General features: G+C 43.9%; 3 protein-coding genes and 1 pseudogene across 7 annotated transcripts; all 4 read right to left on the reverse strand.

Moving 5' to 3' along the window:
• Nucleotides 1-6,065: 6,065 nt before the first annotated feature.
• Nucleotides 6,066-74,725, reverse strand: apaf1 (apoptotic peptidase activating factor 1). The gene is made up of 27 exons (XM_084161953.1): nt 74,573-74,725; nt 73,324-73,567; nt 72,464-72,653; nt 72,021-72,218; nt 71,503-71,704; nt 71,108-71,220; nt 70,812-70,943; nt 65,132-65,370; nt 64,437-64,604; nt 63,614-63,745; nt 63,026-63,139; nt 62,264-62,448; nt 61,667-61,793; nt 61,402-61,527; nt 60,932-61,072; nt 60,487-60,612; nt 60,086-60,238; nt 55,812-55,940; nt 53,447-53,572; nt 53,178-53,297; nt 52,902-53,027; nt 39,414-39,539; nt 36,754-36,888; nt 36,271-36,396; nt 34,016-34,141; nt 32,478-32,624; nt 6,066-8,208 (listed from the first exon to the last, which is right to left on the reverse strand). Exons 2-27 carry the CDS (start codon nt 73,468-73,470, stop codon nt 8,062-8,064), a joined length of 3,801 nt encoding a protein of 1,266 aa, XP_084018079.1. The 5' UTR covers nt 73,471-73,567; nt 74,573-74,725; the 3' UTR covers nt 6,066-8,061.
• Nucleotides 74,726-75,226: 501 nt separating this feature from the next.
• On the reverse strand, nt 75,227-89,466 carry LOC311129286 (coiled-coil domain-containing protein 87-like; the record flags this gene model as incomplete). The annotated part of the gene is made up of 19 exons (XM_084161572.1): nt 75,227-75,523; nt 76,329-76,471; nt 77,287-77,401; nt 78,044-78,178; nt 79,117-79,160; nt 79,454-79,569; nt 84,307-84,410; nt 85,000-85,129; nt 85,286-85,401; nt 85,580-85,691; nt 85,917-86,146; nt 86,730-86,856; nt 86,947-87,104; nt 87,280-87,362; nt 87,615-87,696; nt 87,933-88,138; nt 88,484-88,697; nt 88,824-88,978; nt 89,280-89,466. 19 exons carry the CDS (start codon nt 89,464-89,466, stop codon nt 75,227-75,229), a joined length of 2,754 nt encoding a protein of 917 aa, XP_084017698.1.
• A 1,662-nt stretch (nt 89,467-91,128) lies between these two features.
• LOC311129907 (T-complex protein 11-like protein 2) lies at nt 91,129-101,250 on the reverse strand. Of its 4 annotated transcripts, none has more exons than XM_084162447.1 (11): nt 101,152-101,250; nt 99,605-99,686; nt 97,103-97,292; nt 96,680-96,812; nt 96,446-96,566; nt 95,891-96,114; nt 95,517-95,653; nt 94,334-94,521; nt 93,537-93,718; nt 93,274-93,446; nt 91,129-93,069 (listed from the first exon to the last, which is right to left on the reverse strand). In XM_084162447.1, exons 3-11 carry the CDS (start codon nt 97,278-97,280, stop codon nt 92,798-92,800), a joined length of 1,608 nt encoding a protein of 535 aa, XP_084018573.1. In that variant the 5' UTR covers nt 97,281-97,292; nt 99,605-99,686; nt 101,152-101,250; the 3' UTR covers nt 91,129-92,797. The 4 variants fall into 4 exon arrangements, with proteins under 4 accessions (XP_084018573.1, XP_084018572.1, XP_084018575.1 ...); XM_084162446.1 differs by adding an exon at nt 98,831-98,877 and having other exon boundaries at nt 99,605-101,250; XM_084162449.1 differs by having other exon boundaries at nt 99,605-99,672; nt 101,152-101,240.
• Nucleotides 101,251-118,773: 17,523 nt separating this feature from the next.
• LOC311129714 (4-galactosyl-N-acetylglucosaminide 3-alpha-L-fucosyltransferase 9-like) lies at nt 118,774-119,928 on the reverse strand (annotated as a pseudogene). The gene has a single exon. The product of its transcript is annotated as a 4-galactosyl-N-acetylglucosaminide 3-alpha-L-fucosyltransferase 9-like (transcript).
• Between the last annotated feature and the right edge of the window lie 12,977 nt (nt 119,929-132,905).

Genomic DNA, 132,905 nt, shown 5'->3' on the forward strand with positions numbered 1-132,905 from the left:
ATATATAAAAACTGTTAAACTCTCTTAAAGAGATTTACAGAAGCAAACATTAACTCGCAGACCCAACCTTATAATCAGATCACCATAGCAACACAAGGTGCCATATCTAGGCCATAACACTCTTAAAAAAGCGGCCGACTGTCAATCTGCAAATACGGCTTTAAAGCTTGTGTTGAATTCTGTGGCTTCTACTTTACCAGTCACGATTAGACAAATCTTGTTCTTGGGTACAAAACAGATTAAGAGACAGGTTGTTCTAGGTTGAGTGAGTGTGTGTTTGTGTGTGTGTGTAGGTATTATCTGGAAGAAGCAGCCTCAACTTCCGTCAGTCGTCTCACAGCCAAAACTGTGCTGTAGCTGCGAGGATTAACATCCCACAATCCACCTGGACAGAGAGAGATTCATCCACCACTAGCCAGAGAAAAAAGCCTTATCCCTGTATTTTCTCACACATATCCTTACATTTCTTCTCTGTTTGGAAAGCCATTAAATAGATGAAGACAAGGGTTTTCATGGTGTCCTTTCACCCATTGAAAGCTGCAAGATAAGTGATCAATCAGCAATTAATTGAGACCTGGAGTGGCAGGTGTGTGGACTGGCCAATAAGTAGCATTGTGTCCACATGTTTAGGGGGTAGAGACTGGGATCTAGGGGTCACTTTCCAGATTGGTGGAGGGAACAGACATATCAGCTTGCCCCGCCCCCTCTCTAACCCTGATCTGTAGGTCCACTGTGTGTTATTGGCTCTGACATCGTGCTGGGTTAGCTATAGCCAGGTGAGGCACGGGTGACTGGAGCATCTGCTCTCTCTGGGCCCATTCCATTTTGGTCTAGACTCTCTACCAACCTTCCCTTATCTCCTACCCCCTTCGAAGTGTACAGATCTGAATGGACTGTGTAGGATGTGAAAACAAGATCTACTTAACTATAGTGAGCCTATAATATCTCTTTATTACATACACCTATCTGGTTACTTCAGATCGGCACAGAGTGAATGGTTAGGTGGCTAGGGGAAGGGGGTAGGGAGCGGAATGGAACTTGACCCATGAGATCGTGGTCTGGACCGGAGCCCGATCGCTCGCTCGACATGGGGGAGCAATAAAGGCGGAGTGCAGCAGCGTGGACAGCTGACAGGAACCAATGCTCGGCCAAGGTCAGGGGGAGGGAGAAAGGGGGTGTGCAGGGGCTCAGAGGTCTGACAGGAAGCAGTGGTCAGCAGGTAGGAGAGGGTTAAGGTGGCAACTGTGCTCCGATGTGGCAGGAACCACTTTTCTGGCAGGGTCAGTGTAGGGGTGAGTATAAGTCAGGTAACACAGCCCACTGCCAGACAGTGAGATCTACAAACCCCGGGGCCATATACACATCTCTGTCACAAACCCACACTGATGCCATCGTTGTTATTCACCACACACACAGTACATACAGTGGGGGAAAAAAGTATTTAGTCAGCCACCAATTGTGCAAGTTCTCCCACTTAAAAAGATGAGAGAGGCCTGTAATTTTCATCATAGGTACACGTCAACTATGACAGACAAAATGAGAATTCTTTTTCCAGAAAATCACATTGTAGGATTTTTTATGCATTTATTTGCAAATTATGGTGGAAAATAAGTATTTGGTCAATAACAAAAGTTTCTCAATACTTTGTTATATACCCTTTGTTGGCAATGACACAGGTCAAACGTTTTCTGTAAGTCTTCACAAGGTTTTCACACACTGTTGCTGGTATTTTGGCCCATTCCTCCATGCAGATCTCCTCTAGAGCAGTGATGTTTTGGGGCTGTCGCTGGGCAACACAGACTTTCAACTCCCTCCAAAGATTTTCTATGGGGTTGAGATCTGGAGACTGGCTAGACAACTCCAGGACCTTGAAATGCTTCTTATGAAGCCACTCCTTCGTTGCCCGGGCGGTGTGTTTGGGATCATTGTCATGCTGAAAGACCCAGCCACGTTTCATCTTCAATGCCCTTGCTGATGGAAGGAGGTTTTCACTCAAAATCTCACGATACATGGCCCCATTCATTCTTTCCTTTACACGGATCAGTTGTCCTGGTCCCTTTGCAGAAAAACTGCCCCAAAGCATGATGTTTCCACCCCCATGCTTCACAGTAGGTATGGTGTTATTTGGATGCAACTCAGCATTCTTTGTCCTCTAAACACGACGAGATGAGTTTTTACCAAAAAGTTATATTTTGGTTTCATCTGACCATATGACCTTCTCCCAATCCTCTTCTGGATCATCCAAATGCACTCTAGCAAACTTCAGACGGGCCTGGACATGTACTGGCTTAAGCAGGGGGACACGTCTGGCACTGCAGGATTTGAGTCCCTGGTGGCGTAGTGTGTTACTGATGGTAGGCTTTGTTACTTTGGTCCCAGCTCTCTGCAGGTCATTCACTAGGTCCCCCCGTGTGGTTCTGGGATTTTTGCTCACCGTTCTTGTGATCATTTTGACCCCACGGGGTGAGATCTTGCGTGGAGCCCCAGATCGAGGGAGATTATCAGTGGTCTTGTATGTCTTCCATTTCCTAATAATTGCTCCCACAGTTGATTTCTTCAAACCAAGCTGCTTACCTATTGCAGATTCAGTCTTCCCAGCCTGGTGCAGGTCTACAATTGTGTTTCTGGTGTCCTTTGACAGCTCTTTGGTCTTGGCCATAGTGGAGTTTGGAGTGTGACTGTTTGAGGTTGTGGACAGGTGTCTTTTATACTGATAACAAGTTCAAACAGGTGCCATTAATACAGGTAACGAGTGGAGGACAGAGGAGCCTCTTAAAGAAGAAGTTACAGGTCTGTGAGAGCCAGAAATCTTGCTTGTTTGTAGGTGACCAAATAGTTATTTTCCACCATAATTTGCAAATAAATTCATAAAAAATCCTACAATGTGATTTTCTGGATTTTTTTTCCTCAATTTGTCTGTCATAGTTGACGTGTACCTATGATGAAAATTACAGGCCTCTCTCATCTTTTTAAGTGGGAGAACTTGCACAATTGGTGGCTGACTAAATACTTTTTTTCCCCACTGTAGATACGCACTTACACTTCCTATGCATGATGAGTTGCCCTGCTCGGCCAGAGGTCTCAATGGTGGAGGAGCCAATCAATATTGCATAACCTAATTCACCGTCCCCCCAGCACCCTGTCTGTGTGTCTGTGAGAGAGTGAGAGAGTGAGAGAGTGAGAGAGTGAGAGAGTGAGAGAGAGAGAGAGAGAGAGAGAGAGAGAGAGAGAGAGAGAGAGAGAGACTGTCTGTGGCCACAAATATCCCCCCGGCTGAAAAATGTATGAGGGAAGAACAACAAAATAATGAAAACAGAAAACAAAATTAAAGTATTCAGCAGACAGAAGACAGCAGACTGCAGACCGCAGACTGAGAAGCCCAGGGGGTTCACGTCTTCACTGAAATATTCCAGCCCTCCCAAAGGCTTCTGTGAAAACAAGTCCCCAGTTGGGGCCTTCCACTCTTACACTGGAACTAGGGAGGTCTAAAAATGTGCCTGATGCATTAGCCAAGACCTAGATCCATCATTGTGAATGCTAACTAAGCTAACTAGGCCAGTAAACCAGCACATCGTAGCAAAACGTTTTGCGACGGAAAACAAAAATGAGTGTTTCTATTGAACAAGTTCAGGTAGTCCCTCCCTGTTTCAGTATATTTTCTTGCTTTTGGTGCCTAATGAATAAGACTCGTGCCAAGTATCAGTTTCCTTATGTGAGTGAATGCAAAGTCACTCAGCTGGTTTTAATTAACTCGACCAGAGACAATGATTAATTAAAAGGAGTGCAAATACTTTTTAATGAGGATACTGACAAAGACTGGAGAACTTCACACTGGTCCCAGGACGAAGGGATTTTAATACAGACGCACAAGTAGGCCTAACACACACACACACACACACACACACACACACACACCTCCACAAGGTGGTACAAACTCTCATGAGACCCTCTCTATTTTAACAATGTCTAAACAAACCAATTCAAAGTGGGCTTTGTTTGCTAAATCCAGACCAAATAAGTGTTCAGTGTTTATTAACTTCAACCATCAGCATCCATCAACCATCATAATCACTCTCAGATCCACAGCCTTTACCGGTTGGGCTTTGACACACAGAAGGATACAGAAAGACAGGAGACAGGCAGCATGGTGTGAGACAGGCAGCGTGGTGTGAGACAGGCAGCGTGGTATAATGAGACAGGCAGCGAGGTATGTTGGGCTTGTCGGCTCCCATCAGCGGTCTGTCAGAAGGATGTGTCAGGAGCAGACGGAGCGTGACCAACGTTGTGTCAGCAGCTAGCTAACCCAGCACTCCCTCCTCGGAGGAGCTCCCACTGACAGCCATGCAGCCTCTACAGTCAGCAGCATCTCCTCTCTGACACACACACACACGGACAGACAGATAGGCATACAAGCAGGCGTACACACACTATATGGCTAGTCTACACATCATCCTTGGAGTTGAACAGCTTTTGCATTTTTCTTTAAAACTGCTTTAGATTGAACTTGTCTTATACACTGAAAAAATATATAAAACGCAACCTGCAACAATTTCAAAGATTTCACTGAGTTACAGTTCATGTAATGAAATCAGTCAATTGAAATAAATAAATGAGACCCTAATCTATGGATTTCATATTACATTTACATTCATATGACTGGGAATACAGATATGCATCTGTTGGTCACAGATACCTTAAAAAAAAGGTAATGGCGTGGATCAGAAAACCAGTCAGTATCTGGTGTGACCACCATTTGACTCATGCAGCGTGACATCTCCTTCGCATAGAGTTGATCAGGCTGTTGATTGTGGCCTGTGGATTGTTGTCCCACTCCTCTTTTAATAGCTGTGTAAAGTTGCTGGATATTGGCAGGAACTGGAACACGCTGTAGTACACGTCGATCCATCCCAAACATGCTTAATGGATGACATGTCTGGTGAGTATGCACATTTTCAGCTTCCAGGAATTGTGTACAGATCCTTGCGATATGGGGCTGTTCATTATCATGCTGAAACATCAGGTGATGGCAACAGATGAATGGCACGATAATGGGCCTCAGGATCTCGTCACGGTCTCTTTGTGCATTCAAATTGCCATTGATAAAATGCAATCGTGTTCGTTGTCCGTAGCTTATGCCTGCCCATACCACAACCAACATGGGGCACTCTGTTCACAACGTTGACATCAGCAAACCGCTCGGCCACACAACGCCATACATGCTGCCATCTGCCCGGTACAGTTGAAACTGGGATTCATCCGTGAAGAGCACTTCTCCAGCGTGCCATTGGCCATTGAAGGTGAGCATTTGCCCACTGAAGTAGGTTACGACGCCGAACTGCAGTCAGGTCAAGACCCTGGTGAGGACGACAAACACACATATGGAGCTTCTCTGAGACGGTATCTGACAGTTTGTGCAGAAATTCTTCGGTTGTGCAAAACCACAGTTTAATCAGCTGTCCGGGTGGATGGGCTCAGACGATCCCGCAGGTGAAGAAGTCGGTTGTGGAGGTCCCGGGCTGGCATGGTTACACGTGGTCTGCGGTTGTGAGGCCGGTAGGACGTACTGCCAAATTCTCTAAAACAACGTTGGAGGAGGCTTATGGTAGAGAAATGTACATTAAATTATCTGGCAACAGCTTTGGTGGACATTCCTGTAGTCAGTACACCAATTGCACGCTCCCTCAAAACTTGAGACATCTGTGGCATTGTGTTGTATGACAAAACTGCACATTTTAGAATGGCATTTCATTCTTCCCAGCACAAGGTGTACCTGTGTAATGATCATGCTGCTTAATCAGCTTCTTGATATGCAACACCTGTCAGGTGGATGGATAATCTTGGCAAAGGAGAAATGCTCACTAAAAGGGATGCAAACAAATTTGAGAGAAACAAGCTTTTTGTGCGAATGGAAATGTTCAGGGATGTTATATTACAGCTCATGAAACATGGGACCAACACTTTATGTTTGTATATTTTTGTTCAGTGTAGATCAAATACTAGCCTATGATCTGGATGGTGAACATCAAATGATTTAATTATGAATTAAGAGGAGTAAATATGCCAACTGCTGTCATAGAATGTTTTATTCTCTAAGGTATTATAAATTACACACCACCCACATTATTAATGTCCTGAGACCACCTCAAGACTTCACAGATTTGACTGACAGGGAGAGACCTCCTCTGCAGATTGACTTGCACACTGAGTTTAAAGCACCACTAGGTAACAGCACATGTTCTGACATATAAAAAACAAGGCCCAGTTTGAATCCTTTGAAAACACATCCTTCCTTTCAATAATCACAGATTTTAAATGACTCTGGATTGTAAGCCATGAAGTGGAAGCAATCAGTCAGCTATTCAAGCAACGATGGAAGGAAGGAAGCAAGGAAGGAAGGATACATTGTCAAAGTATTGGAACAAGGCCATATCCTTGATACAGGCCACAGGAGAAAAATCATAGTGCCTTCCTACAAAGCTCACTTGAGGGTGGCGCCGTAGTGATAAGAAAACATGTACAAATTTACGAAAGCAAGATATATACAATAAAAAAGGTATTGTACACAAAAAAAACAGGCTCGATTGATATAATTAGTGTATAAAATGTCCTAAGAAGTATTGAACTTGATGGTAAACATAGTCAACAGCTGGTATTCTGACAATAAATGCCTTTGGTCAAGGTTTGAATTATTCATTGGCTCTAGAAAGTAGGCTGAACCAATACAATTTTTTAATGCATTTATGGGGGTAACCTGATTTGTTGAGGACATTGCAAACCAGCCAGGTCACCTGTGATACAAGTCAGTATTCAACGTCCATCCATTTCTGAGGACGTCGGGAGATGACGTGGAAACCGGCCAGTAGGGGCAACAGAGAGCGCTGTTACCGTCAATTAGGTTTTGGTTTTGCTACGGGGTTGTGGACAGGGATGGCAGATGGGTGTAAGCATCTGCCTCTGATTCCAAAGGTTGCAAGTTTGAATCCAGCAATAGAAAGTTGTTTTTGATATTTTAGTTTTAAGCCTATCCCAAACCTTAACCCTAACCTTAACCATTCGGAGTTCATGCCTAACTTTAAGAATTTGGAGTAATGCCTGAACTTAACCTTAAACACATTGAAATTTGATGTTTGGAACATCTTTGAAATTTGACGTTTGAGAAACATGGATGAATGTCTAATTCTGACGTGAGACTGTGAGAACTGGTTGCCGCAATTTGTTTTACCATGCTGTGTGACGCTCCTCAGCCCGGCAAAAAAACAAAACAACGGTGGTGGGGCGGCTTCCCCACACTGCAGACTCCATCTTTAAGGCTTTAGTTAGGTTTAGACCTTTACATTTGTACATTTTAGTCAACAGGCTCTTATCCAGAGTGACTTACAGGAGCAATTAGGGTTAAGTGCGTTGCTGAAGGGCATAGACAGATTTTTCACCTAGTCGGATCGGGGATTCGAACCAGCAACCTTTTGGTTACTGGTCCAACGCTCTTAATCGCTAGGTTCCCTGCGCCCGAACTTCACAGGGAAAAATACATGTACTTTGTTTAAGACGACAGATAACATGGGAAATTCTTTCACTTTCACATTTGCATTGTGCCACTACATCAACAAAGCAAAAGACTCATTAGACACTTAGAAATACAGAAATGATTCACTGTGTTTGACAACATCACTATAGAATCACAACAGATAATGCTGGTGCATTTCATTATAGTATAGATTTTCCTAGTTAAAAAGAGCATAGAAAAATCTCTCCATATTGCATGCAATTTACCCCAGTGCAGTAAGAATCAAATGTATTTTTTCTAGCGTCCCCTGATTCAATAACAAAAGCATAATAGTTTTTTCAGGATATCAATTTTGTTGGGATTGTTTTGACTGTTATGGCAGGCAGAAGAAGGCAGAGCAGTAGAAATGATGTATTTTTTCCTTTAGCAGATCTCCTGTTCTTCACCTGCTCTGATCTGATCTAAACACGCAGGCTAGGCAGATGCCTAATGGACATTCAGATCAATGCAAGGAGAGGAGACGAGAGCTATTTAGACTATTGAGCTATGCCTCCCTCTCATTCCACCTTCTTCAGGATGTAGAGGATTCCGATGTTGTCGATGGTGACGAAGGTGGAGAAGTCAGGTGACACGTGGATCCTCTTCAGATTGGCTCCTGTCGGGTAGAAGGTCTGAAGGGCCTCCCCTTTCTCTACATTCCACCACTATGAGGGAGAGAGAGGGGGGGGGGGGGGGGGGAGAGTGAGAGGGTGAGAGAGAGATTTATCAGTTTAAATGTGGCTCTAAGCTCCCACCCGCAATAACATCTGCTAAATATGTGTATGTGACCAATAAAATTTGATTTGATTTGATGTACAGTACCCTGTAAGAGCACTTCTGATGAATAGATCAGTGATGCAGTTCTTGTCAGCCACACATACATACACACACACACACACACACACACACACACAGAGAGACACACACAGAGACACATATACAGACACAGCTTTGCTAACCGATTCTGTTTAATCGTCCCTGCTAAGCTGTCATTTTTCATTGAAGTTCCACCTCTCAGGAATCCACTATCAAAGACACCAAGTAAATCATATAAAGTGTGTGTGTGAGTGTATGTACACGAGGGATCTCAAACGGAGACATGGCAATCGTCCACATTTCCCAGAATAATATTCACTTCAAGCTCTTTTATCAAGCCAATGAAAACAGACAGTATCATCATGCCACTTATCTCCCTGCAGAACTTATTTCCACTTCCTCAATTCCAGTCATTAGTGGAAGGGAGAAACCTAGCAGCTTTTAAGACCCAGCTGCTATTGTGGGTCTGAGGAAAAACCAGGCCAAGTCAGACTGACCCAGCTGCTATTGTGGGTCTGAGGAAAAACCAGGCCAAATCAGACTTAGACCCAGCTGCTATTGTGGGTCTGAGGAAAAACCAGGCCAAATCAGACTTAGACCCAGCTGCTATTGTGGGTCTGAGGAAAAACCAGGCCAAATCAGACTCAGAGAGAGTGTGTGCAGCGTCAACTGTTGCAGTATTAGTAGTAGTAGCGGCAGATGCATTGTACCATCGTACTCGAGTACACACATACACACACATTCTCTCTCACACACACACACACACACACACGTACGCACAAAAACAACACACACTAACATTCATTATCATAGAAACTCCTCAAATGCACAAATTTACATTCCCCTGCAAGTACAGCTTGCTTTGTGTGTGTGTGTGTGTGTGTATCTGACTGTCTCCCACTCTCTACCCCCCTCTCTCTAGTCTATGAGTGTGAGGCCCATGCTGTGTAATGGCTCTCTGTACACTACAAACCTCTGTAGGGGTTTAGGCCACGGTCTCTGGAATACCAACACCACTGTGTGTGCAGTGTACGGAGCGGGCTGCAGTGAAGTGGGGTGACTGAGCTCCATAGGGCCTCACGCTGACTATTCTAGATCTATGAAGACTGAGGAATGGAGGCACTCATTAAAACAAATAGGAGGAACAACAGGATGTTTGTTTTGTCTTAATGAGGTATGCTTCTGTGGAGAACAGAGGGAGGGATGGAGGGAAGGAGAGATGGAGGGAAGGAGAGATGGAGAAGGTCCGGTAGGTGATTCCGTTTCAGATCCCTGCGTGTCACACACACACACACACACACACACACACACATACAGCTGTTACATAACCCTGCAACGACAACAAGACGAAGGTCTTCAATATTTAAGACCACTAAGACCTCTCTCTCTCTTTGTCTCTAAATTCATCTCTTTCTCTCCTTCTCTCATTTTATCCTCTCCCCCCTCCTTTCTTTCTCACTCCCTCCATCTCCATATAAATATTTGGAGAGAGAGAGGGGAGAGATAGACAGAAAGTGAGGGGAGTTAATAATAAATGTAACCCTGTACTGTAGCTGTAAATTTGCTGATTCTAATCCCAGGCTGGGCAATACAGATATGGACCCATGGATATAGATAGTTACTGCTTTCAGATGTTCCATACTGCCGTTGTCCTTGAGCAATGTTCTTAACCCTGGATAACTCTAGGTAGTGCTGCACTTGGAGTGGTGTGTGTGTGTGTGTGTGGTCTGCCTGTTGACAACAGAGAAGAAGGTTTCTGTAGTAAAAGAAAGTACTATTCTTCCTATTTGACAGCTTCTCGTGATGCAGGAGGCGATACCCCATATTGAGAGAGAGGGCGGGATGGAGGGAGGGAAGTGTGATTAAGTCTCTGAGGAAAGAAAAACAGCTCCATGGTGAAAATGCTCATTTCTTTCTACCACTTAGATAACCCTCACACACTGTATACCACCCACCCACACACACACACACACACAGATACACGCATGTACACACAAAAACTCCTAGTCTCTCAAACACTCATCAATCTCTCTTGTAAATATCCTTAGATCGAAAGACAACCAACAAGGGATTAGAATAAAGACAACCATCAAGGGATTAGAATAAAGACAACCATCAAGGGATTAGAATAAAGACAACCATCAAGGGATTAGAATAAAGACAACCATCAAGGGATTAGAATAAAGACAACCATCAAGGGATTAGAATAAAGACAACCATCAAGGGATTAGAATAAAGACAACCATCAAGGGATTAGAATAAAGACTACCATCAAGGGATTAGAATAAAGACAACCATCAAGGGATTAGAATAAAGACAACCATCAAGGGATTAGAATAAAGACAACCATCAAGGGATTAGAATAAAGACAACCATCAAGGGATTAGAATAAAGACAACCATCAAGGGATTAGAATAAAGACAACCATCAAGGGATTAGAATAAAGACAACCATCAAGGGATTAGAATAAAGACAACCAACAAGGGATTAGAAGAGACCGAATAAAGAAAGAGAATGAGATACACAATAGTGTGTGAGTTAGTGAGAGAGAGAAAATGAGTAGGAGAGGACATCACGCCACATCCTCCAAACTCCAACCTCTGAGAGAGAGAGAGAAGGGAGAGAGAGAGAAGAGAAGGGAGAGAGAGAGAGAGAAGGGAGAGAGAGAATGGAGAGAGAGAGAGAAGAGAGAGAGAGAGAGAGAGAGAGAGAGAGAGAGAGAGAGAGAGAGAGAGAGAGAGAGAGAGAGAGAGAGAGAGAGAGAGAGAGAGAGAGAGAGAGAGAGAGAGAGAGAGAGAGAGAATATGCTTCCTGTTAAAGGCGTCAGCATGCTTCAGTTCAGCTGGCGCCTAGCCGAACTGGGCTAGCCAAACCGAGTGTTCGGACCCTTGTTTTCAATTTTCGCCTAAAATGACATACCCAAATCTAACTGCCTGTAGCTCAGGACCTGAAGCAAGGATATGCATATTCTTGATAACCATTTGAAAGGAAACACTTTGAAGTTTGTGGAAATGTGAAATTAATGTAGGAGAATATAACACATTAGATCTGGTAAACGATAATACAAACCAAAAAACATGCGTTTTCTATTTTTTAGTTTTTTCAACATCTTTGAAATGCAAGAGAAAGGTCACAATACAATAGTGCAGTTTAGGCGCAATATAGATTTTGGCCACTAGATGGAAGCAGTTTGTGTGCAAAGTTTCAGATTGATCCAGTGAAGCATTGCAATACTGAACTATTTTGTATCAAGTCTGCCCAAATGTGCCATTGGTTGATAGATTTTCAAGTACATAACTATAGAGAACATACAAAAAGGATATGGTAATACAAAATGTAAGTTTACACACTCCCAGGAATGTCATACATGATGGATCATTAGCTTATACACTAATTTTCACACATCTGGCCAGGTGTGGTGGGTGTGGAGCCAGAGACAGCAAGGGTTCAAACTGTAGAACCCAGTTCCTACATTTGAATATAAAAATGGATTTTATCAAACAAAACAATGCTATATTTTATCTCTGGGACCCTCAGGATGACAAATCAGAGCAAGATTACTGAATGTAAGTACATTATTTACCTTCAGAGGTGAATGTATCAAACCAGTTGCCGTGATAATTTTGTTGTTGTTTTGCACTCTTCTCAAACAATAGCATGGTATTTTTTCACTGTAATAGCTACTGTAAATTGGACAGTGCAGTTAGATTAACAAGAATTTAAGCATTCTGCCCAGATAAGACATGTCAATGTCAACAGTCATGCTAATCACATTAGTGCACGTTAGCTCAACCGTCCCATATACGGGACACCGATCCCGTAGTGGTTAAAAGACCTTTGCTTGAAAAACGAGAAAAAAGCAGCAATAGCACTGTTTGTCCATTTTGAGACACTTCCTCAAAATAGTCCGGTTTATTCTAAGATAACTCAAGAAATCTGTCATTAATTTTGACGTTTTTGCCGAATAGATCTTAGTTGTGCAATTTTACATCTAACTAAGATGTTTGGTGCAGTATATTTCAATGAAACAATGTGCATGAAAACGAGTCGTCTCTCATTGAATGACAACAAAGACTTCATTGAAGAATCCCTACTGTTGATCAATCACCAACGAAGGGGCGTAGACTTTGGCTTCGAATCTCAGCTTGCCTCCAGAAAAAAATGTGTGTGCCCGAACAGCCGAAAAAATCCTCACCGAAGTCCAAAACGAACAAAAACATCATCAAATGTCGTCATAATACACTACCAGTCAAATGTTTTAGAACACCTACTCATTCAAGGGTTTTTCTTAATTTTTACTATTTTCTACATTGTAGAAAAACACATATGGAATCATGTAGTAACCAAACAAGTGTTAAACAAATAAAAACATATTTTAGATTTTAGATTCTTCAAATAGCCACCCTTTGCTTTGATGATAGCTTTGCACACTCTTGGCATTCTCAACCAGCTTCATGAGGTAGTCAACTGGAATGGATTTCAATTAACAGGTGTGTTTTCTTAAAAGTTAATTTGTGGAATTTCTTTCCTTCTTAATGCGTTTGAGCCAATCAGTTGTGTTGTGACAAGGTAGGGGGGGTTTACAGAAGATAGTCCTATTTGGTAAAAGACCAAGTCCATATTATGGCAAGAACAGCTCAAATAAGCAAAGAGAAACGACAGTCCATCATTACTTTAAGACAGTCAATACAGAACATTTCAAGAACTTTGAAAGGTTCTTCAACTGCAGTCGCAAAAACCATCCAGCGCTATGATGAAACTGGCTCTCATGAGGACCGCCACAGGAATTGAAGACCCAGAGTTACCTCTGCTGCAGAGGATAAGTTCAATAGAGTTACCAGCCTCAGAAATTGCAGCCCAAATAAATGCTTCACAGAGTTCAAGTAACAGACACATCTCAACATCAACTGTTCAGAGGAGACTGCGTGAATCAGGCCTTCATGGTCAAATTGCTGCAAAGAAACCACTACTAAAGGACACCAATAAGAAGAAGAGACTTGCTTGGTTCCAGAAACACGAGCAATGGACATTAGACCGGTGGAAATGTGTCCTTTGGTCTGGATTCTTAAATGGAGATGTTTGGTTCCAACCACCGTGTCTTTGTGAGATGCGGTGTGGGTGAACGGATGATCTCCGCATGTGTAGTTCCCACTGTAAAGCATGGAGGAGGAGGTATTATGGTGTGGGGGTGCTTTGCTGGTGACACTGTCTGTGATTTATTTAGAATTCAAGGGACACTTAACCAGCATGGATACCACAGCATTCTGCAGTGATACGCCATCCCATCTGGTTTGGGCTTAGTGGGACTATCATTTGTTTTTCAACAGGACAATGACCCAACACACCTCCAGGCTGTGTAAGGGCTATTTTACCAAGAAGGAGAGTGATGGAGTGCTGCATCAGATGACCTGGCCTCCACAATCCCCCGACCTCAACCCAATTGAGATGGTTTGGGATGAGTCGGAGCGCAGAGTGAAGGAAAAGCAGCCAACAAGTGCTCAGCATATGTGGGAACTCCTTCAAGACATTTGGAAAAGCATTCTAGGTGAAGCTGGTTGAGAGAATGCCAAGAGTGTGCAAAGCTGTCATCAAGGCAAAGGGTGGCTATTTGAAGAATCTCAAATATAAAATATATTTTGATATGTTGAAACACTTTTTTGGTTACTACATGATTCCATGTGTTATTTAATAGTTGTGATGTCTTCACTATTATTCTACAATGTAGAAAATAGTAAAAATAAAGAATAACCCTTGAATGAGTAGGTGTTCTAAAACTTTTGACCAGTAGTGTATATGCACAAACTCTACCGAATGGCTGGGACGCATGCGGACGTCTTAACACCTTGCCACACAAAATATAGATGCTGGGGACAGTGTGTACATGTGGGGAGTACATGATGCGGGGGAGGACAGGGGCAAGGGAGGGAACGAACAGGACAGGGACACTGTACTTCAAGTACAAACAGAAACATACTGTACACAGCTCACACACTGATTACACACACACAAACTCTACAAGAGGAGCCTTATTTGACAAAGGTCTAATGACTCCCAAGAGAATACTGCAGCACAAGACATGGACTGTGTGTGTGTCCTTCATAAGAGCAGATGGTGCTGCTGATATGAACAGTATTACTGTGCTGCAATTTATTTATGATGGTGTTAGCGAAGCAGAAAGATGCAATGTCCTGGTGTGTGTGTGCACTATAAGCTGTGTTTGTGTTCGCGTGCGTGTGTTTGTAAATTGTGTGTGTGTGTGTGTTTGTGCCATCTTGAGTTCTCATAAGTTATAAAACTTTCCAATCCAACAGCACAGCTTGCTGTCCCCTCCTGCCAAGTCTTCTAAAATTAACACTGATGGTGATGATAATATCTGCATGGATATACTAATATAGAATAACAACCAGTCTAACGCACACACACACACACTCACACACACACACAGAGATTAAATGTGTTAGTATACACCTTCGCCAAATACATTTAAATACAGTTTTTCACAATTCCTGACATTTAATCCTAGTAAAAATTCACTGTCTTAGGTCAGTTAGGATCACCACTTTATTTTAAGAATGTGAAATGTCAGAATAATAGTAGAGAAAATGATTTATTTCAGCTTTTATTTCTTTCATCACATTCCCAGTGGGTCAGAAGTTTACATACACTCAATTAGTATTTGGTAGCATTGCCTTTAAATTGTTTAACTTAGGTCAAACGTTTCGGGTAGACTTCCACAAGCTTCCCACAATAAGTTGGGTGAATGTTGGCCCATTCCTCCTGACAGAGCTGGTCTAACTGAGTCAGGTTTGTAGGCCTCCTTGCTCGCACATGCTTTTTCACAGATTTTCTATAGGATTGAGGTCAGGGCTTTGTGATGGCCACTCCAATACCTTGACTTTGTTGTCCTTAAGCCATTTTGCCACAACTTTGGAAGTATGCTTGGGGTCATTGTCCATTTGGAAGACCCATTTGTGACCAAGCTTTAACTTCCTGTCTTGAGATGTTGCTTCAATATATCCACATCATTTTCCTCATGATGCCATTTATTTTGTGAAGTGCACCAGTCCCTCCTGCAGCAAAGCACCCCCACAGCATGATGCTGCCACCCCCGTGCTTCACGGTTGGGATTGTGTTCTTCGGCTTGCAAGATCCCCCTTTTTCCTCCAAACATAACGATGGTCATTATGGCCAAACAGTTCTATTTTAGTTTCATCAGACCAGAGGACATTTCTCCAAAAAGTACGATCTTTGTCCCCATGTGCAGTTGCAAACCGTAGTCTGGCTTTTTTATGGGGGTTTTGGAGCAGTGGCTTCTTCCTTGCTGAGCGGCTTTTCAGGTTATGTCGATATTGGACTCGTTTTACTGTGGATATAGATACTTTTGTACCTGTTTCCTCAAGCATATTCACAAGGTCCTTTGCTGTTGTTCTGGGATTGTTTTGCACTTTTCGCACCAAAGTACATTCATCTCTAGTAGACAGAATGCGTTTCCTTCCTGAGCGTTATGATGACTGCGTGGTCCCATGGTGTTTATACTTGCGTACTATTGTTTGTACAGATGAACGTGGTACCTTCAAGCATTTGGAAATTGCTCCCAAGGATGAACCAGACTTGTGGAGGTCTTGGCTGATTTCTTTTGATTATCCCATGATGTCAAGCAAAGAGGCACTGAGTTTGAAGGTAGGCCTTGAAATACATCCACAAGTACACCTCCAATTGACTCAAATTATGTCAATTAGCCTATCAGAAGCTTCTAAAGCCATGACATCATTTTCTGGAATTTTCCAAGCTGTTTAAAGGCACAGTCAACTTAGTGTATGTAAACTTCTGACCCACTGGAATTGTGATACAGTAAATTATAAGTGAAATAATCTGTCTGTAAACAATTGTTGGAAAAATTACTTGTGTCATGCACAAAGTAGATGTCCTAACCGACTTGCCAAAACTATAGTTTGTTAACAAGAAATGTGTGGAGTGGTTGAAAAACGAGTTTGAATGACTCCAACCTAAGTGTATGTAAACTTCCGACTTCAACTGTATGTATGTGTATATTTTGAATATTAGCTTATGCTAGAGTGCATACAGGATGCTAGAATGAGCCTGTGTGGTTCAGTATGTGAGTATGCAGGCTTGTATACTGCACGTATGCTTGTGTGTATATACGTATAGACAGAAGCGTAATCCAATGTGTGTGTGTGTGTGTGTGTGTAGAAACAACCGTAACCCAGTGCACTGGAATAAACTGGCTGTGACATGTGCTTGCAGCTTTTGCAGAGCTGAGCAGGTCTGTCTATTGAAGCTGTCCTGGGAAACACTCACTTACATGATATAGAAACACAACCTGCTTAGCCCAGTCACAACACAACTGGGTGTGTGAGTGTGAGTGTGAGAGTGTGTGTGTGTGTGTGTGTGTGTGTGTGTGTGTGTGTGTGTGTGTGTGTGTGTGTGTGTGTGTGTGTGTGTGTGTGTGTGTGTGTGTGTGTGAGTGAGTGAGTGAGTGAGTGAGTGAGTGAGTGAGTGAGTGAGTGAGTGAGTGAGTGAGTGAGAGAGAGAGAGAGAGAGAGAGAGACGGACGGACGGACGGACGGGAGAAGAGAGAAATAGAGAAAGAGTGAGAAAGAGAGAGGGGGGGGTGTTTGTATTGTGTGAGCAATTTATCTTAAGCGAGCACAAACAGCTCAGACAAAGTGTCCATAGATGATGGGTACAGTTCACTTGCTTTTTTCAACTCTTACAGGCTTTGGGACAAGGTAGATACAGAAAAGGAGATGGAGGGAGAGAGATCATCAAATAAAAGGTGAGAGAACTGTGTGTGTACTAGGTGAATACCAGTACACTGTAAGCCTATGTACACAGTATACAAAACATTAAGAACACCTTTCCTAATATTGAGTTGCACCACCCCCTTTTTGCACTCAGAACAGCCTCAATTCATCGGGACATGGACTCTACAAGGTGTTGAAAGCGTTCCACAGGGATGCTGGCCCATGTTGACTCCAATGCTTCCCACAGTTGTGTCAAGTTGGCAGGATGTCCTTTGGTTTTGGACCATTTTTGATACACACGGGAAAGTGTTGAGCGTGAAAACCCAGCAGCGTTGCAGTTCTTGACACAAACCTGTGCGCCTGGCACCTACTACCATACCCCGTTCAAAGGCACTTAAATCTTTTGTCTTGCCCATTCACCCTCTGAATGGCACACATACACAATCCATGTCTCAATTGTCTCAAGGCTTTAAAATCCTTCTTTAACCTGTCTCCTCCCCTTCATCTACACTGATTGAAGTGGATTTAACAAGTGACATCAATAAGGGATCATTCCCCTGGATTCACCTGGTCAGTCTATGTCATGGAACGCGCAGATGTTCTTAAATGCTTTGTACACTCAGTGTATGTATGTCAGTGCCAGTGTGTGTGTGTGTGTGTACCCAGGACCAATCGGAGAGAGAGGGAAACACTGTCTGACACAATGGCTGCATTATTCAACAAAGGCTCCGCCCATTGAAATATTGAGGCACAGTTAATCCTTTAACTCCTCCCCTCCTTCCATCTCTCTCTCTCTATTGTTCTCTCAGTCTTCCTCTTTCTTCCAGTCTCATTCTTTCTTGCCCTCTATCTGTCTGACTCATTTTTTCCCCCTCTCTCTCGCTCTCTCTCTCTAAGGATGGCATTGTCTGAATTTCTATATGCATATGTACTCTCTGTGTCCTGGCAAGACCGTGTGTGTCTGTGTATGTACATTGGGTACTGGCATGCGTGTTTCTCTGTGTGTGTGTGTCTGCGTGTGTGTGTCTGCATGTGTGTGTCTGCTTATTTCTCTCCTCTCTCTACCGTTCCCTCTCTTCCCTCCTCCTCTTCCACATCTTGCCTCTCTCTTTCTCTCCACCATCTCATCCCGGGGTGTAAGGTATAACATGCCCCCTCTCTCTCCCCCACAGCCAAAGACAATTAACCCAGGTTTAATGAGAGGAGCAGGGGAACAACAGGCTTTGGGGAGGATAAATATTTCACTACATGTTGTGTTTACGCCATGAGCCTGAGAAGGAGAGGAAGTACTGTAGCTAGGCCAAACTCAGGCCTGCGAACCAAATGGCACCCTATTCCCTTTATAGTGCACTGCTTGGATAGGGCTCTGGTCAAAAGTAGTGCACTATAAACGGGATAGGGTACCTTTTGGGACGTAGTAAAGGCTGAACAAGGCTAGATCACGGCTCTAGCTAAAGAATACTTTATTAGTTCATACGAGACAGAAATTAGTCTTCTGCTTTTACCCCACCGAACAACGGCTTCATCGCTGCTTGAAGAAAGATCTGTCTCTGTCTGTCTGTTAGAGACTGACTATCTGCACTCCTAAACTACCAGTAATTTTGTACTTAATATATTATGCTTTATACATTAGGACGTATGTGTGTGTGTCTGTGTGTGTGTTTGTGTGTGTGTACACGCAAACACACATTAATTTGGAGAAGCTGGAGCAGAGGGCAGCCGCAGCACAGCGACCAATGAGCAGTTTGGGGGGTTAAGGTCCTTACTCAAGGGAACATTGACAGTAGCTGGCTCTTTCAAAGACAGAGATGTAGCTTTGGATCTTGGAATGAGAAAAATGTGAACACACAAATTGTTATAATAACTGTACGGTGTCTGATTGTAATTCTATCTGAAATACACAATTAATTTATACAAAAACAAAACCTCATAAACAACTAAATCACATAAACACCCACCCCAAACCCACATACAGTGAGGGAAAAAAGTATTTGATCCCCTGCTGATTTTGTACGTTTGTCCACTGACAAAGAAATGATCAGTCTATAATTTTTATGGTAGGTTTATTTGAACAGTGAGAGACAGAATAACAACAAAAAAATCCAGAAAAACGCATGTCAAAAATGTTATAAATTGATTTGCATTTTAATGAGGGAAATAAGTATTTGACCCCCTCTCAATCAGAAAGATTTCTGGCTCCCAGGTGTCTTTTATACAGGTAACGAGCTGAGATTAGGAGCACACTCTTAAAGGGAGTACTCCTAATCTCAGCTTGTTACCTGTATAAAAGACACCTGTCCACAGAAGCAATCAATCAATCAGATTCCAAACTCTCCACCATGGCCAAGACAAAAGAGATCTCCAAGGATGTCAGGGACAAGATTGTAGACCTACACAAGGCTGGAATGGGCTACAAGACCATCGCCAAGCAGCTTGGTGAGAAGGTGACAACAGTTGGTGCGATTATTCGCAAATGGAAGAAACACAAAATAACTGTCAATCTCCCTCGGCCTGGGGCTCCATGCAAGATCTCACCTCGTGGAGTTGCAATGATCATGAGAACGGTGAGGAATCAGCCCAGAACTACACGGGAGGATCTTGTCAATGATCTCAAGGCAGCTGGGACCATAGTCACCAAGAAAACAATTGGTAACACACTACGCCGTGAAGGACTGAAATCATGCAGCGCCCGCAAGGTCCCCCTGCTCAAGAAAGCACATATACAGGGCCGTCTGAAGTTTGCCAATGAACATCTGAATGATTCAGAGGAGAACTGGGTGAAAGTGTTGTGGTCAGATGAGACCAAAATCGAGCTCTTTGGCATCAACTCAACTCGCTGTGTTTGGAGGAGGAGGAAAGCTGCCTATGACCCCAAGAACACCATCCCCACCGTCAAACATGGAGGTGGAAAATTATGCTTTGGGGGTGTTTTTCTGCTAAGGGGACAGGACAACTTCACCGCATCAAAGGGACGATGGACGGGGCCATGTACCATCAAATCTTGGGTGAGAACCTCCTTCCCTCAGCCAGGGCATTGAAAATGCGTCGTGGATGGGTATTCCAGCATGACAATGACCCAAAACACACGGCCAAGGCAACAAAGGAGTGGCTCAAGAAGAAGCACATTAAGGTCCTGGAGTGGCCTAGCCAGTCTCCAGACCTTAATCCCATAGAAGATCTGTGGAGGGAGCTGAAGGTTCGAGTTGCCAAAAGTCAGCCTCGAAACCTTAATGACTTGGAGAAGACCTGCAAAGAGGAGTGGAACAAAATCCCTCCTGAGATGTGTGCAAACCTGGTGGCCAACTACAAGAAACGTCTGACCTCTGTGATTGCCAACAAGGGTTTTGCCACCAAGTACTAAGTCATGTTTTGCAGAGGGGTCAAATACTTATTTCCCTCATTAAAATGCAAATCAATTTATAACATTTTTGACATGCGTTTTTCTGGATTTTGTTGTTGTTATTCTGTCTCTCACTGTTAAAATAAACCTACCATTAAAATGATAGACTGATCATGTCTTTGTCAGTGGGTAAACGTACAAAATCTGCAGGGGATCAAATACTTTTTTCCCTCACTGTATACACAAAGCCACCACATAGCACAGAACTCTGATTTAAAGTATGTGATGTGACAGGTAGCGTGTCTCTCCGTCTGTCTGTCTGTGTAGGTATTTTTAGAAGCATGTCTCTGCTCTCAGTGTGGAGTGTGGTATGGCTCTCCTGCAGCTTCTCTGTTGGGTAGTATCACTACTTGGTGTTATGGCTGGGGAGGCCTTGATCAAAGAAGCAACAGACATACACTGACAAGGTTCTCTCCAACTGACTCACTCCACCATGTCTTATCGAATGACTTAATCCAATCTATTTACCGACATAGATTATTGTGTAAGAGTGCTGTATCTACAAGCATTAGAAAATGCACCGTTGTCATAGGAAGGTAACTGAGAGGCTTTTTATTACTAAACTAGGTGTTTGTGACGTTATCAAGAGACTTGAACGGACCAATCAGCACAACATCGACATAATATACGTTTCTCGTCCAATATTGTTAGCCGACTGACTATTAAACATTATTAACAGGATTTCAGCAACTGAACGAGATATTTACAGATGGATTATTTAGCTTTATGGTGGACACAGATCACACAATTTACCTCCATCTCTCTCTCCCTTTCTAACTCTCACCCTTTCTTTTCTATGATTCTCTCCCTCACTCCCACATTAACGTACTCTCATTATTTTCTCCCCCTTTCCACCTCTCCAGGGGAAGGTCATATTAACCTTGACTCACTCTCTCTCTCTCTCCCTCCCTCCCTGGCCGCCTGGGTCTTGTTAGCACACACTTAACAACCATAACGCAGAGAAAGAAAGAAAGAAAGGAAAGAGAGAGAGAGAAAAGAGAGAGTGAGAGAAAAAAAAGAGAGAGAGAGAACCAGAAAGCTCTCATATTCGACCCAATTCTTACCCCTGTTCAACAGCTTATGATGGAAGGAGAGAGATTGAGATGGAGAGAGAGGGGTTCCAATGGGAAGATGAAAAGTGAAAGAAACTGAGAATGAACGCCAAAGAGAAAAGGGGAGGGAGAGACAGACAGAGAGAGAGAGAGACACAACGTGAGCGAGTAAAAGAAAGAGAGAGAGATGGAGAGAGAGAGATAGAGATACCATCAAGAGGAGAGCGTGAGAGACGTCCTATCGAGACGGAGCAACAACCACAAATGTGAAAAGGTAAGATAAGATTGGATGTCTTCTCTTGGTCTTCAATCACCCAGAGAAGAGAAGTGAGGTCTGACAACACTACTGACAGGCAACCGCCTTCATCTAAACTCCTCACATCCATCTACGTATGTGTGTGTTTGGAGACGCATGTGTGTGTGTCTGTGTGTGTGTACGTGTGTGTGTGTGTTTGGAGACATATGTGTGTGTGTCTCTGTGTGTGTGTATGTCTGTACACGTGTGTGTCGGTGCACGATTAATGTGAAAGAGAGAGTGAGAGAGTACCTAGGGGAATGAAGATTAAATAAGGATGGTATGAGATCTGAGGATATGTTTGATAAATGTGGGTATATTGAAAGAACAGAACATACAGTGCCTTCAGAAAGCAGTCATACCTCTTGACTTATTCAACATTTTGTTGTGTTACAGCCTGAATTCAAAACTGATTAATTATTTGTTTTTCTCTCACCCATCTACACACAATACCCCACAATGACAAAGTGAAAACATGTTTTTAGAAATGTTAGCAAATTTATTGAAAATGAAATAGACATTTCTAATTTACATAAATATTCACACCCCTGAGTCAGTACTTTGTAGAATCCCCTTTGGCAGCGATTACAGCTGTGAGTCTTTAAGAGCTTTCCACACCTGGATTGTGCAACATTTGCCCATTATTCTTAAAAAAATTATTTAAGCTCTGTCAAATAGGTTGTTGATTATTGATAGACAACCATTTTCAGGTCTTGCCATAGATTTAAGTCAAAACTGTAACTCGCCATTCAGGAACATTCACTGTCTTCTTGGTAAGCAACTCTAGTGTAGATTTGGCCTTGTGTTTTAGGTTATTGTCCTGCTGAAAGGTGAATTCATCTCCCAGAGTCTGGTGGAAAGCAGACTGAACCAGGTTTTCCTCTAGGATTTTGCCTGTGCTTAGCTCCATTTAGTTTCATTTTTATCCTGAAAAACTCCCTAGTCCTTAATGATTACAAGCATACCCATAACATGATGCAGCCACCACTATGCTTGAAGTGGTGGAGAGTGGTGCTCAGTGGCGCCCCGTCATTCAGGGCATGTTATTTTGGCATTAATTCATGTCACATATCAGTTTGCAAACAATGTACAAAAATTGATATATTGAGTTAATAAAGCCGCATACAAACATGGTCTCTTTCTTGAGTAAGGCAGCTCCAAAATGCAGGTGTTTCAGCCTAGCTCAGTGCTTTCTGTGGTGGAGGGATAGCCAGCAGAAAAGGCGTTGGTAATCTTCTTTAGTTGTGCCGTGATTGGCTCAGTGTTCTGTCACTCATGGGAACACTACGTCACCGCAGAATCTACAGGGGGTGCATCTCAATATTAGGAAGGTGCTCCTAATGTTTTGTACACTCAGTGTATTTGGGTATATTGAGTGAATAGAACATACAGTGTATACCCACATACAGTGAGGGAAAAAAGTATTTGATCCCCTGCTGATTTTGTACGTTTGCCCACTGACAAAGAAATGATCAGTCTATCATTTTAATGGTAGGTTTATTTGAACAGTGAGAGACAGAATAACAACAAAAAAATCCAGAAAAAATGTCTAAAAATGTTTAATGAGGGAAATAAGTATTTGACCCCCTCTCAATCAGAAAGATTTCTGGCTCCCAGGTGTCTTTTATACAGGTAACGAGCTGAGATTAGGAGCACATTCTTAAAGGGAGTGCTCCTATTCTCAGCTTGTTACCTGTATAAAAGACACCTGTCCACAGAAGCAATCAATCAATCAGATTCCAAACTCTCCACCATGGCCAAGACCAAAGAGCTCTCCAAGGATGTCAGGGACAAGATTGTAGACCTACACAAGGCTGGAATGGGCTACAAGACCATCGCCAAGCAGCTTGGTGAGAAGGTGACAACAGTTGGTGTGATTATTCGCAAATGGAAGAAACACAAAATAACTGTCATTCTCCCTCGGCCTGGGGCTCCATGCAAGATCTCACCTCGTGGAGTTGCAATGATCGTGAGAACTGTGAGGAATCAGCCCAGAACTACACGGGAGGATCTGATCAATGATGTCAAGGCAGCTGGGACCATAGTCACCAAGAAATCAATTGGTAACACACTACGCCGTGAAGGACTGAAATCCTGCAGCGCCCGCAAGGTCCCCCTGCTCAAGAAAGCACATATATAGGCCCGTCTGAAGTTTGCCAATGAACATCTGAATGATTCAGAGGAGAACTGGGTGAAAGTGTTGTGGTCAGATGAGACCAAAATCGAGCTCTTTGGCATCAACTCAACTCGCCATATTTGGAGGAGGAGGAATGCTGCCTATGACCACAAGAACACCATCCCCACCGTCAAACATGGAGGTGGAAACATTATGCTTTGGGGGTGTTTTCCTGCTAAGGGGACAGGACAACTTCACCGCATCAAAGGGACGATGGATGGGGCCATGTACCGTCAAATCTTGGGTGAGAACCTCCTTCCCTCAGCCAGGGCATTGAAAATGGGTTGTGGATGGGTATTCCAGCATGACAATGACCCATAACACACGGCCAAGGCAACAAAGGAGTGGCTCAAGAAGAAGCACATTAAGGTCCTGGAGTGGCCTAGCCAGTCTCCAGACCTTAATCCCATAGAAAATATGTGGAGGGAGCTGAAGGTTCGAGTTGCCAAACGTCAGGCTCGAAACCTTAATGACTTGGAGAAGATCTGCAAAGAGGAGTGGGACAAAATCCCTCCTGAGATGTGTGCAAACCTGGTGGCCAACTACAAGAAACGTCTGACCTCTGTGATTGCCAACAAGGGTTTTGCCACCAAGTACTAGGTCATGTTTTGCAGAGGGGTCAAATACTTATTTCCCTCATTAAAATGCAAATCAATTAAAATTAAAATTATAGACTGATTATGTCTTTGTCAGTGGGCAAACGTACAAAATCAGCAGGGGATCAAATACTTTTATGTTCTGCTGCCAAAGGTGTTTCTAACATGTATGGAATCAGGGAGCTGAATACTTATGCAACTAATATATTTCATTTCTTTTTTATTAATCTTTAAAAAAGTATTTTTTTAAATGATTCCACTTTGACATTAGAGTATTTTGTGTAGATTGCTGACAAAAAATGAAAATTAAATCCATTTTAATCCCACTTCGTAACACAATAAAATGTGAAGAGATCCAAGAGGTCTGAATACTTTTGCAAGGCACTGTATGTTGGTATATTGAGATAATTCAACATTCTATTCCCTTGCATTAGTCTTTTATAGAACCATAATGTACTAATATAGAGCACTATGTTGAGTCATATAGTACTGTATAATATTGTATTGTAAAGCATCATAAAGTAATATAATGATAAATTAAATACTGTGTGGTTATCAAGATAGGTGTTTGCACCTATATTGGTCTGTGGTTGCATCCCAAATGGCGCACTTTCCCCAATACAGTGCACTACTTTTGACCAGAGCGAGTTGGGCCCTGGTCAAAAGTAGTGCACTAAATAGGGAATAGGGTGCCATTTGGGACGGATGCTGTGTCAACTCAATCCTAAGGACTAGTGTTGATTTAGCAACAGTGGAGGTGTAGGGGAGAGGAGGAGGATATGAAGCTTCTGTAAGTATGAGCGCTAGGTGTGAATTACTCTGGGTCTTCTGCTGTGTGTGTGTGTGTGTGTGTGTGTGTGTGTGTGTGTGTGTGTGTGTGTGTGTGTGTGTGTGTGTGTGTGTGTGTGTGTGTGTAAAGATGAGCCTCTTCACACGTCCCACCTCCACTTGGATCATGGCACTATGACAGATTGTCTCACAGCAACTCTTGCTGAATCTGTGAGGTCCCGCTGATTCTCTGAGTGTACCTATGTGCATAGCTGTGTCTGCGTGTGTGTCTGCATGTTTGTGTATGTGTGTGTGTGTCTGTGTGCGTGTCTCCGTGTGTGGTGTGTGCCAGACTGTGTGATGTATAGCTGTGCGTCGGGGGCTGTCTCCCAGGTGTAAGACAGGCTGTGTGAGGTATAGCTGTGCGTCGGGGGCTGTCTCCCAGGTGTAAGAGAGGCTGTGTGAGGTATTACCTGGCAGAGAACAAAGGAGTGATGGGGGTCAGCAGGATATTACACCCTCACTCAGAGAGCTGCCCCAAAACACCTTATCACTCCCTGACACACACACACACACACACACACACACACACACACACACACACACACACACACACACACGTGATGTCCTATCCTGGTGTCTCAGAGGCTTAAGGAAGCATTGGAACAGCTCCCAGAGGGTCATACACCCTGCTGCTTTTAATTACACTACCTGATAATACCTGTCCAAATGGACCAGACAGAGAGGTAGCGAGAGAGAGAGGTAGCGAGAGAGAGAGAGAGAGAGAGAGAGAGAGAGAGAGAGAGAGAGAGAGAGAGAGAGAGAGAGCTAGAGGTAGATGGGGCATGGAAAAGGACTAGAGATGGAGACAGAGAAAAGGAGAGAGTGCATGAAGAGAGAGAGAGAAATAGGTAAATAAAGAGAGAGGAGGCAGAGGGGGGGGGGCATGGAATGGGACCAGTGATGGACAGAGAGAGGAGAATATAGAGAGAGAGATAATCTCCTTTAAATATAGAGATAGTGTGAGTGTTATGGTGGGAAGTTACTCCAGGAAGCCATAAGGAGGAGCCAAATAGGGGGTGACAGACATCAGGGAGACTAGCTTTAGTGAATCAACATTACAGAAACACTGATCCCATCAGCACCACTTCTACTGAACACACACGTCTGTAATGATAAGGTCTGCTCACTGTTGGCTGCTTCCACAAGTTAGTTTTCATACAGCGTGATACAAAAACAACATTTGGAAAGACATGGTCTTATTCAGGCAGACAAGGCTACAGTACAAACTAAGCCTTAATCAATCAAAACCCATAATAATATGGTTTCCAGGTAACATGGTTTCCAGGTAACATGACATCTTTACATTTACATTTATGTCATTGAGCAGACGCTCTTATCCAGAGCGACTTACAAATTGGTGCATTCACCTTATGATAGCCAGTGGGACAACAACTTTACAATATTATTTTTCCTATTTTACAAATTTTTATAGTATATTTATCATTTTTATTTGTTTTATATATATCTTTTTTGTATCGTTTTATTATTTTTCATTTAAAAAAATTACCTTTTACCTTTTTATTTTAAAATTTTACCATAATCGTTTTAATTTTTTAAACTATTTTTTTCTCATTTTTTCTTTTTTCTTTATATATACAGTGGGGAGAACAAGTATTTGATACACTGCCGATTTTGCAGGTTTTCCTACTTACAAAGCATGTAGAGGTCTGTAATTTTTATCATAGGTAGTACACTTAAACTGTGAGAGATGGAAACTAAAACAAAAATCCAGAAAATCACATTGTATGATTTTTAAGTAATTAATTTGCATTTTATTACATGACATACGTATTTGATACATCAGAAAAGCAGAACTTAATATTTGGTACAGAAACCTTTGTTTGCAATTACAGAGATCATACGTTTCCTGTAGGTCTTGACCAGGTTTGCACACACTAAAGCAGGGATTTTGGCCCACTCCTCCATACAGACCTTCTCCAGATCCTTCAGGTTTCGGGGCTGTCGCTGGGCAATACGGACTTTCAGCTCCCTCCAAAGAATTTCTATTGGGTTCAGGTCTGGAGACTGGCTAGGCCACTCCAGAACCTCGAGATGCTTCTTACACTCCTTAGTTGCCCTGGCTGTGTGTTTCGGGTCGTTGTCATGCTGGAAGACCCAGCCACGACCCATCTTCAATGCTCTTACTGAGGGAAGGAGGTTGTTGGCCAAGATCTCACGATACATGGCCCCATCCATCCTCCCCTCAATACGGTGCAGTCGTCCTGTCCCCTTTGCAGAAAAGCATCCCCAAATAATGATGTTTCCACCTCCATGCTTCACAGTTGGGATGGTGTTCTTGGGGTTGTACTCATCGTTCTTCTTCCTCCAAACACGGCGAGTGAAGTTTAGACCAAAAAGCTCTATTTTTGTCTCATCAGACCACATGACCCTCTCCCATTCCTCCTCTGGATCATTCAGATGGTCATTGGCAAACTTCAGACGGGCCTGGACATGCGCTGGCTTGAGCAGGGGGACCTTGCGTGCGCTGCAGGATTTTAATCCATGACGGCGTAGTGTGTTACTAATGGTTTTCTTTGAGACTGTGGTCCCAGCTCTCTTCAGGTCATTGACCAGGTCCTGCCGTGTAGTTCTGGGCTGATCCCTCACCTTCCTCATGATCATTGATGCCCCACGAGGTGAGATCTTGCATGGAGCCCCAGACCGAGGGTGATTGACCGTCGTCTTGAACTTCTTCCATTTTCTAATAATTGCGCCAACAGTTGTTGCCTTCTCACCAAGCTGCTTGCCTATTGTCCTGTAGCCCATCCCAGCCTTGTGCAGGTCTACAATTTTATCCCTGATGTCCTTACACAGCTCTCTGGTCTTGGCCATTGTGGAGAGGTTGGAGTCTGTTTGATTGAGTGTGTGGACAGGTGTCTTTTATACAGGTAACGAGTTCAAACAGGTGCAGTTAATACAGGTAATGAGTGGAGAACAGGAGGGCTTCTTAAAGAAAAACTAACAGGTCTGTGAGAGCCGGAATTCTTACTGGTTGGTAGGTGATCAAATACTTATGTCATGCAATAAAATGCAAATGAATTACTTAAAAATCATACAATGTGATTTTCTGGATAAAAATTACAGACCTCTACATGCTTTGTAAGTAGGAAAACCTACAAAATCGGCAGTGTATCAAATACTTGTTCTCCCCACTGTATATATATATATTTTTTTTTTTTTTGGGGGGGGGGGGTAGGGGGGGGGTAGAATGCTTACTTTATACTATCCCAGGTATTCCTTAAAGAGGTAGGGTTTCAAGTGTCTCCGGAAGGTGGTCAGTGACTGCTGTCCTGGCGTCGTGAGGGAGATTGTTCCACCATTGGGGTGCCAGAGCAGCGAACAGTTTTGACTGGGCTGAGCGGAATCTGTGCTTCCGCAGAGGTAGGGGGACCAGCAGGCCAGAGGTGGAAGTACGCAATGCCCTCGTTTGGGTGTATGGACTGATCAGAGCCTGAAGGTAAGGAGGTGCCGTTCCCCTCACAGCTCCGTAGGCAAGCACCATGGTCTTGTAGCAGATGCGAGCTTCAACTGGGGTGACGTGAGAGAACTTGGGAAGGTTGAACATCAGACGGGGTGCAGCATTCTGGATGAGTTGTAGGGGTTTAATGACACAGGCAGGGAGCCCAACCAACAGCGAGTTGCAGTAATCCAGACGGGAGATGACAAGTGCCTGGATTAGGACCTGTGCCGCTTCCTTTGTAAGGTAGGGTCGTACTCTGCGAATGTTGTAGAGTATGAACCTACAGGATCGGGTCACCGCTTTGAAGTTAGCGGAGAACGACAGGGTGTTGTCCAGGGTCACGCCAAGGTTCTTTGCACTCTGGGAGGAGGACACAACGGAGTTGTCAACCGTGATGGCGAGATCATGGATCGGGCAGTCCTTCCCCGGGAGGAAAAGCAGCTCTGTCTTGCCGAGGTTCAGCTTGAGGTGGTGATCCGACATCCACACTGATATGTCTGCCAGACATGCAGAGATGCGATTCGCCACCTGGTTATCAGAAGGGGGAAAGGAGAAGATTAATTGTGTGTCGTCTGCGTAGCAATGATAGGAGAGACCATGTGAGGATATGACAGAGCCAAGTGACTTGGTGTATAGAGAGAATAGGAGAGGGCCTAGAACTGAGCCCTGGGGGACACAAGTGGTGAGAGCACGTGGTGCGGAGACAGATTCTCGCCACGCCACCTGGTAGGAGCGACCTGTCAGTTAGGACGCAATCCAAGAGTGAGCCGCGCCGGAGATGCCCAACTCGGAGCGGGTGGAGAGGAGGATCTGATGGTTCACAGTATCAAAGGCAGCAGATAGGTTTAGAAGGATGAGAGCAGAGGAGAGAGAGTTAGCTTTAGCAGTGCGGAGAGCCTCCATGACACAGAGAAGAGCAGTCTCAGTTGAATGACCAGTCTTGAAACCTGACTGGTTTGGATCAAGAAGGTAATTCTGAGAGAGATAGCAGGAGAGTTGGCTATAGACGGCACGCTCAAGAGTTTTGGAGAGAAAAGAAAAAAGGGATACTGGTCGGAGGGATCGAGTGTAGGTTTTTTGAGGAGGGGTGCAACTCTCGCTTTCTTGAAGATGGAAGGGACATAGCCAGCGGACAAGGATGAGTTGATGAGCGAGGTGAGGTAAGGGAGAAGGTCTCCGGAAATGGTCTGGAGAAAAGAGGAGGGGATAGGCTCAATCTTTCTCGCTAATGTGATAAATGAGCAATGTGATACATGTTGATAATGTAATAAATTATGTAATAAATTCAACATTTTGTATCTTGTAAAACATCTACTGATTCATGGGTTTTTCTTTATTTTTTTACTATTTTCTACATTGTAGAATAATAGTGAAGACATCAAAACTATGAAATAACACATATGGAATCATGTGTTAACCAAAAAAGTGTTAAACAAATCAAAATATATTATATATTTGAGATTCTTCAAAGTAGCCACCCTTTGCCTTGATGACAGCTTTGCACACTCTTGGCATTCTCTCAACCAGCTTCATGAGGTAGTCACCTGGAATGCATTTCAATTAACAGGTGTGCCTTCTTAAAAGTTAATTTGTGGAATTTCTTTCCTTCTTAATGCGTTTGAGCCAATCAGTTGTGTTGTGACAAGGTAGGGGTGGTATATAGAATATAGCCCTATTTGGTAAAATACCGAGTCCATATTATGGCAAGAACCGTTCAAATAAGCAAAGAGAAACGACAGTCCATCCGGAAAATTTCAAGACCTTTGAAAGTTTCTTCAAGTGCAGTCACAAAAACCATCAAGCGCTATGATGAAACTGGCTCTCATATCTTTTTTTTAGTAATTTCCAGCTGAAATCTGGATACAGGTTTGGATTGAATAAGGCCCACTGTTAAAACATACAGATGCAATTAGTCCATTTTATTTATTCTGACCCACAGCTCCCCAGGCTAAATTTGCCAGCGTTGAACTATGAATACACAGCTGCCACGGCAATTATTATGACTGACAGCTCACCTCTCACCCACGATAAATCAATCAACGCTCATTACAAGGGATTGGCCTCTTCAGCGCAGACAGGCATAATAATCAATCACTGCTCATTACATCCACACATGCTCAGATCCATCAAGTCAACGCGTCTCAGGAAATGGAATGAGGGAAAGGGGGAAAGAGGAAGTGATAGAGTGATGAAGAGGTATATGTATTCTGTCGTTCTACCACTCTGGATAAGAGCGAGTGTCATCAGGAGGTAATGATATAATTAGTAGTTAAGTTCTCCATCAGTATTCATGGAGTTGACTCATTAAGTCTAGTAGTTAAGTTCTCCATCAGTATCCATGGAGTTGACTCATTAAGTCTAGTAGTTAAGTTCTCCATCAGTATCCATGGAGTTGACTCATTAAGTCTAGTAGTTAAGTTCTCCATCAGTATCCATGGAGTTGACTCATTAAGTCTAGTGGTTAAGTTCTCCATCAGTATCCATGGAGTTGACTCATTGACACTATGCACAACATAATGACTGATCGCAACGGGCTGAATGACTTGGGGCTCTCATCAGTAGAAAATAGTTCGCTCATTTCCCAAGGAAGATTTAAAAAAGGCTAGCTAACAACTGCGAGAGCAGGAAGTTTGAAATTAACATGCAGTCAATATATTTTGTGTTTCTTGGATACTTGGTAACCAGTTTGATTGAAAACAGACACTTCAATATCACATAAAAAGAGCCAAGCATGAGAGTTGATGTGTGGAGAGGCATCAGAATAAAAAAAATCCATTACATTGATCCAATGTACCTTAAAATCACTGGTTTAATATCATGCTTCATACATTTTGGAAGGCTTTTGGAATTCAGAGTGGAGGAGACAAGTGAGATAAGAAATGCTGCTGTTGAATTTCCCTGAAATCACTCGGGCATGAAACTCCCTATCTCTCCTCTCACACCCACCCACACACACCCACACACACCCACCCACGCCTACCCACACACACCCACCCACCCACCACACACACACGCCCACACCCACCGACACACACACCACATACAAACCCAACCACACACACACCCACCCACCCACTCATACACCACACCACAACACGCCCACGTATGCAAAATGTAATGCCCCCAAGTTTTCTTACACCATCGTAGGTTTATAGTCCTCCAAAAGCAGGAGTCACAGTGAGAGTGAGATTTCATATATCATCCTCTCTCGACCTAATTGGATTGTGGAGTCTGTGTCTGTGTGTGTGTCTGTGTTTGTGTATGTAAGTGTGTGTGTTACTCCTCTCTGATTACCTCCAGTTTTACAGAAGGACGGATCACCTGGGGGTCAGCCTCAGCCGGGCTCTGATTGGCTTTTTAACCAGGCAGTGATGATGTAATCCCCAGGGGACAGGGGCTCTGGTCGATAGTGTTTTAAACCTTGGTTTGTTCCCATTAGTGTGTGTGTGTGTGTGTGCACGCTCGTGTCTATCTGTCTCTACGTGTTTGTGTGTGTGTCTCCGTACAAGTGTGTGTGTCTCCGTGCAAGCGTGTGTCTCCTACCTTAATGTATCCTCCTGTAGACAGCAGCACAGTGTTGTCTGGGGAGAAGTGCAGGTCAGTCACCCAGCCTCCGTGCAGAGAGTCCATGGCGTCTTTGTTGTCACGGGAACAGATCTTTAGCAGAGTACCATCCTTCACGTTCCACAGCTGAGACAGGAGACACACATGAGACAAACTAATGAGAAATGAGAGAAATTAATGAGACCTAGCAGTTAAAAATGGTGGGGTGTATGACTGCCATGGGACTTATTATCAACCTTCTATCTCAGGAACCTTACAACCTTTTTGACTAGACGAGCATAAAATATCTAACCCCAACCTTAACCAGAACTACAAACTAAAATCAACAACAAATAGTTACTGTACTTTTCGGGCTACTTTAGTACTTTCTAACATGGCCATCTGGTGATTACCAACCTTATAGGCATACAGTCATCTACAGTTAGGTGTGCAAGAATCCAGTCCTTGAATGTTACAGTATCTTGTGCTTTTCAACTGTACCTTTCCAAGCAAATCAATGACTAATTTCACTGATCAATAAAGCACCATAGAGACACAAAACAACCCGCCATTTTAAGACTGGAGTTATGCTACTAACAACCATGAGCCATACTGTCCTATCCATATAGGACACAGAACATACTATATTTAACACCTTGCATGATTCACTGAGAATGACTCATGTGTTTCCATTGAAACAAGAGGGGCATATATTCGACTCTATGTACTGTATTTCAATCTTGTGGATTAGTCCGTTTCCTTCTGTTTGGTGCCTAATGAACACAACCCTGGAATGCTTGACGAGACATGATTTTATGAAATGATTTTAAAGTGACAGTTCACTCCAAAATAAAAGTTTGTCAGTTGTTTTCAAACCTGAGAAGTGGCATGAGATCTCGACATTAGATCACTTTTCAGGTTTGAAAACTTTGGAGTGTACTCACAAATTTTGGAGTGTAGTCCAAATGGACTAGTCAGGCAGCCAGCCAGGGATAGTTTGTGGAAAGCAGCTGGTAGAGCAACAATGTGATTGGAGAGGAACAGACAGGTCCCTCTGTCTCTCTCATTTCTTAATTCCCTAGTCTGTCCCTCTCTCTTTCTCTCACTCCTTGTTTTTCTCTTTAATTGTTCTTCATTTCCCTCATCCCTTCTCCCTCTCTCTTTAGTTCTCCATCTCTCCTTCTCTCTTTCTCTAGGATCTATGAAGATGCCGAGATTAAATTTGGCTGACTGTCTTCTACTTCCTCTTCTCTCCTGCTATCACACTCCTCCTCTGCCTTCTTTCCTTCCTCTTCATCTCCCCTGCCGACCTGCACACCTGTTCCTCTCCCCTCTCCTCTCCTCTCCTCTCCTCTCCGTCTCTTGAGAGGTGCAGCACTTCTCTCTTTTTTTTTTCTATTGCTCCTTCCTTCACTCATGTGCTCACTCCTTCCTTCACTCCCTCTGTTACTTACCCTTCCCTCCTAATGCCCACCCCCCTTTACTCACTCACTCCTCTCCCCACTCCCACACCCTTCCATCCCTCTATCCCTACCCACCCGTATCTCTCCGTTGTCGTCGCCGGTCGCTAGGCGCCGGCCGTCCCAAGAGAAGCGGCAGCTGCGGACACAGTCCTGGTGGCCGTTCAACGGGCACACACACTCCCACGATGCACTGCTCCACACCTGAGGGCCAATGAGAGGAGAAATGGGAGGTCAGAGGTTACAAAGGTTTCACTTACTGACGAAAGCCAATGTCTAAAATAAAATAAACCATTTTCAAATATGTTATTTTGAACACGCCATAGCAATTTTGGTTAGACCACTTCTATATGAAGAGTGCCTTGGTCAATTCAACTGAATAAACTTAATTTATCCCCGAAGGGCCTAATTGCCTATTGTTTTTCTATGACGCTAGGCTGGTAGACCGCTCAACTTAAAGAATGGAACAAGCGCTCACTGATAATGAAGTCTGACATCAATTAAAGCATCCCAGCTGCTTCTTTGATAGATGATACTGCCCATACCATAATGCTATTTTAATTTAATCCCATCAGTATGTAAAGTACATCTAATAAAGAATACTCTTAGTAAATTGTCTCTCTGTCTGTCTGTCCGTCTCTCGCTCCCTTTCTCTCTCGCTCTCTTTCATTCTGAATGGAGAGAACATCACATGGTAGATTATTGAAAAGTTTATTTGGCACAACGTCTCGTAGTCATCTGAAGGTCAATAGACAGAGAGAGGAAGGAACAGATAGGATAGAGAGAGAGAGAGAGATGACAAAGACGATCAGACTCAGGGTTCAGGTTTGACCTCAGTTATGATAGCGGACAGAAAGAAACAATGGGTGTATGTGTGCATATGTGTGTGTAAGAGAGCGCACCTGCGTGTGTTTGTGTGTGGGTGTTTGTTTGTTTGTTTGTGTGCGTTTGTGTGTGGCTGAACCATGGCCAGCCCTTCAGACTACTATTACACATCATTACCAGAGTGTCTAGGTCCAAAGCACTAATGAAAGCATGCTGGTCTGGTGAACAGAAATAAACAGTGTGGTTAATGGGAACACCAGCTATGAGCCATTACCACACCTCGGTAGCCACACCAGAAACATGCAATCATCCAATGACAATTTGGATGCTGACCTAATAGGCATTCCCACAGAGTGAGTGACCAACTCAATGATCCTGTGACTGACAGACAGAGGGGGGAATACAGAAAGAAAGAAAGAAAGAAAGAAAGAAAGAAAGAAAGAAAGAAAGAAAGAAAGAAAGAAAGAAAGAAAGAAAGAAAGAAAGAAAGAAAGAAAGAAAGAAAGAAAGAAAGAAAGAAAGAAAGAAAGAAAGAAAGAAAGAAAGAAAGAAAGAAAGAAAGAAAGAAAGAAAGAAAGAAAGAAAGAAAGAAAGAAAGAAAGAAAGAAAGAAAGAAAGAAAGAAAGAAAGAAAGAAAGAAAGATCAGGTCAAAAACACAGGAAGGTGACAGAGTGAAAACCTAGTCAGAGGAGAGATCCTGTCCCAACCCACAGTGTCAATCAAAGTCAACCGCACAGCAGCAGCCTGCTCTCTCACACACACACACACAATGCTAGGCAGGAGGAGAGGAGAGGGCAGCGGTACAGTCTGTAGGTTGCAGTCAGACTTAATGACCGCTGCAGAGACAGGGAGGCGAGTGGGCAGCTTGACCGCTGGAGAGACAGGGAGGCGAGTGGGCAGCTTGACCGCTGGACAGACAGGGAGGCGAGTGGGCAGCTTGACCGCTGGAGAGACAAGGAGGCGAGTGGGCAGCTTGACCGCTGGACAGACAGGGAGGCGAGTGGGCAGCTTGACCGCTGGAGAGACAGGGAGGCGAGTGGGCAGCTTGACCGCTGGAGAGACAGGGAGGCGAGTGGGCAGCTTGACCGCTGGAGAGACAGGGAGGCGAGTGGGCAGCTTGACCGCTGGAGAGACAGGGAGGCGAGTGGGCAGCTTGACCGCTGGAGAGACAGGGAGGCGAGTGGGCGGCTTGACCGCTGGAGAGACAGGGAGGCGAGTGGGCGGCTTGACCGCTGGACAGACAGGGATGCGAGTGGGCAGCTTGACCGCTGGACAGACAGGGAGGCGAGTGGGCGTCTTGACCGCTGGCTAAGTTAACAACCGCAGTAACCATCTGCTTCATGTCCACCTCAAGCTACCAATTACCTTTAGTTGTCCACATAATAATGCACACTATACAAACGTTTGTGAAAGGATCATGATAAAGACAACATGTCTGTCTCACACAGATCTAAGGATTTAGACTACGTTCTGTCCCATACTGATGACACGTGTGTGTGTGTTTTACCTTGGCGGTCTTGTCGGCGGAGGTGGTGGCGAAGAGCTGTCCGTCAGGCGACACGTCACAGGCTAGCACCGCTCCCTGGTGACACATTAGGTCCTGCAGCCGTTCACCACTAGACATGTTCCACACCTGGGGGGAGGGAGAGAGAGGCGAGAAACAGCTTTCTGTGTCACCTTACATTTACATTTTAGTCATTTAGCAGACGCTCTTATCCAGAGCGACTTACAGTTTGTGAGTGCATACATTTTTCATACTGGCCCCCCGTGGGAAACGAACCCACAACCCTGGCGATGCAAGCGCCATGTTCTACCAACTGAGCTACAGGGGACCTCCCTCACCTCCCTCTAGTAAACATTCTTTAGTTCATGTAAGTGCACGTTGATCGTAACATGTTGCTTTTAACATGTTTTGCATGCATCTGTCTCGGTCTTACTGTCTGTCTGTCTGTCTGTCTGTCTAATGTACTGCATACGTGGGTTGTATTACCTTGATGGTGCCGTCAAAGGACCAGCTGAGGAGATGTGTCTCTGAGGAGGGTGAGGTGGTGAGCAGAGAGAAGCATCTGACCTGCTCCTTGTGGCCCTCCAGCACCACACACTCACCTGTCCTCCACCTCCACACCTACAGGGGTAGAGAGACAGAGACAGAGACAGAGAGAGAGAGGGAGCGAGAGAGAGACAGAGAGAGAGAGAGAGACAGAGAGAGAGAGAGGGAGAGACAGAGACAGAGATCACCCTCTGGTACTGGAGTAGGTAAAAATTGCCCCTCAAACAGGGGTTTAGCACCCCCCCGTAATGGGTTAGGAGTTATGGAGGGTAAGCTGATCCTGGATCTGTGCCCAGAGTGGGAGTATTCAGCTGCTAGGAAGGAATGGACACTGGGCAGTCTATTGGCCCCTATGCAGAAATCTCAGACAATTATTGAAACATCAAACTCTTACCAATGGTGGGTTTGTGAATGTACCATTCATCCCCCTCACCGCTCCAGAAGTCAGCGGTCATCAGAGTAACAGCTATGTTTACTGTGTAGAGCGATTCACATTCCCTATAGGTCAGCATTTCCTAAGTGAATCTATCTACCAAATATTCCCTTTTCAGCAAAGCAACCCAAACAGTATTCATATGAATATACAGTGGGGGAAAAAAGTATTTAGTCAGCCACCAATTGTGCAAGTTCTCCGACTTAAAAAGATGAGAGAGGCCTGTAATTTTCATCATAGGTACACGTCAACTATGACAGACAAATTGAGAATGTTTTTTCCAGAAAATCACATTGTAGGATTTTTTATTTATTTATTTGCAAATTATGGTGGAAAATAAGTATTTGGTCACCTACAAACAAGCAAGATTTCTGGCTCTCACAGACCTGTAACTTCTTCTTTAAGAGGCTCCTCTGTCCTCCACTCGTTACCTGTATTAATGGCACCTGTTTGAACTTGTTATCAGTATAAAAGACACCTGTCCACAACCTCAAACAGTCACACTCCAAACTCCACTATGGCCAAGACCAAAGAGCTGTCAAAGGACACCAGAAACAAAATTGTAGACCTGCACCAGGCTGGGAAGACTGAATCTGCAATAGGTAAGCAGCTTGGTTTGAAGAAATCAACTGTGGGAGCAATTATTAGGAAATGGAAGACATACAAGACCACTGATAATCTCCCTCGATCTGGGGCTCCACGCAAGATCTCACCCCGTGGGGTCAAAATGATCACAAGAACGGTGAGCAAAAATCCCAGAACCACACGGGGGGACCTAGTGAATGACCTGCAGAGAGCTGGGACCAAAGTAACAAAGCCTACCATCAGTAACACGCTACGCCGCCAGGGACTCAAATCCTGCAGTGCCAGACGTGTCCCCCTGCTTAAGCCAGTACATGTCTAGGCCCGTCTGAAGTTTGCTAGAGTGCATTTGGATGATCCAGAAGAGGATTGGGAGAATGTCATATGGTCAGATGAAACCAAAATATAACTTTTTGGAGGTGGAGGACAAAGAATGCTGAGTTGCAACCAAAGAACACCATACCTACTGTGAAGCATGGGGGTGGAAACATCATGCTTTGGGGCTGTTTTTCTGCAAAGGGACCAGGATGACTGATCCGTGTAAAGGAAAGAATGAATGGGGCCATGTATCGTGAGATTTTGAGTGAAAACCTCCTTCCATCAGCAAGGGCATTGAAGATGAAATGTGGCTGGGTCTTTCAGCATGACAATGATCCCAAACACACCGCCCGGGCAACGAAGGAGTGGCTTCGTAAGAAGCATTTCAAGGTCCTGGAGTGGCCTAGCCAGTCTCCAGATCTCAACCCCATAGAAAATCTTTGGAGGGAGTTGAAAGTCCGTGTTGCCCAGCGACAGCCCCAAAACATCACTGCTCTAGAGGAGATCTGCATGGAGGAATGGGCCAAAATACCAGCAACAGTGTGTGAAAACCTTGTGAAGACTTACAGAAAACGTTTGACCTGTGTCATTGCCAACAAAGGGTATATAACAAAGTATTGAGAAACTTTTGTTATTGACCAAATACTTATTTTCCACTATAATTTGCAAATAAATTCATTAAAAATCCTACAATGTGATTTTCTGGATTTTATTTTCTCATTTTGTCTGTCATAGTTGACGTGTACCTATGATGAAAATTACAGGCCTCTCTCATCTTTTTAAGTGGGAGAACTTGCACAATTGGTGGCTGACTAAATACTTTTTTTCCCCACTGTAGATGGTCCATGGATAGTAAGGGAATACACAGGAGATGGTCCATTGATAGTAAGGGAATACAGAGTAAGATGAATACAGAGTGAGGCTGTGCTGTTCTGATAGGCAGCAAGGTGGTGCTTTGGATAGTGTATGTGTGTGTGTGTGTGTGTGTGTGTGTGTGTGTGTGTGTGTGTGTGTGTATACTTATAATAAGCAGATAGGTCTAGCAGTGGACAGGCTGTCCTAAAAACAGAGGAGAGGAGAGAAAAAGAGGAGAGGAGATGAGAGGATATGTTCAGTGAGGTGGAACAGTAGAGGAGAGCTGTTAGGGGTGACAGAGCGGAACAGTCCGAAAACATCACACGCACACACATGGAGGGAAAGAACAAACCATAGAAGAGAAGAAGAAGAGAAGATAGAAGGATGAGGAAGAGAGAGAGAAGAGCCCCACCCGTATGGTGGTGTCCTCAGAGGAGGTGATCAGTGTGTGTCCCTCTGGGGTGAACTGGCAGTGGAGCACTGTCCTGGTGTGACCCTGCAGAGTGGCTAGGGGGGTCCCTGACGGCACCTCCAACACCTGGGGGGAGAGAGGGAGGAAGGAGAAGGGAGATGTGGTGGGGGGGGGGGGGGGGGGGGGGTTGAGGGAAAGTGGGGGAGAGACAGATGATTCCATTTCAATCCTTTTTTACTGTGTCAAAAGAGAAAAAACTATCTATTTAAAAGCATGAGTTGACACACATCCCAAAAAGTTGGAGAGGTGTTGACTAACAGAATAGTAAACTTAGAAAAAATACAATACATTTAGCTCCCAAAAGAGTAAAAACAAGCAACTGCTCAAGTGAGAGGGAAGAGGAGGGAAGACAGAGATATTTAGAGAGGGGAAATCTGGGAGGATAAATTGATAACCTTCTCACTGTCTTCTATGGGTAAGCCTAGACCAAAACTCGTAAAAGATAAAGAGATGTGGAGCAACAACAACAAAAAACTGACAAATAAATACAAATATAGAATAAAGGAGGAGACCAAAGCAATGCGGTTGGGTTTACAGAGAGAAGCTAATTAAAAAGGAAAAATTTAAAAGATTACCGGGCTCTGCGTGCTATTGATCAGCCCTGTCGGACAGCGGACGGCAGATCTGCCCTGACTGCTTTGAGTGAGGGTCTGACAGACAATACTGTCAGAGCAAGAGAAAAAGCAGCTCTGATGCTCAAAGAACTGGCTTTAATCTTATAAGGGAGACAATGGCAACTCTGACAACCTAGAGCACATTAGAGTACTGTCTTAGAAACTTCCTGCTCTGTCTTTGCTAACATGTTGCGAAATAGAGTTCCATGTAGTTACGGCTCTATGCTGTCTTCGCTAACTTGACTGAGTAGTTTGTTGACATTGAACTATTGGATATTATTGCAAACTTAATTAAGTGATTAAACTTAAGTTATTAACTAAAATGTTACGATTGAGAAACAACAGGGGTCATAATTGAAGTCTATTACTATTATCACTAAATAATTAAACTCAATTAACCCTCCTGGTATGATATCTGTAGTTGTAATGATGTCATGTCATAGTATTGTGTGGACAAGGGAAGAGTTAGGGGATAATTGACTTGGTTCCACTGAGTCAACATTCCTTATGTCAAAGGAGATTACTGATGTTTAGGATAGCATGATGGGTGGACAGGATATACTGGATATACTGACTTGGGGTAAAGAGTAATAACATCAGAAAGGGAGTGCCTATGATGGTTGCCAGATGTATGTGAAAGGAAGGATAACCAAGAGTATAAAAACTGTGAGATTTGTGTGTGTGGGCAGTTCAACTGACAATGGGGGCAAGGCTATGTCCGTTTGTTAGATGAACCCACGAGCTCGTGATCCAATAAATACTTGGTATAAAATCTCCACAGAATGTCTAAGTAAATTCTTGCATCCTCACTTCTCAATACTAGAAACTCATCATAACAGATTGGCGTCTAAACAAACAGGATGCAGTTCACAGCCAAACTAACAGGTAAGCAGACTTTCATTTTTTGGATTATGTCAAATTCTGCTTATCTGTGGTAAGGCTTAGCTGTAACTGACTTTTAAAATTCTATATTTTAAAAGGGGGACGATGAGTGGTATTGAGTTATGTAAGGGACGTAAGGAGAATATCACATTGGACTATGACATGGTGTTATGATTCAAAAATAGAGTGTGTTTAAAGTACTGAGTAAAGGCAATAAGTGGACAAACGAATAGGCGCAGGGCATCTATGATGTTAAGTACATCATGAGGAGAGAGTGGATTAATTCATTAATGTAAAACAGTACATTATAAAAAGAGTGGGCTCAGGTAAACCCTTGATGTTAGATACATCATAAAGAGAATGGGCAAGGCACCTTTGATGTAAGCTAGGATACATCATAAAATGAAATAGAGTTGGTTTTTAGTCCCGTAGTGTGTAAGACATTATAAAATAATAGATTACAGACCTTTTAGATGTGGGAGAACATCATAAAATGAAATAGATGGTGAAATACTCAAAACGGCCAGGAGAGGGAGCCGATTAAATGTAACATATTGAATCATAGCACCAAAATGACATTTAAAGGAAAACTAGATTTTAATACATATCAGGATGGAGATTTTAGAAGTGTTTAATTACTAACAATTGCATGTACTAATAACAGTTATGAATGGCCAGCTTAGTACACCGGTATATATATATTTTTAAAAAGTCACCATTAAGAGTAAATCAGAGCTTCATTTAATTCGAAGTGAGAGACAGGAAATGACGAAATTATTACAAGCAAATCCGCAGTTAGAATAAGTATTTTGTAAAAGTAATGTAAAGTTAAGTAATTTAATGGGACATCATGGGCTATTTTATGAACAAAGAGCAGAAGGTAATTTGAATCTGAAGGGTGCAAAATAAGTTCTATAAATGGGTATAATAATTTGATATAAGTTTGGATAAGAAGTTACGATATATAACATAATAAGGTCATAGAATATCAAGGACTGGTAAATAGAGCTTGATGTTATTTTAGAGAGTAGTGGAAAGTCTGTTTTCTGACTCGTTGATTGCTAATTTATTCATTTTGAGCATGTGAGATATTTGCAAAGAAACACTTGAAAGATTTTTTTAAGGCTATTTTCTTGAAATTGTGTCGTTATTATGTACCAGAGGTTAAGACGACAAACCATTGTAGTTGGGCTACTTGTGGGACTTATTGTCGTTTCAAAAGGCATCGGTTCAATGGTACTGACTAAAATCTGTATTTATGAGTGTAATTCATATGATTGTATGTGTTGCTTGAATGGATACTACAAAGTATTTGGTTTGGTGATGTAGAAGGGAAGATTTGTAGCGTGGTACGTGGTTTAAATAAAAATACTCACTTATTTAACAGGAATTGCGAGACGATTGAGTGGTAGTTATTTATTTTAGGGCGTTGACTAAGGGTTTGCTAGATTAAACGATTGAGAATGGTGGCGTAATGTCTATAAATAAATTGGATATTGATAATATGGATATGAATTCAATATATGATGGAAAACTACAGCAAGTGTTTGGTCTTACTTGTAGCCTACGTAGAAAGGATAGTTACCTACATCTGCTATATTCTGATAATGGAGGAGTGTTGTTTTCAGATGAGCTGTGATTATAACCTTAGTTGATTGCAGGGGAAATAGGATATAGTTTACGACGCATGGAGAAGTGAATGTCTTATATTCATGAAAAGTGAAGCAAGGGAACTTAGAGAATAATAGGAATATTAAACAAACACTAGGGATAATGTAGCTTTGTTAGAAGTATTATGGACATACTATCGTAATAGATAAACTGAACCAACATGACGTTACTACAGCAATTTAGGATGGTTAATGTTGTTACGTTAGTTTTTAAACCCTACGATAGAGGTAAATGTAGAACGCGGTTTGAGCATGGATGTTATTTGGTATACTAGTAAGAAGGGGTTTCCATTTTTGTATGTGGGTGTTAGCAACTGGGTCTCGATGAACGTCAAAGAGCTTTAAGATGAATTGATAACATTACGTGAAAGGAATTGTCTTACCAGCACATAGCGAATAGTATAACATAGTAATTAAAGTTGCATATCGGTGAATACATGTTTTATTTGTTTTGACTATAACTTCACAATAATTTATATTTTGTTGAGGTAACGTTATATGGAAAGTTAGCGATAGAGAATAATAGATATTGTAGAGGGTTTACAAAGTAAGTAAGTTCATTGGGTGACGAGACATGTTGAATTAATGTTGAATTGAATTGTTTGAAGAAGGTTAAATAGGTTTATTGGGAGATGTGAAAGGTTGAATTGGATTGCTTAAGTAGACTGGTATTAAAATAATTATTTCTAGCAAGGTCTATGAAAATATGTTATTAGGTAGTAGTGGTTTGTGGATACGATTTACTAATGACATGATTTCGTAAGAGGGTGACAGGAAGTAGTGATAGTTGGGCTATATTGACATAGGTAGGAAGCATTGGGGTTATGATATGAAGAACATGTCTAGATAGTTGAATATGGAATGTTATTTGATCATTGGTAATTATTATTATTACATTATATAGTTTGTGTAAATAACACTGAGTTATGCAGACAGTTCATTGGTTCTAAACTAATGATAATCTGTTTATGGTATGTTGAACAATGGGATATCGTTTTTACTATTAGGATGATGGATTAAATAAACATTTTTTGTAAGTTATGAAGTTATTAAACAATAGGTTTATATTTTATAACATCAATGCAACAGGTTTCGAGGATTAAATTAACAGAAATGGGTTATAGGTTTATATTAGAAGGTGTAGTGTACTTAATGAAACGTGTTTTTATCTAGTGTCTTCTAAGTGGGAGTTTTTTTCCCAGGATTGATGGAAGTCTCCTATAGTATTTTGTTAAGGGTAAAGTAGGAGACAACGTATCAAACAATTTAAAATAGATGCCTGGGATAAAATATCATGTCTTACTTAAGCGGAGTACGTGATTGTATTGGCTAATTAATGAAATAGGAGATTTACAGGGGTGAAAGGAAGAATAGAAGGGGAAACTGAGATATTCCTATGTTTGGGATCAAGTACACGATAATGGATCATTTGATATGGGATCACAAGGAACAGTTTAGTGGAGTTAGGCAGTATTAGGTCATGAAAGGGAGCTACCAAATTAAGTAAGGCCTGGCTATTTTTGTTTGTTGTTTTCAATTGGGTTTTTCAAATAAAACATACGACACCTAGTATGATGTTTATAAAGGGTTGCTATTTTGATTTTAGGGAGTTTTCAACAGGTCAAAGGTGATCAATCTTAAAGGAGCACACAGTGAATTCTATGAAGAAAAAAAAATGTTGGGACTGAGTTTTGGGTATACACATGATTTCTTATGAGAAGAAATGTCATGAGGACTTAATGTACACTTGGGATAAGTAACATTTATGACATGTTTTGAATGTTTGTAATGGTTAGTATACTATAGAATGGAACATTTTGTTGAATGATTTCAATGACCTCTGAACTGTTTTGACTTTCTAGTGTGACTTGATCATCCACACTGGTAATTCTAAAGGCATGAGAAGAGGACTTTAAGATAGTTTATTTTACCGAGTTGAGGGTAATTTATAAAACTGAAAATTGTGAAAAAGTTTATAATTTTGTAATAATATATGTGATTCGGACCATAAAATTATAAAAGAGAGAGAGAGCTTTCCCTGAATGAGGGATAACTGTTGCTAGTTAATTGTACTAATCTTGGATTACTTTACGGGATAGAAGTAAGTTGAGGTATTATCAAATGCTGTCATTTTAATTTCATTTTAATTATGATTTAATAAACAATGTTGGTGTTTTATTTTTGAAAGCATGAATCACGTTGTGACTCGTGTTCAAAAAAGGGGGTAGTAATGATGGTATGAGGATTTATTGGTACATTTGAAAATTATATTAAGAATATGAGCAGTAGTAAGTAATGTGTTATGGGTTAGATTAAATGTTTTAGGGGAAAATGTATTGGTGGTATAAGGCAGAATTTAGAGGAGGCCTTTCTATGACATGAGTGGACTGCAACAAGCTGCAAGATTGTGCACTTCCTAATCTAAAAGGCTTATCAGGACTGATAAGAAGAAAGGATGAAGTAGCATGCTGTGTCTCAACTAACAATGTTATGCAGACTTTCTTTCAAAAGGTGAAGGCTTCTCTGCCTGTTTTGTTTTGTCTGTGTGTTTTTGCAGCAGGGACTATTGGTACGCTGATTGAAGGACACACTCCATAAGGGGGATGGTGATAAATGGAGAAGGACTCTGCATGATCATAGAACTAGTGAAGGAAGGAGGTTCATGCATTGTCACACAGTCTACACCAACGGAGGTATGGATAGAGGGGAGATTGACCAAATCTCATGTCAACCACGGTAACAGATTGCTACGAGGAAACCAACGATTTAGAGATGAGGTAGATGAGGATGCTGTTGATGACAATTATCAGGTGATGGAAGACGATGTCAGAGGAATGATACTGATGAGCTGTGGGTTATGGCTGATTTCAAGATCTTCCAGATTTTTCAGGAATCAACCGACTGTCATTCCATTCGGTTATATGTATTTAAAGGGTATATCTAATAGAAATTGGGAAGTATATTAGAAATTGGTATTAAGAATAATTGTTCAAACATAATAATTTGTCATATGGTAAATGTTTGTATGGATTTATTGGATTAGAAATGTAATCAATTAAAATGTTATGTTTGTCTTCTAGTGAGATAAATACAGATGGTGTCTTGGTGCATAGTAGGGATAATTTGGCCTAGCATGGTGTGAACCTGCATAAATAAAAGTAACAAACTATGAACCGGCTGAAGATGAATATCAGAGGCGTTGAGGACGTTTTTGTAAAATACCACTTATAGATGCAATTGGTATACAACAACCAATCGAAGATATCTGTCACGATCGTCAAAAGGAGCGGACCAAGGCGCAGCGTGGAATGCGAACATACTTTATTTATATTCACCACACGAACAAAAACAACAAAACGATACGTGAAGTCCACGGTCAAATACACAAACCAACACGGAACAAGATCCCACAATACACTGTGCCAAACAGGCTGCCTAAGTATGGTTCCCAATCAGAGACAACAAGCAACAGCTGATTCTCGTTGCCTCTGATTGAGAACCACCCCGGCCAACATAGATACACATGAACTAGAAACTGAAACAAAGAACACAAAACATAGACTCTACACACCCTGGCTCAACATAAAAGAGTCCCTAGAGCCAGGGCGTGACAGTACCCCCCCCCCCCCCCAAAGGCGCGGACTGCGACCGCGCCAAACATAAACCGAACAGGGGAGGGCCGGGTGGGCATTCCTCCTCGGAGGCGGATCCGGGCATGACCACCACCCTCTAATAACCCCCCCGTAGTGCCCCTGGTCTGGTCTGGCCCCGCTGGCTGGAGCTGGACTGGACATCGGCGGAGCGGATTGCTCAGGCTCCGGTGTGGAGCAGCTGACCGGTACCTGACCAGGCACCGGTGAAACGGGCACGGGCTGTGCCGGACTGACGACGTGCACCACAGGCTTGGTGCGGGGAGCAGGAATGGGCCGGACCGGGCTGACGACGCGCACCCCTGGCTTGGTGCGGGGAGCAGGAACGGGCCGGACCGGGCTGACGATTCGCACCACAGGTTTGGTGCGGGGAGCAGGAACGGGCCGGGCCGGGCTGACGATGCGCACCACAGGTTTGGTGCGGGGAGCAGGAACGGGCCGGACCGGGCTGACGATGCGCACCACAGGTTTGGTGCGGGGAGCAGGAACGGGCCGGGCCGGGCTGACGACGCGCACCACTGACTTGGTGCGGGGAGCAGGAACGGGCCGGGCCGGGCTGACGACGCGCACCACTGACTTGGTGCGAGGGGCAGGAACAGGCCGGACCGAGCTGGCGACGCGCACCATTGGCTTGGTGCGAGGGGCAGGAACAGGCCGGGCCGGGCTGGCGACGCGCACCATTGGCTTGGTGCGAGGGGCAGGAACAGGCCAGGCCGGGCCGGGCTGGCGACGCGCACCATTGGCTTGGTGCGAGGGGCAGGAACAGGCCTGACCGGGCTGGCGACGCGCATCACAGGCTTGGTGCGAGGGACAGGAACAGGCCGGACCGCACTGGGAACACACACCACTGGCCTTATACGGGGATCAGGAACGGGCCGGAACAGACTGGCAACACACTTCAGTACCTCTCGCCGTGCCTCTACACTTTCCCTCCCTCTAATCACCAATGGCTCCCGTAACCCGGTGGCCTTCTCTCCTCGTCCACAAACTCGCCCCTTATCTGCCTCCAGCAGTCCCGTCGTCCATGCCATGTGCCCCCCCCCTAAAAATGTATTGGGGTTGCCTCTCGCCTGTCCGACGACGACACTGTTGGCGCTGTACCTCCTCTCTCGCCAAGGCTTTAACCTTTGCCCATGGTCCTCTGCCCTCGAACATGCCCTCCCAGGACCACCATTGGCCCACCTGGGCCATCGCCAACTTCTCCATCTCCTTACCCGGCGTTAGCTCCGAAACACGCTGCTTGGTCCAGTATTGGTGGGATCTTCTGTCACGATCGTCAAAAGGAGCGGACCAAGGCGCAGCGTGGAATGCGAACATACTTTATTTATATTCACCACACGAACAAAAACAACAAAACGATACGTGAAGTCCACGGTCAAATACACAAACCAACACGGAACAAGATCCCACAATACACTGTGCCAAACAGGCTGCCTAAGTATTGGACCCAATCAGAGACAACAAGCAACAGCTGATTCTCGTTGCCTCTGATTGAGAACCACCCCGGCCAACATAGATACACATGAACTAGAAACTGAAACAAAGAACACAAAACATAGACTCTACACACCCTGGCTCCACATAAAAGAGTCCCTAGAGCCAGGGCGTGACAATATCGGGGGATTTTCTCATGTTATTATCTTGAAGGAGTGGGAAAGGAGTCCACCATTGAGTGAGAATGGAGAAAGATATGTTCGAATGCAACATTTTAATGATGTGGGCATAATGGTTGGCAAATGGAAAAGACAATGAGGTTGTGGAGTTGGTGGTGACTCGAATGAGACATTGAAGTTGTGACATTGTAATGGGCAAGTCATTGTGAAATGTGAAGATGTCTAAAGAACATAATGAAGAGACGCAAGAAGATTTAAGTGCCGGGAGAAAGAGGGGTTGCTTAGCTGTGTTGATAATAACCTTGGATTTATCTACATTTGATAATTTGGGTAGTAGGTATATACACTGCTAAATTAATAGAATTAAGAATGCATTGAGATAATGATCTGTATTTATTATCAGGATGAGGAAAGTCATAATAGCATTATGGATGTTTATAATGTATGTTAATATAAGTGTACACTCTGACAACCAATAAACCAAAAGGCAAAGAAACACACAAGCTCATAACTTTAGCTGAAAAATGCTACACATGCACGCAAGCACACACACACACACACACACACACACACACACTCCATACTGAGCACAAGGTGAAATCTCAATCTAGTATTGACCTTGTGCTAAAATATTTAAACCTCTCAAATAAAACCCCACTTCAAACAAACGTGTGAGAATGCTAGCCTCAGGGCATGCCAACCAGAGGACGCTCTGCTATGCTACTGGGACACGGGTTTCAAAGGTTGCCAGCTCACCTCAAGGTTTCGGAATGACGCAGCAGGGAGGGTGTTCAGGGCGATATGGGGGGGGGGGGGGGGGGGGGGGAAGTTGAGTAAAACATGCTGTGACGTGCACTTTAAACTGCATTTGAATAATAGATCACTCCACAGTAACTAAGTTATCCCTCACCCTGACACTGATCACAATCCCTTTGAGAAGGTCAAGGAACACACACCAGACCTAGGTTCAAATACTAGACTGGACTTGATTGAGCCTGGTGCAATGGACCAATGGAATAGTCCCAAAAGTGCACACCCTGCCCATCTAGCACTCTAGGCAGACTAAAGCAAACACTGAAAGTATTTCTAATATTATTTGAATCCAGGTCGAAGCACACAGTGGAGGCTGCTGAGGGGAGGACGGCTCATAATAATGGCTGGACTGGAGTCAATGGAGTGGTATCAATCACATGGAAGCCACGTGTTTGATACCACTCTATTGACTCCATTCCAGACATTGTTATGAGCCGTCCTCCCCTCAGCAGCCTCCACTGACGCGCACATACAGTTGAAGTCGGAAGTTTACATACACCTTAGCCAAATACATTTAAACTCAGTTTTTCACAATTCCTGATATTTAATCCTAGTAAAAATTCACTGTCTTAGGTCAATTAGGATCACCACTTTATTTTAAGAATGGGAAATGTCAGAATAATAGTAGAGTGAATGATTCATTTCAGCTTTTATTTCTTTCATCACATTCCCAGTGGGTCAGAAGTTTACATACACTCAATTCGTTTTTGGTAGCATTGCTTTTAAATTGTTTAACTTGGGTCAAACGTTTCGGGTAGCCTTCCACAAGCTTCCCACAATAAGTTGGGTGAATTTTGGCCCATTCCTCCTGACAGAGCTGGTGTAACTGAGTCAGGATTGAAGGCCTCCTTGCTCGCACACGCCTTTTCAGTTCTGCCCCAAAAAAATGTATAGGATTGAGGTCAGGGCTTTTTGATGGCCACTCCAATACCTTGACTTTGTTGTCCTTAAGCCATTTTGCCACAACTTTGGAAGTATGCTTGTCCATTTGGAAGACCCATTTGTGATCAAGCTTTAACTTCCTGACTGATGTCTTGAGATGTTGCTTCAATATATCCACATAATTTTCCTTCCTCATGATGCCATCTATTTTGTGAAGTGCACCAGTCCTTCCTGCAGCAAAGCACCCCCACAGCATGATGCTGCCACCCCCGTGCTTCACGGTTGGGATGGTGTTCTTCGGCTTGCAAGTACCCCCCTTTTCCTCCAAACATAACGATGGTCATTATGGCCAAACAGTTCCTTGCTGAGCGGCCTTTCAGGTTATGTCGATATAGGACTAGTTTTACTGTGGATATAGATACTTTTGTACCTGTTTCCTCCAGCATCTTCACAAGGTCATTTGCTGTTGTTCTGGGATTGATTTGCACTTTTCGCACCAAAGTACGTTCATCTCTAGGAGACAGAACGCGCCTCCTTCCTGAGCGGTATGACGGATGTGTGGTCCCATGGTGTTTATACTTGCGTACTATTGTTTGTACAGATGAACGTGGTACCTTCAGGCGTTTGGAAATTGCTCCCAAGGATGAACCAGACTTGTGGAGGTCTACAGTTATTTATCTGAGGTCTTGGCTGATTTCTTTAGATTTTCCCATGATGTCAAGCAAAGAGGCACTGAGTTTGAAGGTAGGCCTTGAAATACATTCACAGGTATACCTTCAATTGACTCAAATGATGTCAATTAGCCTATCAGAAGCTTCTAAAGCCAAGACATAATTTTCTGGAATTTTCCAAGCTGTTTAAAGGCACAGTCAACTTAGTGTATGTAAACTGGAATTGTGATACAGTGAATTATAAGTGAAATAATCTGTCTGTAAACAATTGTTGGAAAAATTACTAACCGACTTGCCAAAACTATAGTTTGTTAAAAATACATTTGTGGAGTGGTTGAAAAACGAGTTTTCATGACTCCAACCTAAGTGTATGTAAACTTCCGACTTCAACTGTATGCCATTTCACTCTACCATACCTGCACACTGCCTGTCTCTAGCCCTAACGCCAGCACCAACCCCCTGTGAGAGGTCAGCAGCTGTAGAGTCCTCCATCCGATGGTCCTCAGTACCTGCCTAACTGTCATCCCTCCTGCCTGGATAGAACGAACACACACACAGTCACTCTCTGCCCTCTGCAGCACTCCTGTCCCTCTCTTTCTCCAGCTCACCCTCTCCTCTTTTCCTTCTTAATAGAAAAACAGCATGTCATTTCAACAGAGAAGAGAACAGAGCCAATCAAAGTGGCAATTACGGCCCAGAAAGAAGACTAGAATGCTAGGCATGCGTCAAACTGAGTCAATGACAATGAGGGCATTGCTTTGTGAGTTCATTACAGTTCTGGTCAATTTTTCCCTCTCTGCTCTAATAGCACAGTGGCTCTGATGTGGAGAGAGGGAGAGAGAGAGAGAGAGAGTGAGAGAGCGAGAGAGAGAGAGAGAGAGAGAGGGGGGCAGCCTACTGCAGCAGCAGACCTGGAAGGAAACAAAGCAGCAGCTCCCTCTGGTGTAAAGGAGAGGAATTAGATGTAATGGAACACAGCGTATACTCACAGTGAAACCAACATTTTCATGGTGTGCCCACTTTTCACATATCAAGTCACTGATACTACACAACCCTGCAGTGTCTTTCAGCTCCACACATTTCAACTATTATTATCCTTTCATCCCCCTGTCCACTTCCCCCTGTCCTCTTCCCCCTGTCCTCATCCCCCTGTCCACTTCCCCCTGTCCTCATCTCCCTGTCCTCATCTCCCTGTCCTCTTCCCCCTGTCCACTTCCCCCTGTCCTCATCTCCCTGTCCTCTTCCCCCTGTCCTCTTCCCCCGTCCTCTTCCCCCTGTCCTCTTCCCCCTGTCCTCTTCCCCCTGTCCTCTTCCCCCTGTCCACTTCCCCCTGTCCACTTCCCCCTGTCCACTTCCCCCTGTCCTCTTCCCCCTGTCCTCTTCCCCCTGTCCTCTTCCCCCTGTCCTCTTCCCCCTGTCCACTTCCCCCTGTCCACTTCCCCCTGACCTCTTCCCCCTGACCTCTTCCCCCTGACCTCTTCCCCCTGTCCTCTTCCCCCTGTCCTCTTCCCCCTGTCCTCTTCCCCCTGTCCTCTTCCCCCTGTCCACTTCCCCCTGTCCACTTCCCCCTGTCCTCTTCCCTCTCTTGAGTGAGAAGAGTAGACAGACACCCAGGCTTGTGTGTGTGCTTGTGTGTGTGCTTGTGTGTGTGTGTGTGTGTGTGCATGTGTGTGTGTGTGTGTGTGAAGAGGCCTGACTAATTATAATCCATTAACCCCTGTGTTGGTTAGAGCCCAGGCCCCAGGGCCCCTTCATTAATTAAAGAGGTTCCCGAGGAGCGGCCCCAGCTGGAGTACAGAGTACTACACACCTGCCAGGGGACAGAGGGTGTCTGACACTACTCACTACGGCTTTCAGGGACATACACCCTTACGAAAGGGACCAGGACTTCATCTGCTCGCAGTAAACAACCATTTATCATAGAGACAGGGAGTGATGGAGCGAGTAGAGCACAGGGAGAGAAAGAAAATAGTTAAAAAGAGGAGGAGAGTATGAGGAAGAAACATCTCATTTAGGACAAGTAGAAAAGAGAGGCAGAAAGAGACAGAACAAAATAGATAAGGAAAGAGAGAGAGAAACAGAGAGAGTGAGACAGAGAGAGAGAAAGAGAGGGCTGGGTACCGTATAGTGCAGTAGGGCTGAGACAGGGTTGACAGGCAAAGAGGGTGTCAGCACAATGTCACCAGCCATTACTGGACGTGACAAACGCCTCCCCCAGCAAGGTGAGCATTATTATTACACACACACACACATACCACTTTGACCAACTCTTCCATGCATAGGCAGACCACAATAGTCACAACACTACTAGAACAGCACCGGTGGTAATACTGTCAAACTTAGTTTTGATGTAACATGGTGTCCAGCTTTACCTGCAAAAATGTATCTTCCTGCCTTTCTTACAGCTCAGTTGGTCTGTATCAAGTTTGGCAGTGATACTGTCTTCTCCAGCCAAAAACCCTTTTACATTTCTGGCACTTTTCCCTCATAGCACCTGCACTTTTGTCAAGTTAAGCATAAATTATATGTAAGCATTTTCTTACTTCTTCGTCCTTGAAGATTTTTGCTTTATGGTATGTGTGTGGGGGTAAAGGTATGGGTAAAGGTGTGTGTGCGTGTATATGTGAGCGTACCTGTATGGTCCCATCCTCTCGTCCCAGCCCCACGGCTGAGGTCTGTGTGCAGATAGCAGTGCAGCGGATACGAGACTCCTGCTCCTCTGACTGGAACATCACCGCTCCTGTCCTCCCATTCCTCACCTGACACACACACACACACACACACACACGTCAGCCTGCTGGCTTAACCCCTGTCACATCTGTAAGACATCATTGTGTGTGTGTGTGTGTGTGTGTGTGTGTGTTTGTGTGTGTGTGTGTGTGTGTGTTTGTCCAGCCCAGCCCTCTCACCTGCAGTCTGTTGCGATTGTCGGCGGCGACCACGGTGACATCACCGTTGTTAAAGAGCACGTCAGAGTCCCTCTTCAGACAGACAGCCGAGGATGTGTGGACCTTGTTAGTCTCCCACACCTGAGATACACACACACACACACACCACGGCATTAGATTTATTATGCCATTAAAAAGGTTCAATAGTTAAGTACAATATGGCACAAAAAGGGTTAACTGATGAAGACTGATTGGACAAATTACTGACAGAGAGACACACACACACTTACCCTGACGGTCTGGTCGTCGGAGCAGGAGAGCAGTAGAGATCCATCGGGGGAGAACTGGACTCCGTGGACCCAGCTCAGGTGACCACTACAGTCAGCCATCTTTTTATTGGTCTCTATGTCCCACAGCTGGAGGGAATAGACGTATGTCATACCGTATGATGGTGTAGTAGTTTGATAGCCACCATGTGTGTGTGTACCTCCATGGACACTGTAAAGTCCATGGAGAATAAGAGCACCTCCTCCCAGCTGCCCACTGCACTGAGGCTAGGAAACACTATCACCACCGATAAATCTACAATAATCGAGAATTTCAACAAGCATTTTGCTCCACCTGGCTACCACTACCCCGGCCACCAGCTCTGCACCCTCCGCTGCAACTTGCCCATGCCCCCCCCGCTTCTCCGTCACACAAATTCAGACAGCTGATGTTCTGAAAGAGCTGCAAAATCTAGACCCCTACAAATCATCTGGTCTAGACAATCTGGACCCTTTCTTTCTAAAATTAGCAGCCGAAATCGTCGCAACCCTATTACTAGCCTGTTCAACCTTTCTTTCGTAACGTCTGAGATCCCCAGAGATTGGAAAGCTGCCGCGGTCATCCCCCTCTTCAAAGGGGATGACACTCTAGATCCAAACTGTTACAGACCTATATCCATCCTGCCCTGCCTTTCGAAAGTTTTTGAAAGCCAAGTTAACAAACAGACCATTTCGAATCCCACCGTACCTTCTCCGCTATGCAATCCGGTTTCCGAGCTGGTCATGGGTGCACCTCAGCCACGCTCAAGGTCCTAAACGATACTATAACTGCGATCGATAATAGACAGTACTGTGCAGCCGTCTTCATCGACCTGGCCAATGCTTTCGAATCTGTCAACCACCGCATTCTTATTGGCAGACTAAATAGCCTTGGTTTCTCAAATGACTGCCTCGCCTGGTTCACCAACTACTTCTCAGATAGAGTTCAATGTGTCAAATCGGAGGGCCTGTTGTCTGGACCTATGGCAGTCTCTTTGGGGGTGCCACAGGGTTCAATTCTCGGGCCGACTCTTTTCTCTGTGTATATCAATGTCGCTCTTGCTGCTGGTGACTCTCAGATCCACCTCTACGCAGACGACACCATTTTGTATACATCTGGCCCTTCATTGGACACTGTTTTAACAAGCCTCCAAACGAGCTTCAACGCCATACAACACTCCTTCCGTAGCCTCCAACTGCTCTTAAACACTAGTAAAACAAAATGCATGCTCTTCAATCGAACGCTGCTGGCACCCGCCTACCCAACTAGAATCACTACTCTCGGCGGGTCTGACCTAGAGTATGTGGACAACTACAAATACCTATGTGTCTGGTTAGACTGTAAACTATCCTTCCAGACTCACATTAAGCATCTCCAATCCAAAGTTAAATCTAGAATCAGCTTCCTATTTCGCAACAAAGCCTCCTTCACTCATGCTGCCAAACTGACTATCCTACCGATCCTTGACTTCGGCGATGTCATTTACAAAATAGCCTCCAACACTCTACTCAGCAAATTGGATGTAGTCTATCACAGTGCCATCCGTTTTGTCACCAAAGCCCCATATACTACCCACCACTGTGACCTGTACGCTCTTGTTGGCTGGCCCTCACTACATATTCGTCGCCAAACCCACTGGCTCCAGGTCATCTATAAATCACTGCTAGGCAAATCCCTGCCTTATCTTAGCTCATTGGTCACCATAGCAACACCCACCCGTAGCATGCGCTCCAGCAGGTATATCTCACTGGTCATCCCCAAAGCCAACACCTCCTTTGGCCGCCATTCCTTCCAGTTCTCTGCTGCCAATGACTGGAACGAACTACAAAAATCTCTGAAGCTGGCGACTTATTTCCCTCACTAACTTTAAGCATCAGTTGTCAGAGCACCTTACCGATCACTACACCTGTACACAGCCCATCTGAAATTAGCCCACCCAACTACCTCATCCCCATATTGTTATTTATTTTGCTAATTTGCACCCCAGTATCTCTATTTGCACATAATCTCTTGCACATCTATCATTCCAGTGTTAATACTAAATTGTAATTATTTTGCACTATGGCCTATTTATTGCCTTTATTACCTCCATAACTTGCTACATTTGCACACACTGTATATATATTTTCTGTTGTATTTTTTGTTGTATTTTTGACTTTATGTTTTGTTTTACCCCATATGTAACTCTGTGTTGTTGTTTTTTATCGCACTGCTTTGCTTTATCTTGGCCAGGTCGCAGTTGTAAATGAGAACTTGTTCTCAACTGGCTTACCTGGTTAAATAAAGGTGAAATCAATTTTTAAAAACAATGTAACAGGAAGACAGTGAACAGGCTGTATGTGTGTGTACCTCCACAGCATAGTGTGACAGTGCGATGGCCACCAGGTTGCTGCTGGGACAGGCGTGACAGTACTGCACCGTGCTCAGACGACTGGTCCGGATCTCCAACAACATGGCCGCCGTCTCTACGTCAAACACCTGGGAACAGCAGGAGGGATCTGTCACTACACCATAGCTGGTGATGGCTCTCTAGTGCAACTGCCAATATGTGAGGCACAAAATGGCTTCCATGCATAACCTAGTGATAGCTTTCTAGACACTTCTTGATGGCCCCTTGGAGAGCTCAGAGGTTGTTAGGTCGGCCCATGTAGAGGTCTAATTGTAAGTCGCTCTAATTGTAAGTCTATGCTAAATGACTCAAATGTAATGTGAACTGTAAAGGACATGACAGGATGGGATTAGATGTAAGTAATATGGTATTAGCCTCATAAACTGCTAAGTGAAGTCTCAACTGCAGGTTGGCATTTATTGTCATGAGTCTTGCCCTGGAGGCATCTGTTTTGTTTTCATTCATTTTTACAATATAGAAAATTCTGACTTTGCAGCTGGCCATCTAGCGGAAACCGCTCAGTCCTGCCTCCAGGGCAAGACTCATGACAATAAATGTCAACCTGAGTCTCAACCATCGATTGATTTCCATATCTTCCAACTGGGCAAAGTGTGGGATTGTGAGGGGAAAAGCAGACTGAAGAAAAGAGAGGGAAAGAGAGAGAAAGAGAGAGAAAGAGAAAGAGATTGAGGTGGAAAACAAAGAGTTGTAAATGTTTCTACGTGCCAAAAAAATAAAAGTCCATCAAGCTGTCTATTCTTCTCTCAATACTAGCCAACAAACTGACACAACTCTGACATTCAACGCCATGCTGATTCCTGGAGTGGAGAGAACAGACACGGACACACAGAGACCTTTACATTTCCCAGGAGTGGGACGGCTTCATTCTCAGTCAGAACACACACTTCTACCCTCTGATGGACAGACAGGCCCAAATACCAAACATGAAAGACAAGTTGTCCAGGGCATTTTCATTGCTTCACAGACAGATTGCTCTAGGACAAGTTGCTAGACAAGAACATACTGCTAAACACAAATATATTGACAGCTAGGCTATGCTCTTTCCATGACATAGACTGACCAGGTGGATCCAAGTGAAAGCTATGATCCCTTATTGATGTCACTTGTTAAATCCACTTCAATCAGTGAAGATGAAGGGGAGGAGACATGTTAAAGAAGGATTTTAAAGCCTTGAGACAATTGAGAAATGGATTGTGTATGTGTGCCATTCAGAAGGTGAATGGGCAAGACAAAAAAATGTAAGTGCCTTTAAACGGGGTATGGTAGTAGGTGCCAGGCGCACAGGTTTGTGTCAAGAACTGCAACGCTGCTGGGTTTATCATGCTCAACAGTTTTAGCAAGAATGGTCCTCCACCCAAAGGACATCCAGCCAACTTGACACAACTGTGGGAAGCATTGGAGTCAATATGGGCCAAACATCCCTGTAGAATGCTTTCGACACCCTGTAGAGTTCATGCGCTGACGAAATTAGGCTTTTCTGGGGGCGAGGGGTGCAATATTATCAAGGATTTCTTAATGTTTTGTACACTCAGTTGAGATACTAGTAATTATGTGGTTAATATGCATACTGATGCATGTAAATATTCAACAGGTCAGATACTCTAAATACATACAAGTGAAGAAACACAAACCACACACGGTCCACACACACAAACACAATACCGTATATCAGGGTATTTTAAAGAATGACGTGTGTGTGCTACTATACTGAAGAGCAGACACCATGGGCCTGTTAAGCTACACAGTTAGGTTACAGGAAAGTCTAGACTTTACAATGAACTGACAGTATGTTGTTTACTGTATCTTATAACTGTTTTTATTGATAAACAACTAGAATAGACACATTTACAAGTTGTAGGCCACTTAGGTATGTATGCAAGCTTGGGGTGATGTCATAATGGATGGCACTGATGATGTCATAATGGTTAGAATCTTGGCTGAGTGAACATTCCGGGACACAGTCAATCTGGAGAAAGACAGTCCATAGGACAGCAGCCTACTCTTTCTCAAATTAATATTTCCAGGACCAATAAGGTGGTGGATATAAATTCATTTCTGTCAATTGATGTTATGTAGTCAAATGTTTTTGTGAAATCCATTTGCTGATTTAAATCATTTATTTTGAAGGGTTATGTTATGTGTAAATTAAGTCATGATTAACTTTTGATTAAATATTACAGGTAAGATAAAGAGAATGATGGGTAGCATAAGCGGTTTATTACTTGTTTGAATCTAATTTGTTTGTATTTTTATTTGTTTGTATATTTGTTTCTGCTATAATTGATTAGGGCTGGCACAATTAACGTATAATCGTGTAACCGACGATTATGGATGAAGACCGTCATGAAAATAAAAATAACCGTCATAACTATGTTTTATTTGTTTGTGTGGAACAAATAGCTGACTGAAGACTGGATGGCCAGGAATTAGAGCTAACCACATACACTATCATCACCATAGAATCTTGGGTCATCACTGCCTTTTGAAAGGTACCTATTAAGTTGACCTCTCTCGCCTCCTTTCAGGTATGTCCATTATTGCCTCTGGTGATAAGAACCAGAGTACTGAAAAGAAAGTTCCGATGGGGGGGAATAAAAAAAGAAGAACCAGTGTTGGTGTAGCGGATGGCAGCTAGCTTGTTGAAACCCCTTGTGGGTTCTTATTTCCACTCCTCATTATTTTCTCACTATTTTCTACACTTAGTTCTTGATTTCTTTGGACATTTTATCAATAAAAAAAATCATTTCTTAGCATTAAAAGTTTTGTGTGTGTGAATGTTGTTTTGTCGGTCAGACAAGGCCCAATGTTGTTGAGTAAAATGTAGGCCTATATGTGGCACTGATATCAGCTACACACACAAACACAGTAGAGGAGTAACTAGCATTAGCAACAGCAGCACTAACCTCTAAGCTAAAAGTAGCGCACAGCTACAAAAAGAAGCGCCATCTGTATTGGTTAGCAGTGTCAGCTAGCAGCACCAGCTAAAATACACTGAACAAAAATAAACGCAACATGTAAAGTTTTGGTCCCATGTTTCATGAGCTGAAATAAAAGATCCCAGAAATGTTCCATATGCACAAAAAGCTTATTTCTCTAAAATGTTATGCACAAATGTGTTTATATCCCTGTTAGTGAGCATTTCTCCTTTGTCAAGATAATCCAGCCACCTGACAGGTGTGGCATATCAATAAGCTGATTAAACCGCATGATCATTACACAGGTACACCTTGTGCTGGGGACAATAAAAGGCCACTCTAAAATGTACAGTTTTGTCACACAACACAATGCCACAGATGTCTCAAGTAGAGGAAGAGTGCAATTGGCAGACAATTACATTGATGGAAGTTACAATCTATCTGCAATATTAAAGCCGATTTACCCCCTACAAAAAAAAGAGTGCAATTGGCATGCTGACTGCAGGAATGTCCACCAGAGCTGTTGCCAGAGAATTGAATGTTCATTTCTCTACCATAAGCTGCCTCCAAGAGAAGTTGGCAGCATGTCCAACCGGCCTCACAACCGCAGACCACGTGTAATAACCACGCCAGCCCAGGACCTTCACATCCGGCTTCTTCACCTGCGGGATTGTCTGAGACCAGCCACCCGGACAGCTGATGAAACTGTGGGTTTGCACAACCGAAAACTTTCTGCACAAACTGTCAGAAACCGTCTCAGGGAAGCTCATCTGCATGCTCGTCGTCTACAGTAACAACATTCCACATGCCACAATCAACAGCCTGATCAATTCTATGCAAAGGAGATGTGTCATGCTGCATGAGGCAAATGGTGGACACACTAGATACTGACTGGTTTTCTGATCCACGCCCCTACTTTTTCTTTTTTTAAAGGTATCTGTATTCCCATATCTGTATTCCCAGTCATATGAAATCCATAGATTAGGGCCTAATTAATTTATTTCAATTGTCTGATTTCCTTCTATGAACTGTAACTGTTGCATGTTGCGTTAATATTTTTGTTCAGTGTAGTATTAGCCATAGAATGAGCATTAGCTCATGCATCCCAGTTACCGAAGTCCATTCAACTTTCTGCCAGCTCCTACTCTGATGAATCGCAACATGCTAAACAAATCTGGTCCGAGTCATGGAGCTCCGCCAGGGGACCACCCCTCAGTCATTGTGCCCACGCCACGGCCCCATGGAGCAGAGCAGAGGCTTACTCAACACACACAGACACACAAACACGTCCCACTCACAAAGACTGCGTTCCTGGCAGCACAGATGATGCTCCTGCCGTCTGCTGACCAGGTGCTGCACTTCACTATGACCTCCGTCTGCTCACTCTGCTCCGGGAACATGTCCGCCACATCTATGGACTTCCACTCATTGGCCGAGGACACCTCCCACAGCTGAAACACACACGCAAGCACACACACATGAACACACGCATGTACACACACACACATACATACACACAGGTAGGCACGCAGACATGCATGTACACATACATGCACAGAAACACACACCCTCATGCACAGGTACGTACAATTAATGTGGTTCAATACATTCTAGTAGTCTACACCTAAATGAAAAGCCTTTATCTACATTTGCTAATACAAACACACAAAGCCATAGGTGGTGACTATGCCCCTCCCACCTTCAGGGTTCCGTCACTGGAAGAGGTGGAGAGGTGGGCATCATCAGGGGAGAAACAGCAGTGATTGACAGGCTCCGAATGACCAAACATGGTGTTCTGGGAGGAGGGTTTATTGAGGTTCCACAGCTAGAGAGAGAGAGGGTGGGAGATGCATAGAGAGAGAGATAGAGAGATAGGGAGAGAGATAGAGAGAGAGAGAGAGAGAGAGAGAAAGAGAGAGAGAGCGGGGGATGCATTGAGAGAGAGAGAGAGCATGATAGATCTTATAACCAGAGTGCAAAATAATGTGCGAGAGAGAGCCTACTTCATGGTTTTTAAATCACACACACAACAGGGACAGGCACACACAAACACACACACACACACACACACAACACACCCAGGGACAGGCACACACACCACAGGCACACCACAGGCACAAGCATGAGCATACACACAGGCTCACCTTGGTGTTAATGAACTTGTCGTTGGAGCAGGTGGCCAGTAGGAGGCGTCGGCGTGTGTTGGTGAACTGACAGTGGTTGACCTGCTCCTCGTGTTCGTCCTCAAACACCCTCATCAGAGTCCCACGCTCCACGTTCCACACCTGGCACACCACACAGATACTGTAGTTACACAGATATACAACTCTCTCTCTTTTTTTTTTCTTTTTTTACCTGGCACACAACACAGATAGTATAGTTACACAGATATACAACTGTCTCTTTTCTTTTCTTTCCACACCTGGCACACAACACAGATACTGTAGTTACACAGATATACAACTCTCCCTTTTCTTTGCTTTCCAAACCTTGCACACAACACAGATTAGAGTCAGACTAACGACTTCCGTCTGTTGTCAGTCAAGTCTGTCTGAAGTCTGTTCAAAGTTTGAATCTCCATCTGTCTGTCAGAGGGGAGGGTTCCACACCATACCTTGACCTTCCTATCGCTGGAGCAGGTTGCTAGGAGATGGTCATCGGAGGAGAAGGCGCAGCAGAGCACCTCATCGTCGTGGGCCTGGATCTCCAGCAGCTTCTCCCCAGAGGTGCTCTTAAACACCTGAAGACACACACAGGGCAGAGTTTATAGAGGACACACACTGACACACACACACACACACACATTCACACACACACACTGGGATGTGTGGGAGATACAATGGGTGAAGATTGATTTAAAAAGAATGTGTGTGTCTTACTCGCAGTGTCTTGCTGGAGCCACAGGAGGCGATCTTGGTGCCGTCGTGGGAGAAGCAGGCAGAGTAGATGGATCCCTGGTGGGGCTGGACCACCAGACGAGACAGACTCTTAAGACTATTCTTGTTCCTGGAACAAACCACAACCATAGATGACTTAGAAAATGTGATCATGAGGGGATGAGACCAAAACAATAGAGTTAGGGTCATAGAGTTGGATAGAGGGCACGTCTTTGCATTTACAATGGCTTCTGTTTTAGCAGGGGCAGTGGCACTGACACTACGCTAAAACAGGCTTTGTGGTAAGTGCGACACAAAGTCAACTCTATGGTTAGGGTATGGTTGACTGGCAAATCTAATGCATAAAGGCTAGGGAGTAAGAGGTAGGGGCTAGGGGTTAATACTGTACACCCAGATGAAATAGTGAGTACATTTATAAGCACATGAGCAGTGTGTATAGGCCTACTATACTTCTACATCTGCACTGCTTGTTGTTTGGGGTTTTAGGCTGTATTTCTGTATAGCACTTTGTGACATCTGCTGATGTAAAAAGGGCTTTATAAATAACATTTGATTGATTGATTGATTGATACTACTTACACCCAGTCAAGGTAGAGTCCCCCTCTGCTGGCCCTCTCCTGCGCCTGCAGCAGGGCCTGGCGGTACACCTCGGAGGAGTCTGGCTGGGACAGGGCCAGCTGCACTACGTCAGGGAACGGACGCTGCTCCAACTGGTGGCCGTTCAGAGACAGGAACTCCTGGAAGTGGCCCCGCACCTCGCTGTTCTGGGGGGACCATAAAGAGAGACTCACAGTGAGGATGTGACAATCAGTGTGCGTCCCAATAATATGTCCATCTCCTGAAGTGTGCACTCGTTCACTACACAAATATAAAAGCATTGGATTGGTGTAGGCATAGGCTAGGGGGAGTTTACATTCAACAGTCATTTCCTTTCAAAACCATGAGGGGAATTGAACAAGTGAACACTTCGGGAGAAAGGAGAGATTATTGGGACACAATAATTGTATTCACAAGCATGAAACGAGTAACTGTTTCTTGCATTTAAATTTTTAAATTTTAGTCATTTAGCAGACGCTCTTATCCAGAGCGACTTACAGGAGCAATTAGGGTTAAGTACCTTGCTCAAGGGCACATGGACAGATGTTTCACCTAGTCGCCTCAGGGATTCAAACCAGCGATGCTTTGGTTACTGGCCCAATGCTCTTAACCACTAGGCTACCTGCCGCCATTGACTTACGAGGAATTGATACCAACCACAAGATTTGAAAACCATATCAAATGACAATAAAACAGGGTACACATTAACTTCCTCAGTGAACTTGGTGTTGATCAAATCCTGACCTCTTTGTCCAGTATGGCGCCGTACTCCACATAGTCATTGATGAGATGAGCAGGTCCCATAATCTGAGCTTTAGTTCTGACCCAGTCCAGAGAGAACATCAGAGAGTACAACTCCTACAGGGAGAGAGGGGGGAGGAGGGGAGAGAAGGAAAGGAGGGGTGTAAGGGTAACAGAAAAAGAAAAAGTGAGAATGAGAGAGGGAAATATAGAGGGAGAGAGAAAGCGGTAGAGAGAGAGAAAAAATACATTAGCAACTTGTGCTTGTCTGGCGAAGGCCTCCATCATACTGAGTCGTGCCTTGATCTCCAGGCCATCAGACTGTTGAACAGCCATCACACCATCTCCTGTAGTAAGAGGCCAAGATAGACTCACTCACACACAACAGCTCTGATACAGTGTTATTTGGGTTGTTAATTGGATTGTGTTTTTGATTATTTGTCTACTTGTTTGACATTTTACTGCAGTGTTAGGAGCTAGTAACATCAGCATTTCCCTGCACCCACTATAACATCTACTAAACTTTGTACGCGACCAAAAAAACTTTGATTTGATTTAGATTTGTGTGTTTGTGTGTGCGCGCGTGCGTACCTGTGTGAGGTTGGCCTTGGCCATGTGGTAGGTGAGGAATCTGAACCAGTAGAGGCACTCTTCATCTCCTGAGGTGGGGGGACCCTGGCTGTAGCACTGCTGGTACTGGCGCACAACCTTAGAGTGGAGGCTCTGGAACACACACGCTTGTTAAAAAACATACCATATTACAGTAGATCGATGCCCCAATAATTCAGGGCATAGAAGACATGAGTCTAACTGATTCATTTTTTAAGCGACTGTCTTGTTTTTCCAAGGTCCATGTACATTGATTCTCTAGAAGAATCAATTTCGTTATATTTGATTTCAGAAAATATTCAGTCATTCCAACACATTTGAGCAACACAATTAACAGAATACTTACAGACAAAAGTTGGCAAACATCAAACTTTAGATACATTTCAAAATGGCCACCAGCATACATATCAACCCTATGAGCGGCGGCAGGTAGCTTAGTGGTTAAGAGCGTTGTGCCAGTAACCGAAAGGTCACTGGTTCTAATCCCCGAGCCGACTAGGTGAAAAATCTGTCGATGTGCCCTTGAGCAAGGCACTTAACCCTAATTGCTCCTGTAAGTCGCTCTGGATAAGAGCGTCTGCTAAATGACTAAAATGTAAATGTAAAATGAAGATAGAGATCATGTGTATGTTGGAGTCATTGGAGGCTGCTGAGGGGAGGACGGCTCATAATAATGGCTGGAATGGAGTGAATGGAACGGTATCAAACAATGTGTTTGATACCATTCCATTGACTCCATTCCGGACATTATTATGAGTCGTCCTCCCCTCAGCAGCCTCCACTGGTTGGAGTGTATGAGACCCACCTCTAGACCAGAGCGGTTCATCTCAGCCAGGAAGTCCAGCTGGAGGTCGTGGAGGTAGTAGAGGTAGGGCCGGTGGTGACAGTCACGGAACAGTAGGGACTTGTTCACAAAGTCCTGGAGAACATCCTCCACCTCCTCCGGTTCTAGATCCCACAGAACCGACAGAACCTGCAGGCAGAGGAACATGGAGGACACAGGAGGTTGGTGGCATCTTAATTGGGGAGGACTGGCTCATATTAATGTCTGGAACGCTATAAATTGAATGGTATCGAACTCATCAAACACATGGTTTCCATGTGTTTGATACCATTCCAGACATTATTATGAGCTGTGCTCCCCTCAGCAGCCTCCTTTGATGGAAGAACAGGCTTAGATTTAGAGACAGAAACAAAAAATGACCTGTTTCATCGTCTTTTCTGATATCTTATCACCTTATTCCCTCCTTCTTTCCACAAGGACAGCTCACAATGTCTCGATGGGTTATGAATACTTTTTGGCCGTTCCATTGAAGACTGAAGGTGTGGGATAGCCTTGCCCTAACCTACTGTAGCCTAGCTTAGTTGAGCCTCACCTGACCAAGCCTAGACGAATCCAACCCTACCTAGCCTAGCTTAGCCTAGCTTAGTTTAGCCTAACCTGACCTAATCAAGCCTAGCCGAATCCAACCTAAGCATAATCCCCCCGGCCAGTCTGACCTTGGCAGGTACTTTGACGTCCTTCTCCAGCACGGTGAGGTCAATGTACAGCTCCCTGTGTTCCTCAGACAGGACCTGGATGCTGGCAGCCATGGCCTGGTCAAGGGCATCGTAGTCATACGAAGACGACTTACGGATACGCTTGAACTTCTTCTGCTGGAGCATGCGCAGGTAGTAGGCCCAGCGGTCCGGGAACTCCCGCAGCAGGGCCCCGATTAGGGACACCACCAAGGGGGAGCCTTGGGAAGAGAGGACGGTAGAGGAGGGGTTTAGGCAGGCTGGTTGATTGTGCCAAGAGTTTTATCGTGTTTTTTTTTTAGATGTAACAGAAATGGAATTTGTATTTAATCGTTTTGATACATTTAATTATTTAATAATAATTTCAATATTTGAAATTGAATTTCATGATTTAGAATGGAATTATGCAAGTTGTTGAAGGTTAACAGAATTTTCAGTGGGTCATCATTAGGCAATAAGGGTTCCTTTTCTCTGAAGTCTATGCTCAGACTAATTTGACTAACAGGCTCATACTCATTTGACTGATGCCCTGCTGGTAAAAGAGAACTGAACATAACCACCAAACAAAGCAAGCTATATAAAGACAGATGAATAGGTGCACTGTGTATTGTGAGACCCATTGTTCTTAGAGAGAAATAGCGCTGCCCTACAGAGAAAGGTGCAGCTGAATACAGAGGATCGACAGTACACCAGGTCAAGACCTGATGAAGACAGCTAGTTGAAAATATTGGTATATTTTTTATGAATCTTTTGTCATGGAGAAGAAAGTGCTGATTGTGTTTTTCTCAGGTCAGTGTCTTTATTATGATATTTAAAATATTATATATATATATATATATATATATATATATATATATATATATATATATATATATATATATATATATATATTATTACAATGTATTTACGATTACATAACTGCAGCCAGCACATTTGTGTTCCAACCCAACACTATCACAAATAATCAATTAACCACCAAGCCCTTGAGAAGTTGAATCTGGTGTGATAGTTTTGGGCTGTAACAAAAAAGTGCCAAAGTGCAATACTTTTAGATATTGAGTTAAAATGTGAACAGTAGTAGTTTAAGAAATAGTAATACCATGATTTGTTCTGCTATTAACTTTTAGATGATCAACTTGACTATTGATATTGCGGCCTCTGGGTAGAAGGGTAAATATTATTGATGTTGCTGCCCTTGAGGCAGTTACTTGAGATGACAATGCACTTTTTCACAGGGCTCTTCACACTCTCCTCCTGTCCGTATCACTATGAAAGGGACCCTAAAAACTGGACTGAAGCGCAGAGGTACTGCAGAAAGAAGTACACAGACCTGGCCACCGTAGGCAACATGGAGGATATGAACAGACTGAACCACTCGACTATAGACAGCGGTTATGATGGAGCAGTGTGGATAGGACTGAAGAAGGGACTGTCTTTTAGGTGGCAATGGTCTCTGGCAGACATAGACTACTATAGTGAGAGACAGACTGAGTTTAAGGAGTTTTGGGAAGAAGGCCAGCCAGGTAATTTGAATGAAGATTGTGGTGTCGTGTACAGTTCTGGAAAAAAATGGCACGACTATCTCTGCACTGATCGAAAACAGCTAGTGTGCTACGACAGTGAGTTACATATTACATGTATTCTAGTTAAAACACACTAACCTGGTAACACCATCGAGGCCACCAGCAGCACATACACACAAGTTGGCCAAGTAACAGATTACTGTGTGGTTATCAAAGGTTTCAAAGTTTGTCTTTGAAATTGATTGTCAATTCCAAGCTTATGATTTCCAAAGGTTTATGAATTCACAAGAGCTGATCCAAACTCTGCTGGTTGCATTTGTCCCCATAGGGACTAAGTCTCCAGCTGGTAGTTTCGTAATAGTCAAAGAGCCAATGACCTGGAGGGAGGCTCAGCGCTACTGCAGAGAGAACCACACAGACCTGGCCAGTGTGAGGAACCAGAATGAGAACCAAGAGATCTGTAACGTGGCCAACGGTAGCAACGTGTGGATCGGCCTGTTCAAAGACACCTGGGAGTGGTCGGACCAGAGTAACTCCTCGTTCCGATACTGGGGCGATGGAGAAGCAAATAATACTGACAAGCGCTGCGCTGCATGGAATCGTAGTCCCTCAGGCCGATGGATAGACAGGGAATGTCTGATGAAATGTCCCTTCGTTTGCTACGGTGGTAAGTTAAGATCCCTTATTGTGCCACCAAACTCATCTCGTTAAATGGGCGGTTGCTTTGGAATAACTGTCCACACAGATTTAAATATGTGACATTATCTTCTTGTATGTAATGGTGACTGTTCATCTTAACTGTGTACATAACCAACTCCCCTGCGTCATGGGTTTGCATTTTGTGGAGTTTAATTTGACTACCTTGACCATGTCTTTCGACATTGAGGTCCCCAAAGCTAAATTACCATGATTAGGCAACATTATAGAATTGCCAGCTATTATACAATTATGAATTATTTCAATTGGTGGTTTGAATTTCCAATTCATTCCCTGCTGAGAAGGGTTATATCTGTGTATGTGTTAGAACCAAGACCCCCAACAGTCAAGAAGATACAGGTAGTGAGAGTGAGGATGACCCCAGACCCAAACATGGACCTGAATGATGCTGAGGTGAGGGAGGCCATTTTACAGCAGGTGAGTCTCACCCTCTTAATTTATAGATGTTTACCTTCATTTAACAATGTATGTCAGTTAACCCTTTACACTCGTACCCGTTTGCGGGTTGAAAGTGGCAGATTTGATGCCCACCTGACCCAGATTGCGACATATAAAACGGGCCGTTTTTGGATTGCGTAAACAACAGTAATTGTGTGATGGTGGGATGCAGGGTTGCGTTCCAAACAAAACAACTACAAGTTTGCTTGCTCTAGTTGCGCAACGGCACCACTAGGAGAGCTAAAAAAAAGCACCTTATATTTGAAGACTTCTTTGAGTCATAAAAGTGCATTGAATGACTTAGGAACTGTGCACACTTTGGAAAGGAGTGTGGCCACTTGGAGACACCAGTTAGTCCTCTCACTCAAACCCTTGTCGTTTTTTTGTTTTATGTTGCACCTACCCCACATTTTCCTGGAATATTGTAATCATGCTACTGGATGCATCCAGAGTATTTTCTGATTTTGCTAATAACAAATTCGGTGAAAAGTACAGTAAATGTAAAATGCACATAAAATCAACAGTATAATGTTTGTATTCAGTCTTGTATCAGGTGAACTGTTGTGTCCTCAACTTTGGTCAAATCATTTTCCCATAATCTCCTAATTGTTCCCTTTCAATTTCTACCATGCTATTCATATTTCTTCTGTTAGAAACATTTCAATTTAGCCCTATCCATAAAGCCCCATTTCCCACGAGTGTAAGGGGTTAAGAATACATTCTTATTCACAATGAACAAGTACAGTCCACTGCTCCTTACGTTACGAGAAATCTCCAAGTAATGATAAACCTTTCAAACCGTAAGAGTGCAGGTACCTACATATGAAAACATATAGCTGCCATAATTAAATGTGTAATGCAAATTGGTTAATCCTACGATGTATTAATAAATAAACCTTCAGTAAAATTAGGTGTTCAGGGCATAAAGGCTGGTTCTGTTCCTCAGATAAAGGAGAAAATGAAGGCCAATGGGATGACTGGGAACTTCAAACTGAGATGGAAAGAGCAGCCAGATGGAAAGGTCTTCCACAAACTAGAGAAGAAAAAGAACGACAGAAAGAGAGAAAAAAGGAGGCCGAAAAATAAGGAAGAGCTTTGAATAGAAGTTGCCACGTGCCAGCTATAATGAATTATTCCCTACTCATCTCACATTGCATTCATTTATCATTAACCATTACTAAATATCATAATTAAGTAATAATGCCCTCAAAGCCGGTGTTTGGAGGATATATTGGCATGGGTGTTGGTAGGCCCGAAACGAAGTCGAGGGCCGGCAAACCGTGCCAATATATCCTCCAAACACCGGCTTCGAGGGCATTATGACTTTTATACAACGGGTTACCAACATATTAAAATAATGATTTACATATCTTCATTAAAAACATTATTTTGATTCATTTATTCATACTATTTCATCCTTCCACAAGATATAGTCCCGACACAAATCTAGGGTTGCTACCCAAGCCGGCTGGTCGTTCGTTCTATCGGTTCGGTTGCCAGAGACGCGACCCAGTCGTTCAGTCTTTTTGTTCTGTATCTATGGACACGACCCAGTCGTTCGTTCTAAATGTTCCATAGCCATACTGGCTAGCAACGTTCTTATCCCTTGCTTGCTAGCTAGCCAACTACGGCTAATTTACAGTTACTTCAAACAGTGCAGCCAGAATAACAACAGTAGCTGCATTTGCATTTGTTTAAGCTGTTTTCTAGTGATATTTACTTGGATACATCCATAATAATGAGCTAATGAGGCGCGATTTCGCCTGGCATAGAAAATGCGCTCTCTTGTCAGGACATTGTTGTTCAGAGGAGCCAACAACACAACTAACACAATCACTAAAAACTGAAGCTGGAAAGACTGCAAACTAGCTGCACTTTGTTTCATTTTACATTAACATTTACATTTTTTACATTTTAGTCATTTAGCAGACGCTCTTATCCAGAGCGACTTACAGTTAGTGAGTGCATACATTATTTAAATGTTTTATACTGTCCCCCCGTGGGAATCGAACCCACAACCCTGGCGTTGCAAACGCCATGCTCTACCAACTGAGCTACATCCCTGCCGGCCATTCCCTCCCCTACCCTGGACGACGCTGGGCCAATTGTGCGCCGCCCCATGGGTCTCCCGGTCACGGCCGGCTACGACAGAGCCTGGATTCGAACCAGGATCTCTAGTGGCACAGCCTTAGACCACTGCGCCACTCGGGAGGTTTACCTTTTTTCAATGTACATTTCTTTGTACATATCCATAAAAATTATGCCAGCTGATTCATGATTTCGACTGCCTGAGAAACGCTGCCTGCCTGTCTCGTCCCAACTCCCAACACGTTCATTACTATGTATGGGACAGCTGGAGATCGAATTTGAATATGGAAACAATGTTGCAAATGTCGGAGAGACAGACAGCAAGGTTTATACAAATATCCGCTGTTGAAAACTAAATGTTAGTCTAAAAGAAATGTGAGATAATGTCTAGATGCTTTTTTATAGTCGAGATCAAGTTTATAAATTGCCTGGCTGGGCTGATGAGACAGTGGAGTCGCAGTCAGATGGAGCAGTGTAAAATAAGCATTTTAACGTCATAGATTTAGCGGGTGGTAACTTGTGGAATAGACACCGGCTGGAATGCGGTTTTAACCAATCAGCAGGATTAGACCCACCCGTTGTATAATGTAGTATATTCTATCCATACTATTACAGTACGCCATGTTGCTGTTTTATTTGATGTTTAATTAGCTAGTTATCTTGTTCTCTATTTATGATCTGTTCATTATTTCTATCAATGTTTTTGGTCACACTACATAATACTTCCCAAATCATTCATAAGAAAATGTAATACTATATTTCCCTTGAATATGTGAAATAAATTGACATTTTATTGTAAACCTTTCATTTATTCAACCTTTCATTTAAATCAATACAATTTCTGTTGACACTATCGCTCCATATGTGTGTGTGTGTGTGTGTGTGCGTGCATGTACCTTTGCACTCTCTGACAATGCTGCGGGCCTGTTCTGGGAGTCTCTGGGGTTTCCCGTTGACATACAGGGCGAGGATCTCCAAGGCCTGATCCTCCTCCAGACCACTCTCCACTGCCACCTCAGACTTAGAACCTGGACACACACACACACACACACAAACGCATGAGTGCACAAACACATATGCACAGTTTGAGCAGGTGCATTGAGCGTAATGTTTGTTCTATAAATGAAGTCATCATTATCAGTAGTACTGTAGTAATATTAGTATTAATATCAGTGTTATTATTCATACACACCACTGACACAGTCGGCTAGGCTTCTGTCTCGGGTGGTGAGCAGTACTCGACACTGGATGTCAAAGGCCTTGAGCACCGAGCTGTCCCAGATGTCATCCAGTATCAGCAACGACCTGGACACACACACATCTAAATCAATTGACATGAATTGGAATGGAATTAATGGCATACAATAAACACAATATACCCCTCTGATCATGGCTTCCATGCTAGTCACTCCAGAGCTGAAACTTCTATGAGGTCCAACTGAACGTTCTCCTCATCATTAACAGCCTCCGTGTAGAAGGAATGGACCAACTTAAAAAGTTGGCCACCAGTCCACAAGAGAACGTTCATAAGAATGGCGTAATGCAACCGTGCAACAAAATAATACACTTCAACCCTGGGGGACTGACCTGGGGTAACGACGGAGCATGAGGAAGCGTAGGCGCTCCTTGGCCTCCTCCAGAGAGCCAGGAGGCCGGTGGAGGGAGGACGAGGGGTCTTGCTCCTGGCACTGCTGCTCCAGGCGGAAACACAGCGACTGGATCCTCACCAGCAGGTCAGCCCGGTCCAGCTGGCCTATGGACAGCCAGTGGACTCCTCCTGGAAAACACTCTGGGGGGAGAGTGTCAGAAGGACCAGTGTGTGTGTGTGTGTGTGTGAGAGAGAGTGAGTGAGAGACAGAGAGAGAGACAGACGGAGAGAGAGTACAGTCAAGAGACCAATGCGATAACGAACAGAGAAAAAACAGAGAGAAAGTGAATGCAGACAGAGAGAAAAAGAGCCTCCTCCACATGTATTAACCCCCCTCCTGAAATGTATCTTGGGTCAGTTTTACATTTTCCCCATTAATGGGTTTGGTTAGGAATGGGGGAGGGAAAACTGATCCTAGGTCTGTAACTAGGGGAAACTTCACCCCGGAGCCTCCTACCTGTGATGAGTGCGTGGTCTCGGACTGCCTCCGCAGCCAAGACAGACTTGCCAGAGCCGGCCATGCCGAACACAGTGACCCAGCCGGGCTCCTTCTGCAATCGGTAGAGCTTCTCCCTGACCCGGTTCACCAGGGCTGGCCGGCTCACAAACACCACGGGTCTCTGGGGCACACCGCCCTCACTCAGCACCGTCTGGACTGGAACAGGGGAATACAGCAAAGACGTCATTATATATATGCAGTATGTTGCCAATGGAATAAACAGAGGTGTCAAACACAGCAGAGAGACAGAGAGGTGCGCTCACATACACATAGATACCCACACAGACACACACACACACAGAACCCTGCATATTCTTTCCCTGTATCAGAAAAGGAGGGCACATCTTAGACTGTCCTAGTCTCCTGGTATTCTCCATCCTCCACCCTGGGGGGCAGCTCACCATAGTGGGTGCCCGCGTCTGAGAAGCTCTTCTCGGCCTCTGGGGAGACCAGGGGCAGGCTGTTGTGGAGCAGGCTGGCCAGGTCTCCGTAGCTCTCGCGGACCAGGGCGTTGTAGAAGGAGATGTAGGCCTGGTTATCCTTCCTCAGGAGCAGCTCCAGCAGGGCCGCAGCCTGCTCTCTCCTGGTGGGCTGGACGATGGAGAGAGACAACGTGAATTTTGAAACTATTTTATTGCTTTTCTTACACCGATGCAGTCCTTTCAGATGTCCGTAGTGGTAAGTGTTTAAAAAGCCCTGCAATCTCTCTGACTTTACCTCTCTCCTCTCCGTCTCTTTCGCTTTCTCTCTTATGAGGTTTTCCCACTACAGAGCCGAGCCAAGCTGTACTGAGCTGGCCTGGTTACGCATCCAGCATATTTTATGTTTTTTTTATTTTACCTTTGCTTAACTAGGCAAGTCAGTTAAGAACAAATTCTTATTTAAAATGATGGCCTACACCGGGCAAACCCAGACGACGCTGGACCATGGGACTATGGGCCGGTTGTGATACAGCCTGGAATCGAACCAGGGGGTCTGTAGTGATGCCTCAAGCACTGAGATGCAGTGCCTTAGACCACTGCGCCACTCGGGAGCCCAATAGTTGCTGGAAACATGCTGGAAAGGTCAATGTGAACAAAAACTACCTGAGCCAGCACAGTGCGGTCGCCTTGGCTCAGCTCAGCTTGGCTCGGCTCAGTAATGTGAAAGTTGGTTGTGGGCCCGATTCCAAACAAACACCTTTATACACTTAATCACCACTATGGACATAGGAAAGTGTATGAAAAGGGTGCTACTGTACTCCCCCACCTCCTCACCCCACCTTACTCCTGATCCTCTCCTCCTCGTCCCCCGTCAGCACGCCATCGCTGATCATGTGATCCATCAGGTAGGAGGCCCTGATGTCCTGCTCCAGGTTGGAGCGTGATTGAAGCAGGCAGCTCCGCGCCCCTTCCTCCATCATCGCCATGCCAACGGGCCGGACCTGGTCCAACCACACATACAGCCTCTCCCACACAGGTTGGGCGGCTGGGCTGGAATAGTGATTGATTGGCAGGTGATGGGAACTGCGGGGAAAGGAAGTTGCATGGATGGATGTAGTATGGGCAGTACTAGCTCTGATCCAGGGTGCTACCTGTGGCTTGAGCCTTCTTGAACAATAATCTGTTGAAGGAGGCTCAAGCTGCACATAACACCGTGGACCAGAGCAAGGACAGTATTACTACTAGCACTGCTGCCTCTTAGTTTGACTCAGTGGAAACTGATAAGGTGGATATACAGTAGAAAGGCGTTCCTTGTCATACTACAGCACCATGAAATACTTTGAAAAAGATTGCAGTTTTGAAACTTCAGTAAAAGTGCAGTAACTGCGGTCGACTGTGATATTTTGGAGGCAATATTTGCAGCATACTGCAGTTATACTGCACTCTGACTGCAATCTTTTTTCGTAAGGGGGACAGGTGACTTTTTTCTCCATGACTGTGGTTGAGAATGGAATAAGAGTCTTTGACTGACCTCACCATCTAATTTGTAACATAAAAACAAGAATTGAGTGTACTTTCGTTATCCATCCCCTCCATTCAGTCTGCGTACACTGACTTGCCAGATATTGCGATGATTCAACGTTAGGAAGTTACCTAGCAAATGTCCTCTCTAGAGTGAACATTGATTGTAGGGTTTTGTCAGTCAGTCAGGTTACAAGTTATTTTAAAGTTATATCTTTTTTACTAACTATATATAAAATACAGTAGCTGACTGGCGTATAACTAGCTAACTGTGCACTTGGTAGTTAGCTATAACGTTACTGTCTAATTTGACATCTGTGGGACACAGCACATTGTAACTAGCCGACATTCCCAAAACCACACAGCAGCTGTCTGTAGTAGGCTATATAGTATGCATTACAAACGCTATTTTTACGTTTATTATTTTCACAAGCAGACAAACATTTTATGTTTATAAAAACAACAGATAGGAACAACACTTTTAAACTGAAGGTGTCACACACTTCCCTCCTAATAAGACCTGCCCAAGTTGTAAGGAAATGAAACAAAGGAAATACCACTACTCACGTGAATCTATTTGTTCGCTATCCACACTCGATAGTGCTCAGGATTATAATAATTTCCTTTAAAAAAAGAATGTAATTTTGACAAAAAATCCCAACCTATTTTTGAAATGAGTAGGGTTCTTCCTGAATTACAACTGAAACAACTTCCCCGGTCTGAAATGACCAATGCGGTGGCGTCTCGCGCTCACGTGAGAGGGTGTGATAATGCACCGTTGATTGTAACTGGGCAGATGGGAGCATGCTGCCTAGTGATAAGTGACAGCTTTGTTGTTTATTGTACACGCCTGCAGTACTAGCACAGTATCTTTGGTATTAGACTTCGTAATTCTGATAAGACACTTAACAGTGGCCCTAAATAGACTGATAGAGCAAACATCGTGCCTTGTGTCATGGCACTTAGCATTGCATGTTTCTGCCACACTCAGAACAAAATAATATAAATTATTGACAATATATTGACCATATCAAATGTTGCCAATGTCATATGAACCTACTAGTTGTGCATACTGTATATATATATTATCCAATCATGTTCATACATTTACTTGACAAGTGATAATGATAATACATTATACATAATATGAATACATAACAATGATCAAATATAATATTTCCTTCCAAGCAGTGCATACAAACAATTTCCCAAGCATTTTATTCATTTGCTTACAACGTTCAAACTTATACTGGATACACTGAGCTCGGCTGGGTTATGTTGGAGCGGCTGTGGGTGTGTATGAGGGTGGGGTCTCTGGCTGAGGGTCGGGGTGTGTCCTTGGGGGGTGGGGTGGGTGCCCGGGTACAGCTGAAGGTTGGGGTTGAGGGGGGGCAGTCTGGTGGGGAGAGAGCCTCTCCCCTCCACCACCCTCTCCAGAGCCTGGACCCTGCGCTCCTGCTGCAGCCAGTAGAGCATCTCGATGCGGTCCCAGCGCATCTTCTCCCCGTATGGCCTCCCCTAGAGAGAGAGAGTGACAGTTGAAAACACGGCTGTGAGGAAACTGCTTAGTTATGTCTGGCTACACCAGAGTTTTGGGGTGCAGGCTTTTGTTCTAGCCCAATACTAATACACCTGATTAAAGGCCCTCTGTAGCTCAGTTGGTAGAGCATGGCGTTTGCAACACCAGGGTTGTGGGTTCGATTCCCACGGGGGGCCAGTACGAAAATGTATGCACTCACTAACTGTAAGTCGCTCTGGATAAGAGCGTCTGCTAAATTACTTAAATGTAAACCAATGAAGGACTTGATGATGAGTTGAAAAGTTCTGGTTATTGGGGATAATCAGATAAGGGGGACAGGTTGTACCAAAATGAACGAACAACACATAAATGACACAGAGCTCACCATAGCGTTTTCTCAGTATGTATGAGCCTAGTATGTCAATATTTGTTGCTTACAGCATACGTTTTTACTAAACATTATGTTCTAAATAGAATATACAACTAGTACACATTATGTAGTTTTATTAAGTAGTAGGCAAGACAGGACAGATTTCGGACACAGCCAGAGGAAGAAACAGAGAACGTGAGGGAGAGAGAAAGTGAGGGAGAGAGAAACAGAGAAAGTGAGAGAGAGAGAAATAGAGGAAGTGAGGGAGAGAGAAACAGAGAAAGTGAGGGAGAGAGAAACAGAGAAAGTGAGGGAGAGAGAAACAGAGAAAGTGAGGGAAAGAGAAATAGAGGAAGTGAGGGAGAGAGAAACATTTTGCTACGCTGTACACTAATGAATAGACCCCTGATGTATGGCCCATTGGCCTGACTCACCTTGTAGGTGACAGTGTCGTGGAAGCTGTCTGTAATGTGGTGTAGAATCTTAGACAACACCTCCTCCAGAGAGCAGATCTGGGAGTTGAGTTTGCCCCGGTGCTTGGACTCATCCATCCTGGCTAGAGAGGTGCCCCGGTAGCCTGAGAAAGAAAAAAAAGAGTGAGAGAGAGAGGGGTATGAAAGAATGAAAAGAAAGAGAGGAAGGAAAGAAAGAAAGATAAAGAAAAAGAAAGTGAGAGAGGAAGGAAGTAAGGAAGGAAAGAAAGATAGAATGAAAAAAAGAGACAAAGATAGAGCGAGAGACATTCACTTCATATAGTGTACTTTATATATGTTCCTTCACCTTTGACCATACTAGCCTGAATACGCCCGATCACGGAAGCTAAACAGGGTTGGGCCTGGTTAGTACTTGGATGGGAGACTGCCTGGGAATACCAGGTGCTTTCATTTTTTTGTCCAGTAGGGTGTACTCTGGCATTAGATATTTCATGAACTGCCTTTTATTTATATCAATAATAATATGATGATATATTTAACAACTTACAATATATTATTCAATACAATATGCTGTAAAAGCAATATGTTATAATATTGTAAGGAGCACAGGAGGTTGGCGTCACCTTAATTGGAGAGGACGGGCTCGTGGTAATGGCTGGAGCGGAATGGGGGGAATGGTATCAAATACATCAATCACATGGTTCCAGGTGTTTGATGCCATTCCATTTGCTCCGTTCTGGCCATTATTATGAGCTGTCCTCCCCTCAGGAGCCTCCTATGGTAAGGAGATGTAAGGGATGTCAGAGTAGAGTGAACTTTCCCCTAGACGCTGATCTTGGGTCAGTTTTGCATTTCCCCCACTAATGGTTAAGGTTAGGGTTTGGTAGGAGGTACAGCTGATCCTATATCTGCACAGAGGGGAAACTTCACCCCAGAGCAGATATATATTATGCAGTACCTTGCAGGAAGAAGCGGTTGGGGTCAGAAGCCTCCCTCTCAAACAGCTCCAGACGAGCCAGCACAGACTCCCTCTGCTGGATGAGACGGGCAGCGCGCTCCCATGCTGCTGTGGCCTGGGAGGAAACACACACGGATGTAGAAATACACACACACACACACACACACACAGATGTAGAAATACACACACAGATGTAGAAACACACACGCGGATGTATGAATACACACACATATTCACACAATTCTGTTCCAGGTATGGAAGAGATTTTGCTAGTATATGGTGAGCTCTGTGTCTATGGTGATATGGTGAGCTCTGTCTCTATGGTGATATGGTGAGCTCTGTGTCTATGGTTTATGGTGAGCTCTGTCTCTATGGTAATATGTGATCTCTGTCTCTATGGTGATATGGTGAGCTCTGTCTCTATGGTGATATGGTGAGGTAATATGAGCACAGCATCAAGTATCATGCCACCATCTCTACTAACCTCTTTCAGGGCTGTTCAATGTGGGTCCTGGAGGGTCCAAACACTTCTGGTTTTCATCCTCTCCTTCCAATCAGGGACTAATTCAGACCTGGGACACCAGGTGAGTGCAATTAACTACCAGGTAGAAACAGAAACCAGAAGTGTTTCGGCCCTCCAGGACCAGAATTAGACAGCCCTGCTATAGATGGTGGCATGATACTTGTACAGTGAGTGTGCATTCACTTGTATGTATTTGTTATCGTATGTGTGTGTGTGTCAGTGTACTGTGCACACCTTCTCCAGCTGGTCCCTGCGTTCGTGGGAGCTGTACTTGATGGCCATGTCCAGTCTGTGGGCGTCGGGTAGGCAGAGGAGTGTCCAGATCCTCTCCAGCCTGCTCCCCACAGTCACTGTCCTCCTATAGACCTTCTGACAGGGAGCGAGGACAGTTAGTAGAATAAACAGTTTTGGGGAAATAGTATCCATATTGCTAAGGCCTATTCAATTCAAGTCTACATAAAGTCCCTAGGGGTAGGAGCTAGAGTTTGATTTGGAACGGGGCCCAATCAGCCCCGAACCGTTATGAGCCTTTGCGTAGATCTGAAGGAATTGAGCTGTAAGAAATATGGGAAATATTTCCACTAAAATAGCAGAGGCCTTAGGGCTATGTGGTGATGTTACCATGTTGCTAAGTAATACCTTTCCTTCCCATTCCAAAACTCTAGGGGTAGGGGCTAGAGTTTCATTTGGAATTGAGCCTTCTTACAGACATGGAGTACTAGGGTTGGGTCAATTCAACTCATTTAAATTCAACCAATTTACCATGTATGAATTGGTGAATTGAGCACTATTTAAAAAATAAATAATGAATTCTTTATTTAATCTTTATTCATCCAGGAAGTCCCATTGAGGTCAGAATACTTCCTTTACAAGGGAAACCTGGCCAAGAGGGCTGCTCAATAAAAAAATATGGGGAAAACAGAAAATGAAGACCTTGGTGACATCCTGGTTAGTTCCTACTATTTAATGTCTTGGGACAAGGAAGTAGAGATGATGGAATGGGACAAGGTAGTAGAGATGATGGAATGGGACAAGGAAGGAGAGATGATGGAATGGGACAAGGAAGGAGAGATGATGGGAACTACCCAGATCGAAGGCTCCCAGTCTATATGACACATAAAACCTGTATTACAATGGCTGTATATCAATTTACGTGACATTTATAGTATCCATTTACAGTACATTTATAGTATCCATTTACAGTATCCATTTACTGGCTTTGCTCAGCTGGCCAGTGCCACGTCTTCACAAAAGACAAATAATCATTTCGAAATCATCTGTGTACTAAGACACGCACATACACACACCTGTTTAGGGCTGGTGATTTCTTCATCTGGGCTCTCTTCCTCCTCTGTAAAAAAACCAACAGACAATAGGTTACCTATTAGTCTATAAACAATAGGCTATGAAACAGGTTTAATACCAATGTGTCACAAAGCTAAAGTGTCATGTTTCCATGACAGCCACGACATTACCTACTAAACCAGGACTGCTTTTTTAAGCTTTTATTTCACAATCCTTGACTGGAACATCCTGCTTTTGAATGACTCACTACATTACTATGGTCAAAAGTCACAGTGTGTGTGTGTGTGTGCGAATGTGCGTTTGTGTGTGTGCGCGCGCATGTGCCTGTGTGTGTGTTACCCTCCAGTTCAGGTTCCTTCCACAGCCCCCCCAGCAGCACCGCGTTGACGTTCCACAGCCCCGTCACGTACTCCTGCTTCTGACCCTTTAGAGCCTCCATCTTCTGCCTCCGCCTCCTGTCCACACACACACACTGATTTGTTAGCTGCTCGCAGTCCCCATAATGTAAAAAACATGATGACAAAAAAAGAAGGAAAAAAGAAGGAAAATAGTGTGGCAGACAGACAGACAGTAAGACAGACAGTAAGACATAAAGACAGTAAGACAGTAAGACAGATATACAGTAAGACAGATGGACAGTAAGACAGAGACAGTAAGACAGACAGTAAGACATATAGACAGTAAGACAGACAGTAAGACAGACAGACAGTAAGACAGATAGTAAGACAGATAGACAGAAAGATAGACAGACAGTAAGACAGACAGTAAGACAGATAGATAGCAAGACAGATAGACAGTAAGACAGATAGACAGTAAGATAGACAGTTAGACAGACAGTAAGACAGACAGTAAGACAGATAGACAGTAAGACTGATATACAATAAGACAGACAGTAAGACAGATAGACAGTAAGACAGATAGACGGTAAGACAGACAGTAAGACATACAGACAGTAAGACAGACAGACAGTAAGATAAACAGTAAGACAGATAGACAGTAAGACAGATAGACAGTAAGTCAGACAGACAGTTAGACAGACAGTAAGACAGACAGTAAGACAGATAGACAGTAAGACAGATAGACGGTAAGACAGACAGTAAGACATACAGACAGTAAGACAGACAGACAGTAAGATAAACAGTAAGACAGATAGACAGTAAGACAGACAGTTAGACAGACAGTAAGACAGATAGACAGTAAGACTGATAGACAATAAGACAGACAGTAAGACAGATAGACGGTAAGACAGATAGACGGTAAGACAGACAGTAAGACATACAGACAGTAAGACAGACAGACAGACAGTAAGATAAACAGTAAGACAGATAGACAGTAAGACAGACAGTTAGACAGACAGTAAGACAGATAGACAGTAAGACTGATAGACAATAAGACAGACAGTAAGACAGATAGACAGTAAGACAGATAGACAGTAAGACTGATAGACAATAAGACAGACAGTAAGACAGATAGACAGTAAGACAGACCGTAAGACAGATAGACAGAAAGATAGACAGACAGTAAGACAGACAGTAAGACAGATAGATAGTAAGACAAATAGACAGTAAGACAGATAGACAGTAAGACAGATAGACAGTAAGACAGATAGACAGTAAGACAGACAGTTAGACAGACAGTAAGACAGACAGTAAGACAGATAGACAGTAAGACTGATATACAATAAGACAGACAGTAAGACAGATAGACAGTAAGACAGATAGACGGTAAGACAGACAGTAAGACATACAGACAGTAAGACAGACAGACAGTAAGATAAACAGTAAGACAGATAGACAGTAAGACAGATAGACAGTAAGACAGACAGTTAGACAGACAGCAAGACAGACAGTAAGACAGATAGACAGTAAGACTGATAGACAATAAGACAGACAGTAAGACAGATAGACAGTAAGACAGATAGACGGTAAGACAGACAGTAAGACATACAGACAGTAATACAGACAGACAGTAAGATAAACAGTAAGACAGATAGACAGTAAGACAGACAGTTAGACAGACAGTAAGACAGACAGTAAGACAGATAGACAGTAAGACTGATAGACAATAAGACAGACAGTAAGACAGATAGACAGTAAGACAGATAGACGGTAAGACAGACAGTAAAATGTACAGACAGTAAGACAGACAGACAGTAAGACAGACAGTTAGACAGACAGTAAGACAGAAAGTAAGACAGATAGACAGTAAGACAGATAGACAGTAAGACCGACAGACAGTAAGGCAGACAGACAGTAAGGCAGACAGACAGTAAGACAGATAGACAGTAAGACAGACCGTAAGACAGATAGTAAGACAGATAGAACATTAAGACAGACCGTAAGACAGACAGTAAGACAGACAGTAAGACAGACACACAGTAAGATAGACAGTAAGACAGATAGACAGTAAGACAGTGAGTAAGACAGACAGATACACAGTAAGACAGATAGACAGTAAGACAGATAGACAGTAAGACAGACAGACAGTAAGACAGACAGACAGTAAGACAGACAGACAGTAAGACAGACCGTAAGACAGATAGACAGTAAGACAGACCGTAAGACAGATACACAGTAAGACAGACAATAAGACAGATAGACAGTAAGACAGACAGTAAGACAGACAGACAGTAAGACAGACAGACAGTAAGACAGACCGTAAGACAGATAGACAGTAAGACAGATAAACAGTAAGACAGATAGACAATAAGACACAGTAAGACAGATAGACAATAAGACAAACAGTAAGACAGATAGACAGTAAGACAGATAGACAGTAAGACAGACAGTAAGACAGATAGACAATAAGACAAACAGTAAGACAGAAATACAGTAAGACAGATAGACAGTAAGACAGATAGACAATAAGACAGACCGTAAGACAGATAGACAATAAGACAAACATTAAGACAGATAGACAGTAAGACAGACAGTAAGACAGATAGACAGTAAGACAGATAGACAATAAGACAAACAGTAAGACAGATAGACAGTAAGACAGATAGACAGTAAGACAGATAGACAATAAGACAGACAGTAAGACAGATAGACAATAAGACAAACATTAAGACAGATAGACAGTAAGACAGACAGTAAGACAGATAGACAGTAAGACAGATAGACAGATATACAGTAAGACAGATAGACAGTAAGACAGACAGTAAGACAGATAGACAATAAGACAGACAGTAAGACAGATAGACAGTAAGACAGATAGACAATAAGACAAACATTAAGACATATAGACAGTAAGACAGACAGTAAGACAGATAGACAGTAAGACAGATAGACATTAAGACAGAAAGACAATAAGACAGACAGTAAGACAGATATACAATAAGACAAACAATAAGACAGTAAGACAGACAGTAAGACAGATAGACAGTAAGACAGACAGTAAGACAGATATACAGTAAGACAGACAGAGAGTAAGACAGATAGACAATAAGACAGACAGTAAGACAGACATAAAGTAAGACAGACAGTAAGACAGTAAGACAGACAGACAGATAGACAATAAGACAGAGAGTAAGACAGATAGACAATAAGACAAACAGTAAGACAGATAGACAGTAAGACAGATAGACAGTAAGACAGAGACAATAAGACAAACAGTAAGACAGATAGACAGTAAGACAGATAGACAGTAAGACAGATAGACAATAAGACAGACAGTAAGACAGATAGACAATAAGACAAACATTAAGACATATAGACAGTAAGACAGATAGACAGTAAGACAGATATACAGTAAGACAGACAGACAGTAAGACAGATAGACAGTAAGACAGACAGTAAGACAGATAGACAGTAAGACAGATAGACAATAAGACAAACAATAAGACAGATAGACAGTAAGACAGATAGACAGTAAGACAGATAGACAGTAAGACAGATAGACAGTAAGACATATAGACAGTAAGACAGATAGACAGTAAGACAAACATTAAGACAGATAGACAGTAAGACAGATAGACAGTAAGACAGATATACAGTAAGACAGACAGACAGTAAGTCAGATAGACAGTAAGACAGATAGACAGTAAGACAAACAGTAAGACAGATAGACAGTAAGACAGATAGACAGTAAGACAAACATTAAGACAGATAGACAGTAAGACAGATAGACAGTAAGACAGACAGACAGTAAGACAGATAGACAGTAAGACAGACAGTAAGACAGATAGACAGTAAGACAGATAGACAGTAAGACAGATAGACAGTAAGACAAACATTAAGACAGATAGACAGTAAGACAGATAGACAGTAAGACAGATATACAGTAAGACAGACAGACAGTAAGACAGATAGACAGTAAGACAGATAGACAGTAAGACAGATAGACAATAAGACAAACATTAAGACAGATAGACAGTAAGACAGACAGTAAGACAGATATACAGTAAGACAGACAGACAGTAAGACAGATAGACAATAAGACAAACAGTAAGACAGATAGACAGTAAGACAGTAAGACAGATAGACAGTAAGACAGACAGTAAGACAGATAGACAATAAGACAAACAGTAAGACAGATAGACAGTAAGACAGATAGACAATAAGACAGACAGTAAGACAGATAGACAATAAGACAAACATTAAGACAGATAGACAGTAAGACAGACAGTAAGACAGATATACAGTAAGACAGATAGACAGTAAGACAGATATACAGTAAGACAGACAGACAGTAAGACAGATAGACAGTAAGACAAACAGTAAGACAGATAGACAATAAGACAGACAGTAAGACAGATAGACAGATAGACAATAAGACAAACATTAAGACAGATAGACAGTAAGACAAACAATAAGACAGTAAGACAGACAATAAGACAGATAGACAGTAAGACAGACAGTAAGACAGATATACAGTAAGACAGACAGACAGTAAGACAGATAGACAATAAGACAGACAGTAAGACAGATAGACAGTAAGACCGACAGTAAGACAGATATACAATAAGACAAACATTAAGACAGTAAGACAGACAATAAGACAGATAGACAGTAAGACAGACAGTAAGACAGATATACAGTAAGACAGATATACAGTAAGACAGACAGACAGTAAGACAGACAGACAGTAAGACAGATAGACAATAAGACAGACAGTAAGACAGACAGAAAGTAAGACAGACAGTAAGACAGACAGACAGACAGACAGACAGACAGACAGTAAGACCGACAGACTTCTTCCTCTCGTCTCGTCGTAGCTGGAGCAGCCTTCTCCTCTCGTCCTCTTCACTATCGCCACTGTCGTACAGGTGGAATGCCGCCCACAGGTAGTTAGAGTCCTACACAGACAAAGTCCTAGTCAATCACTCTCTGATACCACTAAAATATCTGGACATGTACATAACTGGACATGTAAATAACTGGACATGTATCCAGTGCTTGAATTGGGCCCGGAAAAACACTGGTACTGAGTACTGGCACCTTGACTTTTCTACTGCTTGAGGTCAGGCACCTCATAGAATAATGACTGAAAATATTGCGAAGTTCCAGCACCTAAATATAAACAGTACTCAAGCCCTAAATGAGTACCGGCACCTATTTTAAGTTTCACGTTTTATTTGTCACATGCATAATTACAGTGAAATGCTTAACTTTCAACCCCTACCCAACAGGGCACAGTATTCAATATAAAAATGTAGAACTGCTAAAAAACAACAACAACAAAACACGAGAAATAAGTCAAGCCCTGTCTATAATGTACATGCATAACCTATGGTCCATTTCAAAAGTCTATTGAGATTTATTTGCACACAAAACCAGTTGATTTTCTTCTAGTTATCAATCGATTTTATGCATTTCCTGCCTTCTATTAATTAGAATGTCTTCTTCTATTTGTTTCCTGTAACTACAGAATGTGTGACCTCTGACCTGATTGGTGATGTATCGGAGGTAGTCCTCCACTGAGAGGTCAGTCTTCCACCACTGCAGCCAGGCCGTGTAGGCCCGGGAGTTCTGGTCCTCCGGTTTCTTCTGGTCCTCTGGGATCTCGGTCCTCTTTCTGGAAACACACACACACACACAGACGTACGAACACACACTTTGAGTTACCTTGGGAGAGCTGCAGCTCTCTTTGAGCAAAGTAATTGTATTATGAGAGAGAGCGTGTTAAAGTGGTGTTCAGGTGTTGAATCAAGTGGGACATAGGGTACAGTACCTGTGGGACATGGCGTTGGTGTTCTGTCTCTTCAGCTGTGGGTTGATGAACCTCTGGTGGTTTTTCTTCTTCAGACTCCATCTGATGTTGGTCAGGGCTGGCTCTATCATGGGGTCCTATAGGGGAAAGGAACAGATCATTTGGGGGTCAATTCTATTTAAATTCAAGGAATTCATTGAAATTCTGGTTCAACAATTGCCAATTCAATAATGGATTTTTCCATTCTTGAATTGAAATTTCAATACTTCCTGAATTAAATAAATTCAACAGGCAATGTAAAAGAGTATATCTCACCTCATCGAAGTTGAGATACAGTGTAGATTTACTTTTGGATAACTCCTTATAGACTTCCTTTATTTCTTCCCCGGCAAACAGGTTACGATCCAGCCATCGAGGAGAGTTCAAGCTGTTTAGAGAAAAAGAGAGAGAACAGGATAGAGAGAGAGAGAACAGGATAGAGAGAGAGAGAGAGAGAGAGAGAGAGAGAGAGAGAGAGAGAGAGAGAGAGAGAGAGAGAGAGAGAGAGAGAGTTGGTGAGTGAGAGGTCAGACCACCATGATGAGGTCATAATGATAGTAACAGTATAATCATCATCATCACTCACACTGAGTAGTAATAATAACATGACTACCCTCTGCCTCCTCTGTGACCCACCTCTTTGGTGAGGTAGTTGTAAACAGGTGGGTATGTGTGGATGTTGATGGTGTCGCGGAGAACCCTGTCTGAGATGCGGGCTGCGGCCGTGCGGGCTAGAGAGCCGTGGGACAGGGCCGCGTTCACCACAGCTCCCTGGGGGTGTTCCGGTTCCTCCAGTGGCACCCTGCACCTCTCCCTCTTCTCCTCCTTCTCCTTCTCCTGTTTCTGGAAGTGGACAAAAATAGAGAGGGATTTGGAAGTGTAATTATGCAAGTTGCATAGTCAAAAGTCAATGACAGACCAGGCAGCAAGGTTAACCTACTTTAGCATTGTTTGGTGCTATTTGTACAAATGCAGAGGTGTGTGTTCCCTACCTGCAGAGTGTGTTCCATACCTGCAGAATGTGTTCCCTACCTGCAGAGTGTGTTCCCTACCTGCAGGGTGTGTTCCCTACCTGCAGTGTGTTCCCTACCTGCAGAGTGTGTTCCCTACCTGCAGAGTGTGTTCCCTACCTGCAGAGTGTGTTCCCTACCTACAGAGTGTGTTCCCTACCTGCAGAGTGTGTTCCCTACCTACAGAGTGTGTTCCCTACCTGCAGAGTGTGTTCCCTACCTGCAGAGTGTGTTCCCTACCTGCAGAGTGTGTTCCCTACCTACAGAGTGTGTTCCCTACCTGCAGAGTGTGTTCCCTACCTGCAGTGTGTACCCTACCTGCAGAGTGTGTTCCCTACCTGCAGAGTGTGTTCCCTACCTGCAGGGTGTGTTCCCTACCTGCAGTGTGTTCCCTACCTGCAGAGTGTGTTCCCTACCTGCAGGGTGTGTGTGAGCTGTTGTAGTTTGGTGGAGCGTCTCCACGTCAGGGCCTTGATCAGAGGAGGGAGGTCTGCGTCATGGTCTGTCACGGCCTGATCCACAATCACTCTGTCCTGTAGCAACCTAGATACATACACACACACAGACAAGCACAAAAATACATATACACACATAAGCACAAACATACACACACACACTCCCGCCCACACACACCTCCTGAGGTCGTGGGCAAGGTCAATGGGCTTCTCGAGGCTGGAGCATGGCCCAGTGGCCAGCAGCACCAGGGGGGACTGGGGTCTGGAAGGCAGGGCCTCCATCTCCAGCTCCTCCAGGAGAGACTCCCTCTGCAGGTCTGGCATGGAACTACACCCCTGGGTGCCCACAATAATAACTCCATAAAATATAACTCATAAAAATAACTAAATAAGCTATAACTTATAAAATAAGTTACACATATATAATTATGAGTTATACAAGTTATGACTTGTAAATAATGACCATCCTGTATGCATATCTTCAGGGACCAGTTGTAGTGGGTGTGAATACCTTTAGTCTGGTGTAGCCATGGTAATACATGCTGGGTTCCTCGTCTGCTTGTGAAACATTGGCCAAGCTGGCCCGTGCTGCACCTAAACACACACACATATATCACTACTACTAGTACAACTAACAAACAATTGTTTATCATTGTCACAAGTGTACTTGACTATGTGTGTGTGCCCGTCTGTGTAAGAGAAAGAGAGACAGAGAGACAGAAGAGACAGAAAGAGAGACAGAAAGAGAGAGAGAGAGAAAGAGAGAGAGAGAAAGAGAGAGAAAGAGAGAGAGAGAGAAAGAGAGAGAGAGAAAGAGAGAGAGAGTGAAAGATAGAGATAGCAAGCCTTTGTTGGTGATCAGCTCCAGGTGGCAGGGCATCAGGTCATAGACATGCTCCAGGTCCATGTCTCCCATCTTTTCAGTCATCTGACAGACAGACAGGGAGAGAGATGGGAACATCTCAGCTCCCTGTCGCTTTACCACACACAGACAAACACACCAGAACAGCAGAGAAGCAAGTGTACACACACATTCACACGCATGGAGACACACACACACAGAAAGATGTAGGTACCGCACAAAGACAGACAGACACACCCACAAACCCACCGACCCAACCACACACAACACACACTCTCCCTCTCTCTTCCTCTGTCTCTCACCTCTCGGAGGTCCCTCTCCATAAGGTTTTTGCCATGTCTGATGGCAATGCTCTTCTTGCAGCCAGCCTTGGCCTGCAGAGTCAGACTGAAGTCCAGTTTGCGTGGCAGCGCTGCGGGTGTCTCCATCGCCCCCTTCAGGTCGCGCCCGGCAGCTCTGGGTCTCTCAGCGCTCAGCCGGGCTCTCCGCGTAGCCTTGATCCCTGCCGCTACACTGCGTCTGATCGAGTGGACGTTTAAACTGCGTAGAAAGAATAACCGTTAGCAATAACGAGAACAATAACAACAATCAATTGTATTTACAGCTGCTTGGTGAGTTTGCTTTCATCGACAAAAGGTGGGTGATCGATAATTCAAGTAACGAGCTTAGATGGCAAGTTCGCCTATAAGAATTTGGCTACCATTGGTTTCAATTGTAAATCTTGGTTAAAGAAGCTAGAGATGTTGATTTGAGGACCTTTGCGTCCCACCTAGGAAATAATCGAGCTAGGGGAAACCCTGCTCGCCAGTCACTCACAGGCTGGTGCAGTCTATGGCCATCTAGGCTCCCAGGCGGCTGCGGTTGACCTGGTCGCTGAAGACGGCGCGGCGCCTCAGCCTGTCCAGCAGGTGGAGGTAGTTGAGGTAGAGCTCCTGGCAGATGCGGAGCACCTCCTGGCACGTCTCCGCCTGCAGCTGCCTATTCTCCTCCTGGTTCAGCGTGGGCTCATCCATCAGCCCCTTCAGGTCCTGCCAGATCAGGCCCAGCTCTGACGTCATCACCACCGCCTTGGGGGGAGGGGTATGTGTGTGTGTGTCAGTGTTCCATCCATCTATCTATCCAACCATCCATCCATTTAGTAGATGCTTAGGAGAGAGAGAGAGTGTATACTGGATCCTAAAGGAGTGCCTCACCAGAGCTTGCTGATCCTCCACAGGGGTGGAGTGGAGCACGGAATGCTCCTGGATCCTGTGCTGCAGCTGCTGACACATGTCGGCCAGGGAGGTGGGGTTGGTCTTCACCCCCTCTGACACCGACGGGGACACTGGCCTCTCCTCCTGGACCCTGTCTGGGAGGAACAACACACCCAGGACGTCGCATACCTTTCATTCTCCTGTATCACCTCCATTAAAAGATGTGTGGGGCATGTGGATAGAGAAAATAGCCTATGTAGATCGAGACCCTGTTTGTGTTTTCAGGTCAGCCCTGTAGATGAATAGGCCTAGTTTTAGAATTTCAGTGGCAAATACACATCATTTTGTTGATTCAAATAACTCAAAGGCCTCATGCATACAATCAAGGATCAACAACAGCACCTCACACAAGACTCCTGGCTGTCTTCCCTCCACCTGCTTTAGGTCCCCACACACCTGCCCTCTTCTCTCCCTCGGGGCTGGACTGGAAGAAGAGGGACAGTGGCCCCAGGATGCTGCGGTCTCTCTGCTGGACGTCCTGGGTGCAGGCCTCCATCTGGGTCATGGAGTACAGCATGTCCTGGCCCTCTGCCACCCACCGTTTGGCCTCCGCCGCTCGGGAGAGATGGCCCACCACTTTCATTTTGCCACCGGTCATCCCCTCACTGTTTGACATAGAGAGCAAAGAAGCCTTGGTATACACTGGTCTGAAGAGCTTGAATTAGCAACTCTCTGGTTTAAGGACATGAAATGGCACTTTTGGGCATGCATGCTCACCTGGGTCCAGGTTCAGACCTCTCTTGGGTCATACACATACTGTAGCTACATGATGCACAGCGCACACAAAGACATGCCTTTCTGTACTAGCTGCCTGTTATGATTCAAATCCACAGGCTGTCATTTTTCATTTATGTTAACTTAGTGAACCAAATATCTAGCTACCCACTGGGCACAGACGTCAGAACAAACGTCTAGTTTTGATTTACATTCGGCTGAGTTGTCAACTAACCTGAATGGAACGTGGAATCAACAAAACATTGCATTTAGGTTACTTTTTTCAAATTGTCAAAGTCGCGTCAATTCAAATCTGGTATTAGGAACAAAAGAGGTCAACACGACTTCTAAGATATACTAGTTATTTTAATTAATGCAAAAACCTTCAATGGTAAATATGATGTTTCGTATATACGGGCTCTCTGAGATACCTCGCAGGACACCCCAGAGAACTAACACATTGTTTCAGATCCAATACTCAAATACTCTGACAGAGGGAATTTCCCACTTCTCTGCTGGCCAATTAGAGTAGAGACTTGAGCGTGGTTTAAACTTTACTCAGCCAATCCATTGATGCACCCCTGTTGCCAGCCTCTTCTGTTACCAGGCATACGTTCCTCATAACAACCTGTCATAGTGAGAAGAGCCAGCTCCCTTAGACATCATTCCTATGTCCAAGGAAGGTTCACAGATCACAAAGAACCAGTATATTCCAGCATCTGGAGACACAATCCTTATCTCATTCTACCCCCTAAAACAGCTCTTCACATCAATCACAGCCTCCCAGGTGTCACAACCTACATTAGCCCAGTCAAGAATGCATTCTTTCTAAGTTAGTCATCCCATCAATTTAGGAGAATAATAAATCCCCAATAAAATCCAAATAGTTTTCCACGTTAATTCAACGTCATCACATAGATTTTTTGTTGTTGAAATGACGTGGAAACAATGTTGATTCACCCAGTGTTTGCCCAGTGGGTAGCTCCCCCGTTGAATTGTAATGTGCAGTCTCTACAGAAATGCTCTGTAGCGAACTAGCTGCTAACTTGCTGTACCTTAAGCTACCATTATTTCCTCACAGCAATTTTCAGGAGGGACGCGTTGCTTGGAAACGCAAGAACTCACCAGTGATGTATAAACCCAATAACTCAACAGTGGTACTTTGAAGCCACCGGTCGGCCATAATGACATTCCCCAGAAGGAGCAGTCCTCCATAGGAATGAATGGAATTCTACAGTATTTGTTGTTGTGGGAACAGCAACATTATAACCTTTTTTTTCAAAGACACTAAGGACTTTAAAAAATATATTTATGTTTAGCTCACATATAATTTAAAAGTATGCATTAAGCTGTCTGTAATTGAGTAAACGTGGCAAAAACAAAATGTAGACATTAATAAATGCATTTCTAAAGTTTCCAAGATGGAGAGGTGGCTTCAAAACAGCGCCCCCTGGGTGTCATCTGGAATCATTGGTACTCATACACCCCCAGCCACTGCAGAAGAAAAAGGGTACAAGACTTGTCAGGCAGCTGATTTATTATTATTATTATTTTATTTTATTTCTCAGGTCACAGAGTTCTTCTTACATTCCTTGTCTGATTGTAATCTATACCCTTTGCACGTATTACAACTGTCTTTGACTGTTGTGTCTGTATGTAGACAACTATTTTCAATAAGCCCGCACACACACAGGTCACTGCAAGACTAATTAGGTAACGCATGAGGGTTTATTGTATTATAGCTGCATTACATGAGAAGATAATGTATTTATTCAAGTGAACTTTAAAAGCTAACAACATACAATGTTTATTCTGTATCAAAAAGTTCCATCGTGGGAAGTTATAGACATTTCAAAACAACCATCTTCAGCACCTCTCATGACTTGACTTATCTAAACCAAAGATAGATATTACATAAAATGTCCAGAAATGTCCAGCTGTTGGATAGCTTTTAGGGAAATATAGGTATAGAAGGACAACTAATACTGGTACCTTCAACATATCAAGCAAGTGACTTTATAAATCCACTGATACGAAATAACAAAACAAACACTACATTAAATCAACACATTCAAACAGCCCAACAAAATTACTGAATACTACCCAAGGGCTAACATACAACAAAATGTTTTCCAACAAATGTTAACACAAAATAAAACATGCATTATATATCTCCAAAAGGTCAAAGGTCAGAATCCATCAGGTTTAGTGATGCCATAACCATATCAATTAATCAGTCCCTAAAATAAAAACGTTATATATATATATATATATTAATTCGTCTCCTAATTTAGCTCAAGTGATTAAAACACGTCTTCGACATGTTGGAAAGCAACAATAAAAACAAGTCTCTTGTTTTCATTCAAGATGACATTTCCCGAGCTCTAACCAGTTTAATGGAGAGTTATCACAAGACATAAGTTAAAAACAATTATTTTTATATTTCTATTCAAATGGTGGCACTTCAATGAATAGGCTAATGGCATGAATAATATAGCATTTTGTGTTCTGGGTTTGTCAACATCAACGTGTAACAAACAGTTACTGATCAACTTTATTTAACCTGCTCTGCACAGCATAAAGCTTATGAAATGTGATGTTATAAAAATGGGCAATTATATGATTATAAATATATAGGCCTTTCCCTTTTATGTCATAAAGTCTATGAAATGTGTATAAATGTTCTTTGTAACAGTAGCATTTCATGAACGTTCTACCCTTTTCCGATGGCACTCTCCAAAATAACAGGACAACGGATGTCGAGCACTCCCTTCCATGCGAACTCAGATTCACAACGTACCCTAATCTAACTAAAAAGGACATTGGGAAAGATTCCTCACATAAAACACTAGGGTCCGTTTTTAGGTATGAATCTACACAAAATCTCACTAACAGATCAGATCAGGTGTCACAAAGTGGATGTCGCAGTACACGACAGTGGTAGGTGGATTAGTCAAAGCTTGTACGTGCACCACAATCGCTCGTTGTCATTTTCCTGATGCACCTCTAATGCACGTACCCCGACATTCTAGACAAAACGTAGCTGTGATACTACTTCATCTAAAGGGAAGGAGGGTTAGGGATGGGGGGGGGGGATTTAGCTAGCTGCTAAGTCTTTCCTTTCTTTGCCCCTTTTTCAAATAAGGTGTCATCAGCTCCAGCTTTGTATTGCTCCTGGCTCGGTAGGTAGGTTGGCGGTCCTAGTTGGAGTTCACAGGGTTCTGTATGCTGGGGTCCTGGGGAGCGGTGGCCACCGGTGGAGGCACCGCGTTACTGAATAGCAGGGTCTTGAGGATCATCATGTAGAAGGGGCTGTAGACCTGCTTGTTGAAGTTGACCAGGCTGACGAAGGTGACCGCCAAGGAGGTGAGCTCCGGTTGGATCAGCGCCAGGCCTCCGGGCGTCGGGGGCGGGTTCACGTGAGAGTTGGGCGTGGCGAGGAGCACCCGGAAGTACTGCTGGACCCTTCCCTCTGGAGAGGAACAGAGAAGAGGCACAGAACAAACAGAGTGGTCAGAAAAACAAGCACGTAGCAACTGTGAGCTCATCAAGCAATTCAATGAATTAACTGTAGCAAAATTTCACACAATGTGCTTGGCTGAGAACATTGCATTAAATATATACAATTAAATAGTTAGTGAGCTATGTCAGGCCCTCAGGTGTTCGTGTTGCTTACCCACAAGACTGCGGATAGGGTTGTTTTCCTGGGTGATGCTGGTGATCTGGCCCTTGAGGGTGACCTGGAGTTCTGGGGGCAATGCTGGGTAGTTCCTCTCAGTCAGGGACTTGTTGAGCTCACAGCAGATCTGAGCACTGACGTTCCCCAGAGCCTCTGACAGGTTAAAGTCCCTGCAGAGTGGAGGAAGAGAGGAGAGGAAGTAGTCAGTCTCAATTTGCACATTGACATTGATGTATCTGTGTCTGTTATGTAGAACCTACGTGCTGTGCATGCCCTCCAGGAGCACGCTGGTCATCCTTTTGAGGCGCTCGACCAGCGCGGGCAGCGCCGAGATGGGCCCTCCGATGGCGCTGTAGACAATGAGCAGCACGGAGGCCACAGCCTTTAGCAGCTGGAGCCTGCGCTGGAGCTCCTGCAGACGCACCTCGTCTGTCATCAGGGTCTGAGGGGGTTAAAACACACACACACACACACACACACACACACACAGAGAGAGACTTTAGACAATGGTCATTTAACACACAAATCACATATAGGGATGAATGATCAATTTAAGCCACATTTTTACTTAGTCTCCCATTGACATCAATGCATGACTAAATGAACATTTGACATTAGTGGAAGTTAGGATTCGCCCCATGGAGACTAGATTTTAGACAATGGTCATTTAATAGACTTGTGGTTGTAAGTTGTTTGAATGCAATGGTACCGTCTTTCAGACACTTGTATTCATATGGAATTCACACAAATTTCAGACAAACAAACATTCTAGGTAATAGTCTATATGCAAATACACACCACAACTTCATTTGACCAAGTATAATACACAGAAACAGAAGCTAACACCTGTCAACATCCTTGTCGCCTCTTTACACAAACACATCCATTTCCCCTGTGAACATTCATCAACACCCTCGTCACTTGACAAACACACTGAATGTCACCTTTTCTTAATAACAAAAGACGAGTAATCCAATGGCAATCAAGGTATGTTTTGAATAAGCAAATAATGATTTTGAAACTGTCTGTGTACTAAGACACGCACAGCCCAACCCACCTCAGGCAGTGGGCTCTTGTGGTAGTCCCAGGTGAGGATGCGGATGAATCCACTGTTGAAGACCAGGAGGGGACTTGGCAGGGCTTTCCCCACCTTCCCATGGCCGTTGGGCTGCTCCATGGTTGGCATGGAGAAAAGCACCTCCTCCAGAGAGGACTTGATCCACTCAGTGGTATGGTCCAACGCACCTGAGGAAGTTAGGGCATCAGTCATTTGTATGGCATTTAATAGTGATCGTCATCTTTCATTTAATGGCGTAAAGAAATCACACCCATGCTGTACATACCACAAATCAAACATCCCCATATACCATAAAGCAGTACAGGCACCTTTTTTTTTTAAATTATTTTTTACTTTACCTTTATTTAACTAGGCAAGTCAGTTAAGAACAAATTCTTATTTACAATGACGGCCTACACCGGCCAAACCCGGACGACGCTGGGCCAATTGTGCGCCGCCCTATGGGACTCCCAATCACGGCCGGTTGTGATACAGCCTGGAATCGATCCAGGGGGTCTGTAGTGACGCCTCAAGCACTGAGATGCAGTGCCTTAGACCGCTGCGCCACTCGGGAGCCCACCTAATTGCCTTCTGTTTGGAAGAAGGCCAGCTGGAACTAAACCTTGCACAGGAGCACACCCTGTTCAAACAATGAATGAATACTATGCTGGCCTTTAAGGACTCAACTGTCTTCGTAAAGGATCAGGGAAATGATCCAAAGGCAACCAAGACCAGCATGAAACAAACTCAATATATACTTTATAATGACTAAAACCAAATCAAAACTGTGTAGAAATGATAATGGACCTCTAATCATACAGTTTCTTGACTGTCCAGCTTGTTTATAATCATCTAAATTAAAGCTAGACTGTTAGGGAGAATCAAGAATTCCCCAAACTATGGATAGAGGACTATTTGTAGCAAATTTGGACAGAGGAGATATATAACCAATTTTCAGTGCGGCCCTCCGGACCTCGTTGAAGACTGAAAGCGGCCTCCGGGGCAAAATGAATTTGACATTTTAGTCCTGGCACGATTGTAATAACTAGCATACACTTTTTCTTTCTTCTGGGGGAGGTTGCCCCTGGACCCCCCACTAGGGTTCCCAGAGTTATGAACCCCTGTTATAACCTCATTCATATCAGAAAGGAGCAGTAGGTTAATAATAACAACACAGACTCACTGGGAGTCTTCTCCACGATGCTCTGGAACTTGGCCCTCTCGTACTCCACTGACTGCCTCTGCAGATCGGGCCGCAGGCTCTGGATGGTGAAGTTCACCATGTCCATCTTCATCAGGTCCAGCACCCGGAAGATCTCCCTGTTCAATGTAATAACACTCTTAAAACAGATGCTTTGAATTTGGCCTGCTCCAGAAGAAATACCTAGTGACTTGCCGTCATCAAACCCATGCCTCAACATCTGTACTTCAGCCCACAACCATCTAGCTTTGGAGATCTAAAAAGGATAAAATGGGTGCCAGCCATATATGGGGATGGCTACAATTATCCAAATAAATATCCACAAGGGTTGTAAACAAAACTTGGGCCAAACGTACTTGAACATTGACACAACGTTGTCGGGGTTCTCGCAGAGCTTTTTGACCTCGTCGTCGCGGACGGGGGCGCACAGCTTGCCCATGATGTTGACGATGTAAGAGGCCAGGCCCTGTATGTCCACCGCTTCCTTGTCCGCCTGCTGGCGAATCAGATCCATGTCCAGCACCTCCAGGATCTGAGTCCGCAGCCGATTGGCTCCCGGGCTCAGGAACGACAGCAGGATCTGTTCATAGTAAATCGTTTTTTAAAATGAAGGAAAGAAACAATATATAGCTAGAAGATATCAATCTTAAAAGCTATTAGCCCATTTTAAATACATCCTTCTTGCGTACATTCCTTGAAGTAATCACTGACCTAACAATTGGACAGGTGAAAGAATGGATTCCACTACATAACTGTGGCTGATCCACTTGTGTCAGATCAGTTATTACAGCTCAGGGAGTTAGAAAGGATACATTTTCAAAGTCTTCCAACAGGGTCATCTTACTGAAAAGATCACCTTTCCAACCATGGATTTGTCAAGTTTGATAGAGGGAAAAAGGGCCAAAGCTCACCTCTCTGATCTCCTCCAGCAGTTTGATGGCGTGCTCATACTCTGGTGGGTCATCATTCAGCTCAGACTCCAGGCTATCCCAGAACGCCTTGTGAACTATATCTTTGACTTGCTTCTCCAAACTGAAAAGGAGAATTGAATATCATCAGTTGTCAATTGGCATCAGTTGGCATTTGAGTAGCCCAAGTGATGGCCATGTTCACTGGGTGTCCATTTTGAGGTGGTATTTAGCTACCTGTTCTGAGGTAGGTAGGGCTGCTCCACATGGAAGTCACGGTTGACGATGATCTCGTGGGCCAGGGTCAGGTTGGACAGGTCCCGGGCAGAAGACATGACCTCATCCAGTGTTATAGTTTTGGGCGGGCTGGCTATAAATAGTGGGCATTCAAAAACAAAAAAACAAAGTGTTGAGAATTGCCATTTTGGCATTTGAAAGCTCAACCTAAGTGGGGAGAAGGCACACAGTGTTGCATTCCGATTCTCCATACTATTCCAAAAGTGATAACACCAATCCAATGCCTTTAAAATCAATGATGGGAAGTGTGCAGGTGCACACTTTTGGGAAAAGGGTAAAAAATCAAAATGCAGTTTTTAGGGTGGCATTTTGACAAGCCCAAGAAGCCGTCCTACTAGAAAGGGAGGAAGGACATCTACTCACAGGAGGGCGAGCTGTGCTTGCTGCTGGAGCAGTCACTGGTGAAGCTCTGGCGGGAGCAGTCCAAGTCACTGGCAGACGTGATGCTGTCATAGTGGTCCGAAGACGACTCGGCGTCGCTGCTGGCGTCCTCGCTGCCAGTGGTGGTCATGGAGGTGGGCCGCTCGTCATTCCCAGGCATGGCGGGCTAGCGCTGCACGCGGGCACAGCAGTCATATGTTTAACATGTGGTTTGAATGTACCCACAAGTTTCTCTTATGGAAAAATAAGGGCTTTCTAAGTATTGTGTACTGGGGGTCAGGCAGTTGTAGCCAGAGCCTTGAGTTTGACCTTAAATTCACATTCACTGGCCATGAGCTAGTTAAACCTAGCTTAGCCTCCCTTTCCCAAGTCTGAGGTCCCCCAAGAAAAAATGGCACTACTTTACTGAAGACACTACTCCAATCTTTCAACTGCCTCTTTTTGGTTTGGTGTGTTACCACTAGGTCAAAATGTAAGTGTGTGTTGTGTCTGTGTTCCCGTTGCTAGGAGAGGCGGCGTGTAAAACACCACATGACAGTATGACAGCTGTTAGGCCAGAGTGGCCATGGAAACAGGAGGAGGGCCATCCACTTGTACCCCAGTCAAGAGAGATCAAAGGATCAACACACACATTTTCCAAAACGATTTGGACATTAGTTTTGACTTTAAAGTGTGTGCTGATTTAAAAGAGGGATATTATCACCATAGTTCAGTCCGTACAGCCTACTTCTCCAATAACAAAACAAAGGGACAGTGTTAGTAATGGGATCGCGTGGCGTCTCCAGGGTAACGTGATAACAGTGGGCTTCTCAACAGCCAACCGTCCACAGATCCAGTTACACTTCACTGCTTAGATTAACAGGGAAATCATTCTCTTGTCTACCTCACATCGGTCCAAGCAACATAAAAGGCACAGTGCCAGCCATCCCATCATTGAGATCCCAAGTAAACAACTTGGCCTACACTTTTTAGAAAAATAAGTGTTGTTGGTGCAAAGCAATTGAATTTAAGACCTAGGCCAATAGTTAAAATATTCCCATACAATTCACTATGTTGAACTACCTGGCCAAAGTGCCATAGACAGAAGACACATTATCAGACATGTTCAGCCCTTTTGGGCTATCTGGCAAAGAAAACACCAACATCTTGAGTCCAGAGATACAGTTAGGTGGTGCTTCCTTCTTATGGAGGTAGGCTGTGATTTTATAGTCTCAGCCATGGCCTTACATTCATTATCTAGCTATGTAAGGCACAGCATCTCAGTGCTAGAGGCGTCACTACAGACCCTGGCTGTATCACAATCTGGCCGTGATTGGGAGTCCCATAGAGCGGCGCACAATTGGCCCAGCGTCGTCCGGGTTTGGCCGGGATAGGCCGTCATTGTAAATAAGAATTTGTTTTTAACTGACTTGCCTAGTTAAATAAAATTTAAAAAATGACCTTTATCTTCATTCTCCAGTCAGACATGGCAAGGTCATAACCCATATCTCAGCGGTCACAAGAGACCGCTGGTAGAGCATGGCGCTTGCAACGCCAGGGTTGTGGGTTCGATTCCCATGGGGGCCAGTATGAAAAATGTATGCACTCACTAACTAAGTCGCTCTGGATAAGAGCGTCTGCTAAATGACTAAAATGGGAGAGAAAAAAATAACAATAAAATGAATAAATGTAATGTCTGAAGTTGTTTGATACAGTAATATATTTGCTTACTAGATCAGCCCATGTCAACTGTGATGCCTGAAGTGATGTGCCCAGTCCTACCAATGAAGGATAAACAGGCAGGTCATTCAGAGAGAATTCCTAATGCAAATGCAAGTCAAAACCATTCAAAATGATTGCATCCGATTACGTTGCTTTGACACAGAGGCATTCATAAGGCAGCCCAGGACAGGGCTCTACGCTGAATTTCTTTTCTTCAAGGAGCATGTGTGCGCCTAAGTTGGAAAATGTAGGGGCACACAAAGACATTTAGGAGCACAATGAAAGTAACAATTTTCCCATAGACAAGAACCAGGGAAACTAGAAAGACCAGACAACTGGAATAATTCTTAGCATTTTGGTTGTTAACAGTAAAAAAATATCACATGCCCATTGGGGCAACCCTTAACGTCAATCCCTGCAGAGCAACTGACACTTCACCACCACTTGACACTGCACAGTGGATATAAATAGCCTAGAATATGTATATTACTGTAGTTAGGAGAGTTAGTTCGATATGATCACATTTCAATCACAAATCGTTCCGTATCCACATGAAGACAAAATAGCTACCCTTGCGTGTGCAGTGCACAGACTATATCAGTGAACAACAGTGGGGAAAATAGCTTTTCATGGCAACACCCTGTCCTTTGTTGATTCCCCATCGTTTTGTCTAAACAGACTGTTACAATGGTTACTCCATGGATTATCAGTCTGACCAAAGTTTCCCTAAAAATATAGCTTTTTACAAGCCAGAATGTTGAATAAAATGATTTTTACACTTACTTTACCAGTTGTACATGTGGTTGGTCCTTTTGGAGGTAGGAGGGTTGTGGTGCCGGTAGGTTCTGTCACTTGTATTTTCAATCTTTTCAGGCATTGCACAATATGTCAACAATAGCCTAATGTAACCAAAGGTATTTGACCAAAACACGTTTCCTTGCAATCAGCTGTGGTTCGGTTAGGCTCAGACAAGTGTTTGTCACATACGAAAAGTCCGCCACAGTGGATGCATCATAATACCCATAATACCACGCAAATAGCTCCAATGGTTTTTCCTTCATTCATTTTTCACATCATGAAATCTAATTAATTGTGTGTTTGGTTTAGGCTTACCTTGGCATGACTTTTTGATAGCCATGTAATTCTCTCTCTTTTACAAGGTGAGTTTTATCAATATATTTGCCTCAATTTACTTTTATCAATAGTTAGCATTGCACATTTTTTTTAAGTTACCTTGTCCAAGAGAGATTTGCGCGTTATCAAAACAATGGAACGAATGGCATCAAACACATGGAAAACATGATACTATTCCGCACCAGCCATTACCGGGTTTTATGACTCATACTCAATTGCATCAGTATTGAAAATAAAAACCGGAAATGCCAACCATTTAGACCATTGTACTGAAATTCGGGCTAAGAACACTTCCCTGCGGATACTTTGTCTCAGATTACCTCCTACATAAGGACAAAAATCAGCAGACAAGGGGTAAATGTATGCACTCTAACTGTAAATCGCTCTGGATAAGAGCGTCTACTAAATGACTAAAATGTAAATGGATAAAGTACGTTCAAATGAAGTTTATTCAACCGTCTGACTTGTGATGGGACTGTTCACAAAAATTGAGCCTACATGTTAGAGACGAGTCTTCCACTCTCAGATTCGTCGCTCAGCCCTACAAGGTTTGTTACAGTAAAGGGAATTTTCAGTTAAGCTGCAGTGCACTGTACGAGCTGCACGCACAAAACAATATATCCACACACGCGTCACTGATAAGTACACGTGATCCTGCAGCACCAAAACAAGAGAGCTGGACAAGACCGAGAAGAGATCTGCCTGTGCCAAAAGAAACGCAAGACAATAACTGTCGCTGAAAGAGTTCGCATTGATTGCAATGCATGTTGATCCTCTACAGTGGAAGAATTATACTGAAGTTAGCAACTCCAATTAAAATGTAGCAATAGTTGTTATTGTTGCGGATATGAAGTCGCAAGCGTAGCTAGCAAGCTAACGTTAGATTAATCAGATAAGGAGCTAATGGCTTTTTACTAACTAGATTCTATAAATTGTTATTCGTGTGTTTGTAAACAATAATGCTAACGCCAACTCCCCAATTTCAAGTGGGTTCAGGTTTGTAACGTTACGGTTACATACATCCAGCTCAATCACGCCAACATGGATAAACATGACCCCAACAAGACATTGGTAACTAGCAACATAGCATAGGTGATTGTTGACAAGCTGAAAGGGTTTCGCTATCTAGCTAAGTTACAAACTAGCATGTGTTACTGATAACAAAAAATATACGTCGAAATATAGCTATGTTTTACCTTTTTCACGTCTCCTCGGAGGGAGATTAGGCCATACACCAAAAAATGTGTAGTTTGTAAAGGAGGTTGAGTCAAGTCAGCTTACTGTGCTTGAGTATTTTTAAAGGTCCAAGTCCTCAGCTGGCTTGCTGTTCATTTTGGGCTAAACCGTTCCGGGGGGGGGGTACTTTGTTGCGTAACGTTAATACAAACCTAGACCGTATATACGAACAGCAATTTATGGATAGATAGCTATCATTATATAATGAATACATATTTTATTAATCTCAATATATGGTATTATCCCTGGATATAGCTCATTGAAAGAAAACATCCACTTCGATATATGAAACGTCCATTGTTTACAGTAGACGCACCTCCCTTTCCTTCTCGATGAATGGTAGGCTCCGCTTCACATGGGACTTTTTTGTTTACGGATGTGACGTTTGTGAAAGATTAAATACATTTTTACAAAACATTAAACAATACACAATGCCACATTCATTAGACATTGTTTTTGATAATTAGTATCCAGTACATGACATCTCGAACGTCTCAACTCTTTTCATAGGGCGGCTAATCCCCCAGCCGACTAGGTGAAAAATCTGTCGATGTGCCCTTAAGCAAGGCACGTAACCCTGATTGCTCCTGTAAATCGCTCTGGCTAAGAGCGTCTGCTAAATGACTAAAATGTAAATGTCTCGAGAGAGTGTGGAGAAAGGTTAGTGCTATTCGCGATCCTTGGGGCGTCCCTACCCTAAAACCAAAGATTTTTAAAACGAACCGCTGACCAGGGATCCCAGAGAGCAATAATCGTGTGGAAAACTTGTGAGAGGCACAGGAAGGACACAGCTAGTTTATCTTTCTGTGCTGTGCAATAACGTTGTATGGTGTCCTTTGTTCTGTGTTGGTAGGTAAACGATGCAAAACAAATACATGCAAAAGGTCTGCCCTGTTTGACCCAACAGAGCAATCTCCGATATGGGCAGTGGAGTGAATGAGAGCATATTCTGAACTGATCAACTAGGTGGAAATGATGTGGCTGCTGTGAGGCTGTCAACATTATTTTTGTGAAGATTATTTTAAAATCCACTAAATAATTTAAAACATTTGTATTGCATTTACCCTATTTATTGCATTTATTTTTTCTCACATCCATTCCAATTCTCTCAAAAAAAAGAGAGTATCATAATGTTAATGGACAGCATTTTACATTACATGATGTATGTGGGTAGCATTTACATTACATGATGTATGTGGACAGCATTTTACATTACATTATGTAGGTGGGTAGCATATTACATTACATTATTTGGTAACAAGTTATTTTTCATAACACTATTTGCTCAGAGACACCTTCAGCATTGTTTCATGGTAATACCACCTTCTTTGTGCTAGAGGGTTAACAATGTCTCCTGAGCGGTTCAATGTCTCCTGAGTGGCGCAGTGGTCTAAGGCACTGCATCGCAGTGCTAACTGTGTCACTAGAGATCCTGGTTCGAATCCAGGCTCTGTCGCAGCCGGCCGCGACCGGGAGACTCATGGGCGGCGCACAATTGGCCCAGCGTCGTCCAGGGTAGGGTAGGGGAGGGGAGGGAATGGCCGGCAGGGATATAGCTCAGTTTATAGAGCATGGCGTTTGCAACGCCAGGGTTGTGGGTTCGATTCCCACGGGGGGCCAGTATAAAAATAAAAATAAAAAAATGTATTCACTAACTGTAAGTCGCTCTGGATAAGAGCGTCTGCTAAATGACTAAAATGTAAAATACAAGAACACCATGATAACAGGGTCCCTCTTTTTCATCCCTCATTCTCGAACCCTGTTCAGTGCAATTTACCATTGTTCTTGTGTTGTCAGTTTATTACCCTGAAACAATAACAGAATTACTGGAATCAGCGGGTATCTGGGCAAATAATGAATTAATTGTGAGTAACTATAACTTGTCATATTATTATCATCTTATGACCAATTTTTGCTGTCATGACAAGACATGGGTATGATAGACATTTACAGTGAGGGAAAAAAGTATTTGATCCCCTGCTGATTTTGTACGTTTGCCCACTGACAAAGACATGATCAGTCTATAATTTTAATGGTAGGTTTATTTGAACAGTGAGATAGAATAATAACAAAAAAATCCAGAAAAATGCATGTCAAAAATTGATTTGCATTTTAATGAGGGAAATAAGTATTTGACCCCTCTCCATCAGAAAGATTTCTGGCTCCCAGGTGTCTTTTATACAGGTAACGAGCTGAGATTAGGAGCACACTCTTAAAGGGAGTGCTCCTAATCTCAGCTTGTTACCTGTATAACAGACACCTGTCCACAGAAGCAATCAATCAATCAGATTCCAAACACTCCACCATGGCCAAGACCAAAGAGCTCTCCAAGGATGTCAGGGACAAGATTGTAGACCTACACAAGGCTGGAATGGGCTACAAGACCATCGCCAAGCAGCTTGGTGAGAAGGTGACAACAGTTGGTGCGATTATTTGCAAATGGAAGAAACACAAAAGAACTGTCAATCTCCCTCAGCCTGGGGCTCCATGCAAGATCTCACCTCGTGGAGTTGCAATGATCATGAGAACGGTGAGGAATCAGCCCAGAACTACACGGGAGGATCTTGTCAATGATCTCAAGGCAGCTGGGACCATAGTCACCAAGAAAACAACTGGTAACACACTATGCCGTGAAGGACTGAAATCCTGCAGCGCCTGCAAGGTCCCCCTGCTCAAGAAAGCACATATACAGGCCCGTCTGAAGTTTGCCAATGAACATCTGAATGATTCAGAGGAGAACTGGGTGAAAGTGTTGTGGTCAGATGAGACCAAAATCGAGCTCTTTGGCATCAACTCAACTCACCGTGTTTGGAGGAGGAGGAGGAATGCTGCCTATGACCCCAAGAACACCATCCCCATCGTCAAACATGGAGGTGGAAACATTATGCTTTGGGAGTGTTTTTCTGCTAAGGGGACAGGACAACTTCACCGCATCAAAGGGACGATGGACGGGGCCATGTACCGTCAAATCTTGGGTGAGAACCTCCTTCCCTCAGCCAGGGCATTGAAAATGGGTTGTGGATGGTTATTCCAGCATGACAATGACCCAAAACACACGGCCAAGGCAACAAAGGAGTGGCTCAAGAAGAAGCACATTAAGGTCCTGGAGTGGCCTAGCCAGTCTCCAGACCTTAATCCCATAGAAAATCTGTGGAGGGAGCTGAAGGTTTGAGTTGCCAAACGTCAGCCTCGAAACCTTAATGACTCGGAGAAGATCTGCAAAGAGGAGTTGGACAAAATCCCTCCTGAGATGTGTGCAAACCTGGTGGCCAACTACAAGAAACGTCTGACCTCTGTGATTGTCAACAAGGGTTTTGCCACCAAGTACTAGGTCATGTTTTGCAGAGGGGTCAAATACTTATTTCCCTCATTAAAATGCAAATCAAATTCATAAACATTTTTGACATGCATTTTTCTGGATTTTGTTGTTATTCTGTCTCTCACTGTTCAAATAAACCTACCATTAAAATTATAGACTGATCATGTCTTTGTCAGTGGGCAAACGTACAAAATCAGCAGGGGATCAAATACTTTTTTCCCCTCACTGTATATTATATTTTACATTTGTAATCATAGTATATTCTGTCCAAACAATGAAACAACTATTGAAACAGTGTGCAAAAACAGGACATTCAACAGTCAGGTTTGGTCTCATTTGTTTGCCAATACAATATAAAAAAATTTCTGTGAGTACATTAGTACCTGTGTCTTCCACAGTGGCATTTTCAAGCCTCCTTTTAGGTTTACCACAGGGGTGGAATTGGTGAAAAGGCACTCTGGGAACTGACCTAAAATCCTATGACTGCATGTTAAAATTAATTCATCTTGGGAACTCCCAAAACTCCCACGCTTTCCCCCTCTATTCTGTATGTTATGTTTTATGTGGACCCCAGGAAGAGTAGCTGCTGCATGTGCAACAGCTAATGGGGATCCTACCATCCCTAGTTGTCCAGCATACAACACTCTTCACACAGCCACATTGTTGACCGCTGGGCAATTACATGGTTACAGAATGATGCTGAGACTCAGATATTTCACTTTTAAATGTATGCCAAACAAAAACCATTGATTGCAAAGTTAAACTATACACAAGGACAACTTTTGACAATTTCCACAGAACTTTACTTGATGGTCAAATCTCCCTGTTTTTTGTGACCAAGTTTTCCAAAAACTCTTAAATATCTACTCTGAATAAAGATTCAAAGTTGTCTGCAGAAAGAATGGGGTGTCAGCTATGACATGACACCTTGACCTATTGAACTACAGTAAGTCAAGTGGATTAACACCCGGTAACAGAATGATGAACGGAATGACTTCATGGGTCCCTGATCTGTACTACACAGAAATGCATGATTATGGACATGACGATTATTCTCTACATGGTGATGTATCCTGAATAGGTACACAAAAGGTAGAAAGATCAAATATCCTCCTTTGCATGTTTTGGTATTATTCTACACACTGGCTATTATTCTAATGAGCTTCGCCCCCAAACAAGACCACATTTGGTGTGTCCAGACCGGACCAAATCTGAACCAATCTTAGACGTCTATGTGTCACAATTTTAGCAATCACAGTAGAGTTCCGTACAGTGCAGTAAAGTATGGTTTAGTACAGTAAAGCACATTTTACTGCACTCTAGTTGAGTGTGCTCTATACTGTACTGAACTCTGTGAACTAAACTCTAATCTACTTTTCTTTACTGTACTCTACTGTGCTCGACTGTATTGTACTGTGCTGTCCAAACTTGTGAAACATAGACGTCGATGATTGGTTCAGATTTGGTCAGGTCCGGACCAAGAATTGACGTCTGTGGACGTTGAAATCAAGGCCCGGTGGGACTGACTAAAAATCAACTACTTTTCAAAGTCTATGGACGTACTGTGTCGATCAGTTCTCAGTGGGTGAGGATGCTGGCAATGTTGGTGAGTAGTGAACTATATGTAGTTCAACTAGTAATTTAACTACATTATGCAGTAGCTTGGTGTAAGTTGAATTTAATTCAAATCTAGGTAGTGTTTTCAGTAGGTAATAATTGGAACTAGGCTACAAACGACTTTCTTTGCAAAAATAAAATATGGGTGAAGTAGGCAATCATTGCCTTTCTCTTTGGCATCAGACCTGTCTAATTCTCACTTTTAACACATTGTTTTTGTGTTTTATTGGCTAAATTATAATATATGCCATTTAGCAGACGCTTTTATCCAAAGTGTCTTACAGTAATGCTTGAATAGGCCTACATTGTACGTATGGGTGTCCCCAGCGGGACTCTAACCCACAACTCTTGGCGTTGCAAGCAACTGTGCTCTACCGATTGAGCCACACAGGACCATGTTCTGTTAACATTACACATTCTGTTAACATTATGACCCCAAAGTGATCCATTCTTGCAATTTGTAGTCTATGACATTTCAGATTTACATATTACATTTTTTTCATGAAGTAGCTTGGATGTAGTTAACTAAAGTTACTTTGAAAAAGTAGTTAAGTAAACTATATTTTTCTTAAGGGTAGCTTATTTCTTCCAGTGTGAAGTAATTGGTAGCTTGGTAAATTATATTTTCAGATTAGCTTCCCCATCACTGGATACTGGTTACAGTAAATGGAAAGAGAGGGGGCTCATGGGTAGGTGTCAGTAAGAGCCAGGAGAGGTGACATTAACTGGAGAGGGAGAGAGAGAGACAGAGAGAGAGTTGTCCAGACTGTTTTCACACTCTTTGACCACCAGATGACAGAAAGACAAAGAAAACAGTTATGAGCGGAACATAACAGTATGCTAGTGGAAGGGAGAACAGTAGCAGGTGACCCAACTGTGGTTTGTGACGCCAATGTCTCCCATGGTAGCCAATTAAATGTTTGGTCATTCTGTTTCCGATTTGGACACAGAATGATGCGTTTATCACTTAATAATTCATAGTTCCTATGATTGAGCATAGTCTGGCCCAGGGGTGCGAAGGTGAACGGCAAGGCACTGGAGTGACAAACTGCCCCTGCTGTCTCTGCCTGGCCGGCTCCCCTCTCTCCACTTGGATTCTCAGACCCTATTACGGGGGCTGAGTCACTGGCTTGCTCGCGCTCTCCCATTCTTCATGTCCTCGGGCTCGTGCGGTGGAGAGATCTTTGTGGTCTGAACAGCCAAAAAGCACATGGAATCGGGTATTTCAAGCCACATTTCAAACCACCTTCATAGGTGTTTTGAAGTCAGATACAAATCTGATTCCTAGCCATGTGACTGAATGGTAAAATCTGATTTATTTGCCCTCAAATGGTTTTTAGACTGTCGGTTGACAGTTTGACAAATACAAAACAAGGCTTAAAAGCTTTCCACACCTGGATTGTGCAACATTTGCCTGTTATTCCTTAAAAAATTATTCAACCTCTGTCAAATTGATTGTTGATCATTGCTAGACAACCATTTTCACGGCTTTCCATAGATTTTCAAGTAGATTTAAGTCAAAACTGTAACTCGGTCACTCAGGAACATTTACTGTCTTCTTGATAAGCAACTCCAATGTACAGTGAGGGAAAAAAGTATTTGATCCCCTGCTGATTTTGTACGTTTGCCCACTGACAAAGACATGATCAGTCTATAATCTTAATGGTAGGTTTATTTGAACAGTGAGAGACAGAATAACAAAAAAAACAGAAAAATGCATGTCAAAAATGTTATAAGTTGATTTGGGTTTTAATGAGGGAAATAAGTATTTGACCCCTCTGCAAAACATGACTTAGTACTTGGTGGCAAAATCACAGTGTTCAGACGTTTCTTGTAGTTGGTCACCAGGTTTGCACACATCTCAGGAGGGATTTTGTTCCACTCCTCTTTGCAGATCTTCTCCAAGTCATTAAGATTTCGAGGCTGACGTTTGGCAACTCGAACCTTCAGCTCCCTCCACAGATTTTCTATGGGTTTAAGGTCTGGAGACTGGCTAGCCCACTCCAGGACCTTAATGTGCTTCTTCTTGAGCCACTCCTTTGTTGCCTTGGCCGTGTGTTTTGGGTCATTGTCATGCTGGAACACTCATCCACAACCCATTTTCAATGCCCTGGCTGAGTGAAGGAGGTTCTCACCCAAGATTTGACGGTACATGGCCCCGTCCATCGTCCCTTTGATGCGGTGAAGTTGTCCTGTCCCCTTAGCAGGAAAACACCCCCAAAGCATAATGTTTCCACCTCCATATTTGATGGTGTTCTTGGGGTCATGGGCAGCATTCCTCCTCCTCCAAACACGGCGAGTTGAGTTGATGCCAAAGAGCTCGATTTTGGTCTCATCTGACCACAACACTTTCACCCAGTTCTCCTCTGAATCATTCAGATGTTCAATGGCAAACTTCAGATGGCCCTGTATATGTGCTTTCTTGAGCAGGGGGACCTTGCGGGCGCTGCAGGATTTCAGTCCTTCACGGCGTAGTGAGTTACCAATTGTTTTCATGGTGACTATGGTCCCAGCTGCATTGACATCATTGACAAGATCCTCCCGTGTAGTTCTGGGCTGATTCCTCACCGTTCTCATGATCATTGTAACTCCACGAGGTGAGATCTTGCATGGAGCCCCAGGCCGAGGGAGATTCACATTTCTTTTGTGTTTCTTCCATTTGCGAATAATCACACCAACTGTTGTCACCTTCTCACCAAGCTGCTGGGCGATGGTCTTGTAGCCCATTCCAGCCTTGTGTAGGTCTACAATCTTGTCCCTGACATCCTTGGAGAGCTCTTTGGTCTTGGCCATGGTGGAGAGTTTGGAATCTGATTGATTGATTGCTTCTGTGGACAGGTGTCTTTTATACAGGTAACAAGCTGAGATTAGGAGCACTCCCTTTAAGAGTGTGCTCCTAATCTCAGCTCGTTACCTGTATAAAAGACACCTGGGAGCCAGAAATCTTTCTGTTTGAGAGGGGGTCAAATACTTATTTCCCTCATTAAAATGCAAATCAATTTATAACATTTTTGACATGCGTTTTTCTGGATTTTTTGTTGTTATTCTGTCTCACTGTTCAAATAAACCTACCATTAAAATTATAGACTGATCATTTATTTGTCAGTGGGCAAACGTACAAAATCAGCAGGGGATCAAATACTTTTTCCCCCTCACTGTATATAGATTTGGCCTTGTGTTTTAAGTCAGTGTTTCCCAACCCTGGTCCTCGAGTAACCCCAATAGCACACATTTTTATTGTAACCCTGGACAAGCACACCTGATTCAACTTGTAAACTAATCATCAAGCCCTCAATGAGTTGAATGAGGTGTGTTTGTCCAGGGCTCCAACGAAAATGTGTACTGTTGGGGGTAACCGAGAACCAGGGTTGGGAACACCTGGTCGTGCTGCTGATCCAGCTTCTGCCGTTTTGCCTGCAGCTATGGAACCCTGACCTGTGCACCGGACGTGCTACCTTGTCGTGCTGCTGATCCACTTTCTACTGTTCTGTCTGCGGCTATGGAACCCTGACCTGTTCACCGGTCGTGCTACCTTGTCCTGGACATCTATAACCACTATGGTTATTGTTTGACCCTACTGGTCGTCTATGAATGTTTGAATATCGTGATAAGATCTTGTGAGAGACCGATTTTCGGGATGTATCATGGTCTGACAAACACGGCTGTAGCTCTGTCACCTTTCACTGCAGAAGTGTGACATCTGTGGATGCGTAGATTGAGACGTATCCAATGCAGATATCTCTAGTTTAAATTGACTGATTTTTATGCTGATTAATTTTATTATTTTACTATAACATAGATATGAGGTTAGCTGATAAAAAAATCCCTATCCAGGTGTTGTAAGATCTGGCGTTCGTCAGCAACGGCTGGCAGAGAAACGCGCCCACTCAGTTTAATAAAGGTGTGTTATGCTACGTTCACAAAATCCCGTGATTTGGAAATGCCTGCATACAGCTGGGAAACAATCAACTGGTAATTACTAGTGGGAAACTCGTCTATCATCCCGGTGCTCAGAGTTCACCACTTGCACATCTCTGACGTCATTTGTCACCAAAAAAGACTGAAAGCATGGCAGCATCTTCAGCAGTTGTTTATGGTAAAAACAAGATACAAATTGTTGATACTAAATTACATCTATTCATCTTCCTTTTGATTTAGAAAGCAGCTCTGGATGTACTTTTTATGGGCAAAAAAGAGCAAACCAATCACAAGCCTTCTGATGACCTCCATGTTTGATTGTATTCGAAACGTGAATTCACCTGACTCGTATTTACTGCTACACAACTGGTAATTACCACCTTCCCACTTAGCCATGAACGCAGCATTAGCCAACGCTGGGGGAAAAGGATGACACCAATCAGGCCTCCCTATGACTGGAATTTCCCATCCCTGGTGTACGCAATACTACCTGGAACTAAGTTACTGTACTTTTGTACATTTCTAGATTGACCCTTGAGGGCTTTGTTGGGAGTTACTGTGTGTGATCCGTCTGTGGAATGTTCCAGAAGTGTATTTACCGGTTTAAAAAAACCAGGTAAATAAAAAAAACATCACAGTTTACTCATTGCGTTTACATTTTATAGTGCACTTGTGCTACGCTGTGAATACGCCAAGCGCATGTTCAGCAATATGTCTCAAACAAGGACCAACAATGCCTTGGACAAGACCAAACCATACAACCATGTTATCACATAAAACTCATATCAAAGTCTTAAATCCTACCAATCATTAACTAGGACTCATGCCTCATTAACTTTCTATTCCTTAGCCTTGCAGTCTAAGAGATAGGAGGAGGTTGTCCCAAAATGATCTCTGGTCACTTATTAAACTATATCATAATATGCAAAGTAATCTTTAATCAAAGAATACTAAAATAAAATGAACATAAGAAATAGTTTATCAACGTGAAGTACAAGATTCCGTATGATTTTGATTGTCACGACTTCCGCCGAGGCTGCCTCCCCTCCTTGTTCGGGCAGGTTTCAGCGTTCATCGTCACCGGCTTACTAGCTACTGCCGATCCCATTCTCATCTCTCCACTTGTCATGTCTTGTCTTGTCAATCACACACACCTGGTGCTCATTCCCCTAATTAGTATGTGTATAAGTGTTCCCTCTGTTCCCCTTGTCTTTGTGAGTGATTAGCTCCATTTGTTATTGCCAAGGTGGAATATTTCCCTTGTGGTAGTTTCGTATTGACGCTGGGTGCATTTTATTTATGTAAACGGAATAAAACTCTGGACTTCGGTGTTTTACCTCCTGCGTCTGACTCCTTGTGGTCCTCTGTAGCTCAGCTGGTAGAGCACGGCGCTTGTAACGCCAAGGTAGTGGGTTCGATCACCGGGACCACCCATACACAAAAATGTATGCACGCATGACTAAGTCGCTTTGGATAAAAGCGTTTGCTAAATGGCATATTATTTATTATTATTATTCATTCACACCTCATCACAGAATCACTCACCCGCTGAATGGAGTCAGCAGGAGAAGACCGCATGCCTGGAGTTGTGGCAAGGGTCCAGGAGCATTCCTCGATGCTGGCCAGCTTGAGGGGAAGCGATGGATCAGGTTCTTCAGGTAGTACAACGCTTGGAGAGGGGAGGACCCGATCTATCGAGACCAGCCGGTCAACCGGATCCAGCCACCTACACCCCAGCCCCTGGAGGGATCCAGATATCCCGGCCACCGGCGTTTGATGGGACGGCAGCGCGATGTAAGGGTTTTCTGCTCCAACTAGAGTTGTATTTCTCCAGCATCAGGCCGGCGCCACTGGAGCTTGAGAAGGTATCTGTCCTCGTTTCCTGCCTTTGTGGGAGAGCCCTGGAGTGGGCCAACGCGGTGTGGAATGAGGGAGGTGCCGCGTTGGGGGACTACGGGGAGTTTGCTCGCCTCTTTCGGGCCGTTTTCGATCACCCGCCTGAGGGTCGAGAGGCGGGCGAACAACTGGTCCATCTGAGGCAGGGGACGAGGACTGCACAGGACTACGCGCTGGAGTTCCAGACGCTGGCAGCGGGGTCCAGGTAGAACGAGCGGGCCCTGATCGACCATTTCCGGTGCCACCTAAGGGAGGACGTCCTACGGGAGCTAGCCTGCCGTGATGCCATGCTATCGTTCTCCCAACTGGTGGACATGGCCATCCGGCTGGACAATCTGCTAGCAGCCAGAGGACGTCCTGGTAGGGGTCTGCCCGTTCCCACTCCGGACGACTCTGACCCCAAGCAGATGGAGCTGGGGGGAGCCGCTGGTGGCACGAAGGGACAATCCACTTCACATCGCAGTCAACGTTCCTTTGGGTCTGGAGGCGGTAGGCAGGGTACTCACGCATCACCCCAGGTAACGAACACCCAAAATTGTTCAGAGCCCTTTGCGGCGCACTGTACCTTATCTATCTCCTTTCCCGATCACCTGGTAGTTTCCCAGTGTAAGGCGCCAGTCGATTCAGGCGCAGCTGGGAACTTTATGGACAGGGCATTTGCACGCCGTCAAGGCATTTCATTGGTTCCCCTATTCATTCCACTCCCCATCAGAGCACTTGATAGTCGACCATTAGGGTCCGGGTTGGTTAAGGAGGTTACTGTACCAGTCACCATGATTACACAGGAGACTCATGTTGAGCAGATCACTTTGATTATTGAGTCTCCTGCTTACCCTGTAGTCTTAGGTATTCCGTGGTTAGCCCTTCACAACTCCACTTTTTCATGGCCGCAGAGGGCTCTTACGGGGTGGTCGCGTGAGTGTCCGGGTAGATGTCTAGGTGTTTCCGTTAGTGCGACCACGGTGGAAAGTCCAGACGGTACCCCCACCGTGTGCATTCCCCCCGAATATCATGATCTGGTGCTCACGTTTTCCAAGACGCAAGCAACTAAATTACCACCTCATCGGGAGGGGGATTGCGCGATAAACCTTCGGGTAGACGCTGTACCTCCCAGGAGTCATGTGTATCCCCTGTCGCAGGCTGAAACGGAGGCTATGGAAACATACGTCACAGAGTCCCTCCACTTCACCTGCTTCCTCGGGTTTCTTCTTTGGGAAGAAGAAAGATGGCGGTTTACGCCCGTACATTGATTATCGACCACTGAATAAGGTGACTGTACGATTTAGTTATCCTCTTCCCCTCATTCCTTCAGTGATTGAGTCAATGCATGGGGCCCATTTTTTCACCAAATTAGACCTCAGGAGTGCCTACAACGTGGTGCGTATTCAGGAAGGGGATGAGTGGAAAACCGCATTCAGCACAACCTCTGGGCATTATGAATACCTGGTGATGCCCTACGGTTTGATGAATGCTCCATCCGTTTTCCAGTCCTTTGTGAACGAGGTGTTTCGGGACATGCTTGGTCGCGGTGGGGTGGTCTACATTGATGACATCCTGGTGTATTCCGCTACGCGCACCGAGCATGTGTCCCTGGTTCGCAAGGTACTGGTCCGACTGCTGGAGAATGATATTTATGCCAAGGCAGAGAAGTGTGAGTTTTTCCAGCAGTCAGTCTACCGCCTTCCTCAGATACCGCATTACTACCACAGGTGTGGAGATGGAGGGAGATCGCATTTCAGCCGTGCGTAATTGGCCGACTCCAACCACGGTGAAGGAGGTGCAGCGCTTCCTTGGCTTTGCCAACTACTATCGGAGGTTTATTCAGGGCTTTGGCAAGGTTGCAGCTCCCATTACCTCCTTGTTGAATGGTGGGCCGTCCCGGCTCCGCTGGTCTGCTGAGGCTGATTTGGCCTTCAGTAGATTGCGGGGTCTGTTCACCTCAGCCCCGGTACTGGCTCACCCCGATTCATCACTACCGTTCGTAGTGGAGGTGGATGCGTCCGAGGTAGGGATAGGCGCCATCTTATTCTAACGCTCGGGCACGCCACCCAAGCTCCGCCCCTGTGCCTTCTTTTCGAAGAAGCTCAGCGGAGAAGAACTACGGCGTTGGGGATCGGGAGCTGCTGGCTGTTGTCCGAGCTTTGACGGTGTGGAGGCATTGGCTCGAGGAGGGCGAAACACCCTTTCCTCGTCTGGACAGACCACTGTAACCTGGAGTACATTCGGGCAGTGAGGAGGCTGAATCCTCGCCAGGCCAGGTGGGCCCTCTTCTTCGCCCGGTTTGATTTCACACTCTCATACATTCCGGGTACGAAGAACGTGAAGGCAGACGCACTGTCTCGGCTGTATGACACAGAGGAGAGGCCCAGAGACAACACCCCCATACTCCCGGCCTCATGCATTGTGGCGCCTGTAGTATGGGCGATGGACGCGGATATAGCGCAGGCATTACGCACAGATCCATCTCCACCGCAGTGTCCAGCTGGGCTGCAATACGTGCCTGCGCTTATCCGTGATCGTCGGATCTACTGGGCACACACGACTTCCTCCTCTGGTCATCCAGGTATCGGTCGTACAATGCGCTGCCTGACTGAGAAGTACTGGTGGCCTACTTTGGCTAAGGACGTGAGGGTGTATGTTTCCTCCTGCTCAGTGTGCGCCCAGAGTAAGGCACCTCCCAGCGGGTAAGCTACACTCTTTACCAGTTCCACAACGACCATGGTCTCACCTTAGTATTGATTTTCTTACTGCTCTTCCCCTCTCCCAAGGTAACACCACTATCCTGGTCGTTGTGGATCGCTTTTCGAAGTCCTGCTGCCTCCTTCCTCTGCCCGGTCTCCCCACGGCCCTACAAACTGCGGAGGCTCTGTTTACTCACGTCTTCCGGCACTACGGGGTACCAGAAGATATAGTGTCTGACCGAGGTCCCCAGTTCACGTATAGAGTCTGGAAGGCGTTCATGGAACGTCTGGGGGTCTCGGTCAGCCTGACCTCTGGATTTCACCCCGAGAGTAATGGGCAGGTGGAAAGGGTGAATCAAGATGTGGGTAGGTTCCTGCGGACCTACTGTCAGGACCGGCCGGGGGAGTGGTCGGTGTTCCTGCCATGTGCAGAATACGCTCAGAACTCTCTCCGCCACTCTGGCTCTCGACCCGGAATCTACCCCTCCGTCTGCCCTGCCAGAAGCTGAGCCCGCGGTTTGTGGGGCCGTTTAAAGTCCTGAGGAGGATAAACGAGGTTACATACAGGTTGTTACTCCCCCCTGATTACTGTATTAACCCCTCGTTTCATGTGTCTCTCCTCAGGGCGGTGGTAGCTGGTCCGCTCCAGGAGTCTGAGGTGCGGGAGGTTCCTCCACCTCCTCTGGACATCGAGGTGGCCCCGGCGTACTCGGTCCATTCCATACTGGATTCGAGGCGTCGGGTGGGGGGCCTTCAGTATCTCGTGGGAGGGTTAGGTCCAGAGGAACGGTGCTGGGTCCCAAGGAGGGACATCCTCGATCTCTCCCTGTTGAGGGATTTCCACCGTCGCCATCCGACTCGCCCTACTCCGCATCCTCCTGGCCGTCCCCGAGGCCGGGGTCGGCGCACTGCTGGAGCCACGCATCAAGTGGGGGGGTACGGTCACGACTTCCGCCGAGGCTGCCTCCCCTCCTTGTTCGGGCAGGTTTCAGCGTTCGTTGTCACCGGCTTACTAACTACTGCCGATCCCATTCTCATCACTCCACCTGTCATGTCTTGTCTTGTCAATCACACACCTGGTGCTCATTCCCCTAATTAGTATGTGTATAAGTGTTCCCTCTCTTCCCCTTGTCTTTGTGAGTGAATGTTTCATTGTAAGAGTGAGTAGCTCCATTTGTTATTGCCAAGGTGGAATATTTCCCTTGTGGTAGTTTCGTATTGACGCTGGGTGCATTTTATTTATGTAAACGGAATAAACTCTGGACTTCGGTGTTTTACCTCCTGCGCCTGACTCCTTCATTCACACCTCATCACATTGATGATTACTCACAATGCTTTTATTTAGAGTAACAGTTACATATCTTATTCATAACCAGTCAAAAGGTCATCATTACTTCTATTATAATGAATAGTTCCTTCTCCACGCCACCAAACTTACCTTGGTATCCACAATACCAGGAGAAGATTAAGAATTGTATCACACTGCCTACATATACAGTAGGAAGTTTCAATACACTTAGGTAGGAGTCATTAAAACTAGTTTTTCAACCACTCCACACATTTCTTGTCAACAAACTATAGTTTTGGCAAGTCGGTTAGGACTTGTGCATGACAAGTAATTTTTCCAACAATTGTTTACAGACAGATTATTTCACTTATAATTCACTGTATCACAATTCCAGTGGGTCAGAAGTTTACATACACTAAGTTGACTGTGCCTATAAACAGCTTGGAAAATTCCAGAAAAGGATGTCATGGCTTTAGAAGCTTCTGATAGGCTAATTGACATCATTTGAGTCAATTGGAGGTGTACCTGTGGATGTATTTCAAGGACTACCTTCAAACTCAGTGCCTCTTTACTTGACAGCATAGGAAAATCAAAAGAAAATCAGCAAAGACCTCAGAAAAGAAATTGTAGACCTCGGGAGCAATTTCCAAATGCCCGAAGGTACCACGTTCATCTGTACAAACAATAGTACGCAAGTATAAACACCATGGATCACGCAGCCGTCATACCGCTCAGGAAGGAGACGCCTTCTGTCTCCTAGAGATGAACGTACTTTGGTGCGAAAAGTGCAAATCAATCCCAGAACAACAGCAAAGGACCTTGTGAAGATGTTGGAGGAAACAGGTACAAAAGTATCTGTATCCACAGTAAAACGAGTCCTATATCGACATAACCTGAAAGGCCGCTCAGCAAGGAAAAAGCCACTGCTCCAAAACCACCATAAAAAAGCCAGACTACGGTTTGCAACTGCATATGGGGACAAAGATTGTACTTTTTGGAGAAATGTCCTCTGGTCTGATGAAACTAAAATAGAACTGTTTGGCCATAATGACCATCGTTCTGTTTGGAGGAAAAAGGGGGTATCTTGCAAGCCGAAGAACACCATACCAACCGTGAGGCACGGGGTGGCAGCATCATGCTGTGGGGGTGCTTTGCTGCAGGAGGGACTGGTGCACTTCACAAAATAGATTGCATCATGAGGAAGGAAAATTATGTGGATATATCGAAGCAACATCTCAAGACATCAGTCAGGAAGTTAAGGCTTGGTCGCAAATGGGTCTTCCAAATGGACAATGACCCCAAGCATACTTCCAAAGTTGTGGCAAAATGGCTTAAGGACAACAAAGTCAAGGTATTGGAGTGGCCATCACAAAGCCCTGACCTCAATCCTATAGAAAATGTGTGGGCAGAACTGAAAAAGTGTGTGTGAGCACGGAGGCCTACAAACCTGACTCAGTTACACCAGCTCTGTCAGGAGGAATGGGCCAAAATTCACCCAATTTATTGTGGGAAGCTTGTGGAAGGCTACCCAAAACGTTTGACCCAAGTTAAACAATTTAAAGGCAATGCTAACAAATACTAATTGAGTGTATGTAACTTCTGACCCACTGGGAATGTGATGAAAGAAATAAAAGCTGAAATAAATCATTCTCTCTACTATTATTCTGACATTTCACATTCTTAAAATAAAGTGGTGATCCTAACTGACCTAAGACAGGGCATTTTTACTAGGATTAAATGTCAGGAATTGTGAAAAACTGAGTTTAAATGTATTTGGCTAAGGTGTATGTAAACTTCCGACTTCAACTGTACCATCTAGGTGTAGAGATCAGTGAGTGACTCATGCCAAGCTACTCTCGGAGATGGCAGGTTAGGTAGAAAGGTGTGTGGCTGCTATTTATGTTTCCACATCACCTGGTTGTCCGATGCAAGCAGGAAGTTTATCAAAGTACTTGTGTACTTTTATCATAGTTGTATAGGCCTAACTCCACATTCAAAAGTGAACTTGGAGCATAGTTTATTCTCTCTAATGATTTCTAATAATTTTAAATTATCATCGAAGGCGGTCAGAGACAGTGTATATAATAAAAGACGGAGCAGTTAAAAATGTTTGGTCCACACCCCCTCGACAATGAGTAGCCTTAATGGCCATGTACTCTTAATCTACACCCGGCACAGCCAGAAGAGGACTGGCCACCCGAGGTTTTAGACTTGGTTTCTGTATATCCACTGTATGTAAAAAGGGTATTATAATTGTTATGTGAATTATTTAACAAACTATTTCAGTTTCTCTGTGCGTCTCCCAAAAGGTTGTAAGTCTTTTGGGATTTAAGTAATGGCCAGAGTCCCGGTCTGCATAGTCAGAGATATTTATTCATTGAGAATTCTGCCATCACAATTTCAGAGTCCATCTTTTATACTCATACAAAAAAATCCCTCCCCTCTGTAGGCGGGCTGTAGTTTTCCACTCTAAAACTGCTCTACTGACCATCAGTTCACACACACATGCATACACACACACACACACACACACACACACACTACTCCCTGCATTACTCAGTTATTGCCGTTCTCACAATATTCTGCACCATGTTTTCATAACAGTTTCTCCCCTCTTTATCTTAGTTTCTCAGTTGTCTTTGTTGTCTGGCCTAACTCTTACTCACATTGCTAAATAGTGGCTCAATGCCATAGCCTTTACTGGTCCTACACTCACACATTTCTAACACATTATACACAGTTTCAGGGTGTAATAATTAGTCATTAATAATTAATCTATCATAATACATTTGATTGATTGAACTTCACATGTTGGTGCTTATAGGTCCTTGCACATGGAAATGCCCCACTACAAATGGGTCACTTAGCCCCAAAACCATTTATTCAGATTATGAAAAGTTCTGTATCCTTTATTTATTTGAATGTAATCACATGAGCGACAGGCATGCTCAAGTCCAAACCACCATCCCTGGACTTTAAAGTTCTCTCGCCAGTTGAAGTACCTCATGTATTCTTCATTATTCTGGCCGAGAAAGAGAAGCTGCTTTGCCAGCTCCTCTGTAGAGGAGAAGTCATCCACATGGATGAAAGAATCCCTTGGGATAAAATGCTTGTAGTTGTCCCTGGATAGACCTAGAACAATGGGCACTGCTCCCAACTTCATAGCGTTGAACAGCTTCTCTGTAGCATAGTCTTTGTAGATGGAGTTTTCAAATGCCAGGTAGAATTTACAGCTGGACAGAGTCTTTGAGTATTCTTCGTTTTCTATGTATCTATTAAAATGTCACCCATAGGCCTCTACTTTGACATGTCTACTGAGCTCGTTGAACACCTGTACCCTCTTGTAGTTTGGGTTCCAGTTGCTCACTACCCAGCAGACTAATTTGTCCTTCTTGGGCAGCTCAAAGCTCTTATCCTCACTGGTTACCTCGACAAGCGACCCATAAGGAACCTTGATGTCAGAATCCAGTCGATAACTTGCAGTCAAATTGAACAAGTTGTCAACAGCAGGAATCCTGTTTGTGTTAGCTGGTGATTCTGCATTCCACCACACCCATTTCTGGAACCATGGACGTTGCTCTTGGGGCATGTTCTTCAGGTCTCCATGGATGTCTCTATGGTGGAAGATGACACCGTGCGCCTTGCTGTAAAGGTTTTTATCTACTGTTAGGTGACAGCCTTTGATGTTAAAGTAGGCACAAGAGTCTATGTCAAAGACGTGACCAAATGGCCACATCCAGATCAAAATGATAGTATCTGTGTCTGTGTCTCCGTCATCATCAGCCTGAATGGCTGTCTGGGCATGGTGTGTTTTCTGCCCTGTGTGGTTCCCTGCCCTACATACTTGAGGGCAAGCAGGACAACCAGCCTTCCCCTCTTGGGATGCCTGGTCAGTAGGGCATGAGGGGAACTTGATCTGGGGTTTGTAGTAAATGAAGAATATGCCCACGAAGCACGCCATTAAAAAACAGCCAATCAGAACAGGCCGTAGAACCCCCTGGGAAGCCGTAGTGGACATACTTTGACCCTTTGGAAGAGAAAAGAGACCAATCAAAACCACTCTAGAATATCAACAACTAGAAAAGTACATTTCCCCCCTCACACACACACAAAAAAAGGTCTGCTTACTAGCATGTTCTAAAGTATTTATGGTTGTAAAATACATTATAGTAATGGTAGTGACTGGTTATAGCTGAAAAAGTAGGTAGACCGAAAGATTGATTGAAATGTATTGTATTGGTCAAGGATTGGTAGGATAGTCAATTTTACGAGGGCACGTTTGGCAGCATGAGTGAAGGAGGCTTTGTTGCGAAATAGGAAGCCGATTCTAGATCTAACTTTTGATTGGAGATGCTTAACTCAAAACAAAAACTTCTTAAAATTCATGATGCTCCTTAAGACCTGTCCTTAACAAATTAATAATCTTTGTGACTGCATTTATTTAATTGATTTTAACACTTGAATTGTGGGGTTTTAGTGGTTTTTCCTTAGTACCTGTAGCCTAGTTACATAAACAAATTAAAATGCTATTGTGTTCTTTCATATACATTTTCTTTCATATTCTAATGTTACCTATGATTACTCACAATGCTCTTATTTAGAGTAACAGTTACATATCTTATTCATAACCAGTCAAAAGGTCATCATTACTTCTATTATAATGAATAGTTCCTCCTCCAAGCCAAGTTATCAAACTTATCTTGGTATCCAAATGCCAGGAGAAGAATTGTATCACACTGCCTACATGTACCATCTATGTGTAGAGATCAGTGAGTGACTCATGCCAAGCTACTTTCGGAGACGGTAGGAAGGTGTGGCTGCTATTTGAAAAGCAACCTATGAAAATTATATTTTACATAGTGACATCCTGTGACCGTGTACGCCCGATATGATCGCTTTCTGTATCAACCTATTAGGGAAAACAATACTTCACAATAGGACTTACGGGATAGTATTTCCTTGTTTTTCCTGTTTGAAGGTTTCAGTTGGATTGTGAACCTGACAAAAGCTAGACACACCATAAACTCCATGGTCATACCCTTAAGGTTAAAACCAGTTTGATGAGATCTTAACCTGACAGTAGAAGAAAAGGTATTAATTATTGTATTCCCAAGTGACCTTACCTCTTTCAATTTGTCTGACTCATCCATGGTTATGCCCATAAAGAGAACCTGATTTTAGAAGATCAAAAATATAAAACAAATGATAAGAATTAAATCACTTTTGATTTTTTAAAACTTAATTGTGATATTATGTGTAACAAAAGAGCATTCCCACTGAGCACACACTGGTTGAATCAACATTGTTTTCACGTCATTTCAATGACGTTGGTTCAACGTGGAATAGATGTTGAATTGACATCTGTGCCCAGTGGGTTAGTCTCTTCCTCTCTAAACTGGTTCCACCAAGTGTCTTAAAAAACCAACAGTGAAACTGAACATAACACCACCTATACTGTAATTGACTATATTTGATAACCCAATATTGAATATAATTTGTCTATCACCCTAATGAAATGAATAATTTTCTACACCTTAAAACAAGCTTGAGTGTTGAGGGAATGCGTGTTGGATAGTTGTTCGATAAGCAGTATGTCACCAAATGTTCTGCTTCTGGTTTAGTCTTGTAGGAACCACATACGTTTGTGGTCTAGACTAGTCTAGGGTTGCTGCTACAGGAACAGGGGTCCTTCTTGGGCAGCTCAAAGCTTTTATCCTCACTGGTTACCTCGACAAGCGACCCATAAGGAACCTTGATGTCAAATTGAACAAGTTGTTAACACCAGGAATCCTGTTTGTGTTAGCTGGTCAATTTGTAAGTTGCTCTGGATAAGAGCGTCTGCTAAATGACGTAAATGTAAACGTGATAGTGCATTCCACCACGCCCATTTCTGGAACTATGGACGTTGCTCTTGGGGCATGTTCTTCAGGTCTCCATGGATGTCTCTATGGTGGATGATGACACCGTGCGCCTTGCTGTAAAGGTTTTTATCCACTGTTAGGTGACAGACTCTTGTGCCTACTTTAACATCAAAGGCGTGACCAAGTGGCCAGATCAAAATGATTGGATCATCGTCATCCTGAATGGTTGTCTGGGCATGGTGTGTTTGGTTCCCTGCCCTACGTACTTGAGGGCAAGGAGGACAGCGAGCATTTCCCTCGTGGGATGTCTGGTCAATAGGGCATGAGAGGAACTTGATCTGGGGTTTGTAGTACATGAAGGATTTGCCCAGTAAGAATGCAATCATCAGAGCAGGCCGTAGAACGCCCTGGGAAGCCGGAGTGGACATACCATCTTATAAAAATGACAATACACCATGGAATCCAGGGAACAAAATACACAAGGAATGTAAAATGCATCACTAGTGAAACATACCAACACCAGGAGTCATCCAGTGCTGTTTATTAATTCAGCATTCATGTGGCCCACGTGTCAAACTCATTCCACGGAGGGCCTGTCTGCAGGTTTTTGCTACTCCCTTATACTTGATTGATGAATTAAGGTCACTAATTAGTAAGGAATTCCCCTCACCTGGTTGTCTAGGTCTTAATTGAAAGGAAATTAAGACCTTTTTTATTAACGCCATCTCCTCCAAATTTGCGCACCGCACATACCGGTATGAAAAATGTATGCACTCACTAAACTGTAAGTCGCTCTGGATAAGAGCGTCTGCTAAATGACTAAAATGTAAATGTAATGTAAATGAAATCATGGGTGAGTGGCAGGCCAATTATCTAACTCACCACACCTGGCTGCAACCTGAGCAATCAACTTGGTAGCAAACAATTAAGGTCAGGCACACCTAAAATGGTGGATAACTATGTATGGCAATGAACTAGTGCACTTTTTCCAAATCACACTGTATATCTTTTTAAGCATTTTAGATTATAATATTAAAAGATAATAGGCCATCTAAGGCTGCATCATCACATCCCCAAGCCAAGTTTCCAAACTTACCTTGGTATCCACAATGACAGGAGACGTTGAAGAATTGTATGGCACTGTCTACATATACCATCCAGGTGTAGAGATCAGTGAGTGACTGAGTGAAATATCTTATCAACACCCCTAATGCCTAACTTTCAGAGAGGGGGCCGGGTCAGGTGAAAAGGCGAAAAGGCACCTGACCCCGCCCCCTGGCTGTCTCATCACCTGGGGTGTGTTCAGTTCGCCTCAATGGTTGCGTGATGGTTTGTACTGAATGACACGTTTCCCCAAAATGGTGCGCACCGTTCTTCAACAACGTTTGAAGTACATTTGCTACGGTTTGGTGGTTGTGGCGAGGTCTGGCCTGATCAATACAGGTGTGAAATGGAAGTGAATAAGGGTGAATTATCGGAGGTGGCATGTTCTTGGAGCTTGCACAGATGGTCAGGATAAAGATTAGTATGTGACGGTAGGAGTGACATTTTTGGAGAAAGTGAACCCCTGCCTTTTGGCTGATCCATATCTGGTTTCAGGGTGGGTGAAATCAAAGTTGGGTGCAGTGGAATCGGTGAAGGTAACCCGAAGTGGTCTTGTGGAAATTGTTTGTGTTTCTGCCGGTCAGAGGGAGCTGGCGCTCCACGCCACACGAATGGGGACAAGAGATTTAACATGTTTTGTTCTCAGGAAAAGGGCATCATTGAAAGGAGTGATTACTGGGGTAGCTGTACATGTGAAAGTTGACCATCTGAAGGGAACGATTCCCGGTGTTTGTGATGCTTGTCGTTAGGTGCGACGCAAACAGGGTGGCATGAATGGTGAAACAGTCATTGTCTGTTCTTTTTTTTTTTATGTTAAGTATTTGCCCGACAAAGTGATGTTAGGATATTTCAGTTATCCCGTACGAGCCTTTGTGCCGAATCCATTACGTTGTTAGGTGTCAAGCTTACGGGCATGTGGCAGCAGTGTATAGGAGGAAGGTTCCTAGGTGTGAGAAGTATGCAGAAGGTAATGAAACAAAGGAATGTGTAATATTGGGGAAAGAAGTGGTATGTGTTAATTGTATGGGTGCCCATGGGGCTGGGGATCAGAAGTATCTGGTGAGAGGCAGGTTGAGGTTACCAGGGTTAGAGTAGTGATGAGGCAGAGAAGAAAGTGGAGGAAGATGGGTCAAGGGGGAGGGATCCTGAGAGGAGTCATGTGAGTAGTAGATATGTGCCAACACAGAGGGATAGGCCATTGAGTGATATATGCTTCAGTAAGATTGGCTTTTTAGCGCTCATATCAGTGGTTATCAGCTGTACCGCAGAGATTTAATGTAAGTCTCAGAAAATAGAGGCGGTGGTGGTGGCAGCAGCAGAGAAGTATTTGGGTGTATGAGATTTGACGTCAGAAGAGTTACAGGGTGTGTTGAGTGAGTGGTGGTGTCCCGTCCTCCTAGGCCATTGGCCTGAGGTAGGATCAGATAGGTTTTAATAGGGTGGTGGGGTTTTTAATGTGTAGGGTTAAATGGCAGAGTATTTTAATTGTTATTTTTTTTCCTTTCCTCTTTTTCCACTCAAAGTATAAGGGATTTATACCCCAGTCTAGTGGCGTTAAGGCAACATTTATTGGATGCCAACCGCCGTTAAACCTAATCGAAGAAGAAGCTGCGTCACATCCTATTTGATGATGGCGGTTGATTTGACTCCGAGGTTTAGACGATTGAACAGTCAAACACCGAGCCTTCGTGAAAATGTTAAACCAGGTGAGAAATTGAAATGTAAATCCTTAGGTTATAAACCGTAACATGCTTTCAACTTTTTGTTTTCCTATCCAAAAACCCAGCCAGCGTACAAAGCTGTGCAGAGCTGCCAACTCTCACGCTTTCCCCGTGTGACACACGTTTTTGCCTGTTTTCACACGCACTCACGCCACACATCCAATTTCTCACGCAAAAAAAATCGGCCGACACTCGTTCGTTCCTTTTTTCAAACTCCCCGACGGTACTGAACCATATGCGAAAGTCAACAGGAGAAGAAACGGTCACTACCTCAAGAAGTCTGATAAGAAGCTGAGCTGAGACTATGTATGTAACAATGAAATGTTGTCCAATTGAGTACTCACTCTCTTAAACTTAAAAACTTGAAAGAAATTATTTGTTTGTGCGTGTGAACATGATTTAGTGTGGTGAATGTAAACTCAGCTGATTTCGAACAGGTAAGATGTATTCCAAAGAATTGAACATAAATACAGGAAATGTGTGCAATAGAAGTAGGTATGTTTTTGTAACTGAGAGTAGAGTTATTAAACCAACGTGACCATTTGAATTGTTTAAGGTTTCAAAGATGTCCCGTAAGAGACCTTTGCCAGGACAAAAGCGAAACCTTTTATTTTATTTAAAGAACCAGCCAAGTGAGAAAAGACAGACAAACGCACTGACAGAACAGCCAGAACGATTGATAGAAACGACAGGACAACAGACAGAGGAGCAACACAAAGGACAGAGAGAGTAGGAGACAGGACAGACTGACAAACAAGCAGAGGAGCAACAGACAGGACAGATTGACGCACATGCAGAGGAGCAACAGACAAGACAAATAGAACAACCAACAGGGCAGATGGAAGAAGACAGAGGGACAGAAAGAAGAGACCCCCCCAATCCAACAGCAGGGCCAGAAGAGTCGTGCTCTGGCTGGAGCAGCAACATATAGATCCATTTTCAAAAATGAGTGGACCTCTTCATGGCCATTTATTACCAGAGGGAGCCTCAACACGCACTACTGGTGTGCAGTCTGCCGTATTGAAAACTCATGTTGCCACCAGGGTGTGACAGATGTAGTGCGCCATATAAAAAGCAAAGGCCACCAAGATAAGCAACGAGCTCTCCAGTCCACAGCCACAATATCCCAATATGCAATGGCCGTTCCATCTGTTGGGGGTATGTCTGCACAAGAGGTTAAGGTATGATATGTGTAATGATTCTGTCAAGGTTCAGTCAAGAGTTTTGTGTTCTAGTTGATCACGGTAAAGTCATGGTTGATAGTTTTGACTAATTTGTGGTTTGTATTTCAGTGTAGTACAGTCCAGTTTTCTTAATTTGAGATCTTAGTTGCTGAATGTGTTTTTTACCTGTGCCCTATTATCGCAGGCGTCTATTTTAAATAAACTGGTCTTTTGGGAGGATTAATACTTTTTAATTTCTTACAGACAAGAAGGGCTGAGGTCAAAATGACAGCTGGGTTGGTAGTTCACAACGTCCCCCTAGCCTTTGCGGACCACCTGGGGCCTCTCCTAAAAGTATGTTTAGGAGATTCGAAGACAGCGCAGGAGTACAGGTGTGCCAGGACTAGGTCATCCTGCATTACCAATGAAGCACTCGCACCATATTTCACACAGGAGCTTGTGAAGGAGATGAAAAAAGCCCTGTATACCCTTGTTACGGATGGGTCGAATGACACTGATATTTCACAAACTATTTGAGATTTTTCTCCTCTGCAAAACATGTGCTTTGTGTATTTTTAAACATCTAATAACATGAACATCTGTATGATTCTAACTTGTCATTATAGGAGTGGAAAAGATGAACCCGCTTACTCTCCGGGTCTTCATGGGCAGCAAAGTTGTCCACCAGTTTTTAAATATGTGCACAACAAGTGGGACGAGATGTGGGCCAGCAAGTGAGATCTTCACCAAAATGAACTCCACCATAGAGGAGCATGGCATCCCTTGGGAGAACTGCATTGGTCTCTCAGTTTACAATGCAGCTGTGAACATTGGACCACGTAATTCCATTGCCTCTAGGGTGCTCCAGAAGCATCCCAACACCTATATTCATGGTTGTCCTTGTCATGTGGCACATAACACCGGCAAAGCTGCAGGAGTGGGATTTTTTAAAGTGAGTTAAGGCCTGATTTATCTTTACATGTAACTTTTTATTTGTATCCTAATTACGTGCATTGACTGAATGTGTTATGATTGATTTATGCATTGCAGGTGTCCGGTTTTGATTTGGAGGATATGGTAGTGGACATCGGTTACTGGTTCAAGGGTAGCACAAATCGGAAAGGATACCGGACAGGTATGCATGTTTGATACTATTAAGTGTAATACTGAAATGCTGAGCTGTAGAAAATATATGATATGGATTTAATGTCTAAAACAGAGTTTTGTGAGCTCCATGAAGCAGAGTACATGGAGGTCCTCCTGCATATCTCGGTCCGTTGGCTAAGCCTTGAACGTTGTGTGACCAGGATCCTGAGGCTGTATGAACCTCTGGCCAGCTACTACAAATCTGCTAGTATGGTCATACATTTTCAATTTCATTATGCAGCAACTACATGGATTGTTAGTCACATACTTGTATTAATGACAACCTCTTGTTTTGTGTTATTTATTGATTGATTCAAGATGAAAATCAGGCCAGGTTCAAGAGACTTGTGCAGACATTCACTGACCCCATGACAGAAGTGTACCTGCTGTTCTTCCAAGCCACCGTACCAACTTTCACTTCTTTCAACTTGCTGCTTCAGAGAGCAGTCATCAATATTTTTGTTACATGATGAGGTGGGATTGGATTTAGCTGTTTTTTTCCATTCTGTGTTTCTTGTTGATATCTGCAGGGATCCTCTAAAACAGGTTTCACCTACTATTTTTGTAAATGTCTGTTATAGATGGTGAAATTCGTACGCAAGCTATGTTCCAAGTTTATGGTTCCAGCAGCTCTGCAGTGCCATGAGGAGCCTTGTGAAATTGCCTTTAAAGAAAAGGCAAACCATTTACCAGGTTAGTATTTCAAATCAAATCAAATTTTATTGGCCACATGCGCCGAATACAACAGGTGCAGACATTACAGTGAAATGCTTACTTACAGCCCTTAACCAACAGTGCATGTATTTTTAATAAAAAAGTAAAATAAAACAACAACAAAAAAGTGTTGAGAAAAAAAGAGCAGAAGTAAAATAAAATAACAGTAGGGAGGCTAAATATACAGGGGGGTACCGGTGCAGAGTCAATGTGCGGGGGCACCGGCTAGTTGAGGTAGTTGAAGTAATATGTACATGTGGGTAGAGTTAAAGTGACTATGCATAAATAATTAACAGCAGCGTAAAAAGATGGGGTGGGGGGGCAGTGCAAATAGTCTGGGTAGCCATGCTTAGCTGTTCAGGAGTCTTATGGCTTGGGGGTAGAAGCTGTTGAGAAGTCTTTTGGACCTAGACTTGGCACTCCGGTACCGCTTGCCGTGCAGTAGCAGAGAGAACAGTCTATGACTAGGGTGGCTGGAGTCTTTTACAATTTTGAGGGCCTTCCTCTGACACCGCCTGGTATAGAGGTCCTGGATGGCCAAGCAGTTGCCATACCAGGCGGTGATGCAACCAGTCAGGATGCTCTCGATGGTGCATCTGTAGAATTCTTTGAGGATCTGAGGACCCATGCAGAATCTTTTCAGTCTCCTGAGGGGGAATAGGCTTTGTCGTGCCCTCTTCACGACTGTCTTGGTGTGTTTGGACCATGATAGTTCGTTGGTGATGTGGACACCAAGGAACTTGAAGCTCTCAACCTGTTCCACTACAGCCCCGTCAATGAGAATGGGGGTGTGCTCAGTCCTCTTTTTTTTCCTGTAGTCCACAATCATCTCCTTTGTCTTGGTCACGTTGAGGGAGAGGTTGTTATTCTGGCACCACACAGCCAGGTCTCTGACCTCCTCCCTATAGGCTGTCTCATCGTTGTCGGTGATCAGGCCTACCACTGTTGTGTCGTCGGCAAACTTAATGATGGTGTTGGAGTCATGCCTGGCCATGCAGTCATGGGTGAACAGGGAGTACAGGAGGGGACTTAGCACGCACCCCTGAGGGGCCCCCGTGTTGAGGATCAGTGTGGCAGATGTGTTGTTACCTACCCTTACCACCTGGGGGCGGCCCGTCAGGAAGTCCAGGATCCTTAGCTTAGTGATGAGCTTTGAGGGCACTATGGTGTTGAATGCTGAGCTGTAGTCAATGAATAGCATTCTCACGTAGGTGTTCCTCTTGTCCAGGTGGGAAAGGGCAGTGTGGAGTGCAATAGAGATTGCATCATCTATGGATCTGTTGGGGCGGTATGCAAATTGGAGTGGGTCTAGGGTTTCTGGGATAATGGTGTTGATGTGAGCCATTACCAGCTTTTCAAAGCACTTCATGGCTACAGACGTCAGTGCTACGGGTCGGTAGTCATTTAGGCAGGTTATCTTAGTGTCCTTGGGCACAGGGACTATGGTGGTCTGCTTGAAACATGTTGGTATTACAGACTCAGTCAGGGACATGTTGAAAATGTCAGTGAAGACACTTGCCAGTTGGTCAGCACATGCTCGGAGTACAGGTCCTGGTAATCCGTCTGGCCTTGTGAATGTTGACCTGCTTAAAAGTCTTACGCACATCGGCTACGGAGAGCGTGATCACATAGTCATCCGGAACAGCTGGTGCTCTCATGCATTATTCAGTGTTGCTTGCCTCGAAGCGAGCATAGAAGTGGTTTAGCTCGTCTGGTAGGCTTGTGTCACTGGGAAGCTCGCGGCTGTGCTTCCCTTTGTAGTCTGTAATAGTTTTCAAGCCCTGCCACATCCGACGAGCGTCAGAGCCGGTGTAGTACGATTCAATCTTAGTCCTGTATTGACTCTTTGCCTGTTTAATGGTTCGTCGGAGGGCATAGCGGGATTTCTTATAAGTGTCCGGGTTAGTCCCGCTCTTTGAAAGTGGCAGCTCTACCCTTTAGCTCAGTGCGGATGTTTCCTGTAATCCATGGCTTCTGGTTGGGGTATGTACGTACGGTCACTGTGGGGACGACATCATCGATGCACTTATTGATGAAGCCAGTGACTGATGTGGTGTACTCCTCAATGCTATCTGAAGAATCCCGGAACATGTTCCAGTCTGTGCTAGCAAAACAGTATTTGACTATTATTATGATCAAACACTATGATATGTGATATTTAGCCTTGTACCTTATACCGATATGCTGTATCTGTGACAGGAAGAAAGTTGAACATTGAGTTCACAACCAGGGCTAAATTTAACAGATTACTCGACGAGGGTGACATCACACCACAGCAGGTGGATTCATTCCATGAAGCTGTGTTGTGTTTCCTGACAAGTGCTGTGGACTATGCACTTAAGAAGCTGCCACTGGAAGAGCCACTGATCAAGCACGCACAATTTGAAGATGTACGGCAGAGGGCTGAAAGTGACATCAAAGATGTTCTGTACTTTGTTGAAAGGTTAGTTTTTTTTCTCTAATTATTGTCTATCATCTTAGCTAAAATACCCTGTGTTTTATGAGGTGTGTTCACTCCTAAACTGCACATGAGATATTCTTGTGTGGCTTCTCCTCAAAGATGTGTATGAACTGCAGCTGGTTGATGACTATATACCTAAAACGTAACAACTTGTAACTCTACTTTCATAAATAGGTTTCCCCATCACCTCCCATACCATGGGCCAGAGGAGCATGACCTTCTGGGTGAGGAGTTTCTAAATTATCAGACCATGCCAATGATATCCCTGCAGGACTAAACTGAAATGGAAAGCTTCTGGGCTGAAATGGCAACCCGGAAGCATAAGGTAAATTTTTTTTCCTTTTTTGTCTTTCCTTTTGGCAGGTGTGGCTTGGCTACATCTGTTGCTTAAAATTGTTGCATGCATATACAGTGGGGAGAACAAGTATTTGATACACTGCCGATTTTGCAGGTTTTCCTACTTACAAAGCATGTAGAGGTCTGTAATTTTTATCATAGGTACACTTCAACTGTGAGAGACGGAATCTAAAACAAAAATCCAGAAAATCACATTGTATGATTTTTAAGTAATTAATTTGCATTTTATTGCATGACATAAGTATTTGATACATCAGAAAAGCAGAACTTAATATTTGGTACAGAAACCTTTGTTTGCAATTACAGAGATCATACGTTTCTTGTAGGTCTTGACCAGGTTTGCACACACTGCATCAGGGATTTTGGCCCACTCCTCCATACAGACCTTCTCCAGATCCTTCAGGTTTCGGGGCTGTCGCTGGGCAATACGGACTTTCAGCTCCCTCCAAAGATTTTTTGTTGGGTTCAGGTCTGGAGACTGGCTAGGCCACTCCAGGACCTTGAGATGCTTCTTACGGAGCCACTCCTTAGTTGCCCTGGCTGTGTGTTTCGGGTCGTTGTCATGCTGGAAGACCCAGCCACGACCCATCTTCAATGCTCTTACTGAGGGAAGGAGGTTGTTGGCCAAGATCTCGTGATACATGGCCCCATCCATCCTCCCCTCAATACGGTGCAGTCGTCCTGTCCCCTTTGCAGAAAAGCATCCCCAAAGAATGATGTTTCCACCTCCATGCTTCACGGTTGGGATGGTGTTCTTGGGGTTGTACTCATCCTTCTTCTTCCTCCAAACACGGCGAGTGGAGTTTAGACCAAAAAGCTCTATTTTTGTCTCATCAGACCACATGACCTTCTCCCATTCCTCCTCTGGATCATCCAGATGGTCATTGGCAAACTTCAGACGGGCCTGGACATGCGATGGCTTGAGCAGGGGGACCTTGCGTGCGCTGCAGGATTTTAATCCATGACGGCGTAGTGTGTTACTAATGGTTTTCTTTGAGACTGTGGTCCCAGCTCTCTTCAGGTCATTGACCAGGTCCTGCCGTGAAGTTCTGGGCTGATCCCTCACCTTCCTCATGATCATTGATGCCCCACGAGGTGAGATCTTGCATGGAGCCCCAGACCGAGGGTGATTGACCGTCATCTTGAACTTCTTCCATTTTCTAATAATTGCGCCAACAGTTGTTGCCTTCTCACCAAGCTGCTTGCCTATTGTCCTGTAGCCCATCACAGCCTTGTGCAGGTCTACAATTTTATCCCTGATGTCCTTACACAGCTCTCTGGTCTTGGCCATTGTGGAGAGGTTGGAGTCTGTTTGATTGAGTGTGTGGACAGGTGTCTTTTATACAGGTAACAAGTTCAAACAGGTGCAGTTAATACAGGTAATGAGTGGAGAACAGGAGGGCTTCTTAAAAAAAAACTAACAGGTCTGTGAGAGCCGGAATTCTTACTGGTTGGTAGGTGATCAAATACTTATGTCATGCAATAAAATGCAAATTAATTACTTAAAAATCATACAATGTGATTTTCTGGATTTTTGTTTTAGATTCCGTCTCTCACAGTTGAAGTGTACCTATGATAAAAATGACAGACCTCTACATGCTTTGTAAGTAGGAAAACCTGCAAAATCGGCAGTGTATCAAATACTTGTTCTCCCCACTGTATGTGTCATGCATGTTGCAAATTATGCATGTTTTTATCTGAACTTTGTTAATGGATCAACCTACAGTATACTTACAGTATTAATCAATCAAAAATCAAGGTATGTTTTTCCATTGTGTTTTGGTGCATTTTCCATAGGTGACAGGAGCCAAAGAATTCGAGAGGCTTGCTGCCGTCGCCAAGCTTGTCCTGGTGTTGCCCCATGCAAAGGCAGATGCTGAGAGGGTGTTTCAGTTGTGGGACTGAAGAAAACCAAGAGAAGAAACAGCCTAGCATTGGATGGCACCCTGTCCTCAATAATGACCATAAAGATGGCCAATCTGGAGCCCTGCTTCAAATGGGAGCCCCCCTCCGATATCATCAAGGCCTCCAAGAAGGCCACAGGCCAGTATAACCATGCCGACAGATCATAGACGAGGCTCATTTGAGATGAGCCAGGTCTGCGCAGAATCGATCACTGGCGATCACCGCCCAATGCATGCTGGTTAGATTTGTGTCCGACTTGATCCCGACTTTCTCTGACGTCATGAACACGTGGGCAACGATAACCTCATGAGATCAAGGCGGCCGCAGTTCTGAGACGCAGGCAGTGCAATTGCTTTTCACCGACTGCAGGACCCAGGCGGACCAAGGTTTTTTGAAAGGTTGGCAGGTATGGCTGTGTTGGCTCAGCTGACTAGGCTAGCTAGTTAACCTCGTTAGCTTAACTGCTAGCTAAGCCATTAAACACATGACATTCTAGCTAGCTGTCATGTTTTTATGGCTTATGGCCACAACCCTTATCTTTTACACAACTGTGAGTAAACTGA

The sequence above is a fragment of the Coregonus lavaretus genome, assembly GCF_964263955.1.
Source record: "Coregonus lavaretus genome assembly, chromosome: 5".
In the NCBI taxonomy this organism is placed as follows: Eukaryota; Metazoa; Chordata; class Actinopteri; order Salmoniformes; family Salmonidae; genus Coregonus; species Coregonus lavaretus.

Coding starts and splice junctions, on each gene's coding strand:
- apaf1 (XM_084161953.1), bottom strand. CDS start 73,470: ATGGCGATGATGGAGGAAGGGGCGCGGAGCTGCCTGCTTCAATCACGC. Junction 62,449..63,025: donor GCGCCATACTGGACAAAGAG/GTCAGGATTTGA, acceptor TGGTCCCCCCAG/AACAGCGAGGTGCGGGGCCA. Junction 55,941..60,085: donor CTGCCAGGAACGCAGTCTTT/GTGAGTGGGACG, acceptor TGCTGTTCCCAG/GTGTTTGACGTAGAGACGGC.
- LOC311129907 (XM_084162448.1), bottom strand. CDS start 97,280: ATGCCTGGGAATGACGAGCGGCCCACCTCCATGACCACCACTGGCAGC. Junction 96,813..97,102: donor CAAGCACAGCTCGCCCTCCT/GTGAGTAGATGT, acceptor CACTATTTATAG/CCAGCCCGCCCAAAACTATA. Junction 93,719..94,333: donor ACAAGAGCCCACTGCCTGAG/GTGGGTTGGGCT, acceptor TAACCCCCTCAG/ACCCTGATGACAGACGAGGT.